General features: G+C 38.7%; 1 protein-coding gene across 3 annotated transcripts; it reads right to left on the bottom strand.

The window, feature by feature from the left end:
- Positions 1-22,597: 22,597 nt before the first annotated feature.
- LOC149225591 (uncharacterized) lies at positions 22,598-119,257 on the bottom strand. 3 transcript variants are annotated; one of them, XM_089377179.1, is made up of 4 exons: positions 119,079-119,257; positions 118,506-118,898; positions 66,809-67,022; positions 22,598-23,210 (listed from the first exon to the last, which is right to left on the bottom strand). In XM_089377179.1, exons 3-4 carry the CDS (start codon positions 66,929-66,931, stop codon positions 23,148-23,150), a joined length of 186 nt encoding a protein of 61 aa, XP_089233305.1. In that variant the 5' UTR covers positions 66,932-67,022; positions 118,506-118,898; positions 119,079-119,257; the 3' UTR covers positions 22,598-23,147. The 3 variants fall into 3 exon arrangements, with proteins under 3 accessions (XP_089233305.1, XP_089233304.1, XP_089233306.1); XM_089377178.1 differs by lacking the exon at positions 118,506-118,898 and having other exon boundaries at positions 119,079-119,255; XM_089377180.1 differs by lacking the exons at positions 118,506-118,898; positions 119,079-119,257 and adding an exon at positions 85,302-85,525.
- Between the last annotated feature and the right edge of the window lie 24,922 nt (positions 119,258-144,179).

Below are 144,179 nucleotides of genomic sequence, written 5' to 3' on the forward strand. Positions count from 1 at the left end.
GGAAGCACACTACATTCGAGCTGCTAGGCATTTCGAGGTCGAGAGAATGGTGGTAGTACTGCAGAAGTATTTCTATTGGCTGAATCTTCAACAAGATGTCGGGAAGTACATCAGATCATGCACTGCCTGTGCCATTTCCAAACCGACCATCAAGAAGCAAAGCCTCTATACCCCGCTGCCTACCCCTAGTCGACCTTGGGAATCCATCTCCATGGATTACATGTCAGGCCTTCCTTCCACTAAGCATGGAAACGACTGTGTTTTTGTGGTCATTGACAGGTTCTCGAAGATGGCCATTATGGTGGCCTGCAAGAAGAATATCACAGCCGAAGCCACTGCTAAACTCTTCTTTGAACGAGTGTGGGTACACTTTGGGGTCCCATAGTCTATCATCTCAGATCGGGACAGCAGGTTCCTCAGTACATTTTGGTCCAGTCTCTGGTCGATGCTGGACACCAAACTCACTAAGTCCACAGCCTTCCATCCTCAAACTGATGGCCAGACAGAGGTTGTCAACAGGATGATCGTACACATTCTGCGCATGTACAACTCAAAGCATCCACGCACATGGGACGAGAGCCTCCCCTATGTTCAGCACAGCTACAACTGGGCTCTCCATAGCTCGACTGGCCACATCCCTTTTCAAGTGGGCTTGGGATTCCAGCCACTATGTCCCATTAATGTGGCCATGCCATTTGCATCTACTCACGCAGATTCGGCTCATGTCCAGTCTGAAATAGATAAGGCAAACAGCTTCATTGAACACATCCAACATATTCGCCAGCAGGTCCATGACATTCTGGAGAAATCAAATGCCAAGTACAAGCAGCGACAGGATCAACATCGGGTGCCACACAAGTTTTAGGTGGGCGACAAAGTCTAGTTGCATTTGCAAAAGAAACGCCTTACCGGAGCCTATCGGAAACTCAGACCACTCTGATATGGTTCTTCACCATTACCAAAGCTATGGGAGACAATGCATTTGAGCTCAGCATTCCCCCATTCCTTGGACTGCACCTAGTGTTCAATGTGGACCACCTTCAGCCATACTTTCCACCATTACTAGACACATTCGACATTGCAAAACATCTCACACCCACAGAGTTAAATCCAGATTGCATGGAACAAGCTGCAACTGATCGGATAATCGACACACAGATCAAGCACACTTGCCAGCAGAATATCCAACTGTATCGAGTTGTCAAAGCAGGCCAACTCCTTCACCAGGGCAAGTGGCTCACCAAGGACCAAGTTCAGCAGAAGTTTCATCATGTCATGGAGGAACTCAACGCAATGGGGACCATTGCTTCCTAAGGGGGAGGAATGATCCAGGTGGATATTGGTGACCACCTGCCAATTCCACTTGGATCCCCACCATTTCTTCTTTCAATTTTTCAGTTTCCTTAATTGTAGCACAGTTTACTATTTTTAGCAGTTTTTCGGGTCCTAAACTTTCGGAGCCGTTTTGAGGCCCTAAACGATGTTTTTTTGGAAATCTACCGACAGTAATTTTTTGTCTAAAATCGTCTTTTCTGTCGTAGTCCTTGGAGAGATCTTTCCAACGAGTTATCATGCGCATCAAACAGAGATAATAGGACCAAGTCACGACCCCGAGAATTTGGCTGTCCAACTCACCCCAACGGGGCTCATAAACTCTTGGCGTTACATCTCCTCGAGTTAGGGTTTTGATTGTTTAGGGCTTGCTCTTATTGTTCAATAATAAAAAAGGCCCTTGAGCCTCATTGTAAGGCAGTTCAGAGGCATGTAGCCGCCACATCTCTTCTCAGAGATAAGCTACCATCGCCCTAGCTGGTTTATTTCCATTTCTGTTTGTAAGCATATTTCAGTGTTTTACATTAATGAAATGAAGTGTTATTTCCACTACATCTCTGTGTTTATGGTTATCTCTGTAATTTGTTGCGTTCCTGTTTAAATCTGGATCATGAAGTATTTTCTTCATGAAATTTCCTTGTATCACTCACTTAATGTTATTTTATTGATGTTTACGCATGGAGAGACGAGGAGCGTATATGGATTGAACATAATGATTTGGGCTAATGTATTTTCATCATGAAATTTCCTTGTATCACTCACTTAATGCTTGATTTTTGTATTATTATATGGGCCCTATTTAACATATTTAATCAAATTCGTAATACATTTACTGCATTTAGTGTGATATTTTATGTCTATTGATTCTTTACATGGATGTGTAGATGAGTTTCTTTTTTAGCACAGGTAATAGGGAAAATAGAAGGGGTTGAGGGTGAAGGCCAAAAATAGTTTAAAAAAAGGATAGAAATAAAAGAATAAGGTTTTGAATTTAGTTAGATGCCAATTCTAAAGAGTTTAATTATATTGTACAAAATCGGTCACATTGACCTTGGAAGCAAATTTATCTTATATCCTCCTTTTGCTCAACCTGATAACCAGTTGCAACCTCACCTGAGTATTATGGACATTCACATGTAGGAATATGAGTGGAATAACAATCTTATTTAGTCCTCCTCTGGTGTCATACATTGGCCAACAAGCCTTCTTGTTGCACCTATACATGATCACATTGACTACTTCCTTTGCCCACCGTCCTCTTAGACCCGAAAAACAACACATCCCTATCTTTTAAGAAAACAAAGGGAACATACTTATGGAAAATACAAGTTCAAACTCTTCTAAGTCTACCTCTGCTCAGACAAAGCTGCACTGAATCAAGGTTGATGAGTAAAACAAAACAAGTGTCTTTTAAAGATATGTATCCTAACATACTTTGATCTTTTATTTTATGACTTTTATTTTTTGGATACTTAACACATTACATCTTGATTTAATGATGTATATGATATTTCAAAGACTTAAATATCATATATAAGTATTTTCTATGCAGGAGGGACAAGTGTAATGAGGTTCATGATTTTGATGATGATGCATATGATGTTTATATTTTTTCCACGTGTTTACGCTATTGATTATATTTATGGGAGTCACAAGGATTTTATATATAGAGAGAGAGAGAGACAGAGAGAGTTTCTACTGGGACCCCACCTACTTATAGTTATTTTTTAAAAGTATGTTTATTATCCTTTTTCTTTAAACATATTTACATTCACTTTAAAACCAAATAACAAATATATGATTAAATGGTAGTTTAACTACCCAATTATTTTCCTCCTGGATAAAGGAAGAGGAGTCATGAATGGAGGGGGAGAGTTTTGTATGAAGGTGTGCCTAGGATTTGAAAGTAAGATATCATTCCCATTCATTTCCCTTTTGGAATTTTCATAGAACTTCTTGTATATACCAAGGAACATCTTGAAAGGTGGCAACAAAATACATTTTTTGCATTTTATGTGGTATTCTTCAAGAATTTGATGTTTTGGTGTTACTTGAAGTGATCCAACATAGGATTTGTGTTACATCCTTCTTTGGGAACCTAATTTCCATTGTATGAGCTTATTTTAGATAATTTTCTTCTTAGGATCTTCTCTGATCTTGATCCTCATAGGGATTTGAAAATACATATTTGGGTTGTAACTCAAATTGGCCTTCATATAAATCAGTGGCTGATTGCTTTCTAGAATTTTGGGCCTATTGAAGCAATGTATTGTTAATTACAAATCACTATCCATTTAAATTCTTGAGTATAGTTTTTAAGTTCTTTATTTTCTTTACTTGTTGATTTAATCATGAAAACATAACAAAATTGTAAAGATAAAAGAAGGTTTTAGATTTTAAAGAGCTAAGTCTTAAAATTTGGTTGTATACTTACAAAGGATATAAACCCAAGTTGATAATCTCGACTATCTTTCCCAACCTAATGAGATTCAAAAGTGTTGCGTGAGAAGCATTAAAACTTCTCATCGTGAACATTTGTCATCATACGTATTGTTGTTGTCTCTTGCTTCCCATATATGTCATTGAGTTTTTATGTGGTGAACTTATTGAATCTTGCCATTCAATTTCCACATGATCTAAAAACCGCCCAGATAAGGAACACCATGAGAAAGAGAGGAATGATCCAATTTGGAGGTTCCAAGGCTTAGTCCCATCTGGGTCAATCTAAAAAATTTTGGAGGTGGATAGACTTGAAAAGTGCATAAACCGATCTTATGAGACACAATTTTAAAATATTCTTATCTTATTCTACAAAGATCATTCCCAAATGAGAAGGGTCTTCTAACATCATTTTCCAAAAAAATACCCAACCACGAACCAAGTTTGAGGGTTTCAAGCTTTCTTCCTTATATATCTAGTAATCTTTCCATCATAATATTCAGTCCAACCATCTTTAAACAATCATGTTTCTACAAGTTCAATTGCTTTACGAATTATCTATGGTATTCATGTCTTGATGTATGTTGTTATTAATAACCATAAAAAAAATTGGCCAAGAGCCACCATCGTGGTAGCTCCATCTTATATTTTTAGGATCAACAACATATTGTTATGAGTTGCTTAATCTTACACATTAAAATGGGCCCATGTGCATCACGTTCAATCCCACAAGTCTGCCTCGACAACAACAATTCAAGTACATGAGCCAACAAGAATGAAATTGCAATTCAGTTATATGGAGAAAAAATAATAGTGTGAGTAAATTTTTTGTTGTTGTAAAAGCATCATTAATCTCATATGGACAACAACACTAAAACAATAATTGCTTAATATTTGAAATTGATCACCATATGTAAAAGTGAAAGTGGTATTGTTTATTAAGTTGTGCATACCTGTGGGATGTTATATTGATAACATGGTTTAAATTTTGCAAGTGTCAAAAGTGGGATTGTGATATAATATAATGCTTTTTCAAGACTTGGGAGACAAGTAAACATTTTTTTTAAGAGCTTGGAAAGTTGTTGTGAAGGAGATAACTATTTTGATTCAAAAATTAGTTGGATATTTGCATTAATATTATGAAGGAGAAATCATATTAAAGACTTTTGATTTCCTTTGGGCATAACATTTTGGCTACATGGAGGATTTCATAACAAAAATATTTTTTATTTGGTTCACATGTCCTATACCACCTTGAAATGGAATAAGGAGGTCTAAGAACATTTTTTTGTTGTGTATTATATGTTATATTTTTGGATGTGTGATACTTTGTTTCTTTGCTTTCACACATGCAATGAATAATAGCCATATGGACTTAATCATTCAATGAAACGTGACAATGGTTCTATCATATGCAAATCATTCTGCAATCACATGTAATAATTTGAGTTAATAGTTTGTTGTCATATTGAAATAAAAGCATAAGGTTAAATTTGAATCAATTCATTGATTTTTTCAAACAAAGAAATCACAAGAAAACCAAGTGTAAAAAGGGGACCTATCTGAAATTGAATGGTGGGAGGGGGGGTGTGTCAAAATTCAATCATTGTAATCACACTTTAGGGTGCATGATCGATAATACACGACACCCTAAGGTGTGAAGATGTCTATAATCTTGGTAATAAGTGCCAACATTGTCACATAGTTAGTCATATGGAGAATCAATGTTTTGATCTTCATCCTTGTCTTCATTGTGGGAAGGAAAATCACCTATCTGAAAGATGTCAGAAGTAGAAGAAGGTATAGAAAATAATCCATTCTAGATGGATAATTTTTTAGAGATGGAAGCAAGAGGTAAACTAGCTGTATAAGTTTTACTGTCTAGTCAATATAGAGGTAAATACACATAAAAATAAGAAATGATCAAATCAAAAAGCTTTCAACTAGTTATTCTAGATGATTTTGGGCATGACCTAGATCCAATTCTATATTTTCTCTGAAGACAAAGATGGTACTCTCCACACCTCAATGAGGGGAGTGAATTGGTAAAAAAATCTCTCCTACACCTTAAGGGGAGGAGTGAATATGATTAGCGGTAAAATAAAACCATCACATTATTCAAATTCAATTGGTCAGTGGTCATCCAAAACCACCACATTGTGCAAGGAAAATTAGTTAGTGGTCATCTGAAACCATAAAATTGTTCAAATGAAAGTGGTTAGTGGTAAACCATAAACCACCAGTATTAATGGAAGATGGTTAATGGGATCACATCAATGTCCTAAAATAATTGGATTACATACATATCATGAATTGACAATAGCCCTTACATGACTGAATTTTACAATGATTTACAATGTGGGTCTTTCAATGACCATTACCTTAAGAGGCATATATGGCACTTGTAACCAAAGACAGGAACTTCCACTATGAGGTAGCAAGACGATAATAGTCATTAGCAACCATCATTCCCCATACTTGAATCTGCAACATAAACATCCTCTAGCAGCAACATGAACATCCTCATCATCAACATGTAAGATAAGACAATGTAGTATCAATCTCTCCAATATCATCAACATGTGACCAAATGTGCAGTGCTTCCAAGCATCACCAAGCAAATATAATAAAAACATAAGATAGTGCAATAATCTTTGTCAACAACTCATCCTCTTGACCTCATATCATCAAGGTCAACATGCTCTTTCCATTTGTAGGAAGAGCCACAATCCTCAAGTACCAAAGACATATCAATCTCTTGTATCACAACACCATAAGAAGCATATACATATTCTTTCCATGCATCAACAACATATGTGAGAACCAAGAGTACCTATACCATCACAAGACATAGAACGGATTAGCAACATCATCAACCAACATCAACAATGACCATAGCATACATATCCTCTTCATCAAGTGTATCAACTAGGATTAACACACTATTGACAACTTCACTAAGTGCAACTCGCATAACATGTATGCATCATCCATGACTTCACCTCATGCAATCTATGCATCATTGATAACTCATGACATAATGACAACAACATATATATATTTAGTGGTAACAACAACAAATATATATCAACAATGATATATACTCATCATAAACCATCATGCAACAAGAAATTCTCAAGAAACCATAATGTTAACAATGGACCATTAGAAGCATAGCAGATGCTCCCTTGAACTTGTGCCAACTATTCATTGTCAAATATGATCCTATCCATCTCATCAATCAGCAAATCCATAAAAAAACCACAACAACAACATTTTGCAACAACTCATGAACCAACATCATTCCTAAGCATCATATGGGCATTATTAACAGTTTGCAGTAAACCAATGTCAGTGTCAGAATGCCAATAACCAACTGATAAAAACATATGAGATGCTCCCCTTAAATCTATGCCATTGTTTATTCATCACTGAGAAATATACACGATTGTATAGAACAAAAATAACATATACATGCGACTATATTTTATAAGATCCGTGTACAGAAAGTAAACTATTAATATTTCATAACCACAACTTCCTCAAAACATGACATGTTTTTCCCTGTTCACCGTTACTTCATCAGATACATTGTCAACAATATAAACATCATCAAAAGAATATTAAGACAACATAGAGAATCATCATCGTCTAGATACACATGCATAGCTCCCCCTGAGATCATACACCACTAATCTTGTGGACTTGATAATCATCACCTGTTTTCCATGAGGTTATGTACTTCATATTCACTTCTGCAACCACTATTAATAAAATAGATTGCAATGGAGACCATCTTCTTTTACTCTGAATTTGAAGAAGAGGAACTATACCTCTTATTTCTGCCTGAATTCTTCTTTGCTAGCACATATAATTTGTTTGGATTGTTGTATCCTCTTGCTATAACCTTTCCAGGTTCTTCTATAACTTTGCATTTGGTTGATGTAAACTCAATTACATTTCCTTTATTAGTCATTTGACCTACACTTAGAATATTTTGCTTTAGCCCTTGAACTAACAATGCATCAGTTGCTCTTTTATACTTGTCAAGTTTTGCTCTACCTTTTCCTATAAATTTTGTTGAAGAATTATTTCCAAGAATAACTTTACCATCTTATTTTTTCTTGAGAGATTCAAACTTGTTCTTATCTCTAGTGATGTGATGAAAGCATTCGTTGTCTATGTACCATTCATCTTCATCTTCAAATGAGAAAAGAGCAAGGCCACACCTTATTTGTTCTTCTTCCTTTTGCTTAATATGAGAAGCGATGGTGGATCCATCTTTTTTAGATCTTTTGGTAACAATATTCTTGTTTGATTGTTTGCCATGTTGTCTGTGGAGATCCATTGACTTATTCCTGCATTATTTTGCTACATGCCCAAACTTGTTACGAGTATAACATCTTACATGACCAGAAAACAGAGCAGAGGAATAATGATATTTATGTTTCATATTCCTCATATTGCAATTAATAGCTTTGTGACCAAATATGTTGCAAGGAAAGCAATATCCCTTAACAAAACCTGAGTACCTAGGGGCTAATGATCTTCTTGTGAAGTGCCTATTTGCTTGAGATCGAAACAATCTGCGTCTACAATTTGCTACAATGTGTCCATAGTTATGACATATAAAACATTCAACATTATTGTCCATAGGAGAGAATCAATTGATACTTCTATAGTTAGGAGTAAAATATTTCCTTTGAAAATTCTCTTTCCTTAGTTGATTTCTTATCTCTTTATCAAAAAATTCATATTTTGGACTGTTATCCTTCAAGTTCCTTGCACAAGCCTGTGAACTAGATTCTCTTTTTACAATTTCATCAAAACCAAGACCAGATTTAATGGAGGGAGACATTTGACTACTAAGAATGTTATCCAAAATCTTAGTACTAAAGCTTGAAATCTCAAATGTTTATCCTTTTCTTCTAATTTACCGTTTATAATCTTTACCTCAACCTCTAGTATTTTACATTGTTCTTCCTTTTTCAAATATTGCTTCCTCATTCTTTCCTCAACCTTTATTCTTTCTTCCAATTTCTTTCTTAAATTGGTAATTTCTTCCTTCATCCCATTCTCTTGTTCCTCAAATACTTGAAACAACTCTTCGTTTCGTTTGTTTGAATAATCAAGATTTGAATTTAGAGAGACGATCTCAGCTTCAAGTCCTTCATAATGTTTATTAGATTCTACTGCAGTGTTTACCGATTTATCATGATCCATGTTCTCATATGCTTGCAACTTGTTCTTGAGATTGTTAATTCTTTTCAGAGCAAAAACAAGTTTTCTTCTAAGATTAAGAACTCTTTCTAACCTGTCGTCTTTTGAATCAGTAACTCCATCTGACTTAACAACGGTTGTTTTATCATCATACTCATTTTTTGACATATCATTAGTTCCTTTAGAGACAAGATTACTTAATGAGCAATCTTCCTTTGTTTTTCCTTCATGGATTACCTGCAAATTATCCCTTTCACTTCTAACCATAAGAGCAATTTCAGTTGATTCATTGTCATCTTCACTATTATCAATATTACACAAACAGGGAAATGGACCACAATTAGAACAAAAACCAATGCCTGGTAATTCTTTGTCACAATCTTCTTCATTCTCTATCAACAACAAATGGGGTGTTCTTGTCGCTGAATATTTGTTGACATCTATAACCGTAACTACCTCTAATATATCGCTTTCACAATTTTCTTGAACTGATTTCTTCCTTTGAGAAATGTTTTCTTTCTTCTTTCCCATCATCCCTAATCCACTTCAAGCAGTTAAACTTCAACTGGAGTGACCTGCTCTGATACCAATTGTTAGGAAAAATACTGGGGGGGACGGGGCGGAGAGGGTTGAATCAGTGTTTTTAATTCACTTTAACTTTTCATTTTCTTATTCTAAATTATGTATGCTACTATTCTTTATGAAACCAGTGTATGTGCGCTACTTCAATGAAAGAAAACAACGTATATCCAGTTAACCAATTCTTCATAAGTTCCATCATATTTGTATCTTTAACTAGTGCAAAATTAATTTCATCGGACATATAGTATGCAGTAAAGAGCATAATAAACCATCACAAATAAGCAACACAACAACGCATGAGGACACCAGGATTTTTAGGTGATAACCCAATGTGGGAGAAAACCACCATTGTCGTCGTCTTTGTCTTCTTCTTTTATTATTAAGAAATTTTTCATTACATCTTGTACTGACACACACTCTTACCAGCGCGCAGGCACCCACCTGTAGGAGGCTACAACCTCTACTCATTCTCCAGCACCCACTAGATAGGAGCTACAACACCCTGATCTTGTTTACCGACTTCTACCTGCAGGGAGCACCTACCCCTGAACAAATTTACCAACTACTATTGGAAGGAAACTCTGACTCCCTCACCGAAGGCTCCAACCCTCAACACCTCTTCGTGGACCACGTTTCATAATATTTCATATTGGATCCACACCCTTCATTATGCTCAATACCAAACTGAATACTAAATTTGAATTTCAATCACATACCTAATTGAATCACAAATCATTGAACTAAATCTCAATTAACCATTGCAACTAGATCAAACCAATCCATAACAGATCCAAACTATTATAACCAGATCATACCAACCACTCATAAATAAGTCATACATTGTTTAACCATCACAAAAACAAAGTGTTGTCACTACAAACCCTGATCAGATTTACTTCAAAATGTATACGTTATTATTCTGAAACATACCCACGTATATACGCGCTTCCTCTGTGTCACACCTTTGTACAAATCTCAAATTACTGACTACTACATCATGAATCACTGCAACACTTAATTAACCACTAAACCATACATAGATCATTGAACCAATCACAAATTATTGAATTAATCACAGATCACCATACTACAATATCATTACCAATCAATATTTCATTCCACATTTAACCCAATCAACATTGTTAGACACAAATCATCAAGATAGAAGCACCATTGACAAACATCAACAAATAAAGTAGAGCTCATCAAATGTCATCATCAATTTACACAGCAAACCCTAGAACATATATGCAACATCCATGAAGCATATCATCGTATGTACGTGACTACCATGCATAACACTTGCATACAAATCTCAACACACTGAAGGTCATATCTCAGAATATATATGTGACCCTATAAAGACATATTATCGTATGTCCGCGACCATTCAAAGACAAAACTGCATACGAATCTGAAAACTTTCACTGCGAACATAACTTCACTCTCCACAACCTTTACTGTCAAAACTACATACCTCTGATTAATTCATTTAGATCACAACATCATTATAACCACAAATTTATCATTGTTAGTTACTTAGACATTTGCAATAAATAAATCAATCAAGCATATATGTCAACATGTTTCAGATCTTTCAGATGTGAGTCTTCTCCTTGCTCCCTGGTGCACACCTGTTCCAAATCAAATCACACGAATAACCCATTACATGCACACGTAACACCTTGATCTCCATCTCCTTATATAGTTGTAGCCTTTAGCCAATACCTTAGATAAATCCCTTGGTAATGCCATTAATATTCTTTGACGGGATCAAATAACTGTTGTCGCTTCAATTACTATGAGCCAATACCATGGTAATGAACCCTAGTATCTTGAATTCCATGGTTTGGATTATGTACACGATTTTTCCTCACAAGACCTGTGTATGTACGCAACCTTTCTTCATAGTAACTACGTATACTTTCTTGAACGTTTACTTTTTTCATCCAACGGTCACTAAACTATCATTCCTTTGTCCATGTCCTCTATAATATCTGTATCAAACTGCATGAGATCATATTATCACAATGTTGACATCAAGTACATCTTTATCAATCAAGTTGCCATCAAGGACAACACATTAGCCATAATGCCAACAAACCTTATCTTTTGGGTTATCATTTGTAAAAGATGAGTTCATATATATATATATATATATATATATATATATATATATATATATATATATATTTTTTAACAGAAACGATTGAATTTTATTAAAAGATATGGTTGGGCCTGAGCCAAACAACCTCTATTACAGTCAATTGTAAGATTTCTGGCGTTTTAGAATCCACAAAATCTGGCTTTTGTATTGGAATTTCGTTGTTGCATTTGATTCTTTTTGGGATATCTGAGAGTTCCTTGCTTTGCGCTTAGAGTCTAAAAAACCTGGCTTTTCCTTACCGCTTTTCTTTGGTGGATTAAGACAAACCTGACTTACCCAGAATCGCTTCCAGCAACTCGAAAATTGTAACCTCAAACATTGCTATTCGGTGCCAAGCCAGTTGCGTGGTTCGATTTGTGCTGTTGGAGCAGCGATGAGTCAAGACCTGTAAGGCTGCAATGATTGACTTTCTAGTAGTGTTTGTCTACCTGTGGCAAACGCATTAGCTGTGGCATGCCAGTTTCGATGTTCGATTTGAACTATTGGAGCAGCATTGAGTCTAAACTTGCAAGTCTGCGGTGATTGACTTTCCAACAGCGTTTGTCTACCAGTGTCAGAGTCGTGGGTCAGCGTCGGTCTTCTGCATTCAGATGCGGTTTGGGTGAGTGTTGTGTTCGCCAAGGTTTGCACTTTCATGGAGACAGATCTGTTGCGTAGGGAGTGCGAAACAGAGACATTGCCTTGGCTGCCCTGTCCATGCTCAGTTATCCTTCTCTGTTAAGGAATTGGGTGCCTTTCGGTTTCTTCATCGTTCTTTGACAGAAAACCTTGTGCTAATAGACATCCTTTATTTTCCATAATGTCAGCATCCTTGTTCAGAGTTCGGAGGATATGGTAGAATGAGCAGGAAGTGAAGTTTTGCAGCATCTTTCTTATTCTTTCAAGGGTCCTGTTAAGCGCAGAGCTATTGAGTTGGTCGCTAGTGTTAAGGATTTTAATCAGGATTTTAGAATCCTCGAAGACTTGAAGGTTTTCCCCTTTGTTCCTCTGAGCAAGCTGACATGCTTTGAACAGTCCAAGAATCTCGGCCTGGTTGTTAGTGCTCTATCCTAGGCCCCAACTGAAGTTGTCCTTTTTGTGCTCGTCTAAGGAGTAGATTGTTCCTCCTGCACCTCATATCCTCGGGTTTCCTTTAGTGGCTCCACTGACGAATATCGTGACTTTGCCCTGATTTTTCCACCACTTATGAAAGTCTGCCTCAGAGATCCGAAGTCACCACTCTGGATTGTGGCAAGGCAGGGAGAGGTTCTTTTTGTTGTTGGCCCGTCTCTGGGATTCACCTAGCCAACTGAGCTCTTCAGGGAGTAGAGAATTGTCTGGCTTGTGAGGTCTATTTTCGTAAGTTTCCAGCAACAGAGCTTTGGCCTTGGTTGTCACTGTATTGATGGATTGTAGTCTGTTGTTGAAGATGGCTTCATTCCTTGCCAACCAGATTCCCCAGCAGATGTATTTTGGAATTGCATTCCAGATTTTGGCCCATGTTGATTTTCTCTTCAAAGTGTGTGGATAGCACTCTTTCCATGAGGCGAAGAGACTAACTACTGAAAGCTGCTCTGGAATTTGGGCGTTGAGCCCCAACATTGCTTGCAACCAGACTTCTTGAGAGAAGGGGCAGTCAATGAACAGGTGTTCAATCGTTTCCTGAGCCATGCAACAGAGAGGGCATCTATGGGGACCAATAATTCCCCATTTCTCTAAATTATCTCCAGTGAGGACCCTTCTGTGCATGAGAATCCAGCAGAAGAAATTGATTTTTGGGAGGCCAAATGGGTCCCAAACAAGCTGCCAAAGCTTTGTAGAGTGGATCTGTTGCGGTTGATCTTGAAGAGCTGCAAAGCCCTGTTGTGTTGAGTAAGCTCCAGTCTTCCCCCAACCCCACTTGTCCCTCGAATGGAGATGCACAGGAGCCAGACCAGAGAGCTTAGCTAGAAAGAGATGGAGTTGGGGGAGCATCCAGTCAGGGGGGCGATGGAGAGCCCAATTACTCCAATTCCCAGCGGAATCCCAAGTGCATATGTCAGCAAGTTTGTGAATACCTTTTTGGATGAGCCAGTTACACAAATCTGCAATTTCCGGAGCAAGATTTAGGGGTTGGAGGCCCATGATCTTGTCTTCCCACAGTCCAATTCTTTTCCCGTTTCCTGGGATTCTATAGAGCTGGTCTTTAAAGAACTCCCAACCTTGGCTGCACAGCTTCCACAGCGTGGTTCCTTTGTAGGAAGCTCCTTCTTCCATATTCTTTATTGAGAGTCCATGCAGATATTTTTTAATTAGAACTTGACTTATAGGATGTCTTTGTTTTGAGAAGATTTTCTAGAGAATCTTACCTCCTAAATCTAGATTAGCCAACCCAGGGTCTCTTACCTGTAGTCCACCTTCAGATATTGGCCTTTCCACTATGTCCCAGCTTACAAGATGAACAAAAATTTGGTTCCCCTTTCCTCCTTCCCATAGGAAATTTTGAATCAGCTTAGCTAGTTGTTCGGTGATCATTTTTGGTGCTAAAAGGAACAAAGCCTGGTAGATGGGAAGGGATGAGAGAACTGACTTAACAAGAGTGAGCTTCCTAGCTGTGGTAAGCCATTGCCCACCCCATGCAGTCATTTTTGCCTTGATTTTGCTCATAATTTCCATCCAATGAGGGGCCTTGCTGATTCCCAATGTTAAAGGCAGGCCTAGATACTTAATTTTTTCCCAAGAGACATAGCCGGTGAAGCCCAAGGCTTGGGCAATCCTGAGAATAGTTTGCTGGTCTACCGCCCAGCCATACACTGCACTTTTCCTCTTATTGACCATAGCTCCAGAGACTCTGCAAAAGCTTTGGATTACTCCATTGAAGGCCCTTGCTATTTTAATGGAGGCTCCTCCCATAAGGATAGAGTCATCGGCGAACAAGGCATGATTGATTAGGTTTGTTCTGTTTATCGCCCTAATGCCAGGAAGAGTCTCATTGAGCTTCTCTGCTGAGAGCTTTCGGCTTAAGGAGTCTACCATCAGAATTTACAGGAAGGGGGACAGAGGGTAGCCCTGCCTAATGCTCTTCAAATCTTTGAAGTATTTTTTCGGCCTGCCATTTACTAGAGGGGCTATCCAAGGTTCTCCAATACATGCTTTAATCAATTTTATAAATTCAAAACTAAAACCAAATGCAAAAAGAACTTGGAGGAGGAAAGAGTGCCTTACTCGGTCAAAGGCATTTTCCATGTCCAAGCTTGATGAGCATACCTTGCTCTTGCATTGCTAGCTAGAATGGATGATTGCCTGCACCAGTGTCACATTGTCCAAGATATGCTTGCCTTTGACAAACCCTCCTTGGTTGGGCGAGATGAGTTTTTCCAACAGTGGCTTTATTCTATTTGCAAGTAACTTGGTGAGAATTTTGTAGGACGCATTACATAGCGAGATTGGCCTGAAGCGGTCGAACGCCACCAGGTTGGCTTCTTTAGGAATTAGTGCTAGGAAAGTGGAGTTTGTGCTTCCTCCCACTTTGGATTTTCGGAGGAAGCCTTTGATCATTCAGTACAAATCAGCCTTGATGATGTCCCAGCAGATTCTATAAAAGTGTATGGAGAACCCATCAGGTCCTGGAGCTTTGTCTGGTTCCATCTTCCATATGACATTGTTGATTTCGTCTTCAGTGAAGGGCTTTAGGAGTGTTGAGTTATCCTCCTCGTTAACCAGCCTTGGAACGTGCTTGAGGAAGTCTTGAGCTTCCTCATCATCCTCCGCACCTTCTTCTTTGTACAACTGTTGAAAATGAGAGGTTGCAGCCTCTTTTATCAGAGTTGTGCCTTTGAGAACAACCTCATCCGACAAGGTGATTTCGGCAATGTGATTTCTAGAAAGACAGGTTCCAATTTTCTTGTGGAAGAAGGCTGAATTTTTGTCTCCAGACGCAAGCCAGAGATTGCGTGATTTGAGCCTCAAGGATTCTTCCTCCTCTCTAAATGACCGAAGGGTGCTGATTTGGAGTTCTTGCTCGCTCTGTATTTCTGAGCAAGTAATGTCTTGCATCTCCAGGCCCATTTGCAGATCCAGCAGCTACTTTGTGTTCTGTTTTCTATGACTAGTGGGGGAGTCTGTGGGCTTTTTTATCCAATGTTTCAAGGCTGTTTTGGTGGCTTTTATCTTTTGCTCCCAGACATAGCTGGGCGATCCGTGAGCATGGATGGACCAGGCCTTCTTGACTGTGTCCATAAACCCTTCTCTATTTGCCCAGAGAGGGCTGAACCGGAAGGGGATTGGCCCCAAATTTTCTTCTTCTTCCAGTAGAAGGAGGATGGGTTTATGATCTGAAGTCCACTTTGGCAGAATTTTTGTGGAAATGATCTTCTTCTCGGAGAGGAAGGTGCTCTGAAGTAGGAATCTATCCAACCGGGCTGAGATATGCTCCACCCCTACTCTGTTATTTGTCCATGTGTAAAGCCCTTTTTTTGGCTTGAAATCCAATAAATCCCATTGTTGAATCAGGTCTTCCACTAAGGGGAGGAAGTGGTCCCTGCTGCTGGTTCCTCCTCTTTTTTCCTTTGGGTCAAGGATTAAATTGAAGTCTCCCGCAATAATTATATTCTTGAGGGAGTAGGCTTCAAGGAAATCGGTCAGGGTTTGCCAGCATTCTTTCTTTTCTGCATAGAGGACAAGTACATAAAGATTAAAGAGAGAAAAGTTAATCTTACTTGGAAGATGTCAAAGTTCAGTATAAATCCAGTGCTGCGTCTGAAAGGAGCTCTCAAGCTGAAACTTGTCCTCCTCCCAAAGAGTGGCTAGCCCACCACATGTACCTCTAGCACTTACAGCTTTTCCAGCTTTTGTTTTCCATTTTACTTTGCTGAGTTCCAGAAGGGCTTCGCCTTCTATTTTAGTCTCTTGGAGCATGAGGATCTCTGGGAATTCTGATTTCAATAGGTTCTTGATTGCTTCAGCTTTTGAGGGGTTCCCCAGTCCTCTGCAATTCCAAGAGACTAATCGCATTATTTACTGGCAGAGGGTGGGGCAATACCTCCCTTGGGAGGCCTGGTTCTAGTATTTCTGTCAATAGACATCTTAATCGGGGCTGGCTGCCTTGCATTTTTTGTCTCTGCCTCTTCTTCTTTGGCCTCTCTGTGAGATTTCCTCCCCACTCTTTTCGAGGGCCTCTCAGTTGTCTCATCTTCCGAGGATCCCGAAATCTCTGGGGTCTTCTTCCTTGTCATATCTGCATAGGTTGGGGAACTAGTGACACCTTTTGGAGTTCCGATTTGGAGAGGGCATGTTTCCTCTTGCCTTTTGTTTTCTTCCATGATGATGGCCTGCTGTTCAGCCTCTTTATCTGCTGGATCTTGGAGTTTTTCTGGTGTGCTGAGTATTTCAAAGGGATTTGTGGGTATGTCTGCTCTTGGTGGGACTAAGCTTCCCTCTGCTTGGGCTTCGGGAGGAGCACCCCTCCCCGTGAACAAGGCTTTCCCTTTGTTTCTATTGCTCTACTTAGTTGTTCCTGGTTTCTAAACCTAAGTCCATTGATCTCCTTTCGCATTATCGACCCCATCCTCTGATTTCTTTTTACAATGCCTGGCAAAGTGCCCATAGCCATGGCAATGCCAGCATTTAAATGGGAGTTGCTCGTAATCTAACACTTGTATGTGAGTCCAGTCAGCCACCATGAGTTTAATAGCTTCAGGGAGACCTTCCTCCAGGTCTACTTCTACACAAATTCTCGCACAGGAGTACTGGTCCCTTCTTTCTGCTCGATCGATGTATTTGCCAAGTTTATTGCCTATGGTTTCTAAGGATTTGAGGTTCCAACAATGCAGAGGTAAATGGGGCAAGCGCACCCAAATAGGGACCGCCGAGGGCACAACCTGTCGGATCGAAGTCTAGAGTCCATTGATTCAGATACAAACCTTGAGGCCCCATGAAATACGGGTCGCTTCTGAATATGAGGTTCCTATCTTCTATCACTTCAAATACGAATACAAAGAAGCCTTTGCCAACAAAGTGACTTTTGATACCTTCCTTGACCAGAGATCGTCAGTTCCTTTGCGCCCAGGCATCCATAGCTTTAGGCGAGGGCCATAGCCCAGTGAACTGTCCAATAAGCCCTCTTTCTGCTAGGTTCAATGCAGCTTTGCAGGGTTCTTCACTCAACAGAGCAACTGTGGGGATGGAATCCATTCTTTTGACAAACTTTTGCTGGTTTTCGGTTGCTGGTCGTTTATTGCATGCTGCAACCAGATCCCGGAACGCAGCTAGCTCAGGTGGAAGGGATGGATCCAATTCATGGCCCCCTCCTGAGGCCATGCCGTTGGAGCTGCGCGCAGTCTCACGGTGGTTGTGGCTCCTCACGCGCGCCCAGGGCTCTGGATCGCTCCTACCGTCCTCGGATGCACCAGTCTCCCGTTGTCTGTGGCTCCTTGCACGCAGAGCACAGCGCATCGAAAAAATCTAACTATAATTTTTAGCTATAAACAACCAGTGGGATTTAATCTCAAGTGCAATATTGAAGAATCACAATTTGCCTACAATCATGCATATTGAAATTTACTCAATGGGTTGATGAGTTCATATGTTTACCCAATATAAATCAAAAAATAATCCAAAAGAAATAAAAAAATATTAACATTAACCATATTTAAGTATAAATAAACCTATATTAGTTAATCTTATTACTATATTCTTTTTTTCCAATCAATTTCTTTTCATTTTTAAATCACAATTTGTTTTTTTATTATCTTAATAAAGATAAACTAAAATACAAATCAATATTTAATTATATTACAAAATATTTATATCGTAAAATCATTTAAGATTAATACTAAACCATAAATCAATATTTTTATTATATTACAAAATATGTACACAATAAGATTATATTAAAGTAAATTTCTTAATTTATGAATCGATTCATTTTCAATTTAAACATTGTTCTTCTAATTTGTCGATATCATCATCTTTGTCTAACATTAATAATGCTGCAAATAATTTATAAAAAAAATTGTGCAAAAAAAATTGATTATTCTCTTAATTCAAGAATTTTAAATGCAATCACATCATTATCTATTAAATTAGTTTGCAATTATTTCTCTAAAATGAAAACAATTCCAATTATTTATCACATTTTTGGAAAATAATAAAAATGAGAAACTTCACAGCAACATCTTTTTTTGGATGAAAAACAAAATTAAAGCATTTTCAATTAGATTTATCTCGTAGTTGGAAGGAATAATTATTATCCTACTCACACATATTCAATTACCACAAGTGATATGATGAACTTTTATTGAGTATATTATTGTAATGGCTTTAAGCCATATTGTCAAATAGCCTTAACCCTTGAAAATATCTTACCTTTACAAATTAAAAATTCAAATGCTATATATATATATAAACTAGGTTCGCTAGTCACCCTTTTAAGGGTACCACCTTATCATAAAAAGCGACATACAAATACACCAATATACTCCTTGTTTGTTATCATCTCTTTCAAGTGGTTTTCTTCATACTTTGCATAAAGGCACTTATAAACAATTTTCTCCACCTATTGCATTTTTCTCTATTTGTGCAGTTACTCATTTTTAGATGATGATATGTTTGTAATCTATCTTTCTTACAATCTATATTTAAATAGATGTCATAAATATCTTAATTGGATGGTTGGCTTTGTTGAAAAGATTACCATAGATTATTATTTTTATGATTTCAATAAGAACATTGGGAGATAGAAGATTGTCTACAAGCCAAGCTAGTGCCAAATTTGAATTATTTATAGATGTCAAGGAGATCAATTTAGACAAGGGTCATTTAACTAGTTTGTGAAAGAGATTTCATTATAGTGAATTCTACATTGACACACTACAATTTATTTCTTTTGTTAATATCCAAAGGGCCTTGTTACTATAAGAGCGCCATTAATAATTACCAAAGCTTTACATATAGATCTCTTATGTCATGTTTGTATGTGTAATTGCATTTTAATATTGTGAATCTAGAATTGTTAAAGAAAACACCATTATTGTTAATGCACAAGAAGTTATTATAGTTTTATCACAATTATTTTATTATTTACTTATGAAGATCTAGTGAATCAAATCATTAGACCATAGGCCTTCAGATAAGGATTATTGCTGATAGAACTTTGCCCCTAGAAGTTTTGGCCCATTTTAAGACAATATGGGTCACTAGAATTTGAAAAAAAGTAATGTTCCAAGGAATGCAATCCTCATTGTGGGATGTGTGTTCCCCACATTGTCCACGCACCCAAGGCGAGGGGATGCCTGGTGAAACATTTCACCACATCCCCCCTTTTAGGAAAACTCAAGGAGACACAAGGGGAACATTTCCCCAATGTGAGTGCTTGTGGGCATCCCACCTCTAAAAGGGTTTGGCATCCCCCTAGATTTTGCTTTAAAACGGTGGTTTATAAGTGAGACACAAGGGGAACATTTCCCCAATGTGAGTGCTTGTGGGCATCCCACCTCTAAAAGGGTTTGGCATCCCCCTAAATTTTGCTTTAAAACGGTGGTTTATAAGTGAGAAAGCCTAATATTCAACCCTAAGGCCCTACTAATGCTATATAATTAATAGTAATATTAAATTCTTAATTTAAAGTAACATCTCCATTATCTTTCATTCTTTTCCTTCTACTTAAACTTTTAACATTACCATTAATTGATTCAAGGATGTTTGAGAGTGGTTCTGAGCTCATTGGATTTCATATGAAGAAAGTAGAATTTTAGGTCTCACTCAAAATCCAATAGATTTAGCAGTTTTTAAAATTTCCAAATTTGAGGGATTGCAACATTTTTATTGGATTCTATCCTATATGAGGGTATGGAACTAGCATTTAATCAAAAGCACCAAATCCTCTATATACCTGGATGTTGGTGGTAGTGATTATTGAACTCCTCTATCTTGACCTTAGTAAAATTGTACATATCATTCAAGCAAAATCTTGACTTGACATGTTATGTTTTTCCTATGTTTTTTTAATGCTTAGAGGGTGATATTGATGAGGAGGGTCCCAATATATGCAATGATTTTGATGATATGTAAGAGTATTTGTTGTAGCATGAATTTTTTTGGACCATAAAGGCCATCTAGGGTCTCTTTGTTGATGTAATTTTGGTTCAAATATGGATTGCACTCATATCTATATATATATATATATATGCACCCTTGATATATATATGAGAAACTTTGCATGTGAATAATGGTTTGGATTCTAGATCTACACGAATATTTATGTTTTTAATCAAAATTTGAATATTCATGTAATTTTTGGTCAACCAATTTTTGGTCCAGATTTTTTTTTTCCGGTTCTCGATTGTGAGGATGACCAGTTTGATCACCAGTCTAATTCTAATAACATTGGTTCATTGTCCATTGTTCATTTTTAGTTTTAACTTTTGAGTCTTGACATCATACACTGATTACCTTAGACCAAGTCTTTGACTCATCACGTTTTACTATAATTGAGTTTGAGTAATTTCAATTTACTATTCCAGTCTTCAGAATTTAATATCTACTATTTTGCTTAGTACTTATCAGATTCTAAAATAATGAATAATGAATTAAAATCAATGTATACAATTTTTATTATTTCTATGTCATTGAATCATTTATAATATATAAATCATTATATTTCATTATTGAATTTGAATCATGTTTATATAACATATACCCAACATCCCCTTGCCACCCCTCCCCCAAATTTCCCTAAAATTTGGAAATGCTCCCACACGTACCCTATATGCATATCCCCTTTCCATGTCCCCATCACGGAAAGTTGGATCATTTATGATATATGAATCATTATTGAATTTGAATTATGTTTATATAATATACAAACCCCAACATCCCCTTGCCACCCCTCCCCCGAATTTCTCTAAAATTTGGAAGTGTGGGTTTGGAAATGCTCCCACACGTCCCCCTATATGCATATCCCCGTTTCCATGTCCCCCATCACGAAAAGTTGGAGAAACGTTCCAAAAAAAAATAACAAATAAAGATAAAACTTTACCTCACCAGAATAAATGGACTCCCCAGAAAAGTTGTCTATTCACGTGTTAACTCCAATCTTGAATTAGTGCTTTGTGATACAAGCACACTACAAATTAATCAAACTAATTTTCTAATTTGACAAATTAGAACAATAATAATACCAAATGAATCGTTAACCCAAGACAAAGAACCAAGGAATAGCTCATACGTATCCCTTCAACTCGAGTTCAACCTCTGCCAAATCATAGAAGTGGACAGGTCAAAGGAAGAGGTATTTACAAATAAGATGAAATTATAATGACGTGTCTTTATTCCACAGCCACAGCAGAAACTGCACGTATAAGAGACTAAGAAATAGGGCTAAGCACATATATCCTAACTAAACAGTGTACAAGGAAACGTAGGATCTTAAATAAGCAGTTAAATCTGTTCCAAATCTTTATAATAGACTAGACATGAAAAGATAATGGTGCTCACTCTCCGCCTCCAAAAAATATAGTACGTATAGGTATAGTCTTGATAGGAGATGTAGTCTGTGAGTAGAACTCCTGCCTTTGGAATCCTATACAAGTTGAAAGGAAACACTAAGACTAACGTTGTCAGCACACCTGGGAGCATAGGTGACCATCAAATTCTCCTATAGACAGAGATACAAATATAACAAAATTATGATAATAACTCTTCGTGATTTCTGGTATAATTACCAGTTTAATTTATTGAAAAAAGAATATTTACTAGATCAACTCTACAAAATAAGTATGTTGTGCAATTCTCAAAGTAATGAATTCCATTCCCACTCAGCTTTGGGAGAATATGCAATAGACGAAAATAATGTCTTGCTTATGTATCATTTGCAAAATTCATTTTTAAAGAGACCCAACGTCTTAATGTACTGAAAAAGTAGATATTATCTTGTATCTTTGAAAATAACAAAAATAACAAAATTCATGTACAGACATAAATGCCAGCACTAGTTTTACTGGCAGCAATGGTATGCTATAGAAAACCAAAGGGGAGAATCAGTTATAGATCAAGAGCAACATACATCCAAGTTACTATTCAACAGATAAGCAGCGAAAAACACAGCCTTTATTTTGTATAATTTATGTCAAGCATTGTTTGTAATCAGTTGACCTGCTTAAATCAGATTGGATGGAAACAACATAGGAAACCGAGACAGCTAGAAAAGTTTCTGGTGCAATTTGTAAAGTTTCATATTATAAAGGTATTACCACCTACCCTTCCTCGACGAGAATATATGTTGTGACTCTATACAAGAAACGTCAGAGACAGAAACTTGTTGACCCAATCATAACACGGCTTGCTCTTGCTACCTGAAATTCCGATGCTTGAAGTAAATAGATAAAAGCCATTAATCCCAAGCCATTCAAAAATCATGAATTTGGTATACCACACAATCAGTTCAGGGCTGCTACTCTCCTTGAATTGTGCCACGTCGCATTGCAGCTTCACGTTCTTGGTGCCTTCGCTCTCGCTGAAGAAAGAAATCAAACTTGTCAGGCTGGTTTCACTGCAATTTTGATATGGTATAATACAATATTCGAAGATTCAAAGAAACACCAACACTCTGTATGTTCAAACGCAACACCTCCAAAAGACAATATAAAAAGATCACGTACTATCTTATTCATCTACAATTTTAAAATGATATGAAAAGAATTGGCGAACTAATTTTTACTCTAATACATATCCGAAAAGAAGAAATCACATAAATTGAGAAAAAAGACTGCAAAATATCGCAAAATCATATGCAGATTTTAATATCTGTGTTACCAGATCCACCTATGGAGGATTGGGATATGTTTCATATTTTGAAGCACTGGAGGATCAAATGGAGATCTGTATTTAGCTTGTTGAAAATGTCAAGATGGAACATCCTCCAAATAAAAACATTTTTGCTAAAATACATTGAAAGAATAAAAAGAAAAAGACAGTGAACGGCCCTATAAGCCTAACATTTGCCTACAAAAAAAAGCCCTTTCACATGCTAAAAGGCACACATCTTAAGCTTCTAATAACACACTGCATTTCAGAAATTGTGGGAGCAATTTGGAACCAAATATATTTACACATGAATTTTCTACAGTTCGGATTCGAGTTTCTTTAATAATTAGATTTTTTATATATGTGATTTCATGTATCCGGATACTGACTTCTCAAAAAATCAAGTGAATCCATATCCACTTCCATACAACTTACTCTAATATTTCACAGAAGAAAGGGACAGAATCTTAAAGCATAAAATATTATGAACTACACTTCTGAGGTTCCCCATCAGCATTATTCAGATAAATTATAATTAACTGGGACAGCCTACAATTTCATAACTGAATCTGCCGCATGTAATGTAATGTTTGATAGAGATATTCAACTTTGATCCCAGTTCCAGCTCTAATTGGTAACCCATCTATTTAGCACTCATAACAACCAGCATTGTCATGTAGCAAGGCCTTGGCTAATAGCTCTATCTATTAACAAGATCAGAGCACAATGCTAGCGAGACCAATGATTTATAGACAACATCATCATTGTCTCTCAAGGTACATACCCTACCCAGGTGTTCACAAAGTATGACCTTCCTTGGACTATTCTTATCTTGGATAGCTAGTCCTCAAAGAATATTGGTCCACAACTACTCTTATCTTGGATGCCCTACTACATCCTCAAAGAGTATCGAATGCCAGATGCTTACCCAATCCTCCATTTTGTCTTCCCAAGTGAAGACAAGAATAATGTGCCTATCTCTCCCTCTCAACAAGGAGAATACATCAATCAAACCAAGCTTGTTTCTCAAATACACAAGGTTCTTATTAGGAAGAGATTTTGTCAATATGTCAGCTACCTGCTAATCGGTGGAGATATATTGTAGCTGCAATACACCATCTTGTGCTAGCTTCCGAATGTAGTGATACTTGTTGTTGATATCCTTCGTCTTTCCACGAATACAATTGGTGTTACCACAATGTATCATTGTAGGGTCCATAGATCCTTCAAATAGGTAAGATAGCAGCTTCCTCAACCAAAACGCTTCTTTGCTTACTTCACAAGCTACAATATACTCTGCCTCAGCACTACTCAAAGCAACTGTATCTTGCTTTTTGCTCATCCATGAGATCATGGAGGATCCCAAACTGAAACATCCTCCTGTAGTGCTCCTTCCATCTTGCTCACTACCTCCCCAGTCAAAATTTGTATATCCAATCAAGTGGACATCATTCCTCCTATCGTATTTCAGGCAATAGTGGATGGTTCCTTGCAGATATCTCAAAATATGTTTTGCTGCTATCCAATGATCATGCTTCGGCTCCACTTGGAATTGACTGAGAACATTTACTGCAAAGCATATGTCTAGTCAAGTATTCACCAAGTACATCAGGGAGCCAATCAATTGTCTATACTTGGAAGGATCCACAGGGCTTGATTTAGAACTCCTTAGTATTTTCAAATTTGTGATCATTGGGGTTGTCATTGGTTTACAATCCATCATGTCAAACTTCTTCAACATCTTGATCACATACTTTCCTTGACCTAGATAGATCTCATCAGGTCCTTGCCAGACTTCTAGTCCCAAATAGTAGTGCATTAGCCCTAGATCCTTCATGTCAAATTTTGCTGCTAGTTGCTTCTTACATTCTTCAATTTGACCTTCCACACCTGTCAAGAGAAGGTCATCCACATACAAAAGAATGATTATCGGCTCTCCCTTCACCACCTTAATATAAAGGTTTGGATCAGCAAAACTCTTTGTGAAGCCTAATCTCTGAAGGTATGCATCCATCCTAGCATACCATGCCCTTGGTGCTTGCTTGAGGCCATATAATGCCTTCTTCAATCTACACACATGCCTTTCTATCTTTAACTTCAAATCCCAAGGGTTGTTCTATATAGACTTCCTCATCAATTGTGCCATTCAGGAATGCAATCTTGACATCCATTTGGTGGATGCTCCATCCCATCGATGCTGCCAAAGAGACCAATGAACGTATAGTTGTATACCTTGTTGTCGGAGCAAATGTCTCTTCATAGTCGATGCCTTCTTGTTGAAATCTTGCCTTATATTTATCAATACTTCCATCTGCTGCATGTTTGATCTTGTAGATCCATTTGGAAGTTACCACAAATTTGTCTTCAGGCCTAGGTACGATCTCCCAAACTCCATTCTTCATTATATATTGATATTATTCATTCATGGCATCCTTCCATTCTTGGTGATTGGCAGCTTCTTCGAAAGTGGATGGCTCTGCTTCTATTAGTTTTGTCATGTAGGTTGCATACCCAGAGTATCGTTTGGGCTTCTTGCTCTCCCTGAATGTGCCTTGAGTTGCTCCATGACCTTCTGCATCAAGTAGTGTAGACTTCAACCAGTTAGGTCTCTTTCTAGTTTCAGGGATAACCACAAGTTGTATAGGTTCACTAGGACCTTCATCTTCATGATTTGATTCTTTTTCTTCCCTAAATTCTTCTTTAAATACTGGAAGAAGTTCATCATCAGAGTCCATAGGGAGATCCTTTGATTTCTTGAATGTAATACTTTCGTAATATATCACATCTCGACTAACTTCTATTCGATGTCCTTCCTTTTTGTAGATCCTATAGGCTTTAGAGTTACTATATCCAACAAATGTTTCCTTCATGTCTAATGGATCCAGCTTCTCTCTTTTGTCCTTAGGTATATGAATATAGACAGGACAACCGAAAATTCGGAGATGATCTATGGTAGGTTTCTTCCCAGTGAATACTTCTTCAGGGGTTTTGTTATTTAGTGACTTGTGGGGACTTTGATTTTGTATGTATACAACTGCTCAACTCCCCACCCGCCCAGGGGCCAAGCCCCACAGCCTCCTGGACGTCAGCCTACCTGCCCAGGGGATCACAGGGTTGTCTTTGTCAGGCCCCACAGCCTCCTGGACGTCAGCTTCCCTGCCCAGGTGGTCGCGGGGTTGTCTTTGTAGCTTCACTCCACCAAAATTTCGGTAATTCATGATCATGTAACATTGCTTTTACACTTTCTTCAATGGATTGGTTTTGTCGTTCTGCAGCTCCATTTTGTTCGGGATTATATGGGACTATCAACTCCCTCTTAATCCCAGACTCCTTACAGAAAGCTATGATTTCCTTGGATGTATATTCTCCTCCATTATCAGATCTTAATATCTTGATTCTTCTTTCTGTAAGGTTCTCTACTTCAGCTTTGAATTCTTGAAATTTTGTAAATACTTCATCCTTGGATTTCATTAAGTAAACCCAAGTCTTCCTTGAATGATCATCTATAAATGTGACATAATATAGATGACCTCCAAGTGATTGAGGAGTCATAGGACCACAAACATCGGAATGAATAAGATCCAAGATTTCTTTTGACCGTGAAGCACTACTTCCAAATGGTCTCTTGGTGTTCTTACCCAATGCACATCCTTTGCATACTCCTTTGTGATCTTTTAGTTCGGGAATTCCATCTATTATTGAACTTAGAGTTGGAAGGATTTTGAAATGGAGATGACCAAATCTTCTATGCCAAAGCTCACATGGGCTGATTTCAATGTGAACCAGGGCTTGAGCAAGAGGAGATATCAACCTGTAAAGTCTTCCTTCATGAATGCCAATCACTCTAGCATTTTCTATGCTTGAGTTTTTACTCCATACTACAACTTTTCCATCAATGAAAGCCACTCTATCACCTTTATCTTCTAGACTTGAAATGGAGAGTAAATTCTTATGAAAACCTGGAACAAATAGGATGTTGTTGAGATGAATATTGCCTCCATTCTCCAGTTCTATCGAGGTTGATCCAATTCCTCTTACGGGGTAGCTCTTATTATCTCCAAGTTCTACGAAGTAAGAATATTTTCCTTTTGACAATGTCTTTAGTTGCTTGTGATGACCAGTCATGTGTCTTGATGCACCACTATCGATCACCCAAATGTTCTCATCTTGAAATGTGTCAGTGAGTGTTGAGAAGAGTCCTTCATCCTTTGTCTTCGAGTAAATAGAAGATTACATGCTTCCTTGATACCTTTCTTGAGATGGCTTGCTACCTTTGAACACTTCTTGAGAAACTTCTTCAATGTAGTAGAGATCTTCATAATGCCCTTAGCCAACCTTAGCTCTGATACCATGTTGAGAAATCTAAAGGGCAATGATTAAAGTGATTTCTCTTTCTTTGATAACTACTTGTGATGTCTTTTTACTTATCTTACTTGTTAGCTTCACTTATTATTATTAGCTTTGTGTAACATCAAACAGCTACCAAAAATAAGAACAAGAACACAAAATATAGGTTGCAAGCAAAGACCAAAACTTCTCCACTTGAGAGGAAAACCCGCAAATCTCTTCTCTTCCTTGAGATTCTTCAATTGATGAATTCCAAGACCTTTAGACCAAGACCAATACCCTCCAAGACCAATTCCAACCTTTCTGGATGATGTGCTTTCCTTGTCCAAGTCAAACCCAATCAAATCTCTTCCAGTAGCAAAACTTTGACCTCCAGCTGCAAAATTTCAGCCTCCACTGCTGACCTGAAATTTTCAGCCCTTCTGTAGTTGTTGTCGCCACACGTGTGAGCATCCTTTAGCCTCCCTGAACTTCCTTAGACCTTCGCTTGGCTTTCTCCAACTTCTGGAGCTTGTGGATGGCTTCTTGTGACCTTCGCTTGACCTTCTTGCCTTCTCTTCTTCAAGATGGAACTTGTAGAGGAAAACCCTAGATTTGCTGCAAAAACCCTACCCTTCCTTCGCTTAAATGAGTGAGAGATGAATGTGCTACAAGGAGGTCGAGTTTCCTCCTTTATAAAAGCTCCTCAAAGGTGGATGTAGCTCCTCAAATTAGGCCAGCTTGCCATCTACCGAGCCGACTTGATCTTGGAGGGTATTTTGACACTTTTAAGCAGTGTTGATAATATCGGTATCGGCAAAATATCGACAAGGGTCCAGAAAACATCTTATTGGCAATATTGGCAAAAATATCGGCAAAATATCAGCAAATATCGGCAAGCATAAAAAATGCATAATATATTCATTTTTTTCAGATTTTTAAACATATAAAGCAATAATAACATGAAATAAACACATTGGCACCTAAATATGAAGAAAGCACTGATATATATGATGTCAAATAGAAATGATACATCAAAGGCGATACCAAATCCTGCTGAGCCCTGATAATTGTCCAATCAAGGACTCAAATGTAGAGAACTAATACAAAATAACATCAAATATATAAAAGTATCTCATCATCATGAGTTATATGTAGCAAAACAAATAAAACTAGCGGTTATCTATCTAAAATCACTGCCCTCTCCCCCTTTTATGGGAAAACATGATGAATTGTTTGCCAGGCCTGCCCCTAGTAGTAGAAGGCCCTGGCCCTGCCTCTACACCTAATGTCAAATAATGAGTGCTAGGTATAGAGCTGTGCTCTCCTATATCTATAGCAGATGGTGTTGATGTTGATGCTCCCACAGTGTCCTCCCCCTCCTTCTTGTGTTGCTCCTCCTCTGAGTCCTCCTCCTCTTGCTGCCCCTGTTCTAATGGATCATCTAGCTCTAACCATGAAGGTGACTCCTCCAAGAAGGGCTCCTCAAACTCCGCCCTCCACTGAGACAATACATCAATATTGTCTAAGGAAATAGCATCTGGATCCATTGGTGCTTCTATTTGCTTCACTTGAACTCAAATATTGTAATGCACATACACTAAATCATTGAGATGTGCAAACTCCAACCTGTAAGAGTGTCAAAAAAACCAACGAGTCTTGACTCTTGACTCTTGACACTTGAAGGTCATAAATTAAAAATTAAAAATTACAATAAGTGTAATTTCTCAACTGAAGGCTGGAGCTAAAGGTTATACCTGTTGTGCTTTTTTGCGTGTATTTTCTCAAATACAATCCAATTGTGCTCACACCCTAAAGAGCTACATGTTTGACTCAAGATTCTTATGGCCAATTTCTACAAATTTGGTGCCCTTGCACCATAGCTTCCCCACCAAATATCTACCAACAAAATAAAGAAATAAAAATTCAAAAACTTAAAACATAATTAAACTTTCAAATAAAAGTTACATAATTGGATTTTAAAAATCTAGAATTATATGTAAGGAAATTCTAAATTGAAAATTCTAATTTCTAATGAGTGATGACTTGTCACTTACGTGGCATGAAGAGAGTCATTTCCCTAATCGCTGCCCACTCCCCCTTTTACGGGAAAACATGATGGGTTGTTTGTCAACCCTGCCCCTAGTAGTAGAAGGCCCTGGCCCTGCCTCTACACCTAATGTCAAATAATGAGTGCTAGGTATGGAGTTGTGCTCTCCTATATCTATAGCAGATGGTGTTGATGTTGATGCTCCCACAGTGTCCTCCCCCTCCTCCTCCTCCTCCTCGTGTTGCTCCTCCTCCGAGTCCTCCTCTTGCTGCCCCTGTTCTAATGGATCATCTGGCTCTAACCATGAACATGACTCCTCCAAGATGGGCTCCTCAGACTCCACCCTCCACTGAGACAATACATCAATATTGTCTAAGGAAATGGCATCTGGATCCACTGGTGCTTCTATTTGCTTCACTCGAACTCAGATATTGTAATGCACATACACTAAATCATTGAGGTGTGCAAACTCCCTGTAAGAGTGTCAAAAAAACTAATGAGTCTTGACTCTTGACTCTTGACACCTGAAGGTCATAAATTAAAAATTTTAAATTACAATAAGTGTAATTGCGCAACTGAAGGCTGGAGCTCAAAGTTATACCTGTTGTGCTTTTTTGTGTGTATTTTTTCAAATACGATCCAATTGTGGTCACACCCTAAAGAGCTACATGTTTGACTCAAGATTCTTATGGCCAATTTCTGCAAATTTGGTGCCCTTGCACCATAGCTTCCCCACCAAATATCTACAACAAAATAAAGAAATAAAAAATTCAAAAACTTAAAACATAATTAAACTTTCAAATAAAAGTTACATAATTGGATTTTAAAAATCTAGAATTATAAGTAAGGAAATTTTAAATTGAAAGTTCTAATTTCTAATGAGTGATGACTTGTCACTTATGTGGCATGAAAAGGGTCCTTTCCCTAATAGCATCATCAAAGCCAAATAGGCGAACACAATCCCGCTAAAACTATATCTCGCGATTGATTTTGCTACGAAGCTCAAGATCAAGTACCATCCTATGAATACAGGAATGGGGCCCTTCCATCACCTCGCCATCAAAATCAAAGCCGCATTTGTATGAAAATGCGGGGTTAAGGAAGAGTGTTGTTGCATGAATGGGTTGATAAAGCATCCCTGTCCACGAACTATCAATCACATCCCATAACATCATATGCCTATCAAGGCCAGCAGAACCCTTGTCTGCATAATAAGAACGAATGGCCTCCTTGGCCCTATCCATGGCCTCATACAAATAAGTCATTGCAGGGTTCTCCCCATCTACCAATCTCAGAACCTTTACTATAGGTTCACTAACTGAGCATGCTTCTTCTACTCCCTGCCAAAACGTGTCAGAATACACCATTTTTGCAATGGCTCTCCCATCCTCTCTCTTGTTGTATCTCTAATTACGCCACTCATCAAAAACAAGCATTTGCTTCAACTCGAATTGACCGCGAAGCAAAGACTGAAAAGTAATAAAGTTTGTGACAAAATGTGTGATTGGAGGACGCCACAACTCCTTGTTTCTAGTGAACCTCCTCATGAAGCTAAGAACAAAAGCGTGGTTATAAATAAACTTGGGGATGCTCCTAGCCATATCAACCACCTCCTTGATGAAGGAGAGTCTCTCCATATCCTCAAGCAGCAAATCGATACAATGCTCTGCACACGGAGTCCACAACAATGTGTGATGCCTCTCCATAAGCATCTTGTCGACAGACACATAATTAGTTGCATTGTCTGTTATGACTTGCACCACATTCTGCACACCAATCCCCTGAATGAACCCATCTAACAATTCACATGTCGTCGCTACATCTTTGATATGTGCTGATGCATCCACTGATTTAATAAACATGGTACCTTTAGGACAATGTACCAAGAAATTTAGAAGGGTCCTACCCTTCCTATCTGTCCAACCATCAAACATCATTGTGCATCCAGAAGCTTCCCATGTTTGTTTCAACTCCGCCAATCTAGAGTTGATGTCTTGCTTTTCTACTTGAACAATTGGCCCCCGCAACTCCTCATATGTAGCACTTTTGTACCCTGGGCCCACAACAGCAATAACATCACACATTGGTTGTCAAAATGGATTGGTTTTGGTGATGCTGAGAGGTAAGTTGCTCCATAAAAGACACCTCCCCATGACTCTATCTGCTTCTTGCTTCTCCTTTTTTTAACAATTGATTTTATGCCAAGTTGTGCTCCATGTCCTGTTCGTGGAACAAACACTAATGACCTCGCACTAGCAGTAGCAGGTGATGTTGTGGAGCACCTCCCACTACCCTCAACGTCAAAATCAGAAGAAGATATCCCGAAAGATCTACCTGCACGTTCAACCTTGTTTCTTTCTGCCTCTTCCTTCTTGTTGGACACCTAATCCTAAAGGGTTAGTGTGGAATTCGAATGGACAAAAGCAGTCCAAGAGACCTTGGGATCTGAAACCCAAGAGTCACCTATTGTACTATAAATGTGTATCTTATGTTAATAAAAAAATGCAATCACATGATTTATCTTTCATATCTTTCGTTGCAGTCCATGTGAGTTTAACATGGTATCAGAGCCGCTTGTTTTTCTGTGGCCTGTTATGTGCATCCTCTGCCCATAATTCTGTGTCTGAGCTGCTCATACCTGAGCGTTTCTGCCTCTGTCCTTAGACTGCGCACTGTCCTGAGACTGCGCTCCTCTGCCCTGAGCACTGCCAACGCATCTGTTCATATTCCAAAATTAAACTGGTGCCTAAACGTTGGTCCTGCACTGCTCTGTCTGACATGCTCTGCGCATACCTGAATTCGCTGCAGGAGAATTGATGCCGACCTGCAGCACGTTACTCTCAGAAACACTCAGTACCGGCAGTTACTGATCTGCAAAAGTTGGCGTAACCGTTGCTGTGCCTCTGTATTTTGATTTTCCTCTTCAGCATCTCGACCAGATGATCCACGTCTACGCCGTCCACTGAATTTCTTCTTGCTTACAATTGTGGCACGCTGTTCTACACTCCCACAATTCAAGTCGGTTAGTCACTCGTATAAAGACTTGTCATCCCTGAATAAAGTCCTGGGCTGCGCATTTTTTTATGAACGTTCACTCCTTAATTGCTGTGTAAATCTCGCTTTAAGTATCAAAGGTGTTTGCGTTTCCAGTTTTGCATGCCGCAGAGAATAAAATGAAAGCGTAGTTTGGGTTGAAATTTGCGTTTTCAGATCTAGCAAAGTTCTATTCAAAGTTCTAGAAATTTCTCTGTTTTCCATGAGACCATCGAAGGTTTAACGATGGTTGGGTTCTGAACCATCGCCGAATAATTCTAATGGTGGTTTTCACCCACGCATTCTCCAGAAATATGTGACCTTGAATAGATTTGTCTATTGTTTCAATGGGAGCAGAAGACTCAGAGAAGCTAAACTCTAAAGCAGCTTCTATTTCAACGGAGGCACCGAAGCTTTCTATAGGCCTTTCATTTACTGTTTGAAAACGCCATTGTTTTCTTGAGTTCACCCAATTCCATCTCAAAAGTGGTGCTTCGCTGGAGGCAGCGCATGCTATACGGATTTATGTATGGTATGGTAGCTGGTAGCTGATTCTCTCTCTGGCTCCCCTTGCCGTGGCCCTACTGTTCAGCGCTGCTGGTTTCTGGGCGGTTCTGTAGATTGGCAAGTCCGTGGTTACCCCACTCTGCGTCGTTGGTAGTGAGAGAGCATCGTTTTTGCTGACGGGGCACTAACATATTTTTTTGGGATAATTTATTAATTTCATTATTATGGGCTTTCAGCGTAGGTTTTTGGGGCTGGTTTTTGTTTACGTTTAATATTGGACCGCGCACAGATATAGAAATGCATATATGATATGCTCTGTAAATACATTGTATGCTTTGGGTTTCAGCCTACAGTGTGGAATCAGACTTTTATTTTGTCTTTGTATTAAAAGCGAAGGGGCCACACTAAAGTCGATTGATTTAGTTATTGAGCTATCTTTCGAGGTTCAATTTTCTCTACGAAAGTTCACTTATTGACTCTGTAAGCATGCACATGTGCAGCTTCTTGGTTAACTATATTGTTAAATAGTTTGAATCAGTTTTGCCTCTCGTTAAATGTGGAGTTAAAACCGAGAGCAGATGAAGAAATCAAAGAGAGAAAGTCGTATTATTTGCAGACATTTATATATAAGGCTGCTTACGGGCCCTGTTCTCCGAAGCCTCTACGTATTTCACAGATGTGACAGGTAAAGATACACAGAAGACAATTGGATGCCCTCTCCGCTCAGCGCTTGAACGTTTTGAAGCATATTGAACGCTGCATATATATATCGACCAGCATATTGAACGCAGCATATATATATATATATCGACCAGCATATTGAATGCTGCATATATATATATCGACCAGCATATGTAACGTTTTGAAGGATTGAACGCTGCATATATATATATCGACCGGCATTATATTTGGTAGTTCTGTGCTTGAATTGATCGATATTGGTTGAAATTTTTGAGGAAGCAGATTTGGTGTTGTCCATGGAACAATTTGAAACAACCTCTGAGTGAAGTGATTCGTGGAGAAGTGATCAGCACTGTGAAGTGAATTTGAAGCATTTTTGAAGACATTTTTTGAAGTCATTTTTTTGCAGTTTCTTGTAGAGATTTTGGAGCAGTTTCTTGTAGAGATTTTGCATGATTTCCATAGCAGCTAGATGCTCTGAAGTTTGAAGTTGAGGACAGCGCTCATCTTCACATTTATATATTTTTTGCATTGGTTCATTCTTGAAACGAACTGTGGACTGTTGATTTACCATGTGCCCAATTGTACCAATGTTTATTGTAGCTTGACGAGAAATGTTTATTGTAGTTTAACTTGGTAACATCCAGCTTACTCAGGTCCTGCTCCATCAACCATTTTCGCGACATTGTTGCCACTTGATAAGCCCTTACAATATCTTGTAGTAAGAGTACAATATTATTTTTCTGTTGTTGTTGCCTCAGTTGTGTTTTTTAAGTGACATTGAAGAAAAATGGCCAGACTTGAAGATGCATTAAAGTTATTGAATATCCTAATTCATTCCACTGTTGATGAGATGGTCAAAGTTAACAAAGAAACTCTCTTTGACATCCAAACCTCTCTGCAAACTGCACATGAGAATATTGAGTTTTTGCAGCTTGAAACAAAGCTACAGCAGGAAGAATTACACCAGTGGAGTCATCATTCTGAACCTGTTTCTGTTCAGAACAATGAAGCAGACTCCCATAAACAGCAAGTCAATAATGTTACAGTTCATTCAGATAAAGCAGCAAAGTTACATGCAGATGCAGAGGTTCAGTCTGCACTTCCCAAGCCCATCATCAGACCTTGGGAACAGCTTGTCCACAACAAGCACAGAACTGGTCTTGGATATGACAAGGACTTGTCCTTTCATATTCCAGACTACTCAAAGCCCATTCAGTTTCAGAGTGCTGGATTCATTTATGACAGTTCACCTGCTCCTCATGAGAGTTCAGCTTCAGCTGTTCCAGATTCTGCCCCTCTTCCACAGCAACAACAACAACAACAACAACATATCGTGAAATGCCAACACTGTGACCGAGTTGGCCATCTGAAAGATCATTGTTTTGATCTTCATCCATGTGAGAACTGTCATAAAACTAGCCATTCTTCACACAGATGCTTCAGAAATAAACGTCCTGCAAGAACAAAGATTCATCTTGGATGGATCGCTTCTTGGCAATGGGCATCAACAGCCAAGAAGATATTCCAAACACATGTCAGAACTTGTTCCAGAGTATTGAACAGTCTTGCAGTTGAGTTTTCTCCATCTTCTCACCTTGTACCTGACAGGGGGGGAAATGATGGTCATCTACAAGCTTCAAAGCCACATCAAGCGAGCCTGAGCCACAACCTGCCACACCAGTTTCAGAGTTGCAGCCAGAGACAAAGATGCCCGTGAACACAGATTGAGAACACTTCCTCTAGCAGAAGACTCCAGCTTCTTGCCAGCTTTGGAAGAGTTCCAGGAATTGCATTAAGCATTCCAGAGTTTTTGGTTATCCTTAAACCATCACAGGTTGAGACTTCCCTTTTCAGGTTGAAGTTTTACCTTTTATGCGGGTTGAGACCTCCCTTTTATGGTTGAAGGTTTCCCTCTTTAAAACAATAGGATCACTTCCTCTAGCAGAAAACTTCAGTTTCTTGCCAGTTTTGGAAGAGTTCCGGGAACTGCACTAAGCGTTCCAGTGTTGGTGGTCATCCCTAAACCATCGCCCTTTTTTACCAACATTTCATAGAGCACATTCAGCCTAGTGCTGCCATGCATTTTTTGCACATGTTGTATTACAGCTCTCTTCTTGGACTCATACATAACCCTTCGGATTAAGGGGGGGAATGTTGGACACCTAATCCTAAAGGGTTAGTGTGGAATTCGAATGGACAAAAGCAGTCCAAGAGACCTTGGGATCTGAAACCCAAGAGTCACCTATTGTACTATAAATGTGTATCTTATGTTAATAAAAAAATGCAATCACATGATTTATCTTTCATATCTTTCGTTGCAGTCCATGTGAGTTTAACACTTCTTTCTATCTTTTTCATCAATTGCTTCAAGAGCTTTTTGTATAAAGCTCTGGGCTAGAAACTGTACAAATCCCAACATCATGTTCAGTGAATCTAGCCAAATGGTATTTCGATCGCGTAACACCTCTTGTCATCCTAGTCCCACACAATTTGCATGATAGATATGCCCGATTTGTCCCACGATCAAGCTCCCCATACTCCCAAAATGGGTCCAAGGATTTTGGCACATTTGAATTTTGTAGTGAGCTAACTCAAACCTAGGGCACAAAAAAAAAAATGGAATTAATAAGTAATAACCACCTCATTTTACAAAATAATTTTTTGCTACATTATTTTCAATGTGAATTCAATGAAAAATCATAAATGACAATAAGAGGGTGCATTTGAAAGTTAAAAAAAAAAATGGAGATTGCTATCCAAATATGGAGAAAACCCTCGCATTTGCTCATGGGCATGAAAATCATAGCAAATGGGAAAATAAAAAAAATAAAAAAAAGCAAAATGTTTGTGGGCAAATAGGCAAACAAGAATAACCCTAAATTTATCAAAAAAATCATTAACATAGGGGTTTATTAGAACATACATGTTAATGGAAGAAATGAAGATTGTCTCATTGTTCTTCAATCTTTGATCAACAAAATATTCGTTGTTGGTGGCGATAATGGCTATTCAACCCTCGAATCCTCCTTGATAGCGAGCACAATGCTCTCCCCTTCCTTCTCCAACAATCAGAAAACAAAATGAGGAAAAAAAAGATTTTGGCCTTTTCTAGCCGCGACAGCAAATTTTTTTCATGCCTGACAATATGTTGGGTAATACCGCAATATTTTCCCGAAATATCGTCGATATTTCGGAAATATCGCGATATCTTTGGGGAGACAAAATATCGCGATATTTCCTCGACGATATCTCGTCTCCCTTAAAATATCGTGATATTTCCGAACATCGGCGATATTGTCTTCACTGCTTTTAAGGACTAAAGTAATTTTTTTTACAAGTTACAATGTGCCTGAAGGGGTCTTTAACTTATGACAATGACTCTTTTGACTTCGTGACCTAGGACAAACCCTAGAAGCACTTAAGGGGTGCTTGACCTATAAACTAAAAGATCTTGAGCATAAAACCCATGCTCCAAAAATAATAATAATAATTTTCTTTCATTTTACAATTTACAAGAATCAAAAGTACATTTCATATTCATGAAGACAAAACCTAGTTACACATTTTTCACCACTCTGCCCCTAAACATGCAAGATATGACTCCTCCCTTAAAGCAATTGCAAATAAGCTGAGTTGGTACTTATCAAAATGCAGGTTTAGAATTTACTCCTAGGCTCACATATATGTAGAGGTCTCTTGTGTATTTAAAAAATAAAAAAATATATCTATTGGAAACCATAGGTCTCATTTGCAGAAGCTAGATCATGAACTGTTGATTTTTCAAAGAGAAATCTGATCTTCTAATCTAATAATTACTTTCCAATGATTTCTTAAACAAATTCACTTATGTCACATTCATCATTAGGCAATTACACATAGAAAATATGAACAATAATCCAATAATGACAGTAGGATCGTAAAGAGACAGCCAAGCACAAAAAGAAACACAAATTTTTCACCTGGGAAATCCAAACTCGAGAGAAAACCCATCAATATTTTCTAGGAGAAATTATTCAGTTCATTAAAGTTACAATTTGATATTCATAAGTCAAATTAGGTCAAACAGACCACAGAAATGCACCCAGGTCAAACAAGCCCAAAATTTGACCTTCTTGTTGCTACCCAGAATTCGGTCTGTTGAGAAATCTAGGGCAGAGCAATTAGGAGATTTCTCTAAGATAGATAATTGCTTGTGAATGCGTTTTGCTTCTTAGATTAGGATCTTTTACTTATGTTATTATAGTGTTCTTCTTCATCAAACAGTTATCAATGCATAAACCATAAAGAGACAAGAGACGCACAATGTAGGCTATCAGTCAGGGCCAAAACCTCTCCTGCTTGAGAGGAAAACCCAAATGAATTCTTCTTTTTATAGACACTTCAATTGAACAACACCAAGACCATGACCTAGACCCTTGACAAAATGACTTCTCCAAGACCAAGTCACAAGATCCTTCTTTGTCGCTTCTCCTTCTTACACATGTCAACGCAAGTCATCCTTCTTCCTTCACTACACTTCTCGGCTACCCTCAAACTTCGGCCTCTTTCCACAGATCTGCAGTTTGTACTACTGCAATTCCACACGTGTGAGTAGGAACAAGTTTGGAGGTGTTTCCTTTCTTCACTATATTTGGAGACTTCTCTAGATGAACTCGGCTAGCAATAGAACTGATTTGGAGACCTTTAGATAACCTTCTCTTGAATTGTTATGACACCACTGCAGAAACCCTAGCTTTTCAGCCACACGTGTGAGGTTACTAGCCCAAAAACAGTGCCAAATGCTTCAATCTTTCCTTCCTTCTTAATGCTAGTTATATGGTTGTCTTCCTTCACCTTACTCGCATTTTTTCTTGCTTTTTGATTGACCAAAATTGTGTCTCCAAATGAAGGCTAAGCTGCCTATTTATAGTAGTCAGTGCATCCAAAATAAGCCGACTTGAACATGTGCCTAGGCCAACATGCCTTTCTGGAAACATCTTTAGGCTGACTTCAAGGTGACTTTGTGACAAGGTCTTGGAGGGTTTATGACACAAATAAATTTCCTTTTACAATGTGTAACATGCCCAAATGGGTCGTCAAACTTTGACATTGACTCAATAGACTTTACGACTTGATGATAAAAACCTAAAGCCTCGCAATGGGAGCCATGACTAAAAATAAAATTCCTTGCTCATGAAACCCATGAGACAAGCATTACAATATTAATTTTATTTTTCTTCTTTACATCAATTAGATAAAATCACAATTACACGTCATTATGAAGATCGAACCTAGTTACACTTTTCAACACTCCCTCTTAACTAGGGAGGTATTCATAATGGTGCTTGGTCATTCTCAATCTGAAGAATTCTCATAAGAAGAGTTGGATTTGTAACCCATCTGTTTAGCATCATATCAACCAACATTGTCACATATCAAGGCCTTGACTAACAACTTTATCTCTCCACAAGATTTGAGCTCAATGCTCGCAAGACCAATGATGTATAGATACCCTCATCATTGTCTCTCTCAGAACATACCCCACCCGGGTTCTCAGGGTGTGTTCCACCAAGACTATTCTTATCTTGGATTCCCAGTCCTCAAAGAATATCGGTCCTCTACGACTACTCTTATCTTGGATGCCCTAACTCATCCTCAAAGAGTATCGGATGCCAGATGTTTACCCAATCCTCCATTCTGTCTTCCCAAGTGAAGACAAGAATGATGTGTCTATCTCTCCCTCTCAATTAGGGAGGACATACCTATTCCAATGAAGGAATGTACCTAAGCTCCCTCTTGGCTTAGGAATTTTTCTTCCAAGTTTCTACCAAGTAAGAAACTTGTTTCCAAGCTCCCTCTTAATTAGGGACCTACAGCAGCTCCTCAGGTGGAGATGATGGGACAACCAGCTGCTTGAAGAACTCCTCCTCACGATGTTATGAACTTCTTTTTCTTTATTTAGGAGTCTTCATCTTTTTGCGACTTCCTCATAGGGCATCGACCATCCATCACTTTCATTCATGAATTATGTCAGTCATGCCATCCTTTCTTTCATTGGAAAGTGATCCATTAGTCCATATTTGGCCTTCCTTCATGTCATGTTGCCTTCTTCATGCCATGTTTCCTAAAGGAACTTCCTTCCTGCTACATGGTCAACAGTGGTGGAAGACATCCATAACTCTTCCCTCGACAACCCTACATAAGCCCATCCAGATATTGTTCACAAATAAGAAATGAACACTAAATCAAAATTACCTTTGTGATGGTCATTCATCATGACATCTCCTAGTTTGCAACACCATCCTGCATACACATTGACACATCTCCCAAGATATTTGTTGAAAAGGGTCCCTTTCTTTTTCAGACTTCATCAGAGTCTATATATCCTTCATGGAGATATCCTAGTCGGATCTCTCAGTCCTCGGATGTTGATTGCCTTTTCCATGGTTGCATATTCCACGATCTCTTCCTTCCTTTCTTTCTTCACACATTTTTCTTCCCGAAAACTTTTAATCAGAGTTCCTCCAATCATTGCCAACCACCTCATATTTCATATGAGGACATATTATGTTGGTTTCGTCTAAGATAATGTGTGACCCATACCTTCATGCATCCTTTTAATGGAGGAGATCCTTTCTTGTGATCATTTTCTCGAGATAGAACATTTATCTATGATTACCTGCAACCATATGACATGACACTTCAATATCGAATACAAGCATACATACCTCATTTTTCTTTTAAGTCATCTTAGAAAGAACTTCAATCCCTTGATCTGCTTTTACTTCTTCTGTCATCATACCATCACCCCATGAATTCCACAAGTTGGAGTTCTTGATGAAACCCTTGCTTCCTTTTGATTAGTGCACCTTGTGACAAAGATTCCAATAGAGGATCTTGAGTATCCTCATCCAACAGATGTTTCCTTTTGACAAATGTATGATGAGCCTTGTACTAGATGACCCTTTCTTTCTTTTCCCATAAGTACCACCTATGTTACTAATGAGGTTTCCAAGAGCTATATCCTTCCATAGGTGACAGTCATGGACTTCAATTTCAACCATCTTTCATGATGTCACGAGCTCTTGCTTCTAATGCTTCTTATAATGCCATTTCCTAACATGATACATCCTATCATGCTTCTAGTGGTTTATACTTTACAACAGGAAGACTTGAAAACAGAATTTGAAAAAAGCAAGGAGAGGAAGACTATCTCAATCATAATAGAGATCTTTTACTTCCTCTTTCTTGGATTTCTTCTTTTCAGCTTCCTCTACTTCCTCGGTGATATGGGCTTCTTCTCTTCCTCTTTTATTGTCCTTCTTGATCTTAGGACAATCTCTTTTGTAATGCCCATATTCTTGACATCCATAGCATTGAATCTTAGCCATGTTCTTCTTCTTTTTCTGAGAACCAGACTTTCCAAATTTTCCCTTTCTTCTTGTCATTGTAGCATAAGCTTGATTTTGCTCACCTGATCCTACATCAGATTCGGCCTTTAACCTTTAGCCCCCGGTAGTGCATTTAGTACAACTATAGTCATTTCTCTATCAAACATGACTTCTCCTAGATCTTAAAGTTGATCCCTGATTTCAGATATCCTCATAAAGTATGAGGCTATTTCTTCTTCTCTTGACATTTTTAGCTTGTAGAGTTCTTGCCTTAATGAGATGACTTCTCCAACAGTGCTTATGGAATACAACTCTACCAGTTTGTCATAGATTTCTTTCGAAGTTTCGAGTTTTGATATATATGGAATGAGGGGATGCTTGATGTATTCTATGAGAATCCTTTGAGCCCTAACTTCCCCTTTCATATACTTTGCAAGTGTTTGAGCATCTTCCTTTGTTGGTTTGGTGATAGATCCTTTGACATGTTCCATAACCTAATTTTCAATGAGATTCAGATCTGTCCTCTTCTTCTATGCAAGATAGTTTGAAGCCCCAACCAATTTGTTGCTTTCCTTGCAAAAAGACATTTTGACAGATTCAAATGTGGACATATATATACTTACTTGATAGGATGCTCCTTCTTCTTGTTGTTTCTTTGATGTTGATGATGATATAGAGGATAGAAAACTTCTCCTTGATGAAGATAGTTTTCTTCAAGAATGATTCTTGATCCCAACGAGAGGGAGATCTCTTTGGATCTTTTGATGGTGATGTCTTTGTTGATGAAGATCAATGATGACTTCTTGATGATGTCTTCAATGGTAAGGAACTTGCTTCAACGAGAGAGAGATTGCCTTAGAATCTTGACGACAACGTTCTTGGTCTTGCTTTTCTAGAAAGGAACTTGATGTATAAGTTCTTCAACTTGAAAAAGGGTCTTTGAGGTCTTTTGAGATGGCTTGATGATTCCAAGACTTCTTTCTAGTGTAGACTTCTTCTTTGATCTAGATTTTTTGATACTTCTTTTGTAGATCTCAACTTCACGACGGTCTTCTAGATTTGCTTTGATGCCTTCCTCGAGATTTGATCCTTGAGTTTCCCTTGATAAGATGCCCTTCCTCAACTTTGTCACCTTAGCTCTGAAACCATGTTGAGAAATCTAGGGCATAGCACTTAGGAAATTTCTCTATGATAGATAACTGCTTGTGAATGTTTTTTCCTTCTTAGATTAGGATCTTCTTTTACTTCTGTTATTATAGTGTTCTTCTTCATCAAACAGTTATGAATGCATAAACCATAAAGAGACAAAAGACACACAATGTAGGCTATCATCCACGGCCAAAACCTCTCCCACTTGAGAGGAAAACCCAAACAAATTCTTCTTCTTATAGAAACTTCAATTGACGAACACCAAGACCATGACCTAGACCCTTGACAAAATGACCTCTCCAAGACCAAGTCACAAGATCCTTCTTCGCTGCTTCTCCTTCTTGCACAAGTCAACGCAAGTCAAACCTCTTTCTTCACTACACTTCTCGGCTACCCTGAAACTTTGGCCTCTTTCCACAAATCTCCAATTCATACTACTGCAAATGCGCGTGTTAGTAGGAACAAATTTTGGAGGTGTTTCCTTTCTTCGCTATATTTGGAGACTTGTCTAGATGAACTCGACTAGCAATAGAACTGATTTGGAGACTTCTAGATAACCTTCTCTTGAACTGTTATGACACCACTGCAGAAACCCTATCTTTTCAATCACATGTGTGAGGTTACTAGCCCAAAAACAGTGCCAAATGCTTCGATCTTTCCTTCCTTCTTAATGTTGGTTATATGGTTGTCTTCCTTCACCTTACTCGTACTTTTTCTTGCTTCTTGATTGACCGAAATTGTGTGTCTCCAAATGAAGGTCGAGCTGCCTATTTATAGTAGTCAGTGCATCCAAAATAAGTTGACTTGAACATGTGCCTAGGCTGACATGCCTTTCTGGAAACATCTTTAGGCCACCTTCAAGGTGACTTTGTAACAAGGTCTTAGAGGGTTTATGATACAAATAAATTTCCTTTTACAATATGTAACATGCCCAAATGTGTCTTCAAACTTTAACATTAACACAATAGACTTTATGACTTGATGACAAAAGCCTAAAGGCTCACAATGGGAGCCATCACTAAAAATAAAATTCCTTGCTCATGAAACCCATGAGACAAGCATTACAATAATAATTTTAATTTTCTTCTTTACGTCAATTACATAAAATCCCAATTACACATGTCATTATGAAAACCAAACCTCGTTACACTTTTTAACACAGTCAAAGACAAAGACCTCTTCCAATCACCAAGTCAACCCTTCCTCCTTGTAGATGACCGCTACCAAAGTCTCCAAGTGTCAGCTTCCTAGTTGTAGCTTCAATCAAAAATTTCGGCCCCCAACAACAGAATTTCGGACCTACAGTAGATTCAAAATTTCGGCCCCAGCCATAGCCCATAAACTTCGCACATGTGAGAGAAAGATTGCCCAAGAACTCGATTTAGATCTTCCCAACTTCTTCCTTCCTTCTATAGCTACTTTGCTCTTCTTTTCTACTTCTTTCTCTTGTAGATCGAACTTGATGAGTGAGACATCCAAATAGGTCGAGTTGCCTCTCTATATATAGCCTTTATGTTGGGTCGAATAGCCCTAATCCAATCTGACTTCATAACGATAGTGTCGACTTGGTGTGGAGGTGACAAATGAACTTTTTTACTCAAATAATTCCTTTTATATGATACAAATGCCCAATAAGGGTCTAATAAATTTGTTGACACCTAATCATAGGGATTGGGTGAACAATTGTAAATAGTGTAAATAATAAATAAGAGAAAATGAAGAGTCATCGAGAGATGAAACTCAAGAGTCACTCCCTCATGTATATAACTATGAACAACCCAAATGAATAAACAGATTCTCATTTGAGGAGTTACCTCCTAGCCTGACAAAATTGACAATGACTCTATTGGCTCAAGACAAAACCTAGAAGCCTTCAATGGAGGCCCTGACCTAGAAATCATTGACCCAACAATGAAACCCATGCTTTAATAAGTCATTTTCTTTAATAAAAAAATTATTTTGACAAATAAAATTATGAAGACCGGCACTCATTACATTCTTCAACACCTTGGAGTTATCTTGTAAAAAACATGAAGATTTTAGGAGTTGGATATCCATAAAGAGCCTCGAATGGTGTCATTATAGTACATGTATGATAGGTAGAATTATACCACCATTCTGCCAACAAAAGTCACTTCATCCATTGAGATTGCTTGTCTAAAGAATAAAACCATAGATAACCCTTTAAACATATGTGTTATTTCTATCTGAACATTTGTTTATGGATGATAAGTTGAACTCATCGCAGTGTTGTTCCACTCTTCCATAGTTCTTTGCAAAAATTCCCTGTGAATTTTGGATCTTTGTCACTTACGATTACCGTAAAAAGACCGTGAAGTCTATGAATTAAACTTCTGCCACTTGACTTGCTATGTATGTACTTTGAATTCTGCAAAAAAGTGCATATTTTGTGAGTCTCTTAACAACCACAAAAATGGAATCTTTATCGTCATATTTTGGTAATCATATAATAAAGCCCATTGATGTCTCTTGCCATCTTTGATTAGGTATGTATAATGGCTAAAGTAATCTTGGATATTTTACTGTCTCTCCTTTATTTCTTTGGCAAACCTAGCATTCACTTACAAATTTCTAAATATCTTTCTTCATCCCCCCAAAAATAAATATTTTTTTATCCTTTGATATGTTATAAGGAACACTACATGTCATGCCATAGAAGAGTCATGGGACTCCCTTAATATTTGTTGTTGCAACTTTCATTAAAGGCATAAAAATATCCTACCCATGTACCAAAATATATCTCGTGTCCACTCTCAATGCTCCATAGTGTTCATTCCTTCCTTTATACGTTGGATATTTTGTTTAGTACTATTGTCATTTTCCCATTCATGGCAAGCTTCTCCTAGTCATATTGGAATAGAAGATGTAATCGAATATAAACTTGAGGCTTCTTCTTTTCTAGAGAGAGCATTTGCTGCCACAATGTCCTTAGACTTCTTGTAGATTATTTCAAAATCAAGCCTTGCATTTTTGCTATCCATTTTTGTTGCTTTTATGATGACAATATTTGCTCCAAAAAGTACTTTAGGCTATCATCTTGACTTTAAAGTGTCTCCCAATGAGATATTGTTGCCATTTTTTTATTGCATGTAAAATTGCTTCCATTTCTTTTTCATATGTTAATTTCACCAAATTTTGCCACTGAAATTGTTTTCTTTCAAAAGCCAATGGTCTGGTTGCATCAACCCTACTCCAATTCCTTGCCCTGCTGCATCACACTCTACTATGAATGTTTTCCCAAAATCAAATGTTGTCAATACTGGTATAGAAGACATGGCATCCTTTAAGAGAGAGAATGCCAAAGTAGCCTCATCATTCCATACAAATGAATTTATTCAAAAGAGATGTGAGTGGACTTGGAATGTGTGCATAACTCTTAACAAATTTTTGATAATATGTTGTAAATCCCAAATATCCTCTAAGACTCTTAATGTTCTTAGGAATAGGCAATTTTGGAATAGCTTGGATCTTTTGTGGGTCCACCTTAACTCCTTCCTTTGAAACAATATGACCCAAATACTCTACTTCTTGTTTCCCAAAAGCACATTTGGATCTTTTTACATATAATTGATTGTTCTCAAGAATTTGTAGAAATTTATCCACATGTTTAATGTGCTCTTTCCATGATTTCTTAACTCATTCCTTTGAAATAATACGACCCAAATAGACTACTTGTTTCCCAAAAGCACATATGGATCTTTTTACATATAATTGATTGTTCTCAAGAATTTGTAGAAATTTATCCACATGGTTAATGTGCTCTTTCCATGATTTGCTATAGATAAGAATATCATCAAACAAAATGAACATAAGTTTTCTAAGATAGGGTCCAAAAATCTTCTTCATAAGGCTTTGAAAAGTAAAAGGACCATTAATCAACCCAAAAGGCATGACCTTCATGTGTTTTAAAAGTCGTTTTGGGAATGTTTTATTTCCTTAATTTGATCTAGTGGTATATTGATTTAATATCATGCTTTGTAAAAGAAGTCAATCCATGAAGCTCATCTAATAGATCATCAATATTTAAGATAGGTAATTTATGCTTAATGGTCATTTTATTTAGATCTCTATAATTTGGACACATCCTCCAAGAATTGTCTTTTCTCCCCACCATCACTATTGGAGCTGAAAATGAACTCCACTATGTTGAATAATACCTTAATCTAGCATGTCTTGTACCATTTTCTCAATCTCCCCTTTTTGTTGATGATGGTATTTATAAGGTATTTTATTAGGAGGATTACTTCCAAGTATCAATTCAATTTGATGTTCATGATCTCTAAATGGGGGTAGACCTTTAGGAATTTCTTGGAAAACCCTGTAGTGCTTTTCCCAGGTGCATTTTAATTCCATCAGAACATTTTCATCTTCGTGCTTAACTTCCATAGAATACATTTTAACAACTCCAATGCTACCCTTTTTTAGAGCTTTTCCATTCTATGAGGGTTGACGACTTGAGAAGGTCCAAGTTTTAACCCTTCAAGCTCAAGATTGAATTCCTTCCAATTCAAATCTCATGAATAAGTCATTATAGTGGGTAGAAATTGTACCGGATGTTCTCAACCATTGAATCCCAAAGACAACATCTACACTTACAATTGAAATGGCATACAGTGGGCTTTCTAATTTATATCTCCCATACCAAGTTTAATGTTGTGGCATTTTACCCCGGAATCAATACTTCCTCCATTGGCAACTAAAACTTGAAAATTTGTCAATAGATATACAGAATGAATGGGGCGTTCTTCCAATCTTTTATCAATTAAGTTATGTGTACTACTTGATTCAATAAGCACTATGACCCTTTACTTTTTAATGTAACCAATGATATACAGGGTTTGGAGAGTTGACAAACTTGCCAATGCATAAACAAATATCTCACATGTCTAAATCAATGTTGTGCATAATTTTCCTATGTATTTCCTACTCTTTTACGTTGACAAGTTATTCCTCACTTCTTTGTGAAGATGCACTTAGTCCTCTTCATCATTATTTTCCAAGGTGAACAATTTTGTTTCTTGACATTTATGCCCTTTTGACCATTTATTATTACAACCAAAGCATGGTATTTTTCTCTTCTCCCCTACTTTTTCTTTTGTGATATTCAAGTAGATTGAGGTAAGGTTGTCTAATGAACCCCAAATTGATCTTTGCTTCATGTGTATGCTCCCATAGCATACTTGTGTGTAACCTTATTCTTGGCTTGAATATGATGAGAAAATTGCATCGCTTCCATAACAGTTTTTGAATGTTTTAAGAAAATTTCATGCTTAATGTCTTCTTTTAATCCCTCTATGTAAGATTCCAACAAATGTTCATCATTTACGCTATCCACCCTTGTGGCCAAAACCTGAAATTCTGAATTACAATTTTCAATATCACCAAACTACTTGATTCTTATCAATTCACTAAAGTAGTCTTGTTCCCAAGCTTTACCATATTGTGCTTCTAAGTATCTTGTAAATAAACCCCAAGTATAATGATAAAAATGGGGCTTCCTTTTAATTACCCATTGATACCATTGATAGGGTTTAATCTCAAAGTTCAAAGTTGCTATGTGAATCCTTTGCTTATCATCCATATTATGCAATTCAAAATATTGATCTATTTGGTGCACCTAGGTAAAGACCTTTGTTCCATCAAACTTCTTTAATTTAACCTTGGGAAGGTTCACTCCTTTAGGAAACCATACATGACTAGCTCAATAACTGGAGTTAAATCTACTTGAAAATTTCTTATCACTGGCAAGTTGTTCAACTTGATTACTACCTTTATTTTCATGAATTCCTTCAAATGCATTATCAACTTTAAGGAGCCTCCTATTTATGGCTTCTATAATCTTTTGTTCCATCCCATCCATCTTTTGTTCCAATTGTTTCATCTTCTTATCCATTTCTTCCTTATTTTCATCTATCTTTTGTCCAATATCCCTTTTAATTGATTCTTGACTGTATGACAACTGAATTTCCAACTTGTTTCCCGATACTGAAAAACTTATGTTTCTTGATGAGTCATGAATGAGCCTTCAGAAGGGTTAATAGGTGCAGTAGTTTTTGCATCTTTCCTTGGAGACATGTGAGAAATAATAATAATATTCCAATATATCACAATTTTTATTCCGTAAAAGAATGGATCTTCCCATCAAAAATTATGTCACTTGCAAGATATGTACATTTCAAACCTTAATTTTGAGACTATCTAAATATCTGACATGTACCTTGATATATCTTTGATATTTGAGCCCTCTTGAATACAAAAAATTTCTTGTAGTACTCTGATATGTCTACTCTGCAATTCCACAAGTTTGACAAAAATTTAATATGCCAAGTGAAGGTTATAGTAACTTTCCCAAGAGTGAACTTAAAAAGTGTTCCACACATCCTATTTTTCATATCAGAGTATGAAATCTCTACATGAGGTACTTTGGTACATCTATTCAGATCTTTGAAAAAATCACAATTTGAAGTTTACCAGAAAAAAATTGTAGTGAAAATGCCAAGATGACTTGTTTGAAATTGATTTCAAGACCATTTGCAAACCCTAACTTCCACCAAGTCTGAAATTATAGCGAACTAGAATGTGATTTTTTAATCAAATATTCCTTAAGCTCTTTTATAAACATGCTCAAAATTTCACCTTCCAAAACTTCCCAAAAAAGGGTTAAGGTGAAAATCCCAAGATCACTCATTTGAAACTGATTTCAGGACCATTCACAAACCCTAATTTCCATAAGGTGTATCTCCAAAAAGGTAATGAGATCGAATTTAATTTTTTTACTAGATGTACTCTGCAATCTCTCCTTAATTGTCTCAAAATTTCACAATCTGAATCATCCCCAAGAAAACGTTATAATGAAATTGCCACGATTACTCATTTGAAGAAGCAAAACCCTAGGATGTGTAAGCATTGATGCTAAATGTTTCGAACCTTGTGCATTAAAAATGAAAAGAAACCAATAATTACCGTCCACTTCTAAGGGGGAAACCTCCTCTTACAATGAATATAATCTATAAGACAAGATTTGATGGTTCTAAGACGAGTTATCCAAGGTGTATATATAGGAGACAAAGGATACAATTAAAATTAATGAGTACAATGAAAGGTTCTAGCTGACCTCATAATATAACAATAAATTAATAATGAATGCTTATTAGTGCCTTACCAATGAATGTAGCTTTCAACAAATTATTCTACATAACCATTAGCAACACACACACGTAAAAACATATTCCAAACCAAAAAATCCTAGATTGTCTTGGATCAAAACAAAATTAGCATCCTCGTTTAGGTGGACCAAGAAGAATAAGATATACTATATATACATGAGAAAGAAGAAGGTGAAATCCCGCTGAAACCACCAAGTTGCAATCTTAAATCTAAAAAATATAAAAGAACTCCAACCCTAAAGTTATTCCCATTCAAGAAAAATGGAGCCCTACAAGGATCCGCACCCCAATCATAGTCATTTGACAAATCTCCTTTGAGTCCCCCAGAATAGCATCCAAAACTAGCCAAGCATCCGAAGCTTTTGACTCAAAAATCGTAGACATATAAAATGCAAATAAAAATAAGTATAAGAAAAGGAAACCTCCAAAGAAGGGGCTACAAAGGATAAGGTGCTCAAGTCACAACTCAATGGAGTGGAAATGATTGGAAGAGTACCAAATCCAAAAGCTCATTAAAATGAATGATATTTCATGGAATTACATGGGTTTAGGGATAAGTCATAGGGTTCACTAAATTTTAGCTTCAAGTTTTAAATTCAATAAACTTCAACCAAAGTCAAATTCATTCAAGTTCAACTAATGAAATTCATCAAGTCTAACACCATTGAACTATAAAGTATGGTTTTGAACAACAAAAGCCTTTTTACTTCAAACTTTTTCTCATCATTAAAAATTTCACTTGCCATCTCACTCAATATTGAATTGTTATAGTGAGAAATATATAAGCATCAAATGTTTCATAGGAATTGGCAAAACACCATGCTCTGCTTGCAAATCACAGATTCTCTATTTCTTGGCAAAGAGTTTTGAATATTCACAAGCATGCTTCACTTCCTCAATCGTATGTTGTGTTGTTTTTCCACGATACTTGTGTCAAGGATAGAATCTTAAATCACTGACGTTACCAAACCAAGTATCACAACAAGTCTACTTTGCACAGCGGAATATAAACAGCAGTAAATCTACTAGTGCACAAAATATACACAACTTTTTACACCAATTATGTACAATAACCAACCTTTGTTATATTAATCCAACTGAATAATACAATAGTCTAGGGCTCTCGTACCAAGGATAATGGCCCTCACACATCCACTTATACAAGGCAACAACAACTAGGGCTTAGTGTCTGTCGTGATGACCACCAATCTACCCAAAACAAGATACTCTGACCATCTAGCTGAGGTAGAGCTCCTCACAGCTGCCTTGGTCGTACCCTATACCATCTGCCTTGTCCTTCGACTCTCGAACTACAGCATCTGACTCTATCAATGATCCAAGTCCATCTGGCCACTAAACCTTGGCTATCCAATCTACTCTCTCATTGATCGTTTATCCGTCAACACATCAAGACACATGTCAAGTTGTTCACAACTCCGTTTGTGAACAACTCTCATCTGCCCAATGTTGCTTCTGAGCTACTCAGGGACTTCTGCCTACTATAGTCTTCTTGTGTTGCTCTAACAAGACTAACATAGGGCAGGCGGGTTGCCACCTCTCACCATCAAATGTCACTTCTCCAATGATGAACACGAGTTGCAACAAATTGCTCCTCTAGCTGATCAGACCTATGAGCTCCTCTTCTGCCACTCCTAGCAGGCACCTTTGTCTATCAAAGTGTTGCACTTAGGGCTCCACACTTTGGCAATTTCACGCTGCCCACCAATAGACCTCAAATGCCCAATACAACACCAAACATTTGTTGAGAAATCTAGGGCCTTCAATGTTAACAATTTCTCTGCTTGTTAATTGCTTGTGATATGCTTGTTGTTCTTTGACTTATGATCTTTCATTTTGTTAGCTTATCAGAGTGTTCTTTTTCATCAAGACAATTATCAAAATAAAGACAAGTGACACAAAATATAGGCTTCTCCAGCCAAGACCAAAAACCTCTCACCTCTAGAGAGGAAAACCCGATAAAATTCTTCTTCTAGATCTTCAATTGATAAGAACCAAAACCATGACACTGACCCTTGACTCTAGTATCCTTTTCAAGAACCTTGTCACCAACCTAGTCTTTCTTTTCCATCCTTCTCTTGCTCCTTCTAGAGAAACTCGGTCTCTACTTCATATGTTGCACCCTCACAATTGTCTGAGAGAATCTCAGTCTCTAGGTCTTCTAGAGAAACTCGATCTCAGAGGATTCCTTCCTTCACTATCCCAGAAGAAATCTATTCACTGCCTCCCAGAAGATTCCTTCTTTGTTGCCCCAGAAGATACTGATGTCCCAAAAGATTCTTTTGCCCCAGAGGAATCTACTTCGCTGCTCCAGAACATTCTACTTTGTTTGCCCCAAAATATCCTTCCTACAATACCCTAGAAGAGTGTCCTTTTACCTTAGAGAAAACCTTTTCTTTCTGATCCTTTTTCGCACTTCCTTTTTGAAATTGAGTTCGAACTTGATGCTTAGAATGGAGGTCAAGTTCCCCTACTTATACCCCTCTTCTCTGGGTCTTTAGGCCGACTTGTTCTGGCATCTTCTTTAATGTTTGTAGGGCAACTTGAAGAGGTTTGGTGACAAGTTCTTTGGAGGATACTTTACATAGACAAGATGACCTTTTACATAGTGTAACATGACTTCATTTACATGACAATGACTTATATTTTATGACTAGATGACAAATAAATCCTAAAGATTCTCAATGGGAATTTTGACTCAAAAATAAACTCCTTGCTCATGAAACGCATCAAGCAAGTCAATATAATAATTTCCATTTTTCTTATTTACATCTCTTTACATAAAATCATAATTACATGTCATTATGAAGACCGAACCTAGTTACAACTTTCAACACTCCCTCTTAACTAGGGAGGTATTCATAATGGTACCTTGGACTTTCTCAATCTGAAGAATTTCTCTTAAGAAGAATTCGGATTTGTAACTCATTTGTATAGCATCATACCAACCAGCATTTATAGCAAGGCCTTGACTAACAGCTCTATCCATAGAGCAAAATGTTGGCGAGACAAATGATTTATAGACATCCTCATCATTGTCTCTCTCAGAACATACCCCACCTGAGTTCTCTCAGGATATGCTCCATGAGGACTATTCCTTTCTTGGACTCCCCAGTCCCCAAAAGAATATCGGTCCTCCACGACTACTCTTCCATGGGATTCCCTAACTCATCCCACCAGAGCATCGGATGCCAAATGATTACACAATCCTCCATTTTGTCTTCTCAGGTGAAGCACAAAATAACATGTCTATCGCTCCTTCTTATACCAAGAGGTTTTATTCCTTTGATGTACCCATTCCTATCATAGAGGAATGTCCCTAAGCTTATGACTTAGAAATTTTTGAGTTTCTTCCAAGTAAGAAACTTCTACTCAGGCTCCCTCTTAACCAAGGACCTATAGAACACTTAGCTGCATGAAGAGATCCATCCTTCCATGTCATGAATTTCTTTTAAAGGAGTCTTCAACTTTTGGGAACTTCTGTATATAGGGCACAGATCATCCATCACTTTTGTCCATGAGTTAGTCATGTCCCCAACTCATCAGAATTTCCATCTGGCTTTGCTTCATGTTATTATGTTTTCATGCCATATTTCTGGAAGAACATTACATCCTTCCATATGGTCTGCTTGGAAGTCAATCACAGATCTTCCCTTTAACAGTTCTGCATAAGCCCAACCAGATATTAGTTCAAAAATAATCAATGTATACTTCAAATGTCTACTTCTTTCACCATGACATCTTCTTGTAAGTATCGGCATCCTGCATGCAGATTGACACATCTCCCACAGATGTTTAGTGTCAAGGGTCTCTATCTTTTTCTGACTTCTTCCGGGAGATATTCTAGTCAAATCTTCTTGGACTTTGAATGCCTTCTATCAACGTTGTATACTATCACGATCTCGATCTTTCTTTTCACGCACTTCATTCCTAGAAGTTTCCACTCTTGATTGTAGTTAGCTTCCTTAAGTTGCATATATTATGCTGATTTCATCTAGTGTGACTTATGCTCTTTTGCAATACCTAGGAGGAGCAGATCCTTTCTTCTCTAGATCATATAGTAACCATATGATTTTCATAGTAATCCATGTGAACATACCTCATTTTTCTTTCAGTCATCTAGACTTCCTGTTGTAACTTCATCCGAGAGGACTTTATCATTCAGACCTGCTTTCCTTGTTGTGTCATCATATTATTCCTTGAATCCCGCAAGTTGGAATTCCTTAATCCTTTCTCGATTGGTGAGTCCTTTAGAGAAACTTGAGGATATTTTAAGTCCTCATCCGACAATGTTTTCTTCTATGATGATCCCAATCGATGATGGTCTTTTGGCTTCTTGAGAAGAAGATCATCTCAGTCATAATAGAGATCTTTTACTTCTTCATTTATAGGCTTCTTGGACTCGAGATCTTGCACTTCATCAGTAATGTGTGCTCCTTCTTTATTCCTCTTATCCTTACCATGATTAGGACAATCTCTTTTATATTTGTCCAAGTTCCTAACATCTGAAGCACCTTATCTTATCCATGTTCTTTTTCCTTGAGGGACCAAACTTTCCAAATTTTTCCTTTCTTCTTGTCATTGTAGCATATGCTTGATTCTATTCGCTTGGTCTGACATCAACTTTTGCTTTTAGTCTGGTTTCTTCGATCTTACATAGTGACCATAAATCTTGAAATGGAGTAGTTTATTTCTTCCCATATAAGCTTGAAGTGAAGTTGCCCCATTCTTCCGGTAGTGCATTTAGTACCACTGTGGTCATTTCTTTGTCAAACATAACTTCTCCTAGTTCTTGTAGTTGATCTCAAATTTATGATATCCTCATGAAGTATGAGGCTATTCCATCTTCCTTGGATATCTTTAGCTTGTAGAGTTCTTGCCTTAAGGAGATTACTTCTCCTGCAGTACTTACAGAAAACAACTCTACTAGTTTGTCATATATAGCTTTTGCAGTTTCTAATTTTGATACATATGGAATTAGAGAGTCTTTTATAGATTCTATAAGAATCCTTTGAGCTCTCACTTCTCCCTTCATGTATTTAGCAAGAGCTTGAGTATCCTCTTTTGGAGGTTGCGTTAATGATCTTTAATGTGAACCATGACCTCATTCTCGATAAGATTGAGGTCAATCATTTTCTTCCATGCAAGGAAGTTTACAGCCCCAACTAGTTTATTGCTTTCCTTGCAAAAAGATATTTTGATATTATCGGATATAGTCATGGACTTACTTGTCAAATTGTTGCTTGCTTCCTCCTCCTTCTTGATGTTGATGGATGGCCTTTTTTATGAGAGAGAGCTTGATTTATGATCCTTTGATGATCTGAAGTGCTTCTAGGGTTTTACTTTTTCTTCCTACTTCCTTCTTATGATGTAGGTCTTGGACTTGTTGATAACCTTTGACTTGCTTTGATTCCCCTTTTGAAGTTTGATTTGTATGTCAGCTTGTTGTGTCTGCCCTTTCGTGTCTTCGACATTTTAGCTCTGATTCCATGTTGAGAAATCTAGGGCATTAAATGTTAACAATTTCTCTGCTTGATAATTGCTTGTTATATGCTTGTTCTTCTTTTACTTAAGATCTTTCACTTTGTTAGCTAATTAGAGTGCTCTTTTTCATCAAGACAATTATCAAAATAAAGACAAGTGACACAAAATATAGGCCTCTCCATCCAGGGCCAAAAACCTCTCACATATAGAGAGGAAAACCTAATAATATTCTTCTTCTAAATCTTCAATTGATAAGTACCAAGACCATGACACTAACCCTTGACTCTAGTATCCTTTTCAAGAACCTTGTCACCAACCTAGTCTTCCTTGTCCTTCCTTCTCTTGCTCCTTCTAGAGAAACTCGGTCTCTACTTCTTATGTTGCACCTTCACAATTGTTCTAGAGAATCTCGGTCTCTAGGTCTTCTAGAGAAACTTGGTCTTACAGGATTCCTTCCTTCGCTATCCCAGAAGAAACCTATTCACTGCCTCCCAGAAGATTCCTTCTTCGCTGCCCCAGAAGATACTGTTGCCCCAAAGATTCTACTGCCCCAAAAAAATCTACTAAGTTGTCCCAGAAGAATCTACTTCGCTGCTCCAGACGATTCTACTTCATTTGCCCCAAAAGATTCTTCCTTTGATACCCTAGAAGAGTGTCCTTTTACCTTAGAGAAAACCCTTTCTTTTTTATCCTTTTTCGCACTTCCTTCTGCACTTCTTCGCTGGAATTGAGTTCGAACTTGATGCTTAGAATGGAGGCTGAGTTCCCCTACTTATACCCCTCTTCTCTGGGTCTTTAGGCCGACTTGACAGCTAGATGTAGGCCGACTTGTTCTGGCAGCTTCTTTAATGTTTGTAGGCCAACTTGAAGAGGTTTGGTGACAAGTTCTTTGGAGGATACTTTACATAGACAAGATGACCTTTTACATAGTGTAACATGACTTCATTTACATGACAATGACTCTTATATTTTATGACTAGATGACAAATAAATCCTAAAGACTCTCAATGGGAGTCTTGACTCAAAAACAAAATCCTTGCTCATGAAACCCATGAAGCAAGTCAATATAATAATTTTCATTTTTCTTATTTACATCTCTTTACATAAAATCGTAATTACATGTCATTATGAAGACCGAACCTAGTTACAATTTTCAACAACATTATGTCCTTCAGATCTGCTCAATCATCATCAACTGAGAGCTCTGAAGATCTGCCCTTTGTTCTATAATACAAGAGCCATCGCACAAATCTAGGCTCCAATAGACTGTTGTGGCATCTACCCATTGATTAGGGCATCCAATCACCTGGGAAACCCTTCCTTCTGGCTGCCAACAGACTTCACACATCTATCCTTTCCAAGGACATCATCCACTTGCATCAAAACAACTATAACTTCACCAATACATACCTTGTTTTGGGGCTTGTTCAACTGTTGTAGGTGTTGGTCCTGGTTAGGGTTGATAACATACTGCTCCAGCACCTAATTCCTCCATCAAAACCTCTCCTACAACTGCAGTCACCCTCCTTGCTTCTGTTGTCAAGTATTGCTTGTCTAGGGGAAAACCAGACCTAGATAGGCCTTCCAACCCTCTCCAAAGTGCCCAACTCTCCTCCCAATCTTTGTTTAGGCCTGCGACACCCTATAGCAGCCCCAAACAGCCTTTAAACAAGCCTTTCAGCCTCCTACAATATGACAAGCCTCTGCGGTTGCCTAAACATAGGCTTTCCCCACAAGATTTGACCACAAAACAGCCCTAAGAACACCCTCAAACAGTGTGGCCTCCTCCTGCAACCATTCGGACCTGCAATAGACAAATACAACCCAAAACAATCGACTTTTGCTCCACGCCTTGTCCTCAAGTGACTACAGCTGCCTCAAAGATGAATTGGCGATGCTTTGATGCTCTTGGATGTCCACAAATGAGGTCTAACTCACCTACTTTCATACAAGTCTCATGTGGCAACGTCTAGCCCTAAGGGGCACCTCTATAAGCCAAGGCCAACTTGTCCTTTGTGCCAAAAGCCCACATCATAACTTTAAAAATTCATATCTTCACTTCTACAACTCGAATTCGAGTGATTTTCCTTGTGTCTCGTTACTCTTGGGGTCCTCTATCAACTCAAATCATCACATGTAGAAATATCCTCACAGTTACACACCCACATGCTCAGGTACAAAGCCCACAGGCTTGGGTTCTTAGCCCACAAGTCACTCTTGTGTGCCAATTCCTCCACAACCTTGTGCTATTCCTTTTTCTGGTATTCCTTATGGCATGGTTAGGATGGGCTTTCAGAGTTGGGGGTAGACAGGTCACAGGTGCAGGTTGGCGTCATCGGCGGGCTTAGAGGCTTTTGGAGGGGTTTTGAGGAGTTTTTATGAGGTCTGATTGCATCAGCTTGGCATATCCCATCATCTGCACAATTTTCCTTTCGTTTTGTTGCATTCCGACAACTTTAAAAAATAGAGCTATTAATGGGCCTGACTCAATTGATTACGCTTAGGGTGGCATTTCGAGAGGAATACTTGGCAGAACACCTTATTGTAATAGTTCACTGGAACCGAAACGAGAAGATCAAAAAGATGGGATAGTTAGAAGAGATTCTCAGCGAACTGAGGAGGCGTGGTGGCCAATTTACCATTTTCCCACATTAAAAAGAATATTTTAATTAAGGAAAATGTGCTCAATGATTAAAATAATAATAAAATAGGAGCCTCTAGAGGGGTCCATCAGATCTATAAAAATAAGAGGAGGAGGCCATTAGAGTACATCTTGGATTTGATATTTCTTCTTGTATGAGAGGTTGGGAAACCGGTTCTCTACTTCCTTGGTAGCCCCAAGACGGAAACCCTCAGATGATTTAGTGAGATTGGACAAGTACCCATCTCCCCTTGGTGAATTCATCCAGAATTCACAGGAGAGTTTAGCAGTGGCAATTCAGTTCAGTTTTGGTGGAGGGCTCGTGCAGGATTGGAGGAGATCCTTGAGGCCAGTTCTATCTCAACTATATCAGTTATTTTGTTATTTCGGCAAGTTAAACCCTAGTTTATATATTATAATAAACGCTGAGATTATTTCTGCTCATTGTATGATTGAATTGCATGCATTCTCTTGTTCTATTTTACATGGCAATCTTTTGTAAATTGAATGGTAATTTTATGGAGAAATTTTGGTTGAATTAGTTTTCTGCAAAATCTGCAAGATATCCCGAAAGTGATATCACAGTGGTATCAGAGTTGTGTATCTGCCAGTCTAAGGGTCTTAATTGCAGATTGTTGAGCTAATTTTTTGATTGTAGAAAATTTTGCCAGAGAAGCCAAATCATCGCTGAAGAACACTTTGAGTTGATCCATTTTCCAAATAGTCACATCCTTCATGATCAACAAATAGCTTGCATAATATTGCTTGCATAATAATTGTGCAAAAGAAAAATTTAAAGAATCAAAATATCATTCCGAAATTAAAATTGAGGCCAATTACTTCACATATATCGGTGAAGGTCGCATATTATTAGAAGGCCATGTGCAATTTTATCAAAGTCGAGAGGGTGGATTCTTTTAGGGATGACGGAGAACTTCCAGGGCCGAATTACATTGTTGGCAAATTCATAAAGCCCAGCTCAAATTTATAATTGTGGAGGGCCGAGGGGTTTAATACAAAGTTCATGCTAGTCTACCCAGGGTTGTGGAACCGCACGTCTCTCTCAATTCGTAAGCCGCCAGAAATTTCTCAAGCCTCACAACTGTCATTGGGCGATTGAGATGAATTGAAGCTGAAATTGCAATGCTATGCAGTCCAAAGAGCCAAATTAATTTCACAGAGTTTTAAATCCCCTGTGTGGACTAAATTTGTAATTGCTACGTCTGTGGGTCTAATTGGTTGTTGTAATCACGGACTAGCGGTAAGGTCGAATCCACAAAAGGCTAAGCCAAATAAATACCAGTGCACCTTTGAGTGGTGGCCTGCGATTTACTGGAGGAGCTCTCAAGTTTGATGCTGAAACAGTTAAATCATCAATAGCAGGGATCTTCATTGCAGTGTCAACCATTCGTGCATGTGATAGACGCTACAGCAGTCACGTGAATCCTCTAGGCGGATTTGTTGCCTATGCCAAGATTGTATTTGGGGCCAACTCCACTTAATAAAGCAGCTAAGTTGAAGGAGAACGGTTTCAAGATTCTTAAGGGGCCAACTATCCTGTTATTACCGAAGGAGAAAATTTAACATTCCTTGGTCACCGTCTTCTATTTCTCAATTGCCACAGCTTTATGATTCTCCAGGAGGCTGAATATCTAATTATCTGGGTCGTGGCATATTGTCTTCGCTCTCAAGGGGACGCATCACCAGAAAGCCAGCATTTATATTATCAGTTGATTTCTCACCGGAAATGTATACAGTGCAATGGTGCGTGATCCTAAAGCTGTGATGAACGATTGAGCATCGGATCTTTCGTTGGGCGAGTGTTAGTGCAGAAGCAAAACTTGGGAGGAATGTAAGGCTATATGCAAATGTAGGTAAATCAAGTCGAGCTCCTGGACAAATAGATCGAGCAGCCTGTGCATACGTGTAGCTGTATTTATCCTTTGGGTGGAACAAAGACTTTTCAAAGTCTTTCTGCCACGAAGTCTTCAGCCAGAGAACGAGTCAATGCTGGATATTTCCTGTGCATTGGCAATGGACTTTTATAATGTATTGTCAATGCTTCGATATCCATAGTTTGTGAAGCAGTAATCTAATTGTTGGATGAGGTTGGAGATTTCTTGCTAATAGCTAAGCGTATACACTCTTGGGGAAGCATGCACTGTAGTTTTATGTGCCTGGAACAGTGGGAATTTGATCTGCTAACATCCACCTGGGCAGCGTATATTTTGAATCAACTTGTTGGATGTCATCCCCAGAAGACCATTTTTCTATTGGAAGCTACCTTTAAACCAGGTTCTCTCATTTTTTTGTATTGAATCATTATTCTATTGGGATCTTATGTTAGTTGATTGAGTGAGGGTTTGGCATAACATTGTTATTGATGTGCCCAGTATAGTCATGTTGTTGATGTGGAGTAGCTATTTGTGATATGCCCTTGATGATGATTAGTTGTTGGTCAGGTTATTGTGTCATAACTGAGCGCATTGTTGAGTCATATTTGAGTATCCTTGGGTCCGTCTGATGTCATGCAACGAGTATGTATAGCTAAGTCTATCTTGACGCCATTGATGCCAATTGTAGAACTATTGTTAGTAGCTAGTGAAGTGCCTTATTAGCCTTGTAAAAGGTTGTGTTGTGAGTTGAGGAGAGTCTGTGAGTCAAGTCATGTATAAAACAGCATGATGAACTTACTATCATTGAACAGAAAATGGATAATACCTTCATCAATTCCCTTAATAAATTAGCAACAACAATCAACAAAACTTTTTCCAAGGGGATAGTTTCTATGCTACAAGAGCAGCCACAAAAAGAACATGATTTGGGACACAAAATCTATGCACTTGGGGCAGATTTCAGATGCATGGGGGTGACCACAAAAGCCCTTCTCAAACTAGAAGAACTTGCTTCACTCCCCTCCGAGGTGCATCAGTTAGATGGGAAGAGCTTGGTTTGGTCTCTAAAACCAGCCATGCTTGCTCTCATACAAAAAAAATTGGCGCATCCTTGTGTAGGGGTCAAACTTCCAATTCATTCTTGTCTTAGTAGTATCATGATGTTGACCACACCTATAACTCCTTACAATGATGGCCTTATGAGGAGAATCTTCAAACTTATAGTGGAGACCTTTTAGGATTTGGATAACAATGAGGGTCCTACATTTGGGAAGACACTTGAGATTCTAGAAGTCATGGCCTTGGTTAGATCTTATGACCTCATGTTTGAGCTGGAGTGTGACGATTTGATCCTACAGATGTTCCAATGCTTCTTCAGCATTAGGAAACATCATCCTGACACAATCATAACACACATGCAGTCCATTTTGTCCTCATGTATGGGAGGCCATGATGCCATTTGCAGGAGGTTGCAGTCTAGGTTGTTGGCCATTTGGAGGGAGGAACAGTTGGTTTCACCTGCTGCTTATGAACTAGTTGAAAGGTTAGTTGAGCATAACACTGGCATGTTCAGGAGATGGTTGACCCAGGAGGAGTTGCAGTGGTTTTATGGTGACCAACCCTGCAACAAGAATGATCTAAGGGTCTTTGCTTCATCTGCAAGGAACCTTGGGGACCTGACCACTCATGCTTTAGAGATGCAAAGGAGATGGTAGAGGTAGAGCAAGAAGATATTCCTTCTATCTTTCAAGATGAGGACACTTCCTTGGATGAGTCCATGGGGTCATACGATGATGCCTCTAGGGAGCATGTGCAGTCATGTGGAGTTCTTGATAGCAGACCATATCTATATTCCAGTGTATGGTCAGCAGTCAATGGACCCTATGGCAGACATTCGGGATGATGAGTAACCAGTGATGATTCAGCGGGAGCAGCATATGGTGGAGCATGAGTCAACTGAGGAGGATGATATGCACAGTATGCATGATGAGCCTTTTGGGGAGAGCCAGTTGGAGGTCCATTTTGAGCCCAGGATGGAGGAGGATGAGCAGCCATTGATGAGGAGCAGGCAGATGTACAAACAACTAGCAGGGTGGTAGTATTTACAGAACACTAATCCTCAGGAGGTGTTGGAGTCTAACAGGCCAGTTTTGCAAGAGATTGGTGGACTGGAGCAGCATGGAGTTTCCTGCCAAATGAGAGAGATGGCAGTGCATCCATCTTCGGGTCTACCCATTGACGAGGTACAAACAGATGTAGTGGTAGCCAGCAAAGCTGCGGCATTTTCAGGCAGCAACCCCTCCACAAGTACATAGACAGGGCTTTTACTTCCTCATGTGTGGAGTGGTGTTTACTTCTTGAATGTCCCCTAGTGTTTCTTATCCAATATAGTAGCATATAAATGTTGGATAATGTTCATCTCTATCTGGTATCAAGTTCAATACAAAAAGTAAGTCCTCCAAGATTCATAAGGAAGTCCTTGTCGTATGTAGGCAAGGAACAATGATTCGTCACCCAAAGCTCCATTTCTTATGCCTTGCTTTGACATCAATGACAAACCTCTCAACAATAAGGTACATTAACCATTTTTGTAATCAAATGTTTTCATTTAATGTTTAAGGTCATTCTAGTACGAATAATAAGTTGAATTGGATGATAGACCATTTTTTGTTATATTATTGTTCCCACGCTTCACCTTGGTGATTATTCCTTTCCCCTAGCCCAATGTGACCTTCCTTGAGGCCTTTCTTTCCACTATCCAAAAGGGCCACAAATAAGAGGCATTGATTGGCATTGCATGTCCATGGTAGTCCATATTTAACACTTTCGTTCTTTCTCCTGTATCCACATCCCATCTTCAAGTAGATTGTTATTGGTCACTAGTATTGTTCCCTATTTTCCTCATGCTTGAGTAAGGGCCTGAAAACTATGCCCTAACCAATTGATGCAACAAAAGGAAAAATCTAAGTCTAAATAATAGCCATTTTGTTCCTTTTCTAGACTTTTTTTGGTCTATTTTGCCATAAATCCTACAAAAAAATTTTAGAATCGTAAAGTTGAGTTGTGTAATTTGTAGATTTTAAGTGCCCTAGAGGCTTTCCAAGGCATAGAATCCATTTACGCATTTAAAAACACATTTTAAACAACAAAAAATCACAAACTCACCTAAAATTGTATCACCAAATTCAACAAGAAAGGCTAAAACATCTATTAGTTAGACTACGCCGAAAGGAAAGGAAAAGCACAAGCCATGATGATAAAATGAAAAGAAATTGGCTAGGATAAAATCAAGTGCATGGAAAAAAGCCTATCTTGAGCTCTACCCCCTTCATTAGTCCTCACCCAATTCCTGGCTAATGCATGAGCAATCAAAATGAAAGGAACTATGAATCTCCCAACCCCAATAAGCAATAAACACCCTCATCTCTCTAAGGGGTCAATGATGCATAAATGAAGACTTGTAATCCAAGCTATGCAAGAAAAAGAAAATCAATGAAGAAAAAGGTGCACAAGAGGGGTGGTAAAAATAGGTCGAGGAAACGGTAACTAAAGTCCGTGTCCACATTACAACGCTCAAGGACGAAAAAATTTCATAGGTGGCACAAAGACTATGGCATCCTCCATGAAGTAAACACCTAACATATCACTAACCACTTGCACCTACTAATTGATGGGTCAACCTAGGAATTGCTCCTCCCCTTACAGTTGAAAGCACCCAATAGGGCCTTTGGATAAGCCTCCCATATCTAAGCATGGTAACTTAATTACAAATCATAAGCTAGGAAGACATTTGAAGATGATGCTTGTGTGAAATACTTTGGTGTCTTTTGCATTAGATATGCATAGTCTAATACTTTATGGTTATTTTACCTATGATGATGACCTCACTTGATTTTGAGGGTATGTTTCAGATGCTTACTAAGAGGTACAACTACCATCCCTTGAGAGATTGATTGAGACTTCTCTAGTACTTCAAAGTGTACATCCAACAACATTTGATGACCATTTTGGGCACCAAATCCAGGACGTTGGCCACCTTTAAAGGAGCATTGACTTTGGAATGTATCCAGCACTGATGACGACCTTCTCCTCTCCCTTAGGAACCTAAAATGTCGTGCACTTGGACTAGGATGTTTTCTAGAAAGATAATGTACCCTAGAGGCAACAAAAGGCCCCCAAGCTAACATTGTACCTTCTTGAAGGACATTTCCCTTTTGATAAGTTGATTTAAGGATGATGACTTGAGACTCCTCTATAGGGAATGGTTCCCTATATGATAACATCATGCCCAAGCCTTGTGATGTCCCCTTCATATGGCTTAAGAGTGATGACATGAGCTTGGTTAATGATGACGAGATGATGAGAAGATTATTCTTTGATGATTGGACACCTTGTTGATGACCAGATAGCCTTCTTGAGCGAGGAGCACTCTTTGACCCATCCATGGCACATTTTGATGGAAATACTCACTTTTGGAGGATGACATCACCCTTGGAGGCTTTTTACTCACATGTGTGGGTCAAAATAAGGCTTACTATTATGTTTTATCATTGAGTAGCTATCTTTTACGTCAACTTGTGAACTACTTAACTTGTAATCGCATACTTTATTACTTTTAGAAATTTTAGTCAATTATTGGACTAAATCAACTTGGTTGCCCTCATATAAATATAGGGAAGTTGATTTAGGATGAATCATTGTAACACACTCACTCATGAATTAGAGAGTGCACACCAGTAACCCATTTTTCTCTTGGATGCAATAGAGGATTGATGTAGAAACTTGACTTTGGGAGGATATTTTTATTGGAGGAGAATTTTCTATTGGGTGATAAATTGATACTATGGTGATCTTCTATATTTTTGTTGCGAGTATATTCTTCCATTTTGCAAATTGTTGTAGAATTGGGATTTCACTAAACTTTCCATCTTAATGTATTAAATCCTCTTGGGCTTTGACGCCTCCTCTTGCAAAATTCCCATCAAGGAACCTTAATATAGCTTCCTTGCTCTTAAATCTCTAATTGATTGAAAGTGGCTAGGGTTTGGTGAAGAAAAATTTCTTTGTAGCATTTTCTCTCCATACCTCATTCCAATTGGTCTTCTTCCACAGACCTCGCCTTTGATTCCATTAGCTCGGGATTGAGAAGAGGCACTAGTGTGTCAATCATTTAAAATTTAAAACCCTGAATTTTTATTTTTTTATGTTTTCTAGGGTAAATAAGGGTTAGGTTATGGCAAAATCTACATTTAATAACATAAATTACCTTGGACATCACTGTCCTAGGGTTAGGATTTGCATCTACTAATTTAAAAAAACAAAATATCATTTTTAATGCATTTCTCAACTACCTTTTTACAGCTGACATCTTGGGTTTTATAGCTATTTTATGCATTTTCAGCCATTGAAAAATTGTTGCAACCTATTTCCTTGTTTACTCATTTAACAGGCTTTGTTTATTTATTGTTCATCATCATTTATAAGTTGTTTTTTTATTGTTGTCATAAATTTTGCATGTCATAAATGGTACTTCTTAAAAACCCTAACTTATAACGACAATTGACAAATTAATGGTACCATGTGTTTGGGATCTATTTGAGCCTCTCTAGGACTATTCAAGCCCTGTAGATTTAGCCGAAGTTCCTTTGAATTCGCTGCCTTGAATTATCTTTCATTTCACCTTGAGCTATACTTTATTAAATATGATCTTTGGGTGTTTTATTTAGCAACAACCTTAGTGGGTGTTTAACTTGGGAATCCTTGGGTTATTTAATCTCCAAGATGTGCAAGGTAAGCCTCCCTTGTTGGGATAAAAATCCATCCATAAAACAACAGTGAAACAGTTACTAAGGCGACAACGGTGGTTGATCCCATTGTTCCCCTTAACCTACAGTGCGTAATGAGGATTTGCACTAAGGTGCTATATTTTGCAGTAGCATGCCCCATTGCACAACATTGTCCTCAAGATATGTTTATTGTCTTTGCTTGCCCAAAAATCTTGTCTTAAGTAGTCTAGCTCATATCAAGCACATTTCCATTGTAAAATCCATTATGAAATGAACCCAATGATATATTATATGAACTAGTTTGGATAAATAGCAGCCTAGATCCATTTTAGTCTTGGATCTATCAAACATTGAAGGGGAGAGAGGCCTATTTATAACCTAACTAATTTGCCTTTAGTTCAAAAGACATGATGTATCTTTGCCCAAATCCCGTGGAATAACATAAACTACACCCCAACTTCAACAAACATTAAATTTCTTGATTGCACTGAGAGGATTTGCACCTCATAGGATTTCATCTCTCTAGGAGATTGATATACAAGGTTAAAATTGATCTAGGATTTAGTAAATATAGCTTTTAGACATTACAATCAGACCCATAGTGGGTTGCACAGGGTTTGCACCTCATCGGATTTTATCCCTCTAGGAAATTGATATCCAAGGTTAAAATTGATCTAGGATTTAGTATGTATAGATTTTAGACATTACAATCTGCCCCGTACTGGGTTGTAGAATTTGCCTCCCAGTGCAATCAAGAAATTTAATGTTTGTAGAAGTTGGGGAGTAGTTTAAGACTTAAGTTATCCCATGAGGTCTGGGAAGGATACATTGTTTCTTTTGAACTAAGACACATTACTCAGGTCATAAATAGGCCTCTCTCCCCTTCTTCAACGGATGGTTGAATTATTATCCTATTCTCTCCTTGGAGAACTATTATTCTCAATATTTTGGCTCCCAGGTGCAGCCTAGGTACTGATGGGGTAAGCAAGTGCTACCCGAGGTTACTTGTAAATTGTAATCATATTTTGCTGATCATATTATAAATATTTCACACATATATTTCTGATATGAACATCATTGTGTATTTACTGGAATATATTTATGTTAAATTAGCAGCAGAACCATAACCTAAATACATAACCACTTCTTGGGAAAGACTCCAAAGATAGAAAAAGTACCCTTCTTTCCCAGTATGGTAGGAAGCAAACAAAATCATAGACGGGACCAAGCGTAGGTAACAATGCAGCATTCAAAACCAAGAAGGTGAGAATTGAAGTCAAAGGCCTTGTTCTGTATGGCATTCTCCTGGTCTCCAAATTTCCAATCTTTAGCTTGTGCTCGCTAGATAGTGAATAAATGATATTTTCAGAGCCCCAAAAGCTATCGAATACACTGTAAGCAGGCATCAAAACAATTATTAGATTTTTATTGCAAGGACAAAGCAAGCAACAAAACATACTGCAATATGTATCAAACAATTTCAGCTAAACAGTACTATAGCAAGGTGTTCTTTGACGTAAATATACCTATATCTTGATCTTTTGGCTTCGAACAAAAACAAATAACATCTATAAATCCAAAATACAAAGCAAACAATTAACAGCAAAAATTTGATATCAGATATTTGTGAATGTATAATCATAATTTAAGAAAGTATATTTCAATCATCTTCCGCAAATGTTACAGGCTATATGTGCTTGACAACAAGGGGAAATCACATAATCAGTATGAGCCCAAGGAAACTGAACCTCAATACTGTTGCAGACTAACCTTGCAATCAAACTGATCTGAAAAATAAGAGAAATATACAGTTAAAATCACCATAGGCTCCTTAAAGAATGTGACAAACAGCAAGCGGCCAGTTCCCTTCAGGCAGAGATTACATGGGACCATTTTAGTGAAGTTCCTCTTGCAAAATGCAATTCCCACATAATTTGTAAGGGTGAGAATTGCCCAAAAGCTCATACATAGAATTCCATGGTTTTTACTTCAATTTGTGTGCACCGGTACCCATGCTAGTTCGGCCAAGGTATTTCTTAGGCAATCTTGTGCACAAAACTACAGTGAGTCCAAGACATGCTTGAAGCCCACTAATGGCTGTCCATACATGAATTCAGCATTATTCTGGCTGGAAAAGATACAGGAGCAAACAAATTTCTGTAATTAACCACTTGCCTCATTTTAAGACTCCAAAGACAAGTTGAACCGAATTTTATTGAGCCATCACATTGATCTAGTGTACAATATAAGTGTGTAACTAAAAACTGTCCTAAAAGTTCAAAGCAGTGACCTTTTGTAATTTTGTTCATATTTAATATCTGTTCATGCTGTGCACCTTAAGCTGTCTGCAAACCAATGACAATGACATTTTCCAGATTTGTTATCTGGCTGTAAACATGAATATACAAATGCTTAGTATAGGGTTCTAGGCCAAGATTTCCCAACAGGGTGCATGTACAACCAATGTTTTTCCTTTTCCATGCATCAGTTGGGTATGTTTCATAGGTAAGGATGTAATTAGATATAACTGCACAATGTATAGGAATCTATCATGTCAATATGAATTCTAATTTTATTCCTCTGTCCAAACCCTAGTATGGACCATAGAATTGAGTGATACCTGGCATTCTTTCCATTAATGATCAAAGCATGTTTGTTTATAGTCACTCTATAAGAAAGCCAGGTACAAGAATTACTTGGTTTAATCCTAATGAGTAATGATGATGGACATGTTATGGTGCAAGAATCCCTCTTGTAGCCAATGTTGGCTTTATAAGAGCTACCAAAAAAATTCCCTTGCTCATTCATGGAACAAATCACAGAATGGTTGAACGACGGATCTCTAACTCTGAGTTTACCAAATACTCCTACTGCAAAGCAGATGGATAGGAACATGTAAAAACAAGATGAAATTTGCAAAAAATGGTCAACCCAAGATCAACTTTACCATCCAAATGGCTACAAATTTAACTTCAATTCAATATCCCATAGATTGACATGGAGATGCCGTTCTCGGTCAAAATGGTTATGTGATATGTACACACTCTTTTTTGTGATCACTCTCTATTTTAAGAAGAAGAGCCTATCTACAAGAAAAATTACAAAATATAGTAAAACATCGGTAAATATATTACAAAATATTTTACAAGAGATGTTAGACACCTAATCCTTAGGGATTATGGTAAATTATAAAACATTTTGTAAATATTTGAAAATCGGAGAAATATGAAGAGTTAGGAGAGGAAGAGTCCCCAGACCTACGCAGATGAAACCAAAGATTACAAAACTAGGGTGACTGTAAAACCAATGTTTTTCCTTTTCCATGCATCAGTTTGGTATGTTTCATAGGTAAGGATGTAATTAGATATAATTGCAGAGTGTATAGGAATCTATCATGTCAAAATGAATTCTAATTCTATTGCTCTGCCCAAAACCTGGTATGGACCATAGGATTGACTGATACTTGGAGTTCTTTCCATTAATAAACAAAACATGCTTGTTTATAGTCACTCTATAAGAAAGCCAGATATAAGAATTACTTGGTTTAATCCTAATGAGCAATGATGATGGACATGTTATGGTGCAGGAATCCCTCTTGTAGCCAAAGGTAGCCTTATAAGAGCTACCAAAAAACTTCCCTTGCCCATTCATGGAACAAATCACAAAACAGTTGCACGAAGGATCCTAACTCTGAGTTTACTAAATACTTGTACTGCAAAGCAGATGGATCAGAATATGTACAAGAAGACAAAATTTCCAAACAATGGTCAACCCAAGATCAACTTTACTATCCAAATGGCTACAAAGTTAACTTCAATTCAATGTTCCATAGAGACGTGGAGATGTCGTTCTTGGACAAAATAGTTATGTGATATATACACACTCTTTTTTGTGAACATACTCTATTTTAAGAAGCAAAGCCTATCTACAAGGAAAATTACAAAATGTACTAAAACATCGGTAAAATATATTACAAAATATTTTACAAGAGATGTTAGACACCTAATTCATAAGGATTATGGTAAATTGTAAATATTTGAAAATAGGGGAAATATGAAGAGTTAGGAGAGGAAGAGTCCCTAGACCTATGAAGATGAAACCAAAGATCACAAAACTATTTATTTATGAATGCTATGAGTCAATGGAAAATCAATCATGTGTCAAGTTACTCCACGATCACAAAACTATTTATTAATGAATGCTATGAGTCAATGGAAAATCAATCATGTGTCAAGTTACTCCACTTTCCAATAGTGGTATCAAAGAAGTTCTAACTCCATGATTCCTGCTCATAAACACATCTTTGTCTGTCTGCCCCATAAAATCTGCCTCTTTGCCATTATGAGCCTGTTAATTCTATTCTTCTCTGTTTTGGGATTTCCTCAACTAAATCTGTACCCGTTCCTATGCTCGGTGCTCTCCTCATAGCCTCTACTTGTCCACTCGTCCCAACCTGTTTGCACAAGTTTCATCTACTCACATACTCACTCATCTTGACACTCTCACCATTCTCTTGCCGTGATTTTGCTCCACTCATCCCAACTTGTTCCACGCCCATTCTATATGCTTGCACTATTACTTAGTCCAACCTCAAATGCAACCATTCCAACATTAGTTTCTAGTTAGGTTGCGTTGGAAACTTCTTTGAACCCTCTTTCGTGCTAAATCTCATCACCCCCGAGCCCATTCTCTTTGTATGCAAGCAATACGTAACCACTAATGCTACCAAGCCGAACCTTGTAGATCCACTACTCCAAAGGAGGAGCCAATGATCTTCTTGACAATAGAGACTCATTCAAGCACTCTTCAACTGTCAATTTGTGGCCATATTCCAAAAAGAGTTGTTGAGTTTTTTCCTTTGTTGTGCCAAGGTAAAGAGTCACAAAGGTTTTTCAATTGTAGTGCTCAAGTATAGAATTGACGACATGCCACAATCATAGGCATGCTCAAATAATGGTTGAGCACAAGGCTTGGGTAGCTTTTCTTTGACAACAAAACTAATAGCTTTTGAGACAAAATGATCCTTGTTTGTTTCATGTAAATGTTTTTTTTGGAAGCTCTACACCATCTATAATTACTTTATTACACATTAGAGTTCAAACCTTGTAATGCAAATTGCTTCTGTTGGAAGTGTTGTGCAAACAAGTCATGTTTATCTTTTATGAGGCAGTCAATGTTAAATTTCCATAAAACTCTGCAACTACTTAGATGAATAACCAAAAACTGTTGAAGAAAGTGTAACTAGGTTCGGTCTTCATAAATGTAATTTTGATTTTTGTACTTGTGAAAGAAAAGAAATATTATTTTTGTAAATTATAAAAATGAGTTTCTTGCTCATTGCATAGGTCTAGTGTTAATCTAGGTTGTCATTGATGTCAATATAGCAGTGTTTGTGATAGCAAATTCTCTGATACATGATTTCCCATTGATGCCCATTGATCATAATGCTCATAGTGATGAAAGTTTGATATATGATGATATGATGAGATGGAAGACCCAAGTCAATTGATCAACAAATGACGCAGTAGATCCAGTAAGCAACAACAGCAAGAAGCCAAAGAGTAAGATGAAGAGTTTATCGGAAGCCATCATGAAGCCAAAGAGTAAGAGGAAGAGGTCATTGGAAACCACGAGAAGCAAAGAGGAACACATCGGCGGAGGTGCATAAACAGTGTTAATGGAGGAGTTAATAGTAATATCACATGAAATACCGTAGAGATATCAGAGGAGTTAACATATCGGAGGAGTATTGCAGAGTATCAAAGCAGTTAACATATCGGAAGAGCGAGGGTAGGAAAGTACGGACTTCCTTGATCATGGCTGAAGTCTCACACTAAATCCTAGCCGTCGATCTCATTTTCAACGCTTACATCACAATCAACGGCGGGGGTTAAGCTTGTTGTTAACCCGTGTGCTAGTTGAAGACCCGCAGGCCATAGATTTGATGACCTCGTATATCCAATGGATATCAGGTCACAAAATGATCGAACGTTAATCTCAAGAACGGACCCGAACTTTTATAGATCAAGGATTTATAATCCTTATCAGCTCCGTAAAGGCAGTTAAGCATCGCGCAAGTTCCCTAGCCGATATCGTTATGAACCATTGGATCCAGCGTGCCTTGATCAAACGATGGAGGATCGGTGATTGGGTTTGTTGATCGGGTGGATCAACAACCGTCGGATTAAAGATGAGATCAACAGTGGAGAATTAATCCGATAAGACTTGGGACTAAGTGGACCCGATTGAGTTATCAAAAGAAGCTTATTGGAATATCGCATCCGTCGCATATCGCTAGTCTTGAAGAAATGTAACGATGGTAAACCACGATTGTGATTAAGGTGATGATGTGGCAGGTGGGACCACCCATTATATGGTTTTAACTATGTTGATATGTGAAGATCGATGATGTTGATATCGAAGGACAGAGTATGTTATGGGCATGACTTATAAAAGACCTCCGGAAGTTGCGATTGCGATTAAAGGAATGACGTGGCACGTGGGATCTCCATATGGGTAACGTATCTCGGGCATCTATCACAGAGAAGAGGTAACAGTTCGTGAACTTGAAGGAACAGAGGAAGCCGGAAGGTCAAGCAAATGAAAGAAGAAGTCGAAAGGTCGAGAAGCCAAAGGTCTAGCAGACGATGAAGGTACAAAAGAAGTCGAAGATCAAGTGAGAGAAGGAAGCAGAAGGGCAGAAGTAAGATGTAGGTCCAACAGGACAGAAGGAAGCCGAAGGTCCAGCAGGACAGAAGGAAGCTATAGGTCCAGCAGGACAGAAGGAAGCCAAAGGTCCAGCAGGACAGAAGGAAGCCGAAGGTCCAACAGGACAGAAGGAAGTCGAAGGTCACAGCAGGAAGAAGGAAGCCGAAAGGGCCAGCGGAAGATGAAGATCTGTTTGACCTCGAACCAGCCAAGTAAGATTTCATCAGTCATCAGTTGAAGGGAGCAGTAGACAACACCAGCGTTGAAGTATTTGTGAGTTTGTTCCTTGGAAAGCTTAGTGCAGTTCATTGTAGACACATTGAAGTTGTGTAAAGACTATTGTAGATCATGATGGATATTTGAAATCATCATGAGGTAACTTTGCAGACTCTGTGTGGGCAATATGAAGAGTTGTGAAGACTCCTTCATATGAAGACAAGTTGTCATTGATGATGTAGCATGGAGACTAGTGAAGCTATAGATTGACATAATTCAGTGAAGAAAATGTTGGGAGCAGAGCATAACTACCAAACATATCTAGACAAAATATAGCAGTGGGTTGGAGCCCAGAGACTTGGTGCCCTAAAGGTTGGAGCCTCAAACAAACAAGGTTGGTGCCTTGACAAGATAGGGTTGGAACCCTTGGGGTTGGTGCCTCAGAATTGGAAGGATTGGTGTCCTTGGAGTTGGTGCTCATAAACACAAGGTTGGTGCCTTGAGAAGATAGGGTTGGAGCCCTAGAGGTTGTGTTCTAAATATAAATGATTTAACTGGTAAAAATAACAATTGAAAAGGCATATTGATTCACCCCCCCCCCCTCAGTATTTCCAACATCTAGCACATGTTAAAGTGTTATAGGAAAGTCAAAGAGTCAAAGAAAAATATTGAGGAGCTCTTCTTGAGCATATATAAAATGTATATGAGTCAACCTAATGTCTAGATCAGCCCTCCAAGACAAGCACAACCCTCCAAGACAAGCACAATTCCCCAAGACAATCACAAGAAGTGAGCCAGCAAAACAATGTAGAACGCAGTCATAACAGCCTCAAAATATATATAAATATCAAGTTGGCTCACATATGGAAACACATCCTTTCAATGGACATGTCGTCTCAAATACAGGGACAAACAACTATATAAAGGAGCCTATACCCTCGCAGTTTTACGGTGACATCCTCGCATATCACTCTGAAATCTGGGGTAAGTAAAGTGGTACAGGAAGGATGAAGACAATAGTTCAGTGTTTTGTATGGAAGAGGATCCCTATGATTTTCGAATGAGTATCTCAAATAAAGTCTCAGCCTCCCTGAAGTCTTGAAGATCTTTGTCTCAGCATACCTAACACAGTCATAGTCTTGGCTCATGTGTGATGTGAAGGATCTAGGTGATCTCACAGTAACACCCTCTCATAGTCTCGGTATAATGAGAAGGATCTCGGTGCAGCATACATCCTAGACACAATCATGTCCTCGGCATAATTGCAATCATGATATCAATGATGATCCTAATGAAGACAAGGTCAAGATAATGATGAAGACCTCGGTACAGTGATCATATATATACACCTCTGAATGGATATAATTGCAATCATGATATCAATGATGATCCTAATGATGACAAGGTCAAGATAATGATGAAGACCTCGGTACAGTGATCATATATATATATACCTCTGAATGGATATCTCATTGGTGTGATAAAGTTCTCGCTGAAGGTGTAGCATTGGTGGTAGGTGCAGCAGTAATGAAGATCTCGGTGAAGGAGTAGTCATGGTGCAGCAGTGATGAAGATCTCGGTGAAGGAGCAGTCATGGTGCAGCAGTGATGAAGATCTCGGTGAAGGAGCAGTCATGGTGCAACAATGATGATGATCTCAACAGTGACAAAGAAGAGGATTGGTGTCTTGGTCTTGGAGTGGCATAATAGGTCAAGGGTCATGGTCTTCGTATTCATCAATTGGAATCTCTATAAGAAAAATTTTGTGTGGGTTTTCCTCTCTAAGAGAGAGAGGTTTTGGCCCTGGCAGAAAGCCAACATCTTGTGTTTTTGTCTCTTTGTTTTGGTAGCTATTTGATGAACTAAGAACACACACTCTAATAATAACAAGTGAAGATTGTGCTAAGAAGAAAAAGTTAAAATACCTCACAAATAGTTATCATGCCAAGAAGAAACTCATTAACTCTAAGTGCCCTAGATTCTTCAACAAAAACAAAGCAACCAAATACTGAAACCAAATTTACTTTCACCAAGATACGAAGTTTCTGAACAACTTATAAGCAGCGGAAAATAATTGAGAGATAAAAAGACATTCACATAAATTGAGATGCTTGTTTACCCAAAAAACCCAAATGGGAAAACCTTGTTTCTTTGTTGTTGTATTCTATTGATTGATCTTGAGCAATTGGATCTATTACAAAGCAATTTGTGTCTCCGAGAACACACATATTCTCCTATTAAAATAGCTTTGACTTGCCCTGCAAACTCTTGATCCTTGCTCCTCCTTCCTTGCACACTATCTGGCCCTATTTCCTAGCGCACTGGGCCTCCTATTTCCTAGCGCACAAGAAGCTATATTTCCTAGTACAAATTTGCCTCCTATTTCCTAGCACAAATCTGCCCTATTCTCTGCACAACTTCTACGCACACACACAACAAAGATGTTCTCACAAACTTGTGAACAAACTTATGATGAATTGTGCCTTTGTCCTTCTCTTTATAGGTAAAGTTCGATCCATGCAAGGAGGCCCAGCTTAATGTAGAACTCGAGCTCTGATAACGAGTTGACTGAGAGTGTTACTCGCGCTCCTTCCAATCATCACTGGAGTTGTTAACTCATTCTCTCTCCAAACAACATTTGAGACTAAATCGTTCTAACTCAACCTATAACTGCCACCTCGTCCTGTAGTCAAACTGAAAAAGACTCCACGTAGATGAAGCTCCAACTCTACACATGTAATCTTGATGATTATTCCAGTAAACTGGAAATAACTCATCATAACTGAAGCTTAACTCATGAGCTCGTACTCATGCTAAGAGAAAGACAAACCCGTGGTCTTTATGGCTAAGGCACAAGCCAAAATACTTTCCACACTACATTTTCAACAGTCAACAATTCAAGGAAGAATACCACCCTCTATGTGTGTTGTAGATTGTAATAACAAGCACATTTTAGAACAGAAGGAATTTACTTACAATTCTTATTAGTTGCTTAAGTAAACTAAGTTTGAGACTATTTTGTAGTGATTTAATTTTTTATTATAAAGATACATTCTCTCATTTCCATTATTGGCGTGTTGTTGACTGGCAAGGAGAACTATCTAGAGTTGTCCAAAATAATCAAACACACTCTAATCCTTAATGATCTGTGGGATGGTGTCTATGAAGGAAAGCTTGAGAATGGTAAAGGATAGGAAGACAATGGACCTAACAAGCCGACTTCAGACAAGGAGCTAAACATATAGAGAAACAAAGACAAGAAAACATATGCCCTAACTGCCACAACAGTATGCAAAGATGAGAGATGCCATATTGTTTCCATTAAACATTCTTAAGGTGTTGTAAAGAAATTGAAGTACTTATATGACACACACTCAAAATTGGAACTCGCACAACTACTAGTGAAGTTCTTCAACCCAGAGTTGAAGGATGATGATCCCATTACTATAGCCTCTAAGCTTAAAGCCATCATGCACGACATAGATGCCAATGGACTGAAGATAGACAGTCCTCTATAGCCTTCATCAAGGCCCTCTATCCCACATACTCCCACTACCTTGAATCCCTAAAAGCTAGTGGCCAAATTTGTTGAAGAATGTAACTAGTGTCAGTCTTCATAGTTGTATTTGAGTCACGATGTAATGTATTTGTCAAAAGAAACAAAAAGAAATTTTATTGTAAAATAAAACTTATTTTTGAAGCATGGGTTTCATGCTCTTTATTTATTTTTTAGGTCATAACCTCCATTGAAGGCTCCTAGGTCTTGTCTTGAGTCATAAGAGTCATTGTCACATTTATTCGACCCTTCTTGGGCTTTTGTATCATGTAAAGAAAATTGTTTTTGAGTCAAAATAGTCATTTGACACCTCCTCACCAAGATGGCTCTACCTTGAAGAAGTCAGCCCAAATTGGGGCTATTCAACCCTGTGGAAGCAGTATAAATAGAAGAGGAACTCGACCTATTTCGTATCCATCATCCACAAGTTTGATTTGCAGTAAAATATTAAGAAAAAGGAGAGCATAGTCAAGGAGAAGGAACAAAAATCAAAAGAAGACAAAATCAAAGTTTTTTTGGGCATCTCTCTCTCACATGTGATAATTTTTCTAGAGTTTATGGGCAAGTTGCAAGGGCCAAAATTTCTGCAGTAACTGCAAGTCCAAAGCTTTGAGTTGCAGGGGCCGAAATTCTAGATTGAAGCAATTTTGAAGGAAGTTACTCTTGTTGACTTTGACAGAATCTATCTACTTGAAAGGAGGGTTGACTTAGTGATTCGAGGATGTCTTTATCTAGGTATAAAGGTCTTGGATTGTCTCACTTTGACTTGGTTCAATAATTGAAAAAGAGTTTCACTGGTTTTGCCCTAGCTGAGTGCTACATCTTGTGTCTTTTGTTCTTGTGATCTTCATACATTTTGATTTGGTAATTGCTTGATGAAAGACAACATAATAAAGAAGTAAAGAATCCAACACATATCACAAGTAATTATCAAGTAAACACGAATCAAAACCCTAATAACTACATGGATTGATTTCTCAACAAAATTAAGTCCATCTCATTTCACTATGGTGGAGAAATTCCAGAACGTGAAAAGGCTTTTGGAAAGAAGACAACTCAACCTACTGGAGAAACTGTGTGCCTTGCTCAAAAAAAGAAGAATCAATCACAAGATTCTTCTAGAGGAGATGGGAATAAAAGGAGGCATGAAAGAAAGAATTTCAGAGGCAAAGGGTAGTCATGATCAAGGTGAGAGATCTGATATTCATTGTGACCATTGCGACAAAAATGGACATGAAGAAAACACAACCAGAATCCCCCAGGAGAAGATCAGAGACGAGCAATATCAGAAAAAAGACAAACGTACATCAAATATGGCAAAAGGAAAAGCACCTAAATCATCTCATTACAATGTTGCACATTGCAATATTGGGGTAGCTAAAGATTTATTTCACACTTCACTTGCTTATTGGAGAGATACATGGCAACTTGACACAAGTGCAACATGCCACATGACATTCCAGAGAGGCTTCTTTGAAGATCTTAGTGACAATGTAAATACTATAGTTTATTTTGCAGAGAAATTAGGTATGAAACCTTCGAGAATTGGCACCATCAAGCTTAAATTGATTGGAGTCCTAGATTTTCTTTTGCATGATATGCTCTATCTTCCAAAGTTGCAAAGGATCTTGATGTCCCTTGTGTACATTAAACAGTAAGGCCACTCCATTCAAATCTCCAGTGGAAGAGTTGAAATAAGGAAGAGCTCAAACAACAAGGTTGTAATTGCAGCGACTTGCTAAAGTTGAAAGGGGCATCTGCTCATGTACAAAATTTTGCATACTTCTCTCACCACGATGAAGATACATTGCCATCTAGTCTTCTATGGAAATCTATATTTTGACACATTAATTATGACAAACATTATTTCTTGGAAAATAATAGTGTTTCTAGTTTGACTACCATTCCTAAGAGATTGAAACAATGTGATACTTTTATTCTTGAAAAACATAGTAAACAACCCTACAATCATTCCACTTCTAGAGCATGTAGAAAAATTGGACTAATAAATCTAAATTGTGTGGCCCTATGCTTGTTCCATCTTCTACTGGAAATAAATACGTCTTTTATTGATGGTTATACCATGATGTGTTGGGTGTACTTACTAAAACATAAATCACAAGCTTTTGAAACTTTTAAAATCTTTCATGTATGGATCTAAAATGAGGTACAATCATATATGGGATCTCTTTGCACTGATAATGGAAAAGAATATATATCTAATGAATTTGAAAAGTATCTACGGCAACATGAGATCCAACATCAAACCACAATTCCATACAATCGTCAACAGAATGGTGTAGCTAAAAGAAAGAACAAGACCCTCTTAAATATAGTTCATTCAATCATGTTTTTTAAAATGTAAAATTGATGTTTTATGGTTGCATTCCCTCAATGAGACATCTCAAGGTCTTTCATTCCACTTGTTATGCCTTGATTCCTAAGGAGCAAAGACAACCTTGAGGCAACGAGTTGAAACTACACATGCCTACGATACCCATATACCACCAAGGCATATCATCTTTACGACAAGGTAAACAAGAAGTTCACTCTTTCCAGAGATGTAATTTTTCTTGAATATTCAAAAATGGACAAATATGTTGAGTGGAAGCTTGATCATCTGGATAGATTCTCTCATGTAAAGACATCACAAATTTCATGATGAGATCTTAAAGGACAAATCCCTATCTTGGATCAATCTTTGGAATTTTCATTTGAAGCACAATCTACCCGCATGAAGGTCGGGCTACTTCATCAGATCAAGAAGATCCATTGGATGATGTGATTTAGGGGATTCAAAGGTTGAACCTTGATGCAACACCATCTCAATCAGTGGAGCAACTTGGACCACCTCAAAAAACTCAACCAAAGTGGCTCATTAAGACACTTCAAAGTTCAAATTGTTCATCCTGATGAGAAAGGAAAGACATGAACTAGAGGTTCCATTCGACATGATGAAGGTGATGTAATTAATTCAAATTCATGTTATGTATATGATATCGATGTTTCATATTATTGTGAACTGAATTTATCTACTGCCTTTGAACCAACTTCCTTTCAAAAAGCATTTCCAACATTTCTTAATGTTACATGGAAACAAAGGCAATAAAAGGCACCTACCAAAACATAGAAATGTAGGAGCATTGAACGAAATACTTCATGGAAACAGAGGCAATCAAAGGTGTTGAGAAATCTAGGGGAAGCTAAAATAGAGGATTTCTCTTAACTTGATAACTACTTGTGATATATTTTTACTTTACTTGATTAGCTTCTTCTTTCACTTGATTATTATTAGTGTTCTTTATCATCAAACAACTACCAAACAATAAAATCAAAGAGACAATAGGACACAAGATGTAGGTGATCAGCCAGGGCCAAAACCTCTCCAACTGAGAGGAAAACCCATAAGAATTCTTCTCTTCTTACAGAACTTCAATTGACGAATTTCAAGACCTATGACCCTTGACCAAGACCCTCCAAGACCAAGTCAAACCTTGCTTCCAACAACTTCTGCAATTAAGACTTACCCAGCAGATTCTTTTGGCACTTCGACCTGCCCAACAAATTCTTTTGCAACTTCGACCTGCCCCGCAATTTTTTTTGAAACTTCGACCTGTCCACCAAATTCTTCTGCAACTTCAACCTACCCAACAAGTTCTTCTGCAACTCCAACCTTCCCAGCAAATTCTTCTGCTCAATAAATTCTTCAAATTCTTTTGCCCGCCAAATTATTTTGCCCAACAAATGTAGAAACCCTAACACGAGAAAGAGAGAGAGAGAGGCCCAAAAACTTCAATCTAGTGCTTGAGAAGATCCTTTTCCAACTTCTATCTTGAGAAAATCGAACTTGCTTGAGTGAATCTCCAAATGAGGTCGAGTTCCTTCTTATTTATAGGCTTGTGAGGGGTACAAATTGTAATCTTTAGGCCAACTTATCTCTTCATGTAGGCCGACTTGATCTTTGCACCATGACAAGGTCTTGAAAGGTCTTTTGACTTTATTTTGACTCAAATAAATTTTCTTTACAATATGTAACATGCCCAAATGGGTCTTTAATACATGACAATGACTCAATTGACTTTATGACAAACCTAGAAGCACTCAATGGGTGCTTGAACTAAAAATAAATTTCCCTTGAGCATGAAACCCATGCCTCAAGAATAACAATAATAAATTTATTTTTTTCTTTTCATTAAATACATAAAATCATGATTACATGTCATTATGAAGACCGAACCTAGTTACATATTTCAACACTCCCTCTTAACTAGGGAGGTATTCATAATCCATACAAGGTACTTGGACATTCTCAATCTGAAGAATTCTCATAAGAAGAGTCGGATTGGTAACTCATCTGTTTAGCATCATATCATCCAACATTGTCACATAGCAAGGCCTTGATTAACAACTCTATCTCTCCACAAGATGAAAGCACAATGTTAGCGAAAAAATGATTTATAGACGCCTTCATCATTGTCTTTCAAGGAACATACCCCACCCTGGTGTTCACAGGGTATGTCCTTCCAAGACTATTCATATCTTCGATTCGCATTCCTCAAAGAATATCGGTCCTCTACGACTACTATTATCTTGGATGCCCTACCACATCCTCGAAGAGTATCAGATGCCAAATGCTTACCCAATCTTCCATTCTTTCTTCCAAAGTGAAGACAAGAATGATGTGTCTATTTCTCCCTATCAACTAGGGAGGATATACCCATTCCCATAAAAGGAATGTACCCAAGCTCCCTCTCAACCAGGGACTTGTCCAAACACCCTCTCAACGAGGGACTTGTCCAAGCTCCCTCTTAGCTAGGGACTTGCTTCCAAGTTTCTTCTTAATTGGAAACTTGCTTCCAGGCTCTCTCTTACCTAGGGACCGATTTCCAACAACAGTTATCTCTTCTTAGGTGAAGATCATGAGACCTTCAGCTGCTTGTATAGCTTCTCCATTCGATGTCATTAATTTCATCTTCATCTTTATGGAGCCTTCATCTTATGGGACTTCGTCATAGGGCATCGACCATCCATCACTTTCCTTCACACGTCATGTCAGTTAGGACATTCTTCTCTTCATTGGAAAGTGATCCTCTGATCCACATCTGGCTCTTCTTCATACAACTACCTCTTCTACGTCATGTTTTCTTTGGGATCTTCAATCCAACCACATGAGTGCTTAGTTGTAGGTGACAACCACAACTCCCTTTTCGTAGCCCTATATTAACCCATCCAAATATTATTCAAAATAAAAAAAATGAACATCGCATCAGAAATTACCTTTTGTGATGGCCCTTCATCATGACATCTGTTGTTGCAACATCAGCATCCTACATATATATTGACACATCTCCAAGATATTCAATTGTCAAGGATCTTCTTTCTTTCTGGACTTTCCCAAGGTCTTCATATCTTTCCCATGGAGATATCATGGCCAATTCTTCTAGTCATCGGATGTTTATTGCCTCTTCTAGGTGACCATAATTGCATCTTTCACGATCTCTTCTTTTCTCTATTCACATATTGCTTCCCAGGAACTTCCAATCATAGTTCCTTCACCTTTGTCAACCATCTCATATTTCATATGAGGACATATTATATTGATTTCATCTAGTCAATATGTGAACCATGCCTTCAATGCATCTTTCCAACAAAAGAGAACCCTTTCTTTTGATCATACTCATGAGGTAGAGTATCGATCCCAAATTCCAATTATCTGCAACTATATGATGATATGACCTAACTTATAAAACATATGCATACATACCTCTTTTCTTCTTTTGGTCATCTAGACTTCCTTCAACAGCTTCCTTTCCTTGATTGAGAGTATTTCAACCATCTCAATATGTTGCATTCCTTCGTCATCATACATCATTCTTCCAAATAATGAATCCCATCCAAGGTGGTATTATTAGTGAGACGCTTCTTCCAAGAGATAAACCTTCTAATGAAGATTCCAATGGAGGATCTTGATTATCCTCATCCTACAAATGCTCCTTTCCAATGATGTATGATGAGTTCTACACTAGATGACTTCCTTCTACCTATAAGTACTATTTATGCTTCTAATGAGGTTACCAAGAGCTAATTCCTTCTAATGATGATTACCATAGACTTCTACTTCAGCTATCTTTCAAGCTTTTGATGATGATGTCATGAGCTCTTGCTTCATTCGTATGCTTTTATGATTCCATCTCCTAAAATGATGCATCCTATCATGCTTCTAATGCTTCCTACCATGATAGTTATACAAACATTGAAAAGAACTTGGTGAAGAAGACTGTCTCATTAATAGTATAGATCTTTCACTTATTCCTTCTTTGACTTCTTCTTCTCAGCATCTTCCACTTCTTTGGTTATATGGACTTCCTCCCTTCCTCTTTTGTTGTTGTCCTTCTTGAGCTTGGAACAATCTCTCTTGTAGTGCCCATATTCTTGATAGTCGTAGCATTGAACCTTCGCCATATTCTTCTTCCTTTTCTGAGGACCAAATTTTCCAATCTTTCATTTTCTCTTCGCCATGGCAGCAAATGCTTTTGTTTGCTCATTTGATCCTACATCACTTTTTGCCTTTAGCCTAGTTTCTTCAATTTTGCACAATGACCATAGTTCATTGAACAGGGTAGCCTCTTTCTTTCCATAGATGCTTGATGTAAAGTTGCCCCATTCCTCTGGTAGAACTATAGTTGACATTTCCTTATCAGACATTATTTCTCCCAACTCTTGTAGTTGGTCTCTAATTTCTGACACCCTCATAAAGTATGAGGCTATTCCTTCTTCCTTTGATATCTTCATCTTGTAGAGTTCTTGTCTTAATGATATTACTTCTCCTACAGTACTTACAGAGAACAATTCTACTAGCTTGTCATATATTTCTTTTGATGTCTCCAACTTTGATACATAAGGTATGAGAGGATCCTTGATGGATTCTATGAGAATCCTTTGAGCACTTACTGCCCCTTTCATATACTTTGCTACAGCTTGAGCTTCTTCCTTCAAAGGTTTAGTGATCGTACCCTTAACATGTTCAACGACTTCATTCTCTATGAGGGTCAAATCTGTCCTTTTCTTCCATGCAAGAAAGTTTGATGACCCAACCAATTTGTTGTTTTCCTTGCAAAATGAAGTCATTTTAAAAGATACAGACATATATAAAGATGCTTACTTGTCAAGTGAAGATGCGTTAATATCTTCAACTTGATGCCTTCTTGATTTTGACGATGATAGAAGATGTCTTCTTCATGAAGATGTCTTCCTTCAAAAGTGATCCTTCAACGAGAGCATGATCACCTTGATTCTTTGATGATGATGATTACGCTTCTTCCTGGTTCTCTAGAATGTAGAGACTTTTAGATGCTTCAATGTGTAGTTCTTCTATGAATGAGCTTGGGGTTTGAGGTCTCCTTAGTTACTTCCAGTCACGCTTGTCAAACTTACAACTTCAAATTTCGGCCCTTCTTCCGAATTTCGGATTGTTGTTGCACGACTGCAATTTAGACTTCTTTTGCAGAAACCCTAGTTCATACGTGCGACTAGAAGATAAATGGATTTGTGTCTTTTCTCCTTCACTTGAGATGGAATCTTCTTCTTATTAATTCGGTTTACAAGGGAGACTTCTTTTGCCCCAAAACTTCGGCTCTCTTGGAGTAGCTTATACTTCAAAAAAAATTGTTTCAAGATGATGCCCAAATCTTCGCACGTGTGGAGGAATATAGCCCAAAAACATATCTAAGATGCTTTGTGGCTTTTTCTCTCTTGATTGAACTTCTGAACGCTTCTTAGATGCTTTTCTAGTGCTTCGGCCCTTGAGTGGCCTTCTTTAAGTTGCCTTTCCTTGTCTTGTCACCTTAACTCCAATACCATGTTGAGAAATCTAGGGGCAGCTAGAGTAGAGGATTTCTCTTAACTTGATAACTGCTTGTGATATATTTTTACTTTACTTGATTAGCTTCTTATTTCACTTGATTATTATTAGTGTTCTTTATCATCAAACAACTACCAAACAATAAAATCAATGAGACAATAGGACACAAGATGTAGGCGATCAGCCAGGGCCAAAACCTCTCCAACTGAGAGGAAAACCCACAAGAATTCTTCTCTTCTTATAGAACTTCAATTGACGAATTCCAAGACCTATGACCCTTGACCAAGACCCTCCAAGACCAAGTCAAACCTTGCTTCCAGCAACTTCTGCAATTTCGACTTACCCAGCAGATTCTTCCAACACTTCGACCTTCCCAGCAAATTCTTCTACAACTTCGACTTGCCCAACAAATTCTTCTGCAACTTCCACCTTCCCGGCAAATTCTTCAAGTTCTTTTGCCCAGCGAATTCTTTAGCCCAACAAATTCTTCTGCCCAGCAAATGTAGAAACCCTAACACGCGAGAGAGAGAGAGAGATAGGCCCAAAATATTCAATCTAGTTCTTCTCCTTCTTTTTCAACCTTTTTCAGCTTCTATCTTAAGAAGATCAAACTTGCTTGAGTGAGTCTCCAAATGAGGTGAGTTCCTTCTTATTTATAGGCGGCTTGTGAAGGGTACGAATTGTTATCTTTAGGCCGACCTATCTCTTCATGTAGGTCGACTTGATCTTTGCACCATGACGAGGTCTTGAAGGGTCTTTCGTCTCTATTTTGACTCAAATAAATTTTCTTTACAATATTTAACATGCCCAAATGGGTCTTCAATACATGACAATGACTCAAATGACTTTATGACAAACCTAGAAGCACTCAATGGGTGCTTGACCTAAAAATAAATTTCCCTTATAACAATAATAAATTTATTTTTTTCTTTTCATTAAGTACATAAACATAAAATCATGATTACATGTCATTATTAAGACCGAACCTAGTTACATATTTCAACAAAAGGTACCTACCAAAACATAGAACTATGGTAGTCTTGATTTTTCATGATTTCCTAGACTAATAATTACTTTTAATAATTTCTTCATTAGTTTAACTTGTGTCACATTCATCATTCATCAATTATACATAGAACATCTTCAACAGTAAAACAATAATGACAATAGGATCATGAAGAGACAGCCAAACACGAGACACAAGATTTATCCGGAAAAACCTAAGCAAGGAAAAACCCAGCAACCCTTTCTAATGGAAATTGCCCATTTGAACAAGAGATACAATCTACTCTTCCAATCAAAAAACAAATTCAAACTGACCACAAACATACCCAAGTCAAACCTAATCAACCAAAGATAACTTTGGCCTCCTGAACAACTGAGAAATTTCAGCCTCTTGAAATTTCGGCCTCCTTCACCTTTCTCAGAATTCAGATTGCTGCCCAAAAACATACTCGGTTTGTTGCCTCAGAAGAATCTTGGTCTGTTACCTCATAATTCCTCTTTCTAAAACTCCCACGTGTGAACAGATGATGAATATATGTGATCTAAATTGCTTGCTTGAGGAGAAGGACGAATGCCCTTTGATGTGATCTTCATCAACCACATCCACAAGTTAGTAACATACAACATATTAAGTCTCATGATTCATCAATCTTAAAGTTTCAAGCTTTCAAAATTCAATATATAACATTTATCATAATTGATCACCAAAGTTGTACTTGTAAGCTAAGTGTAACCATTACAACAAAGAATATCTAACATGAAATGAAATGAAATAACTTTCAACTTTCACGAAGCATCATATTCATAATTCATTACCAATGAGTTATAATTGCCAACTTCAAACTTCAAACTTAAATTGTCATATATTGTTTACAAAAAATATCATAATAAATATGAAAGAGTCAACAGTTATTAAAACTACTAGAAACTAGAAAAGACAAGTAAATCTATTATCTACAGCTTCCTCTTGCCACGAGAAATGTCTAATTTTTTAGCAGCTCGTGGTGGTCTTCTAGGAGTCTCCTCCCGCACAGTCGCACGACTAGAACTAGAAGGCACATGCCCTCCACATGAGAATGTAGATGGAGGCGACGGCAGCAAAGGAAAAAGATGTTGGAACTCAAGCACTGGCAATGCTACTGGATAGTGGGGGTGGCATGGTTGTTGTTGCTTCATCATTATCTCTCATAATTTTTGCTTCCAATTCTTCAAGATGTATAGTGTCATCCTCCAAATTATCGTCCTTTGGGTGGTTGTCCCAAATTTTATATGTTGGATACTCATAAGCCCGATCACAATAATGACTAAACAACCTCAAGTTGTAGTGCACATAAACCAAGCTTTCTGCCCCATTTTCATTGAGTCTATTTCTTCTCACATTATGTATGAAGTTGTAGGTGCCCCAACACCTCACTGCAGAAGAAGTATTTACAACCTATGGGAGAACTTTTTTTGCCAATTTTGGCAAAAGTCCCATGCCGCCATATGCTTCCTACCATGTGAGAGAGCATCAAATCTGCCTCTATCTTCCATTGCATGCAAAGAACCAAACAAACCAGTGCAACTAAAGTATCTGCCTAATTCAAGATGCAGATTAGCACACTCCTTGTTAGATACCAACTTGTCTAATGCTTCTATATATCCTTTAGATACCTCTGGATTTGTATGAGGTTTGATCCTAACTGCACTCCCACGTGCAGGTTGGCCCAACCAAGATGGAGAGTAGTATTTTGACATAAGGATATATGCCAAAGGCATGTAGTGGAACATAAAGTTTACCCCACTGTGTACACACACAATTGTGAATCAGTGTATACAAGTTGGGATCATCTTCCTGAACAATATCTTTATTTGCCCCAACATGGTATCCATCTACTCATACACCTGCCCAATCACTGGTTTATCTGTATCTGCAAAACAAATCATGCTATAAATGGGCTTGGTGAATTGCAATACTTGCCTCACACGTGCCCAAAAGCATCCATCAAGAGCAGTCTCCTCCACCTATTCAAAACCTTGCCTGTCAACTACATTTGTAGCCTTTTCCTTTAATACCTGTCAGTGTGGACTTGATACCATGCTAGCTAATGACTCTCTTACCTTCAAAAGGCCCCTGAAGGTGAGGTAATAGCTAGCAAATCTAGTCTTCCCAATCTTAAACAGCTCCAATCTTGAGTGACTGCGGAAAAGCCCATGGGTATTGCTATGATTTGTAATAACTTTTATCATTTGTTTGCCTCTCTTGTACAAATCACCAATCCATTTGTATTGTTGGTTTTTGTTCTTAATAATATCATGCATCAAAAAGTTCATTGTGTGAACCAAACACCCAGACCAAAATATGTTGGGGTATTTATCCTCAATAATTGCTCTTGTTGCCTTACAATTAGCAGCATTATCAAGCCTAGAAACATATTTCCACAATGGGGTTTGGTCTTGTTTAGTTTTTGGGGCCTCATCATGTCCACTCTCTTCCTCCTCACCAAGGTACTCCTCTCTAGGGTTTTCATCAAATCCATTATAACCCACTTCTTCATCCTCTTCTTCATCATGATCAACCCTCCTTCTACTCTCCAACACCATAATAACCAAAAAAGGAACCAACAAGAAGAAAATGCCAAGCCAAATAGCCATGATGTTTGAACTTTGAGGTTTTGAGTCTACAAAAAAAAATAGAGGAATGGCAATTGGAAATAGAGAATTTTTTTTTTTATTTAGCAATGAACATAAAAAAACAAAAATGCTAGATTAGAGTGCAGAGCCTACCTCTTTGGCCTTCAATCCCAAGCTCCAATCTCCCTTGCAAGCTCCTCAAGCTCCTCTCTCTTGCTCTCTCCAAGCTCCTCTCTCTTGCTCTCTCCAAGCTCCAAACTCTCTCTTGCTCTCTCCAATGGGTGAATAATGGGAGGGGAGAGGGTCTTTTTATCCTTTTCCCCCTCCCCTTCCCTCCCTTTCCTCTTCGTTGCCTCCCTCTCTCTTGGTCGCATGGCATTTTTCGACGCCGACGGGAGCGTTTTTTAAGAGGGGGAGCAGTCGGGAGTGATCGCTCCCCGACCGCTCCCCCTCTTAAAAAATCACTCCCGGAGTGAAGGGGAGCGATCAAGGAGCGATTGCTCTGGACCGCTCCCCTAATCGCTCCCTCAAAACCAAGGAGCGAAATTTTTTTTAAAGGGAACGCGCTCCCGAGCAGAGCGCGAATTGGGAGCAAATTCATGGGGGGGGCAACTCCCCCGCAACTCTGGTTGGGAACTTGCCTTATATTTATCAATACTTCCATCTACTGCATGTTTAATCTTGTAGAGCCACTTGGAAGTTACCACAAATTTGTCTTCAAGCCTAGGAACAATCTCCCAAACTCCATTCTTCGTTATTGATTGATATTCTTCATTCATGGCAACTTTCCATTCTTGATGTTTGACAGGCTCTTCAAAGGTGGATGGTTCTACTTCTATTAACTTTGTCATAAAGGTTGCATACCCTGAATATCTTTTCGACTTCTTCCTTTCCTTGAACGTACCTTTGGTTGCTCCATGTCCTGCTGCATCTAAAAGAGTAAACTAAGATGGTCTAAAGCTTTCAGCCTCTCTAGGTACCATTAGGCTTACTCGCTAACCATCAACCCAGGGAACTAGGTGCGTAATGCAAGGTCAGAGCTCTATGACCAACGCCACCCTCCCCACTACTTCGGGAACTAGACATCAACACATATGTCGGCCAAATGTCCTCCCAGGCATTTTACACGCTCAATGCCTCAACATATCAAATCTCTCTAACCTCAAGCATGCTTTTCAAAAACTTCAAGAGATTTACCAGAACAGTCACAATCCCAATCAGTGATAACTTTTCAAATACTCATGACTAAACACAAAACTTCGGGGTCTTCAGACATCTTGATGCTGCTTCACAGTTTTTCATGGTAGGACTTCGTGGCTCCCGAAACAAATCTTGACAAAGGTTTCCTCCATCATTCAACTTCCTTTCCTACTTCACATGCAGCAATCAAATCTTGCTTTCCTTCTTTCAGCAGCACCTTGATATTCTCCAATTTCTTCAAGGTATCCATCATGACTATAATATGCCCTCCCTCTCAACTTGGGGGATATCCTTCCTTTTATCTCGACTCCTTAACCTAGGGAGATCAACTTCTTTCTATGACATGGGAGAATCTTTCATGGCTTCCATCCTTCTCATCTTGATCATCATCATTCACATATCTTCCTTTATCATGCTTATCAATGAATATCTTCAGCATCTTGACGATTATGTACCTGCACAACTTAGATAACAAGTACAACCAAGTACATATATAGAAGCATGAACTTAACTATATCGAGAATCATACAATAATGGAAGCATTTGACTTTAGACAACAAATACCTAAACTTAGTTAGGTTCACAAACAATAAGTGACACATACTTTTATACTTCGACATCTTTTGCTTAAGTTAGGTTATAACCCCTGGATCACATCAGTAACTTAATCAGTCTCATTATATCTAGGGCCTCAATATATCTTCCAGAGATATGACATACTCTACTATAATATATTGCAAACCCTAGAAGTAATTCAAACAAGTGCACTTACAATGCATCTAACAACATTAGAATCCATATGTTAGACTTCTACTAGGGATTAATGCAAACCCGAGATTCCATTTTTGAGATACTAAGCCTTAGATGTCAACAAATAAAACCAAGCACAACACAATCTAAGGTTTCAAAGATATGACCAACTTTTACTAGGATTTCTTGTAAACCCTAGATTTTATCATAATAATGGAAATACTATCACCATATCCTAGAATATTCAAACTTCTACTAGGGCTTATAGTTACAAACCCTAGAACTTTATGAACATCAACAATTTTGGTTAGCACATATACATATCTAGGATAATCATGCACAAGCATATCACAACAATAACCATTAGGTAAACCCAAGACACATATATTGATACATTTAAAGTTAGGCATATAAGGGTTTCAATCCTAGGAGCTTATACTTGATATATAAGGGTTTTATTCATAAACCCTAATTTATCAAAACCTCAAGGTCTAGGAATTCATTACCATCCGACCCTAAAGGACTAGGGTTTCCATAATACTAAAACTTCAAACATGACAGCACCATCAAAACCCCAAACATCAAAAGAATAGTATTTTCAAGACTTCATCAGTAACCCTAAGTAGACTAGTGTTTTTCACATTAGCATACCCTTAGTTTAGGGTTTTATATAAGCATGATGCTTTAATGAGGGTAGATTCAATCTAACGATTAATCACCCAAACAAGAATCGCTACGATTCAAAGGTCCTAGAAATAACACTTGCTAGTAATGTAAAGCTAATTTCTTAGAATGAAAGAAACAAAACTTCTAGTCTAAGACATACTTTTGGGTTAGATAAACCTTATAGGACATCAATTCCAATAGAACTTCTATGCTTTGTCTTGTGAGGTCTTCTTCATAGCCCTTGAGCATGTCAGCAAGCTTTTCCTAAACAAGGAAAATATAAAAGGAAATGTTATCAACATCTAGTATAAACACATCTAGATAAGAAAAAAGAAAAACCAACTATGAAAGATAATACATGGAGTAAGATACTTATCTTTGGAAAATGGTGAGGGCTTCCTCTTAATCCAATCTTGAGGGATACCTATAACTTTAACAAAACAATTCAACAATGTTTTTCCAAAGCATGTTAAACCTATAAGTACTAAACATCAAAAATACAAAACAATTCAAAAACTTAGGATAGAAAAATAGCCTAAGATTCCCTAGAAAATAAGTCCTTGACTTCGCATTATTCCTTCTTGTTCTTCTTTGGCGGTCCTTCATGAGCAACATTTGCATATTGAATATTCCCTTTCTATCTTCTTATTTCTCGGGTTCTGAGAACAATCACTTCTATAATGACCCATATTGTGACAGTTGTAGCATTCGATTTTGGATAGGTCTATCTTCCTTCTAGGCCCTTAGACTTCTTCAATGATCCTTTGTTTTTGTGATGAGCGGAATAGGAATTTGAAACTTTCCCCTCTTCATTCTCTTTGTTGCTAACTATAGAAATTATGACTTCTTCCTGACTGCATGCATTCCATTGTTGTTCGAATGTAGGAGTTTCCTTCCAACTGTTGAGACCTAATGAGAAGGCACTCCAAGATGTTGGTAATCCTAGAAGTGCAGTGATTACAAGCTCCTTTTCCGATACTATCTCATCAATTGCCTAGAGTTCATCTCTTAATCTAGCTATTCTTACAAAGAAGGATGCCACAGTGTCTTCCTTTGTCATTTTCATAGATCTTAGTTCATTCTTAAGACTTGCAATTTGACCGACATTCTTGATTGTAAATAATTTGGATAATGCCTCATCCATCTCTTGAGCAGAATCTATGTTTGATATATAAGGGATGAGGTTATCCTTTATTCCATCCACCATTAGTGTCATGGCCAATGTTTCTGTTTCCCTGAATTTTTCCTTCTCTGCATCGCATGACTCATTAATAGGCTTCTTTACCTTTCCTTTGACTAGATCCAAAACTTTATTCTTCTCGAGGATGAGGTTTATCCTCTTCTTCCATGCCCTCTAGTTAGATGCTCCTAATTTGTTTTCTCCTTTCATTGAGTTAGGCATTGTCCTTGAAGATGGTAGACTTGACTTCTTATATGATCCCTTTGATCACCCTTATTAAAACTTCTTAAAACTCCTTATTCTCCTTCTAATAGATCTTTGAGTTGCCTTTTTCCTTCTTTTTCCCCTTAGCTCTGATACCATGTTAGAAAATTAGAAAGGCAAAAAGATTTTCTTTATATTGATAATTACTTGTGATATTCTTTATGTTTTACTTATGTTGCTCTTTTATCTTTAAGTTCATCAAGCAATTACCAAAAGCCCTATCAAAGGGAAAACCCAGTCAACAACTCTTCCTTAATAATTTCACGAGATGATCCAAGACTCTTGACCTACACACAAACTTCCTCCGCACAAAGTTAGTGTTTTCTTCCTTCTGTAGATGATAACCCTTTCAACAACAACTTCGACTTAGCAGCAAAAACTTTGACCTAGTAGCAACAACTTCAACCCAACAGAATTTCAACCCAGTAGTAGCCCAGCGAATACTTCGACCCAGCGGAAAGACTTTGATCCAGCAGCAACACTTCGATCCTCCAATAGTAGACCAGAAAACCACACATATGAGAGAGAGATGACCCAAAAACTTCGATCTTGTCCTTTCTAGCAATTCTCCTTCTCTTAGAATTTCACAGTTTTTCTGCCTCCTTCACTTGGATATCGAACAGTCAATATCCTCCAAATGAATTGAACTGCTCTAATATATAGGCTTCTGGTGAGGTCAAATTACCCTGTTTGAGGCCAACTTAATCTCCTTGAGTCAAACTTGTTGTGGAGGTGACAAATAACTTATTTGACTCAATAATAAATCTTTTTACATGATTCAAAAGCCCAAGAAGGGTCTCTTTTAATGCACAATGATGTTAATCTAGGTTGTCATTGATGTCAATCATTGATGTTAGTGGTCGGGATGGCAAATATTCTTGAATATGCCAGAGGATTATTACAACTCTTGTTTAAGATGTCAAAACAAAAATGAAGTGCCAATCATGTATCTTGATGATCATAATGGAAGACTACCATATCACTGATCTTGATGATAACACTACATGATGACATGTCCTACCTCCGATAATTTGATGATGACATGACAAATCTCCAATGATGTGAAGCTTGATGTCCTTATGATGAAGACTACATAATGATGTTGCATTTGATAGATGAAGTATCTCTACACTAGTGACCCTATGTTGAAGAAGGCAAGGACATGATGATGGTGATCCTATGTTGAAGAAGGCTAGGACATGATTATGAAGACAATCAACGAAGAAACCAAATCATGAAGAAGCCCTACACTCAAAGGCATTCTGCCCTGCCTCCATTTCTGCACTCAATAAATGACCAGTCACATTAAAAAATATTTTTTGCTACCTTAGAAGCAGAATTTCTCTATGAAACCTTCACCATCCTTTAGAGCATATAGCTTTCCAATGAGCTCGCTCTTGGCCCAAAACTCCAAATAGTTTGGGAGATATTAATTTTTTAAGTTAGGAATATTAATTTGGTCCCTGAGTCGATCTGTGCTAGGCCTCTCAAGTCAGCTTGCTCCTAGAAGATGTGTCCCTTCATTTGGAAGATGAAATCACGATAAATAGAAGCCCGTACTCCTCATTTTAACCATCAGATTTCGGTGATCAATTCAGAGAAGAACCACAGAAGGAGATAAAAAGCCGAGGAGGAAAGAAAAGGTATAGAAGCTGTAAAGAGGACAAAGGAGAATAAAAGGGAGAGATCAAGGGTAAAAGGAGGAGTATTTTTCTAATGTTTGTAAGAAGAACGAGATCTCTGATTAAGGAAGTCTTTTGGGCATATTTTTTGTGATATCTAGAGTCAAATTTGTGGAGAAACAAGGGCCTGTTTTGAGGCCCTATCCAAATCTGACAGAGGCCTAATTCGGCCTTCTTGTGGCCTCCATCTAAAGACAATTCGCACTCTATCTGAAGCCCATCTAAGTGAATTTCATGAGCAGTCAAGTGTGAAAATCTGACTATATTGACTACAGACCTGAAACATTTAATCGCTAGAACAGACCTGGTCCTGAGGCTTCTATTTGGCCTCTTTGAAGCAGACCTTATCACTCTTAAAGATCAGACTTTATTTAGAGGACCTTCTGGAAGCTACAACCAATTTTTTGTATATAGTTCTTGTTAAAATTTGGGTACCAGAGGACAAGTGGTTCCCTAAGGCTTTGAACTTTGGCCTAAGGAAAAGTGTCCAAATTTATTTGTACTTTTCTCCTAACTGACTTTATAAGCAGTAAAGTCAATTTAATTTAAAAGTGATTTTATAAGTGGTAAAGTTACATTTTAATTTAAAGGTGACTTTATTAAAGTCAATGAAGAATTAGAAAGTGAAAAAGTGACTATGGAAATAAAAGGCTAAGTGGGTCTTTATTTAAGTGGGTGAGTTAAAAAAATAGAAAGTGAGAATTAAATGCACATTTATTCTCATCCCTAGATCTAAATGAATCTCAGCCATTAGATCTAAGGGTAACCCTAAAGGTCATTTAGAAAGTAAAAGGATAAGGGAAGAGAAAAAGATCAATTTCATTCTTTCATGAGCATTTGAGAGAAAGGGAAGAGAGAGAAAGCAGAAAACTTCTGAGCAGTGAGGAAGTGAAGGAGAGCAGCAAGAAGACATTTCAGCAAATCTGGGCAGTAGCATTTATTGGCACGCATCCCAAGGCAAAAACATACAGCAACAAAGCACAAAAATCGAGGAAGATGGACAACAACAATGGCACGAATTTCGAGGCAGATTTGGGCACGAATTTAGAGGCAAACGTACTGCTGAAATCCATATAGTCCGTACAACAAGTTCTAGGCACATTTTTCGAGGCAAGTCGTACAGCATTTAATGTTGTTTTATTACTAGAAAATTTCTGTTCTGGCTGTTTGCTGATTGGCACAATTTTCGAGGTGGAGTTCAAGCACGGGAATCGAGATAAGTTATAATTTGTGGTTGCTGGAATTTTTACTCTGTATTTCAGTTTCTTTATAAAAGCATTTTCAGAAATAAAGAAGAGCTCTCAAACTAGTTTTCCCCAAGAGTTGTAGGGGGTTTTTCCAGGGTCACATTGACCAAAAATTGTTGAGATTGCAACAAGATGATGGAGCTTAGTGAAAAGAGTCGCCTTCACTAAGTGGGCCCGCAGGCTATTTTTGGCGCAAGTCTATTTTTAGACTATGTCTATTTTTAGACATATGGATCATGTCTATGGATTGCAGGTCGCTGTTTATGGATGATTGGTCAAGTTGGGAAAAATAGATGGACTTCTATTTTTGATGAAAGTGTGAGTGATCACAGTGTGAGTGATCAAAGTCTATTTTTAGACTGGCTGTCAAAAATAGAAAAGTCAAATATTATTATCTCACAATAATATTTGGACTATAAACTTAATCTTATTATCTTGGAGCACTTCAGTTTGAGCTACAGAGGTGGCACATGCAGCTGTCAGAAGGAAATACGCTTTTCTTATGAGTCAGTTGAGTTGTTGCATGCATGACTTCAGTTAGAACTCAATCAGTTGAGTTTGGTGGAGTTGATTGTGGAGTTGATGGAGTTGTGTTCAGTTTAGCTTTGTTAAACTGGTTGTATTCAGTCTAACTGGCAAATAGACTAGAGATGAGTTGGGTGAATTAGTTATTAATTAATTCACAAGTTATTAACTCATAATACAACTAATGAATACATCAGTTAACTCAGTTGCATGTCAGTGCATGTTCAGTTCAACAGGGACAGGTGGTAGAGAATCAGATTGCTATCAGTTGTGACTATAGTTGTGCACCAGATCTTGCACAATCAAGGGATTGAGTATGCCAATGAGTTTGCTCACGTATTTTCCCACATTATAGCTTGTGCTCACGTCCAACAAAGAGTGAGTGACTATTTTGCAGGTGAAAAACGAGTTTGGTGAGCCATTCTCATCAGTTCTTGAGCAGGTATTGAGCAGTGGAGGCAGGCAAGCAGTGGAAGAGATTTGGAGATCAGATCTGAGCTGTATTGTGTGTAACAGAGGTGGAGATACTTGTGAGAAGTATTATGCTGTGTAATGTTACATGACTCAATCATTAGTATACAGATAGTTGGGGTTTTTAGCGAGATGCTTTCCCCGGGATACGTACTGTGTTAATGTGTGAATGCTCTTGATGTTTTATTGTTATTGATGCTGCTATATTAATGATCAACATAGAGGAGCTTATGTATTGTGTATGTTTTCCGCAATAGTACATGATCAGGATAATCTCCATTGAATATGTGTTAAATTATTCAAAATTTCTACATGGTATCAGAGCTGTTGATCATCAGATCTACTATTCAGGAAGTGTTTACATTCTATTTCTCTAGGCAGAGCCTGTAATCGGGCCAGGTAACCTCTGGATTCATCCTTCCTTTGGAAGGTGAGATATCCGGTGAATGCCCATACAGTCAATCTCTGTACGAGAAATATTGTGTTCTCACAAATTTTAGATCGGGCGCGGTTGAGTTTGGAGCTGGTGGAAAATCGAATTTGCAGCAGTGTTGTTGAAATGTCTTTCAACGGATTGCGAATGTTATTCCAAAGCAAGAGCGACCTGGCGCTCAAGGATAAACTCAGTAACAATAAAGGTGAGAATGGATCTTCATCAAAGGTATCTGATGAAGAGAATTGCGCTTTGGCTGCCAAAGCAAAGAAGGGGAAGAACAAGAAAGCTTCTCAGTCTGGTGCGAAAGGCAAGAAGCAGGATATGTCCAAGGTGAAGTGTTTTCACTGTCACCAGCACGAACACTATGCCACAAATTGTCCGCAGAAGAAGAAGAACAAGCAAGCTGCTGGATCTGCAGGGGGAGAGGCCTTAGCTTCTCAGTTTGAGCTTGATTTTTCATTGATCGCATGCTTGGTTTCAAGTGTGATGGGATCAGTGTGGTTCTTGGACAGTGGTGCGTCTTTTCACATGACGAGAGATAGAGATTTGTTCTCTGATCTGGAGGACAAAGATCTTGGAGTGCACATCGAGATGGGCGATGATGGTAGATACAGTGCGACCGGTATCGGTACCATTTCCTTTGAGAGGGAGTCTGGTAAACCCTTTGTATTGAAGGAAGTCATGCATGTTCCAGGATTGAAGAAGAATCTCATCTCAGTGGCGATGTTAGAAGACAAGGGGTATGATGTTGTTTTCTGCGAGGGAAAGACCTTCCTGCGCAGCAAGACAACTGGTGAGACCCGGAAGATAGGGGTTCGAGTGAGGAACCTTTATCAGTTGCATGTAGATGGATGCGCAGCAATGGCAGGCAAGGCAGAAGGATTGGTGAGCCGGGATGATGGCGAGTTGTGGCACAGGAGATTGGGTCACCTTCACCATGGAGCCTTGAAGATACTGCAGCAGATCACTACAAGGCTTCCTAAAGGCACACTTGCGCAGTCAGATCAGTGCAAGGGGTGTACTTTGGGGAAGTTTGTGAAAGCCACCTTTCACGAGAAGGATAGTCGCGCCACGACGATCCTTGAGAGAATTCACACAGACGTGTGTGGACCTTTCTCAGTTGCTTCGACAGCAAAACACAGGTATTATGTGATTTTTGTTGATGATTTCTCTCGTAAGTGTTGGATCTTCTTCATGCAGAAGAAGAGCGAGACATATTCAAAGTTCTGTGAATTCAAAGCACTGGTCGAGAAGGAGTCGGGGAAGAAGGTGAAGGCTCTTAGGAGCAATAATGGTGGTGAATACATCTCGGACTAGTTCAAGGATTTCTGCAAGACAGAAGGGATTCGTAGAGAGCTCATAGCTTCCCATAACCCACAGCAGAACGGGGTAGCTGAGCGGAAGAACAGAACGATTGTGGGTGCTGCACGGGCAATGTTGCATGATCAGGGCCTACCCTTTCACTTGTGGGCGGAAGCATGCAATACAGCAGTTTATGTGCAGAACCGTTGTCCTCATAGGATACTTGGCATGAGTACACCTGAAGAGACTTATTCTGGTAAGAAGCCTGATCTTTCTCATTTGAGGATTTTTGGTGCTAACGTTTACATGCATGTGACGAAGGATGCCAGGAAGAAGTTGGAGCCGACCGCAGAGGTTGGGATATTTGTGGGGTACACTGATACGCCCCACAACTATCGTGTGTATTTGCCAGACAGTGGTAAAACTGTTGTGCGACGGGATATAAAATTTCAGGAGGAGAAAGCCATGAAGTGTTCGCTTGAGAGGGAGCTACACTTGCATGAAGATGAGGAGCTATTAGTTCCTAAGGATGAGCTTCAGGACGTGGATCAGCCACAGGACGAGGTTCATGGAATGGAAGAGACCACTCATGCAGCGCCAACCATCAGAGGGCGAAAGCGCTTGACAGAAGCTGAGCGACTGGCTCAAGATGCAGAGAAAGTTGTAGGACCACCTATAGCCCAACGCAGGCAGAGACAGTCACCTGATCGATACACTGGATACATGGCTCTTATGAGCAAGTGTGTTGTGACTGAGCCATCCTCTTTCGAGGAAGCTGTGCAGGATCCCGCATGAGTAGACGCCATGGTGGAAGAGTATGATTCTATTGTCAGAAACAATGCATGGGAGATTGTTCCTAGACCGGAAGGGAAATCAGTGGTGGGTTCGAGATGGATCTACAAAGTTAAGCAGGCAGCTGACGGGAGTGTGGAGAAGTACAAGGCAAGATTTGTTGCCCGAGGCTTTTCACAGATTGAGGGGATCGATTATGAGGAGACCTTTGCACCTGTCGCAAGGTATTCTTCCATACAGACGATTCTTGCTCTCTCAGCGCAGATGGGATGGCACATTCATCAGATGGATGTGAAGACTGCGTTCCTCAACGGAGTCATTGAGGAGGAGGTGTACATTGAGCAACCCGAAGGCTTTGAAGTCTTCAGCAGCGAGTCACATGTGTGCAGGCTCAAGAGAGCGATGTATGGGTTGAAGCAAGCACCACGTGCTTGGTACACACGGATAGATAGCTATTTCACAGGACTTGGATTCTCCAAGAGCGAGGCGGATCTGAACCTATACCAGATTGTGGTGGAGGGTAAGTTGCTTATCATTGTACTGTATGTTGATGATTTGATTCTAACGGGTGATGAGCTGTTGATATTGTCATGCAAGAAGGATCTTGCTACAGAGTTTGAGATGAAGGATTTGGGCCTCCTTCACTATTTCCTGGGATTGGAAATATGGCAGCGCAGTGGTGGACTGTTTGTTTCTCAGGGCAAGTATGCTCGGGAGATACTGGAGAAGTTCAACATGCATGGCTGCAAGCCTCTTGATACTCCTCTTCCTGGAGGTTGGAGGAAGGAGGATGCCACTTCGGGAGAAGAAGTGGATGCCACTGTTTATCGACATTTGGTGGGGTCGCTGATGTATTTGGTTAATACACGACCTGATATATGTTATGCAGTTAACCAGCTTTCACAAGCTATGGTTAAGCCTACCAAGCTCTTCTGGAAGGCGGGCAAGCATGTATTGAGCTACTTGAGAGGCACATCGGGATATGGTTTGTGGTACAGACAGGAGGATGAAGTGAAGCTATGTGGCTTCACGGATGCAGATTGGGCAGGGAGCCCAACAGACAGAAAGAGCACATCAGGAGGGGTCTTCAGTATTGGATCGACAGCAGTTTCTTGGTACAGCAGGAAACAGAGATCCGTGGCACTCAGTTCAGCGGAGACCGAGTATATGGCAGCAAGTTTGGCTGCATGCGAGGCGATATGGATGAGGAAGATCCTAGTTGGTTTGTTCGGTTCTCATTTGGATCCTACTGTGATTTACTGTGATAACCAGAGTTGCATTAAACTCCCGGCTAATCCTGTATTTCATGATAGATCTAAACATATTGACATCAGGTACCATCATATCAGAGATTGTGTGCAGCGGAGGATCATGTTACTTTCGTACATTCCAACGGAGGATCAGGATGCTGATATTCTGACGAAGGCTCTCACCAGGAGCAAATTCGAGTACCACCGAGGCAGGATAGGGGTTGCTGATAATCCATATCTTGTCGAGAGGGAATGTTGAGATTGCAACAAGATGATGGAGCTTAGTGAAAAGAGTCGCCTTCACTAAGTGGGCCCGCAGGCTATTTTTGGCGCAAGTCTATTTTTAGACTATGTCTATTTTTAGACATATGGATCATGTCTATGGATTGCAGGTTGTTGTTTATGGATGATTGGTCAAGTTGGGAAAAATAGATGGACTTCTATTTTTGATGAAAGTGTGAGTGATCACAGTGTGAGTGATCAAAGTCTATTTTTAGACTGGCTGTCAAAAATAGAAAAGTCAAATATTATTATCTCACAATAATATTTGGACTATAAACTTAATCTTATTCTCTTGGAGCACTTCAGTTTGAGCTACAGAGGTGGCACATGCAGCTGTCAGAAGGAAATACGCTTTTCTTATGAGTCAGTTGAGTTGTTGCATGCATGACTTCAGTTAGAACTCAATCAGTTGAGTTTGGTGGAGTTGATTGTGGAGTTGATGGAGTTGTGTTCAGTTTAGCTTTGTTAAACTGGTTGTATTCAGTCTAACTGGCAAATAGACTAGAGATGAGTTGGGTGAATTAGTTATTAATTAATTCACAAGTTATTAACTCATAATACAACTAATGAATACATCAGTTAACTCAGTTGCATGTCAGTGCATGTTCAGTTCAACAGGGACAGGTGGTAGAGAATCAGATTGCTATCAGTTGTGACTATAGTTGTGCACCAGATCTTGCACAATCAAGGGATTGAGTATGCCAATGAGTTTGCTCACGTATTTTCCCACATTATAGCTTGTGCTCACGTCCAACAAAGAGTGAGTGACTATTTTGCAGGTGAAAAACGAGTTTGGTGAGCCATTCTCATCAGTTCTTGAGCAGGTATTGAGCAGTGGAGGCAGGCAAGCAGTGGAAGAGATTTGGAGATCAGATCTGAGCTGTATTGTGTGTAACAGAGGTGGAGATACTTGTGAGAAGTATTATGCTGTGTAATGTTACATGACTCAATCATTAGTATACAGATAGTTGGGGTTTTTAGCGAGATGCTTTCCCCGGGATACGTACTGTGTTAATGTGTGAATGCTCTTGATGTTTTATTGTTATTGATGCTGCTATATTAATGATCAACATAGAGGAGCTTATGTATTGTGTATGTTTTCCGCAATAGTACATGATCAGGATAATCTCCATTGAATATGTGTTAAATTATTCAAAATTTCTACAAAAATCACTGTGTTATTTTCTGTGTGTGGCTGTCATAATTTTGCTGTGTTTTATTTCAGCAATTTCAGCAATTGTGAAATCTCTAAATTCGTGTTTTCAGAAAATATTGTCATTTCCAGATTTTAGAATTTTTATCATACTTGGATTTAAAACTAAATGCATGGAGTGATAAAGAAAACTAATAACCGGAGTGGGGTTTGAAATTTCTTTAGTTCTTTGAAGCATTACTGAGCATTCTTTTAGAACAAACTTATGCAAACTTTAGAGTAGTTGTTGACCCTTGTGCATAAATGTTTTGAAGCGGACTTTCTTGACCAGAACTTTGATCTAATCCTTCTTGTTGAGCTAATATAGAGCGGGCATCCTTGTCTCCACTCGGAGTACTATTGGAGACAGCCTTATTAGAGTAAATTTTGAAAGCAGTTTGGAAGCCTAGGTTATAGGAGCAGTTTTGGGACAAACTAAAGGAAACCTTGAAGAATACTTGAAGTGGACAAATCTTGTTGTTAGATAAGAACCTTGAAGAAATTTGGAACCTTGATTAAAGGAGCAGGCATTTGGAGCACCTTTTGAAGTACTCTTGGAGAAGTCTATTAAAGACACCTTGATCAATTCTTGAAGACATTTGAAGGACTTATAAGACACTCGTAGAGCTGCCTATTAAAGATACCTTGGAGGATACTTGAAGATATTTGGAAGACTTGTAGAAGCTGGTCTTGGAGATATTATTGGAGACCATGATGATGCCCTCATGAGGTAACCTTGAAGAAGTTTTGTTTGGGTAACATGAAGAGCAGTGGTGACACCTTCTAAGAAAACAAGGTTGTCATTGATGACATAACGTGGAGACTACGGTGAAGACAAAGATAGGCAGGGCTCATTGAAGAAGACATTGGGAGTCGTGAAGTACAACCAAACATACCTTGACAAAGTGAAGCTATAGGGTTGGAGCCCTTGGGGTTGGTGCCTCAGAATTGACAAGGTTGGTGCCTTGGAAAGTCCAAGTTGGTGCTTGGAAAATATAAGATTGGTGTCCTTGGAGTTGGTGCTCCTAAACTCAAGGTTGGTGCCTTGGATAAGATAGGGTTGGAGCCCTAGAGGATCGGAGTCCTCAAGAAACCAGATTGGAGTTTCTACCAGAGAAGGGTTGGTGCCCTAAGGGTTGGAGCCTCTAAACACAAGGTCAGTGCCTTGAGAAGATAGGGTCAGTGCCCTAGAGTTCGGAGCCTCACAAAAGTCCAAGTTGGTGCTTGGCAACAGGTTAGAGCCTGGGAGATTGAAGATCAGTGTCTTCATCTAGGTTTGGAGCCCTATATATACATTGCACTTGATTTATTGTGAAAAAAGAAATTAATAAAAGCATTTATTCTTATTGTTCATTTTGTGTTCTAAATATAAATGATCTAACTGGTAAAATTAACAATTGAAAAGAAATGTTGATTCCCCCCTTTCTCAGTATTTCCAACAAATGACTCTAACGACTTAAGACAAGACCTAGAAGTCCTCAATGGGGACTTTGACCTAAAACATGATGACCCAAGCATGAAACCCATGCTTTAATAAGTCATATTAATAATAATAAAAATTTATTTTTCTTTCTTTTGGTAAATACATTTCATTATGACTCAAATACAATTTATGAAGACCAAACCTAGTTACATTTTTCAACACAAGCCAGGACCAAAACCTCTCCACTTGAGAGGAAAACCCACAAATCTCTTCTCTTCTTATAGATTCTTCAAATGACAAATTCCAAGACCTCTAGACCAAGACCAATACCCTTCCAAGACCAAGTCTAACCTCCTTGATGATGTGCTTCCTCTGTCCAAGTCAAACCCAGTCAAATCTCTTCCAGTTGCACAACTTCAACCCCCAGCTACAGAATTTCAACCTCCACTGTAGGTTTGAAATTTTCAACCCCTGCAACAATCACTGCTTCCACACGTGAGCAATTTCAGGGCTTCCAAGGCTTCCTTTGACCTTTGCTTGGGTTCCTCCTCCTTCTAGGGCTTGTAGGTGACCTAATAAACTTTCCTTCGACCTTTTTTCTACAATTTCCTCAACTTTGACCTTGCAACATCAAAACCATAGCCTTCTTCTTCGCACATGTGAGAGAGAGAGAGATAACCTAAACCTTCGTCCTTCTTCCTTCTTCACTAGCCTTTTTCTGCTTCTCCTTCACTTATATGATAAGAAGATGAGTGGTTGTCCATAGGAGGTCGAGTTCCTTCCTATATATAGGCTTCCAAGGAGGACAACATGCCCTAATGAGGCCGACCGGGCCCTGGAGGGTATTTTTACACTTTTAAATACAAAAATAATTCTTTTAACATGTTACAATGTGTCTGATGGGGTCTTCTTCATATGAAAATGACTCTTTTAACTTCTTGACCCTAGGACAAACCCTAGAAGCACTCACTAAGTGCTTGACCTCTAAATAAAATACCTTGAGCATGAAACCCATGCTACAAAAATAACAATAATAATAAAATTTCTTTCCTTTTACAATATACAACAATCAAAAGTACATTTCATATTTATAAAGACCAAACCTAGTTACACATTTCAACACCTCAGAATTCGAACTACTGCCCAAAAAGATACTCGATTTGTTGCCTCAGAATTCATCCTTCTAAAACTCCCATGTGTGAAGAGATGATGAGTATATATGATCCAAATTGCTTGCTTGAGGAGAAGGACGAATGTGCTTATATAGTGATCTTAATGAGTTTGAATGGGTGTCACTCCAGGCTGGGCCGACTTAAGCAGTTAGAGCCGGCCTTACATTTTGGAGGGAAAAATTCAAATTTTCCTTGTGAAGCCGACTTGAAGTATACATTTGTATTTATAATTTCTTTCATATGAAGACCGGCCATAGCTACAAAAATTCAACAGGTCGCATTGCATTAATCATTTCTCAAATAGATGACCCATGAAAAGAACAAAAAATGAATAAACCCCAACTAAAAACAAGAGACATAGAGTAAAACTTATTCAAGATGCATGACATTTTTAGTGAGGGCCCTTTCACTCTCTTAAAGGCAATGCATTGGCTGCAAAACTCTCTAAAGCCTCAATTCGTCCTGCAAAACCTCATTTACAGTCATTGTATTCTCTTTTTATCGGATTTATTGTGCATAGTGTACCAATTTGGATGCTTAGGGGCAAGTTGAAATGAGCTTGCTTGAATTTGCATTTTCAGCTCTTTGATGAGCTTGCTTTAATTTGCATTTTCAGCTCTTTGATGAGCTTGCTTGTAAATCTGTTTCAATCAATTGATATCAGAAAGCAATAATATATATTGCAAAATTTTTAGTGACTTTTGCAGACTGCAACCATCATAATCCTACTTGTGTATCTTGAAGAGGTGATGTTATATATTTAAGAGTGTTGAAGAAACATCCAAGCATACTGTAATGTCCCTTGCGAAATGAAACCCAAAAGGACTTAGAGACCTATCTAATTCCCATAGCTCATGGTCTAATTTATAAGGGAATTGTGTTTTAATGTTTTTTTTTGTTAACTTTGGCAGAGCTACTATCTATATTTCCAATTCAAAATTTACATCCATCCATCTCATGTCCCAGGTGGTTAACCTGCCCGAAGAAAACCATGCAACCACCTATCTGCATTAAATCCAAACCAAAATTTGAAAATGTTCATCTCCATATTTCTCACATGTCTGCTCTTCCGAGCTCTACTCATTACCCTAACTCTTATACTATGATGAAACATTAGAATTCAGTTTTTAATAACAAAAACACTAACGATACTAACTAACTTAACATGCTGTATCAGTCCTCATCTGAGGATACAATCGGGGCAGGCGCCTTGGCACTTGATCCAGGGATCTCATTTCATCTCCCTCAACATCTGTTCCATTCTTCCTAGGATAAGATTGTTGCGGGAGGCCTGAAGCTGTACCTCCGCTATTTCCTTAATAAGCACTGACTTCATTGTTTCCAATTCTCCTTGAATCTGGCTTCTCAGCTGCTCGTCCTTCTGTCTTCTTTCCTCCTCTTCTTCCTCGTGGACTGCCTGATTCATTTCCATTGCTCTAGCTACCACATGCTTCATTATCCAATAATGTTGAAGCGACTTATTAAAGAGTGAGGTACAGCTGTGCGCCTGGGTCTGGCACTATGGCCTCCCACTCTCCCCTAGGGACCTCCTGGTTCAAGCTGATTGATCTCAGCTCTCTTTCCCATCCATTTATCTGCTCCTGAATTTCTGGAGAATTCCCTGCCATGTAGGCATTTATCATGTACATCCTGTGCTCGACCTCCGATTTCCTTCCTCTTCTTTTCGGATTTTGACTGGTTCCTGCCCCCTGTTTTGGAGCTTTTTTAACTTTCCCCAGAGCCATCTTCCTGCTTGACTGCAGAATGTGCTTTACTGGATCTCTCTCGCCTAGCAAGACATAGTACCAGAAATCAGGGACACTGTTTAAAATTTCAATTTTAATCCATTCACTTACCCCCCCTTTCCTTGCCAGAATTCGGGTTTCCCCAGGTTTGAAGATGGTAAGACGGTACATAACACACTGAAGATCTGCCTGTAAGGCCCCTTTCATTTCCTCCTCTCGAGTTATCCCTAGGAATCCCTTGTTGCCCTTGCTGATGGCACTCTGATAGTCTGGACAAATTATCTCTTCCCCTCAGCTCCCAGAGGGGACGGCTTGCACGCCTATTTACCATAGATATCCTACTCTTTACCCTTCTGGACTTTTCGGACGAAAAGATAAGGTCAAGAGACCTTCTACTTACAGGATTACCTCGTCTCACCAAGGTTCCTCCCTTCCCCACCCTGCTTACGTTCCTGGTTTCGGGTTTTCCTTGCCTCAGGGGGCCTAAATTCGAAAACCCTGGGAGACCCACAGATCTCCTTGGAGCTAGGACTTTCTGGCTTGCGCCTCTAGTCCAGTAAGGATGCTTCTTCCCAGGTCTGAGGTTTCCTACTGACTTCCTATGCCTACTTCCTAAAAGCGGCTTCATGGGTGCCTCAGGAAAATAACAGAGACTCCTACTACTTGCTACCACGAAAAGGACAGAACAGGAGAATGAGGCAACATACCACCTTTCCCCGCCTATGCCGGAAGCTTTTTCTGGACGCTGCGCCTGTCTACCACCTTTCTTCGTTCCCTCCTACATCGTGCTCTGTTGCATGCATAATTCGAATGCCACCTCAAGCCCTCTTTGGATTACTTTAATCCTTCTATCCCTCCTGACCTCCACCTGTCCGTTTTCCTTCCCGGCTCTTTTCCCCGAGTCCTTTTCTCAGGATATGCCTCGACCGTTCTGTCCGCCTTTACTCGTCATAACTCCTATTTCCTCCCGGCTGCTCCTGTCGTACCCTTTCTGTCCTACTGCTGCCACTTGTCGTCCCTTCCCTGACCCTTTCCCGAACTTCCCACCTGCCCTCCCCCATCTCAATTCTTGATTGCACCTCAGCAGACTTCTCGGGATGCGGTCCTTCCCTGCCCTGCTCCGTCAGCTGCCCTGCTCTGTCACCTGCCCGCCTCCGTTCCTTTCTCACGTGTGTCCTGTCTGTCATCCCCAGCTGCGTCCTCTCCTCGCGTCTGCCACCTACTGCCTTTTCCTGAACATTCCTCTCTGGGTCGCTATTGCCACCGTTATTGACGTCGAGGAGTTTCTACAACTGCTCCTCCTCTGGGTGCGGGAGCTCTGTTCCTCCGATGTCCATCGACCTTCCCCTGCTTCGGCTTCCCCAATTCACTAACCAGTCTGTTGGTCTGTTTCCTGTTCACCTTACATGTGTGGGGATCGCGTAGTCAATTCTATTGATTAATTTCCCTATTTCACTGGTTAACCAGGCTGTTCTCCAGCTCCTGCTAATCTTTTCCGCCGGTGTCTTGTTTTGCAGTTGTTTTACCATGTCCACGACCAGTTTCGAATCACCTTCTATTTGGAGGTTCTGGTATTTTTCCCGAATGGCTATTTCGAGCCCTCGTTTCAGCGCATGTAACTCCGCTTCATTATTCGTTGCTTCCCCACAATCCATCGCAAAAATTCTCAAAGTTTTTCCTCCGTCGTCCCTGAATAGCCCCCTATTCCTACATCTCCCGGGTTGCCTTTTGCTGCTCCATCAAAGTTTAGCTTGGTAAAGCCTTGTTGTGGATGCTTGTAAGTGGTTATCTCTTCAACCTCTCTGTGTTGATTTTTACTTTGGGTTCTGTCTATCATGCTTTGGGTTAATTGTAACCTCTGCAGGATTCTCTCCTCTGTTTGGTTGGTCTTCCAATCTTCATCCTTCCACCTTTCTGTTAAGATTGTTTCTCTCGTATTCTGGATTGTTTGTTTCCATATTTCAGCCGGGGTTCTCTTTTCTTCTTTAAAGATCACGTTGTTTCTTTCCTTCCAGATATTCCACAGCATAAACCCTACTAACAGCAGCCACGCGTAGTTTAAGACCTGGTTCTGATAAGGTTTTTTTGGCCAGAATTCCAAAGTATTTTTTATATTATGGTAGTTTTTATGACAATGTTCAAACAATTGTTGGTGGCTACTCCACATGCTGCTGCTGATGATGCAATTGTTTGTTAGGTGCTCCATCGTCTCCTCCTATTCATTGCAAAGCTCGCAGCGTGAGGGTCCTTGCCTACCTTTTTTCCGAATTTGATCCGAGATTAGTGCCCATCCATGGTATAAAATCCATAAGAAAAATGTTACTTTAGGCCAGGTCTTAATTTTCCATAAGCTTTTCCATTTGTTTGATTCTGTCTGTCGATTATGTCCTGCCTTTAAGTAATAGCCCTCTGCTATAGAAAACGTGCCTTTGATTCGGGTTCCCCGTCTGAGTATATCTTGCCCTCTTTTCATTGCGATTTTCCTATATGCCATTTCTTTGTTATAATCTCCCCAACTTTCCGTCTCTGGGGCTGCTTCTCAGTGCTCCTTTTGCTTCCAATTTCGCCAGTATTCCCCTATACTGGGTTTCTAGAAGTCGTCGACCACTTCCCCCTCTGTGCGGGAGGTGAATTCCTGGATTTCTTGGAGGGCTTCTTTATGGAGAAGCTTTTCTCACTGCTGCCATGATTCCTCCCAGAATTTGGCTGTTTCTCCCTCTCTTACCTCCCAAAAGTTGTAGTCCCTTATTAACTCTTTCTTGTTTCTTGCCAAATTCCATATTGTTGATCATTTTTCCTCTGTTTGGCTTCTCATCCTGTCTTCTGGTTTCTCTGCTACCTCGTATTTTTTTCCCAAATTTTCTTCCATAGATCCAGTCCACCCTGTGTCCACCTCCACCACAGTTTCGCGCCCATCACTTGGTTGAGTATATAAGGGTCCCTCAAACCTAGTCCTCCCTCTTTTGTTGGTTTGCTAAGCCATTCCCAAGAGAGTAATGCCCATTTTCTTGTTGTACTAGTTCCTTGCAATAAAAATTTCTTAAACATGGCTACTAATTTTTGACAAATAGATTTAGGAACAGCTTGGCTAGACATCTAGTATATTGGGATGGATTGCAGTACTACTTTGAGAAGGATTATCCGGCTAGGGGTATTCAAAACCCGAAATGTCCAGTTTTCTATCTTTTTCCTTATCTTGCCTATGAGAGGTTCCCAATTCACTACTCTGTACTGATACTCATTGAGCATCATGCCAAGATACTTTGTTGGGAAGTTACCTACCCTGAATCCCATTGTTCTAGCCAGAAATCTCTGGGATGCTACCTGGGTGTTAAAGAAAAATATCTCTGATTTCTCATTGTTAATCTCTATCCCTGAGGCTTTTGTGAACTCGGATAGAATTTTTAAGATCTGTTGGGCTTCCTTAAAAGTGGCTTGATCGTAGATCATTATATCGTCTACAAATTGCTAGTGTGTGACAGGAGTTTCATTACCCCAAATTCTCAATCCCCTTATCTGCTCAGTCGCCAGGCGCGCTTTCACCAGCCTGCCTAGTCCTTCCGCTGCTAGAATGAATAGAAACGGGGAGAGGGGATCCCCCTGTCTAAGCCCTCGCGTGGGATTAAAAGCTTCCGAAGGGGTTCCATTCAGCATAACTGACATCACCAAGGTGCTCACCATTGATAGAATCCATTTCACCCATCTCGCGTCAAGGCGATCGTACGCCTTCCAGGTCCAATTTTATTAACATGCCTTTTCTTCTAGAGTTTTTCAATGAATGTATAACCTCTTGAGCCACGACAATACCATCTGTTATCTGTCTTCCCTTTACAAAACTAGTTTGCTCCTGAGCTATGAGGTCAAGCAAAATTGGTTTAAGTCTGTTTACCATTATAGTAACCAGAATTTTGTATACTACATTATAAAGAGATATTGGTCTGAATCCCTGGGGTTCTTCCGATTTCTCTGTTTTCGGAATCAGAGCCAGGAATGTGGCGTTTAGCGCTGGGTGCATGCGCTTTGTACATCTTGATTCTTCCACCAGTTCCATAAGGTCCTGGCTCATGAAATTCCAGGAGGCTTGGTAAAATTCTATGGTAAATCCATCAGGCCCCGGGACCTTGTTCTTCACCATTTTTTTACTACTTCCTCCACTTCTTCTTTCGTGATCACTTTGAGTAAAGCCAAATTTTGTTCTCTGGTTACTTTTTGCGGAATATGTTGACACACATTAGTAATTTCCTCCTCCCAGTTTATGTTAGGTTCTGTTAGGATCCCTTTGAAGTGATCTACTAGTAGTTTCTCCATTTCTTCCTGTGGAAGTACCATGTTCCCTTGACTGTCCTTGAGTGAAAAGATTCTGTTATGATGTCTATGGTTCAACATTGCTTTGTGAAAGAATTTTGAGTTTTTCTCCCCTTCTTTCAACCATTCGACTCGAGATTTTTGTTTCCACAGTATTTCTTTTTGCTTTCTTCTTTCCTCTATTTGGTTAATGACCCTCCCTTCCTCCTCTACCAGCTCCTCACTTCTTCCTCGCTCTATAATTTGTTATTGGATTCCCTCCATCCTTTTTTGTAGTTTTTCTTTCTCTATTTGAATATTCCCAAATTCCTCTCTGTTCCATTTCTTTATTTTTCCTTTTAGGTCTTTGAGTCTAATTTGGAACGTATGCATTTTGTTTCTTCCTGCCATTCCAATTTGACTCTCCTGCCACCATGTTTTCACTTTGTCTATGAATTCTGGATCTCTTAGCCAAAAAGCCTCAAACCGGAATGGCCTTTTTTTATTCTGAGTGTTCATAGCTATCTCCAATTTAATAGGCCAGTGGTCTAACCCTATTGACGGGAGGATGGACGCTTCATAGAAGATGTCCTTTCCGATTAATTGTTCAGAGACTAGAAAACGATCTAGTCTTGACGCTATTTGTTTGTTCCCGCCTCTTCTATTATTCCAGGTGAATTTACCATTTATGGTTGGAATGTCCACCAGTCTTAATTCCATTTGTACATCTCTGAATCTTTCCATCTCCGGGTCTTCCCTCTGTACTCCTCCTTTTCTCTCTTCTTTGGCTGTTGTCATATTGAAGTCTCCTGCAATGATCCACATCTGTTCCTAGTGCAAATTCCCAAGCTTTTGCATGTGATTGAGGAATAAGCCTCGATCCACTGAGGTGTGGGGCCCATAAACTGCTGAAACTAAAAACCATTCACTTTGCCCTATGAGTCTAAACTTCCCTGTAAGTATTTTGGGCATTCCTATCCACCAGTCTGTTATGACTTCGGCTGGGTTCCAGATGACTGCTATCCCTCCCGCGCTTCCTTTAGCATCTATGGTTACTTGTTCGTATCTAGGTTTTATTTTATTTAGAATTTCCTCCATTTTCTGTCCTGAGATTTTAGTTTCCTGAAGTAGCATAATCTGTGGTTTGTCTTTTCTCAACCATTCCGCTAGATGTCTCTGCTTCCCTTTACTATTGAGACCTCTTATATTCCAGGATGTCAATATCATTGGGGGGTTTGGTTGAGGTTTTGGAACACTGCCGAAAGCGGAACCACTCTCCCTGTGTTCACTAACATTTCCCCCATTAATTGTATGGAGTCTTTAATATTTTTCCTTCCTCGTTTTTTTCCCTCCTTTTACTTGTCCTTGGTGGTCTAGTCGACTATCCTTCTAATTCTCTTGATGTTCTTCAGGCACTGTTTTGCCTTTTTCCTGTTTGGCTTGATATTGCTGGAATGTTTCCGCGTAGAGTCTTTTTTGGTCCTCAAGGATAAATCTCTCGTCCAAGTTTTCCATTCATTTAATAGCTTTTTCAGGACTTCTTCTTCCATACTTAGATCTTCCCCCTGTTTGTCTCCATGTTTTCTGTCTATTCTTCCTGTTCTTTGCCTTTATCTGGAAGCTCACTCAAGGCTTTCCTCTTAGTGTGGGTCCTTTCACTACTGGAGCTTGTGTCTTTCTCTTTGTCTTCTTGGTATTCCATTGTTTGATCCTCATCTTCCCCTTCTTCCTGTAGGATTTCAAAGCTATTTGATTTTCCTGGGTTTGTTTGTTGTTCCTTCTTTCCTTCATTTGAGTTTTCTTTTGTTGATCTTCTTCTACTCTTCACCTCCTGGAATCCTTCCTGATTTGTTTGTTTTTTCTTCTGCTGCTTACTTTTCCTCTCATCTTCTTCCATTGTTATGGGACACTCTTTGACCAAGAGTCCATATTCATGGCATCTGCGACATCTAAATGGTATATTTTCATAGTCCAGGGTTTCCTGCCATACTTCTTCATGATACTCTAGCTCCACTTTATCTGGGATCGGGTTAGCCATGTTCATGTAAACACAAATCCTAGCATACGAAGTATACCTTCCTTTTTTTGTGGTTTCCGCTATTTTCACAAAACTCCCTATCGAGTTTCCTATCCCTTCCAAAATTTCCGGGGCCCAGAAGTCCATTGGTAAACCAAATAATCTAACCCATACCGGTGCTGCTAAAAATTTCCCCTCATCGGGGTTATAGCTTTCTTCTCAATATCTCATAAATAGTTCAGCATTATAATAAAAATAAGGGCCATTCTCAAACACTCTTTCTTTGTCATGCAGGTTAGAAAATATTATCGTAAAGAAGCCTTTCGCTCCCAGCTTCAACTCGATATGTCCTAGGGGCTGCCATTTTTGCTGAATCCATCTAATGAGTTCTTTTTCGGACGGCCAGACTCCGACAAACTTGCAGATTAGGGCATGATCCTTCATGTAGCTTTTGTACCTTTCCAGCTTGTTTGGCGGTATTATGTACCTTGGTTTCTCCTCCGCACATGGCAGACATTTTCCCCTTCTGCTCGCCTGCCAGGTCGCACCTAGGACTGGACCTGCGTTCTGCTTCTCTGTTGCCGGCTGACTATTTTGTCCTTCTCCTGCCGCCACGTCTCGGTAGGAGGGGATCTCTCCCCTCCTGACCTCTTCCGTCATGCCCGTTGCTCTTGGTTTCCCTTTTTTCTCTTACTGTTGCTCTCTGTTTTTTTTGCGCCGTTACCTTTCTTGGTTTCTCGCCATTAGGTTTTAGTTGCAGAGCTCAAATCAAAGTTTTGCATTTTGGCAGAATTGAACGTTGGTCTATCCGGTGGCAACACACAGGCCTAACCGCCCGGGCTGCGCATTGAATCTTGTTTTAATGTTATTTAGGAGGTAAAAGCCCATTCTTATAAAGTAACATTAATTAATTAATTTTAAAGAGGGGTTTTGGAGGGAAACTTAAAGATTATTTTAAATTTTAAATTAGGAGGGAAAACCGCCAAGGGAAAATTATATAAGGGAGAGGAGTCATTGTGAGGGCAGGCATCATGGATTATTGACATTATTCTTCTTGATTTGAGAAATTGAGGCTCTGAGGGTTTTAAGACCCTTTCTCTTTGACTAGCCTTCGGTGGTGAAAGATTCCACCCTAGTCAATCCCTATCTTCATCTATGTTTGGAATCCTAGCATCGAGGCATCTTGGAGAAGGTCTATCGATTGTTTCTTTGGGTTTTTCTGAACTAATTTGAGAGACAGACCTGGACGAGCCATCCTGTGAAGCAGATTGCTTGTTTCTGGGCATTCTTCATCAATTCTATGGCATAATCTATTTGGGCAGTAAAGGAACAATTCTAAGGCAGCGGTCTATTTTTCTGGTTTTTCTGTGGCAGCATGGACTCATTGATAGCAGCAGCCTACTTTATTTATCTTTCTGTGGCAGTGTGGACTCATTTCTATGGTAGCAGCAACCTACCTTGTTGGCCTTTCTGTGGCAGCGTGGAATCATTGGCAGCAGCAGCCTCCCTTATTGATCTTCTTGCGGCAGCAGGATGCATTTCTATGATAGCCGGACTTCTGGGCATGGTTTTAGCAAGGTTTTTCTAAGGAATTTCCTGGCCCAAGCTAGCTAGGGCTTGAATAAACACTCCTACAGCTGTGGACCATCCCTGGAGAGCTATGAGGGCAGTGATTCACCCTTGAGGGCATAATTATGGTAGCAAAGACACCCCTGAATTCATCCTGTGGATGCAGGCCCCAGTCTGAGCACTGTTTAGGACAGTGGTTCATCTACAGGTCATTATCAGCCATAGTTTGTGGCAACAAAGTGAAGTCAGGGTGAAAAAGACAGTCTGAGTAAGCAGCTAGAACAGCAACAAGCCCATTAGGGCCCTCCATGGGCAACAGGATAGCAAGACAGCAAAATTGTGGGGGAAGAGTCAACAATAGTGGAGAAACTGTAAGTTATATAGTTGTTAGAGTAGTTAGTGTTGTTACTGTAACTAAATTGTTAAGTGTTGTACACCCTGCTGGTGTAACAGCCCTAGAAGTAACTCTGTGGACAGAGTATCTGAATGTATTGTTGGTATTGTTGAGAATAATCTACTAGTTTACATTGTTATGCAATCACTTTCCTTTCGTTGACTAAAGAAAGGAATATTATTGTCTTACCCTCCAATAAACCTAAGGGAAAAAATTTCCCTAAGGACATTACAATGGTATCATAGCTATACATCCTGCCAACCTGAAGGGTTGACAATGACATCTCGATTGTTTGAGTGAGTGATATTTCAAATCAGAGCGGCGATTCTCCCACCCTGTGAAAGCAGTCATAAAGAATTGGAAAGAGTTTTGGACTAGTCTTATCCCTGACCTTCGTAAGAGCCATTGTTGAAGAACCAAAGGAAGAGGGCAAACCCTTCAAATATCTGGAACAGTAAAAATTATTATAAATCTGTGGTTTATTTGCCATCAAGTAATGGGCAAATGCTTGGATTTCACAAAGATGCAGAATGTGGGGATCTGGATGCTGTTATTGGTCAAAGATGGAGCATGTTTACCCATATAATAAAACAAATGATGCAGCAGAAGCAAATATTCCAAATTACTAATAAAACGATGCTTTGCAAAATAATACAAATGTTTTTTATCAGGACAACTGGCATGTTAAGGATCTTTTGAGGGAGAATGAGGACATTGAATTCCCAGTCACTAAATCGTTCAAGAGGAATACAGGTTTTTGAGAGAAACTAATATTTCTTGTGAACCTAATGCATTCACCCTTTTGGAGAAAAATGAAATTCTTTCTAGCAGTGATTTCTCACATGCAATAACTTCTTCAGTTGCTCTTGTACCTGACAGACCTACTGATGTAGCAACTTCAAAAAGTTTTACTTTTGTATCGGTCTCTTCACCTCACAGAAGCAATGTTGTAACCTCTACAACTGTTGTTGATGAGGACTTCTGGAGAACGGTGTGTTACGATCATTATATGCCCAATGCTTCGGGTGAACCCTTCACCCATCGTCAGGGACTAGAAGCTAACTGATGATGTGAAGAGTGCTGGACCTCTATAAATCGGGGATTGTGATGGAATATAGCCGTTAGAAGAATAATAGCCATTATAGGACGAGAATAATAACAGATAGGCAATTAGTTGATTAAAATAAAAGAATTAGGTAAATAAAGATTAAAATAGTTGATAAGATAGAAAATATTAATATTTACTCTTAATTAATATAATTTTACTATTAATAAAAATAATTTTAAATTGCTAAAATGAATAGAAAAAATTTGGTCAAAAAGAAAAATTGGCAAAAAATTATTAGGAGAACAAGATTCATAATTTTTTATTAAAAAGGAATTAAATGAATGATTTTAGGTAAAGGAATTAAAGAATTGATTTAAGGTCAAAAGAATTGTTATAACTAATCATATTTAAAGGAAAACAAATTATTAATTGAAGATTAAAGAAAAAATTGGTCAAAGGGAATTAATGAAGCTTTGAAATTTATTTAGGAATAATGGATTATAATAATCATTGAAAATGTAATAATCAATAAATTAAAATTGGTAAAATTAGATTAATAAAGGAATTTAAAAGATTTGATTAAAAGAATTTCATTATATTGTAAGCTGTTGATGAGGACTTCTGGAGAACTGTGTGTTACAATCATTATTATGCCCAACGTTTCGAGTGAACCCTTCACCCATCTTCAAGGACTAGAAGCTAACTGATGATGTGATGAGTGTTGGACCTCTATAAATAGAGGATTGTGATGGAATATAGCCGTTATAGGAGGAGAATAATAACAAATAGGAAATTATTTGATTAAAACAAAAGAATTAGCTAAATAATGATTAAAATAGTTGATAAGATAGAAAATATTAATATTTTATTCTTAATTAAAATAATTTTATTATTAATAAAAATAATTTTAAATTACCAAAAAGAATAGGAAAAACTTGGTCGAAAACTAATAAGGGAAGGAAATTACAAAGATAATTGAATTAAATAATATTAATTATTAATAACTAAAATTGAAAGGAAAACTGAGTTAAATTAAAATTAAAATTTTAAACGATGCGTTGGGATCATTTACTTGGTGTAATATCATCACTTACGAGAATTGGTTAATGTGGTTGGGATCATTTACTTGGTGTAATATCATCACTTACGAGAATTGGTTAATGTGGTTGGGATCATTTACTTGGTGTTAATGTGGTTTTTTATTTAAAACATATGCCTCTTACAATTTGACATAATTTTTTGTTTGAAAATATATAATGAAATTTGCATTATATATGAAAGGTTATCAACCTGAAACCAAATTATTTTTAAACAAGTTTTTCCTGGTCCTATTTTTAAACAAGTTTTTTCTGGTCCTCCCTTCATGTGGATCATATTGCAATGTTCTCCTACAATGCTTTGATCTCATTTTGGTTATAAGTTCATTGATAGACACATAGTTATATATTGGTGTTTAATAATATATGCTGTGTTAAAGTAACACACTTGTCTTAATTTATAATGGTTATGAGCCTCATATACAACAGTAACAAAGAAGTGTATTCTTGTTGACCTGGGATGTATATATGCTGCCAGTTGAGAGAATGTTAATTCATAATGGTTATGAGCCTCATATACAGCAGTAACAAAGAAGTATATTCTTGCTGACCTGGGATGTATATATGCTGCAAGTTGAGAGTACAATAACACCCAACAATAAAATACAAATAGAGTTTACAAATAGAGAATGAATACCACACTATTAGAAATGCAACTATCTCCATCCATGCTGAGGAAGCCATCACTCCGTTTGAATAACTTCATAGAATGAGTGGCTATAAGCCTATAATTTTTGCCTTAACGTCCAATTTAGGTTCAAATTACTAATCAAATGTTGTCAACAGGGTTTCCAGTCCATTCCACATTATATGATCTGTTTGTAGATGTAAAACTATGTCCATTGCAAGATAATTGTTAATCAACTAAGAACCACTTTGTAGGAGCTGTATTCGTTTAGGAATACAGCAATTATTATTACCATATACCCTATGGCATATTTATTAACAGAAAGATGAAATAAAGAGACATCGTTACAAATGTGTTCCTTCAGGAACATCAACATGAAAACATACAACTCCATTCTGTCTAAGCCTTTGAAAAGTACATCACTAACTTTAATATATTCTGATCTGTTCTTGAAGCTCAGTCCAGAATTTCCTACAAAGTAACTATATTCTCTCACAAGTATCTTCCCCTCATAAAGCCAGTTTGTTATTTACTTACAGTAGCATCTTGCATTTTAGGCTTGGCGAATAATTCATACAGACACTGAGTTGCATCATAGGCCTCTAGTCAGAAACAACTCCCATGTCTTGACTCTTCTGCTTTAATAATTAACTTGAAATCCCTTTAAAATAAACTTTCTTGATTTAATTTGTTATTTAAAATAATCTATGAACTTCTACTAACATATTGTTCTCTTGTTTTACAGAAAACACTATGATGTGGGGGCTGCACAGATGATGTTTGGGAACAAACACCTTGACAAAGATGGAAATGGAAGAAGGCTAGGAAGAATAATATTTGATAGTGGTAGCTCCTACACATACTTCACAAATCAAGTTTATGTTGCTTTCCTCTCAAGCTGTAAGTATCACAAATTACCTTTCCCTTGTACTATAAGGACTTTGTCTCGTTCTAATAATGCAATGTTAACGGGTTAAAGAAAACCTACCTAGGAAACAGGTGGAGCAAGATTCATCAGACTCATTCCTACCACTCTGTTGGAAAGGGAAAAATAGGTCAAGGTAAATGGCTTTGGTTGAGTTTTGAAATTCAAGTGCAAGTTCAATTTCAACAATTCAATCTCAGGCCTATTTAGAGGAAACATTATAAAAAACCATGGCCAGAGAGTCAAGTGCAAGTTCAGTTTCAAAATTTTAACCTCAGCCTTATTTAGAGTACAAATTATAAAAACTATAGTCATTGGAAATATATTAGAATCCTGAAAGCTTCCTGAGTTTTGTGAAATGTATCAACTCTGTTGCAGAGGTGACACCATACTTCAAGTTGTTAACACTCGAATTTGGGAGTGCAGAGCAAAACATATGGAAATTTCTCCAGAAGATTATTTGGTCATCAGTGTAAGCATGCATAAGCTTTGACATACTCTATTAGATTCTCTACCATGCATTAGAATGATATCGCATACCTTCAAAATCTCATTGTTGATTAAAACTCTCGTCCTTGAATTTAAGTAATTTATCTTTATGTTTCAGAACATTTTTGTTTATGAATTTGATTTCAATTTACAACATTCAAAAGAAGCTTATTTTCCTGAAATAAAGGGTAAGCTTGCAGGATTAAATCTCTATAATCACTCTGCACACTCGGCGAGGGCAGTCTATAGAAAATAATTTTGAGTAGATGGTTACAGCTTATAAACCCCACGAGTTCGATCAGTTAAACATCTTTGAAGGTTTTAGGGGTTATATTTGATCAGCTTTAAATTAATTTGGAATAACGCTATCGTAGCTTATACAATATCGGGTTTTCCTATATGCTGCCCATCATATGCATTCAACAATCTGGTTCAATGCGAGCTTTATGTACATTCTTCTTGTAGAATAGATCAATGATCTTGTAGAGTATGAGGACCTTGCATATTAGATTCTCGGGCTTTCAGATGGACAAGACAACCGATGGCAAAAATCTTTGAATTCTAAACTAAGGGAAGCAGAATTGGAACCATAGCAAAAAAAAATTCACAATAATTTCACAACGGCCAAATGGACAGACATCCAATGGAGTCACGGGTTACATTTAAATGGCAAATTCTCAGAATTCTCGGCCTTAAACCCTTTATTTCTCCGAAGAAGAGATTTTTCATCCCCAATTTCCCACAAACGCTGAGAATTTGTGGCAAAGGATGGGTAAAATGCGTAAATTAACGCTAAAACCCTCCACAAAACCCCAAATTCAAACTATGAAACGCAATTCCCAGCTCGAAATTCGAAATCTAATGTTGACAATTCGGAAGAATTTTACCTTGGGAATGAAAGGCGTGCTGTTCCCAGCCATTTGCACCAGATAATTAAGATTTAGCGGGCACTACAATGCAATTCCGAGGCGAATGAGTCTTCTTCTAAACCTCTCAAATTTCTCACTAAAAACCTCCAGGATTTAGAGCTTCGAGCTTTTCCTCCTTGTCCTCGGCCTACAATCTCCCGGCATATACTATTAAAAGTGGCTGGTCATAATGGGGGTGAGGATGGGATAAAACTGAACATGTTTTTCCCTTATACTAATCGCCAAAAGCAAAAGCCCTAATTCTGAGCATTGTTCGCAGCCCAAAGTGGAGAGTGGCTTTCTGGAGCCTGTTCACTACCAAGAACCCCGAAAGACAAAGTGCTTCGGATCAGGTCGTGAACAGTGCGGCGGCTGGGAAAATTGTAGGAGGGCGCAGAAATTAGTATTACCGTCACTGGTATGCAAAACTTCAGACAAACTACCATTTTCATTGCTATTCATGGGCTATATAGAGAGTGCATTCAACAAAACCTAAAAACTATGAGATTCATTGAAAGAACTGTATGCAACATATATTCGCATTACATTTACCTAAAGGGCTCTAGCGCTCCGCCGTATTTGCTATATTTATACTGAACACATCTCCGGCTCCGTCCGTGAGATTGTCAAACAAAGGCTCCTCTGTCAGTTTGAACACTGCTATACTTCGTCAAACAGGGCTCGTCTGTCAGACTGAACATTGTTATATACAGCTTATTACATAACCGTTGATAAAGTTTGAAGCACGGATTAATCACAGATTAGTTGGTCGTGCACCGCAGAACAGGGTTTTGAAAGCACAAATTAGTATTAAAGTAAAAATTCAAATTAGTATTAAACTTTAGATTTTACTTAATTTAGATTTTATTGACGGTAAATTAAAGTATTTGGTAATTTGTAATTAAGATGGAGAATCTAAAATTAAATTTAGATATGTAAATTAATTAATTACAAAACAACTAATAAAAGTTTTTTAAATATTACTAAATTTTTAAAATAGATTGTGCAATGTGCGAGGAAAAATAAATTTTCACACTTATTCAATAGAAATTAAAATTTCCGTTTTTTAGAACATGGACAAATTGGGCTATAAGCCCAATATTTTCTGATCTCACTGTATAAATTATGTTTTTCTTATATCTACTTTAATGGTTTGTATATATGACAGTTTTGGTTTTGGTACATAGTATATCTCTCTCTGCGCACAGACGTACAATTTTGGATTTTTTTCTCTCTTCCTGCTGAGAGAAGCTTAGACACAATATTGGACTTTTTTCTCTCTTCTTGCTGAGAGAAGCTTAGACACAATATGGTTGATAGCAGACTCCTTGGGTGGAGTAATAGCGATTAGCGGTTAAGCTTTTATATCTTTATCTGGATAGCTTCATGTATCTGGACAGGCAATCTTGCCTCCATATGCATATGCCTCGGCATCTACAAAATGTAATTTCTTATATATAAATAGAAATTACGACTTTTTTTATGGGGAAAAAAAAAAATAGAAATTAAGATTTCCGCTAACAAGGTATTGTTTGGACAGAAAATGGAATTGTATAGGCATTAATTACATGATTGTGTTAAGAGAATCGAAGCTATTGTGCTCATCCCAATTAAGGTGTAAATGAGAAATGCCAAGTCACAAATTATGGAAATGAGAGGCTTACGTCTATCATTATGTTTATAAATGTAGTTATTAAAAGTCATGTTCATAAACATGATGAAAGTTGGGCAATGATGTTGACAAAAAAAAATAATTCAAATAGGGGGTAAAGGTATTATTTTATCAAATGATTATTAAGCTTAATTAAGATAAGTGTTATGCATAGTTAAAAGATATTATTTAATGGTAAAACCAAACTATTTTTAAGTTTAATTTAGAAAAGTGAAATTTTAAACTTTTTCTTATTTTTATGTTTTTAGATAGGAAATGCATGCTCCCAAGTGGAAAATCAATACGTAGCGTCGAACCACTTCTCCAAGGATAAAAATTAAGCCAAAATGAGAAAAAACTAAATAAATTATTTTAACATCCACAATGCTAAAGATAGCCTATGGGACAGATTACTTCTTCATCTCCTTGTTGTATTCAGCCATTTTTCTGTGAAGCTTCACAATAAATGCTCCCACTTCTTGACAAACCCCTCGCTACATAGATTATCCCAAGAGCTATCTATCAGCATATCTGCATAACTTTCCATGTTGTCTTTGAAGGCCTCACATTCTAAAATGAAATGCTTTTCTATTTCCACTTTTTCGGAAAAACAAAAAATGCATACTCTTTCCTCCCACACTTCCTTTGGCATTTTCCAACACCCTGTTTCACAATGGAGTTGAGGAGAATTAGTCCTTAATTGAGCAATAAGAATTTTGGTTCTCCAAGAGATATTGGCCTCTATGTATGCTTTTGGTTGATGACAATGAGTGGGATTAAACACTTCAATGTAGTACTTTTTCTTTCTTCCTAACTCCTTATCCCAAGTACGCTTGTGGAACTTATCCATAACTAAAGTTTTTATCTCTTTGTTGTTTATGGGACACGTGTTCAAGCAAATACCCCATTTACTAAACTATTTGTTATTTGTTATTTTGTTGCATCCAAGGTTTTTTTTTTTTTTTCGCACAATCTGTCATTAAAGACAGCCTTAGGCCATCTATCCTCTTCCATTTGTTCAATGTTTTTTAAATACCTTATGACTCGCACCATAACAATTGCTTCAATAGAGCAGTCCCTGTTTCACTTAAAAACATAGCATAAGGAACTGCACGTAAGAAAAATATCGAAATTCAAGAGAAGACAATTGTTATCAACTTTGCACATTTGTGTTTCAAATATCAGAAAGAGAAGAAGATATGATTATTTAGGATTGTCCATTTATATTTATGCAGTCTCACTATCGTAGACCAATGTGCAATGCCAGTAGCAAGCAATAATATTCAAATCAAACCATCGTACTACCAGTTACCATCATGCCTAGTAACTAGAGGCATGGTTCAATAAAATGTTAAAAATTTCAGCCACTAATATTACAAATAAATGTTAATAAAAAAATTTGCAATAAATAAAAAAATAATTCATAAAGTTCCACTTTACAAAATTGAAAATTATTTAATAGATTTGACCAAAATAATATATAGTCAACCCAAAACCAAATGTGTAATACGTGCTCGAGGAAGACATAATAATAACGCAACAACAAGATAATCTGATTTAAGCCATAATAATAATAATATAAGCATTTAATCTTTATTCTTTTATTTCTAATTTGATATTAGTAAAAAAAAAATTATTCTTTTTATTATTTTATTCTTATTTTGTATTATTAAATGAAATATTTTAATAAAGATTTAGTCAAGCATCATCTTATTATTATATGTAGTTAGAATTTTTTTTGATATAGATGCATTGTGGACTTGCCTTATTTATTTATGAGGTTAACACTTTTCATATTCCCTCAGGTTCCACATATCTAATGAAACAGAGATTTCCGAGTGCAAATTGTTATTCATTTAACAACAACACTTAAAAGCTTACTTTATCTAAACTAATTTAAACTAATTATGTTTGAACACTTCTTCTACATACTATGACCAACTTGACTTAGAGGAGTCCTCGCATGTGGCTAAAGAAGTAGCAATACATGCAAGAGCAGGCAGTAACATTATATTAATCTATCACTACTATAAAGGTAATGCAATCTAAATATATATATTTTAATATATTAAAATTATGCATTACGTTATAGAATATATTTTCCATTCTAAATTATAAATTAATATCTTATATTAAGTTATCACTACTCTAAATGCAATGCAATTTAAATATATATTTTAATGTATTAAAATTATACATTACATTATAAAATATATTTTTCATTCTAAATTATAAATGAATATTAAACACAAATATAAACAATTTTAATTATTATAAATTTATGATATAATGGCATCATCGTATTTTATTTTAATTTTTAAGTCATTTAAGCAAAGTTGAAAGTAAATTTGTTATTGTTTTATACATGAGTTTGTTATTAACTTGCACATGTGATGTATCTCATTTTATTCGTAACCACTGTTCTAATTGGGCTAAACAGTCTACAAGTGAAAACCAATGGTGTTTGACAATTAAAGATTCTTATAGACGAGAGGAGTCAAAATTAGGATTGTAGTCGACTAGAGTCTATTTATTGTGGTTGCAAATGATGGTTGGTTTTTAGTAATTACAAATATTATAGATTTATATTATTATATATTATGTAAATATATAAATATAATTAAGATTTTTTTTGGATTTAAAAAGAGTGAAGTCCATAGATTCGGGTGAAATTGTTTTTTATTTAAATCTTTCAAATTGTATATGGTTTGGAAGAAATAATATATGTCATCGTTGAAGAGGTATCTTATTTAAGTAAAAGCAAGAAACAGTAGGATGAAACTGTTAGAGGCTTCATAATCTGTGGGTCAGTTCAGTGGGACATTTGACTAGACGAGACATGGTGTTGATTCCTTGGTAGCGTTCGAAAAATATTCACTCACGAATTTTACGGCGGAAGGGGCGCGCTTTCGACTTAGGTGGCGCGTTAAAAGATCATTCACACTGCAACAATTTCTAAAATGCCACGTGTAATAATGGGCGTATCATGTGACGATTGTGTTCTCAATGGGAAGTATGGAAACAATTATGAGTTCCCATGCTATAGAGATATGAAGTCCACGTTGATTTTCTAGTGCAATCAAGACTAATGCAATTTTTTTATCTGATAACTACTCCTTATAATACATTTTAACTTCTTTACATCATATTGAAATCATCAAGCAGTTACACTTAGAAAAAATTCAGCCATTGCTAGAGCAATAGATCACGATGAAAAACAATAGGGAAGAGACCAAAATTTAGGCCAGCGGCTAGGGCAAACCCCATAAGGGGAAAACCCAACAAATCTTTCCTTGTGAGAGAGAGAGTTCAATAGATCAAATTGTACATCAACATATTATAGTCAAGACATAAACATAAAGTAACCATCAAGACAACCTCCCACAAATGCCAAATCAATTCCATCATCATGTCAAGACAAACTTCCTCAAATTTGGTCTCTAAGAGTGTCTCTTCCTCAGCTTTAGAATTTCGGATCATCACAGAATTAGAACTTCGCATACTTAGCATGAGTGTAGACCACAAACTTCACATAGTATAGACCTCGCATAACATAGAGCACAGACTTCCTATAGTTGCCGTAAAACTTGCATAAATCATAGAGAGATGGTGCCATGAAACTCAACCTAAGTCACAAAGAAATGGTGCCACAAAACTCACATAAGCCTCAGAGAAATGGTGCCACAAAACCCGCATAAGCCTCAAAGAAATAGTACAACAAAACTCGTATTGTTCCACAGAAACATAGTGCCTCAGGTCCGGATGATTCCACAGAGATATAATGCCTCAAACTTGCACACATACCATAGAAGATATAAGCCATAGATCTGCAAGGTTCCACAAAGATATTAGCACACCAAAACAAATATACACAAGATGATCCCAATCTACCTTTGAAGGAGAGCGAATAGGCTCAATATATAAGTGTTCATCTAAGTGAATAGGTGTGTCACTTAGGGCACACTCACATGATCTTGGAGGGGCTAACTTGAGCATTTGAGGGGCTGACTTGAGCATCTACAAGTCTCATCACAAGGAAATACACATAGCGTCAAACTCATCCCATAAGTCAAAACCCAATGACATCAAGCCCAGTTCCCAACTGACCAATGTAATCAACCAATATCATTCATGAGACCAAACTCTCCAACCATATGCAATGGTTTCTTAGTCAACCTCAATGACCCAAGAAAGTATACAAAAATTCCATCTCTTGGACCTTAAACAAAGGTCTCTTGGTCCACAACCCAAGCGAGGAATCCTTATTTCAGCATAAATCTCCCTGACTAGATAGTCTCTCGATCCACAACCCAAAGGAGAGAACTCATCATTCTCGACTAAACTCAATGGCCTCTGAGTCAATGACCCAAGGAAGGGAACTCAATATCAATCTCCCTGACTAATCCATTTGTCTCTTAGTAACTACCTAAGGGAGGGATCACAAAACTAGTGTCCCTAATTACCAAACTCATTTGTCTCTCAGTCATCATAACCCAAGGGATCACTTCATGCCTAAAAATTACCAAGCTCCCCGACCATACTCACTAGCCTCTCGGTCAACTGACCTAAGGGAGTGACAATATTCCCGACAATAATTGATGGCCTCTCAGTTACAGTCTAAGGAAAATTCATGATACCATATAATCAATGCTCCCTCTCCAAAATGGATTCTAAGTCATTCCAGGCTTCTCACAAAACATTAGCAACCTGCTCATCAATAAAATTAGATTCAAGCCTCGTAGCTCCAAACAAGAAAACATCAAGGATATAGTGATACTTGATTTCAATGTGCTTCAACCTCACATGAAAAAATGGGTTTTCATAAAGCTTTACACAACTTTGATTATCACCCCATACAATGGTTGATCCCAACACTTGATTAAACAAATCAGGCACGCAGCTTCACAATAGGTTAAACATGCAATAATATACTCAACCTTAGTTGTACTAAGAGGAACAGAAATTTTCGTCTTACTTGATCATCACAACAGAGCCCAAACCAAAAACAGAAACCCTAAGCACTATTTTTATCATTAGAGCATCCACCCCAATCATTAGCGATAAAACCATGCAGTTTTCATTCTCCATTCAAACCATAATTAATGGTGTCGTGCAAATGTCTCAATATATGTTTCGTTGCAACCTAATGCACATGTCAGGGCTCAACCAAGAATTATGTTCACAACATATGTAACACCCTCCTCCCACATTTACCCAAGTTAACCAGTCCACTGGGGTAAACATGTGACGAGAGGCTACTATGATGTGATTCAAATCCCCATGTATATTTAAGGAAGTGGAACCGACAAAACAAAACTATTATGACCTTCCACACATGCTACAGAACCTTCAAGAGCCAACCAACCTTTCCAGGTGACCAACCCCTGAGACAACTTGATATTTCACTGATTTGGACCCTGAGCTGCTCCCATGACAAGCCATGGATGCGACTGAGGCCTCCTAGTCACTCCCACAGCAAGGTATACCAACGACTGCGGACTTTTTTAGCTAGTTCTAAGCTAGCGACCCCAGATTTTGTGCCACTTTTTCAGGGCCATGACTCAAACCACTACCCAGAACTTCATGAAACTTCCAAAAATGATAAATAACAATGGAATAAAGCTATTAATGCAATCATTGGTATAAGTACTTGATCTTACCACTACTAGCCATGACGGGAATTTTGTCAAACATGTCAAAATTATGTAATCTACAGGTCATAACAACATATTTGAGCATGGGGTCTCATACTGATCTGAGATTCGTAGAGAAACATGGTTGCCATATCACAATAGTTGCATTATCATCTATTAGGTCATGTATTCATTGTACTTTCAATTTCTAATCAAAACACGATGAAATCCATAAATCAAGTCTATCATAAAGCATACTCATAACCAACATATAATCAACAGAAATAAAAAGGATATAACAACCATCAAATCCATAGATAAGCCAATACATTTACACATAAAATACCAAGAAGAAGGAGCTCTTATTAATGAATGCAAAAGCCAACCAAGTTTGGGACTTCCACGAACCACCCGAACATAGATTGCCTAAACCAAATCTTTATTTTAGCCAATCACCCTCATGCCATATTCCAAGCATGAATGTGGGACTCGAAACCAAACCAAACCAGGTTTCCTTAGGCTTTACCGCAATCCCCACCAAATCACTAGGCCCTAACAAGCATGGATCCCGCCAGATTTCTCCACCACCACCATGAGGAATTTGTCTGTCTCCTAGTCTCTAGGTTTTACTGTATATCCTGACATACAATAGTCAAGGATTCTTAGGCCTAATCAAGACTCCACCCTCCAGGATTTACCGTATATCCCTCCATTCACTGATTGAGGATTCCTATGCCTGATCGAGGGCACACGCCTTTAGGATTTACCGTATATCCCGCCATTCAACAGTCGAGGATTCCTAAGCCCATCGAGGCACACAAAATCTGACTTTACCTCAATCCCACCTTCTCCAATCTAAGGATTCCTAGGCATTGTGTTCTTTCTTTCAGAGACCACCTCACCTAGTTTTGAAACCACCTGGCAATCCAGATCAACCAAATACAAGAGAACCCATCACACCATGCCTATCTGAAAATGGAAAAGAAAGGTTGAAGAACATTGTCACGCCTGGAAAAACCCATTCCATTGGCAATAAGAGAACCAAATAGACACATGCATGTACCGTGCATGCCAAATCTAGCAAGGAAATCACACTTTCAAATCGATACCTGCAAATAATCTTGTTGTAGTTGCTAGATGACGCTCTTCCTTGCTTGATATTTGCTTTCCTTTGCCTTCTTGGTCCCTCCTTTGCTTTCCTTAATCCAATGCTAGAGTGCTCCAAGAATGCTTTGTGTCCAAGAGTGAGAAAGAATGAGAAGAGAGAGAGCTCCCAAAACTAAACTGACAAAAAGCTACCAACTGATCCTTTTAAGCCTTTTTATTAATGAGGCCTCTATTTTCTTCGATTTTTCGTTATTTTCCTTCATTTTCCTCCTCACATGCAACCTATGACCTTTCACCTTCCTTTTCTCCTAATTTCCATTATTTTCATAAATAAAATGCTAATTAATGCTACTTTTCCTTTCAAAAGCCCTTGCCAATTTCCTTTAGCCATAATAAACCAAATGAACACCCACACTAGGATGTTTTTCCCAACATTTAGCTTGGAATACATGTCCCACGACATTGGTTATTATTTTGCCTTTATTAAGTTTATTACATGGAATTTTGACCAGGGCTATTGAAGAACCCTCCCCATTGGGGGAACACCATCCTCAGTGTTTAATGACACCTACAACTAGCAAGACTGCTCAGAAGCAAAACATACTGCCCATGGAGCTTTGTAACTTAGCTCGATGCAGTATTTACAATGATCAACTTGTTGAGAAGCAAACCAACATGACACATAACAATATAACAACATGACACCCATGCAGCTTATTGGAGCTTTATAGCACAATTCATGGCGTATTTACATCCTTATACATATATACATACACCAAACATCACACCAAAACATATGCCAAAAACAATCACTCAAGTAGCGAATAGAGAAGGATACATAGCCTACATTTGATCCGACATCTCCCATGTAGCTTCATGGGGCCCAAAGTTCTTCCACTGCACTCTAACCTAGTCGATTACTCGGTTCCGAAGCATGAGCATCTTTTTCTGCAATATACACTGAGGTTCCGGTTGGAATTATCCATATGGCTCCACCTATAATACAAACCAGTCAATCACATGATCAACATCTTTAACATACTTCTTAAGCAATGACACATGGAAAACATCATGGACTTTCACTGTCATAGGCAGTGCAAGTCGATAGGCTACTGATCCAATCCTTTCAAGACTCTTGAAAGGTCCACAAAACTGATGTGCCATCTTGGAACATGATCCAATCGTCAAGGGGTTCTTCTTGGGCTTGATGCACAAGTACACATGTTCCCCAACCCAAAACTCCTTAAACAACCTGTTATGATCTGCATAACTTTTTTGTCTGTCATTTGTTGCCTTTAGATTCTTCTTGATTACCTGCATTTCCTGTTCCATCTTTGCCAACATGTCTGGTCCTATCAATACCTTGTTCATTGGATCACTCCAACTTATGGGAGTATTACAACTTTTCCCATATAATGCCTTAAACAGACTCATCCTTAATGACTCATGATACCCATTATTATAAGAAAACTCAACCAACGGAAGGTACTCCTCCCATCTCCTATGTTGATGCATCACACACATCCTCAACATGTCCTTCAATATCATGTTGAGCCTCTCTGTTTGTCCATTTGTATGCGGATGATAAGTCATGCTAAAGGCCAACTCTGTCCCCAAACCTATAAACAACTCCTTCGAAAACTTGGATGTGAACTTACCATCCCTATATAACACAATCTTCCTTGGAACACCATGCAACCTCACTACATCTCTGATGAATACCTGTGCCACGTCACTAGCTAAATAAATAGACTTCACTGGAATGAAGGGCGCTACCTTAGCCAACCTGTTCACCACAACCATGATGGAATCATGTTGTCTATATGTCCTCAGCAAACTTGTGATGAAGTCCATGGAAATGACCTCCCACTCCCACTCTGGAATGGGATCGGTTGTAGTAGTCCACCTAGATTCTTACATTCTGCTTTCACCTGCTGACAGTCCAAACATCTAGCCACAAACTCTGCCACTTCCTTCTTCTGATTTGGCCAATGATAAAACATCTTCACTACTGTTAATGTCTTCTGGCATCCTGGATGACCTGAATACGATTTTGCATGAAACTCTCGCAAGATAGTTTTCTTGAGCTCATTGTTGTCTGGCACATATATCATGTCCCTAAATCTTATCAAACCATCTATTGTAAGATGATAGTCCACATCCTGACCACCTATACCGTGTTGTAGCTTATGCATAAGCTCCATGTACCTGCCATCTTGCTATCCTGCCCTTAAGATATGATCATGTAACTCTGTCCCATAAGAACTCATAGTTGTTATATGATTCACCTGTATCCTCCTGCTAAGAGCATCTACAACCCTGTTTTCCTCACCCTTGATGTACCTTATCTCGAAGTTGAAGTCACTGATTGTGGCCAACCATCTAGCTTGTTCGACATTCAGATTCAGTTGGTCAAATAAGTATCTCAATCCATTGTGATCACTCATCAGTACAAACCTCCTACCAAGAAGATAGTGTCTCCACATCTTCAATGCATGAATGATCGTTGCCAACTCATGGTCATGTGTTGGATAATTCTGCTCATGCTCATTCAGTTTCCATGACTTGTAGCATACTACATGTCCTTCCTGCATAAGGACTCCACCAAGTCCTCTCTTGCAAGCATTTATACACACCACAAATTCTTTGTTTGGATCTGCAATCTTTAACACTGGAGCATTTGTCAACAACTGCTTCAATTGTTCAAAACTGGCTACACATTCCTCTGTCCATTCAAATTTCTTACCTTGCCTCTGTAGTGATATAATAGGATATGAAATGCGAGAGAAGTTCTTGATGAACCTCCTATAATAACCTGCTAGCCCCATAAATGATCTTACCTCATCCACATTTCTAGGAGCTTCCCACTCCATGATAGCCCTTATCTTTTCTGGATCCACTGCTATGCCTTCCTTGGAAACAACATGTCCCAAGTAATGTACCTTTGTCTGAAAGAAACTGCATTTACTAAGCTTGGCATACAATTGATGCTCTCTCAGTAATCTCAACACTGCTGCTAAGTGCTCGACATGCTCTTCCTCATTTTTAGAATATATCAAGATGTCATCAATGAATACAATAACAAACTTATCTAGATAAGGATGCAATACACTATTCATCAAGTGCATAAACGTAGCTGGAGCATTATTCAAACCAAATGGAACTACAACAAACTCATATTTTCCATACCTGGTCCTGAAAGTTGTCTTGTAAATGTCGTCTTCGTTGATGTGTACCTGATGATATCCTGATCTCATATCAATTTTTGAGAACACTGCTACTCACTTCAACGGATCAAACAAGTCATCAATCCTCGGTAATGGATACCTGTTCTAAATGGTTACCTTGTTCAACTTCCCGTAATCGATGCACAATTTGAGAGTACCATCCTTCTTCTTCACAAACAATAGCAGTGCACCCCACAGTGATACACTTGGCCTACTGTATACCTTGTCAAGCGTTTCCTTCAACTGCAACTTCAGCTCTACTAACTCTGGTGTGCTCATCCTGTATGGTGCCTTTGATGTTGGTGCTGTCCCTGGTACCAACTCAATGGAAAAATCCACTTCTTTGTGAGACAGAAACTCTGAAATCTCTACGGGAAATGCATCTTGAAACTACTGCAAGATCGGGTACCTTCTCAATACCTCCACATCCTCAACATCCTTACCTTTATCACTAGAAATATGCATTGCAAATAACACACACCCTTTTCTACGACTGCACTTTGCCTGCATAGTTTATCACCATTCTAACTGATGTTGCCTTCTTCTTACGCTGCAAGATCCCCTGTTCTCCATTGTCATCCAAGCACTCAATGGCGTTGTCATAACAATCCACTTTAGTCCTATGAAGATAAAATCAATCCATACCCAAAAGCATATTATATATTCCCAACGACAATACATTAAATTCTGTTGAGGTAGGCATACCATTCAACTCGAATTCACAAGCTCTTACCCAATGATACACTCTCTTCTTTGTACCTGTAGCCAACTCCACTAACTAAGATTTTGCATGCACTTCTTTATTCAAACCACACTTATCCACCAGGTCAGGACTAACATAACTATAATTAGATCCAGGGTCAGTAAAAAAAGAAACAACTTAATCTCAAAGCTTACCATCCATCTCGATAATAGATGCCTGGGGATTTGCTTGCATGTTATACAACACTGCATAAATCCGTGAAATGCTCTGCCCAACATCCCCAACTATTTGTGCTTCATGTGCACTGTAAACCTGAGGCCTACCACCGTGATTTTGCAGACTATCCCTCTTAAGATGACCCCTACCACGTGTACAACATTGCAACCATCATGTACCATAACCTTTATTTTGTTTCCATTCATGTTATGACCCATCAAAGTTCTTGTAAGGTGCAACATTTTCTTTCTCACCTGCATCCTGAGGCATTGTTCTTTTTGGCTACCATTTACCTTTAGCTTTGTCTTTCCTTTTCCAACCTTGTTGAGATTTTGTCTTACGTTTTGATTGCTCATAACAGTTCGTTAATTTCCCAATGACTTCTTCAAGTGATCGAGTCTCATCATACTCAATTCGATGTCTAAATACTAATGGCAATCCACTGACAAATCTCTGAACTTTGGCCTTCTCATCCTTAAGATACGATACATACCTCAATAACTCCAGGAAATTAGTTATGTACTCCTCATCTGTAATCGATCTCATCTTTAGTTCATAGATTTCCTTGGATTTGTTGTCATAGTACCTCTCTAACAAGTACTTCTTCCTGAAAAGTCTCCTGAATTCATGCCAAATCAACTCTTTTGTCTTGATGTATCTAACCCGCTTCACATCTTCCCACCAGATGTCTACTTTCCCATTGAGGTTGAAGATAATTATTCTAGCCTTCATATGCTCTATGTACTCATGCAGCTCAAAGAATCTCTTCATCCCAAGTAGCCATGCCTCTGGATCCTCCATCCTCTTCAAATATCCGTCAAAGGCAGGTGGCTTCGCCCTCTTGAACTCATCTGGCAAATTTCCCCTATCACTCCTGTAAGGATGATAATGATGACGATCATAGTGCCTGTTAGAACCAAAACTAGAATATAACCTGTGTCCATCACCTCTCTTATCTGGATCATCCAAGAGCCTACCATCTTTGATCGTCTCATCTCTATTTGACCTGTGCCCACCCTGAGATCTACTACCATATGCCCCATTAGTCATGTCCTCTTGCCTATGGCTTATCTGTTACATAACATTTTGTCACTCTCCCTGTACTCCCCGTTCCACGATCCTAGAGGACCTCTACAGTGAATCCTACATGCTTTCGCTTCATGAATAAACTCCCATTATGTCCCTCTTCATGAGCAAAACAATTCCCTTTTGCATCATTTCCCAAAAATCTTTTGTTTTTCCTAGTTTACAGGACTGATGCTAATGACCTGTGTCCTCCTCGTGCCAATATGCAGGGATTATAACTATCCCTAGTGCCGAGCGAAGCGATTAAACCTTGTTCCAATCGCGTTGATCCTCTTTTGGAAAGTTTTTAAATAAGGAGCCGAAGCTTCTAGCTCTAGAAGCTTCGTAATGGAAGTCTGGTAAATGGTTAGGCCGGATGGAGTCGAGGAGGTCAATTTGGGCTCCTTTCCCCTATTAGGATGGAACTACCTCAAGAGATAATACCTTCTCCCATGATAAGAGGAGCCATCTCCCTTCCATCCATGCTATATAAACCTCCACTTTTCCCAAAGCACAAGCTAGTGTTAGCTTTTAGTTATAATTAGGCTCTGGTTGAAGTTTTGATTGTGGAGTAATCAGCAAGTTATTCATAATTGTAGCTCTCTAGGTGTGTGTGAGGGAGAAGTGTGAATTTGGTTTAGTGTGAAGACTAAAGGGAAGAGCCTTAAAACTACCATTGTTGAGGCCATCGTGGAATGCTAACGGAAGTGTGTGGGAACCCGGATTTGTCGGAGGAGAACAACAACGTCAAGACAACGGTTGTAATCTCTTCTTGATATAATATATATGCAACTATCGATTGATTTCCTACATAATATGTCATCTCACATGTTTATGGCTTAATGTTTCTTGACTTGTTAAGTAGGTTGAATACAATTTGTCTATTATCATGGTTGTTGTTTGTTGTTGTTTACTTGTTTTAGGTGCTCGAAGAAGGAAATGGGAGATAGTTGGAGCAAGGAAACAAGGTCATCACTAAACGGGATAAGCGTACTAAGAGGTAGGCCCTCTTAATTGGTTCTAACCTAAGGAAATCTTCCATAGAATGTCTTGTTTGTGGCTAGACCCACTCTCGGGCTATAGGAATTGTTTGTGTCCGCACTTAGAATTTTACTTCACCACAAATTGGCGTCTCCACTGGGAAACCAATCCTTTTGTTTTCTTGCTTGGAATTTCATGGTTTTGTGTGAACTTTTCTAGTTTCACCATTTCCCTTTAGTTCTGTTTGCTTTGCTTTGTTTACTGCTCCGGGTTTGAAATTCACAATAGCAAGTTTGGTCTCAACTTTTGAATTTTTTTTTTTTTTTCATTGCATCCTCACTCAACGCGCTTATTTCGCTGACAATCGCGTCGATCAGCGCAATATGCTCAGAAATAGTCGTGTTGACCCCCTTCTGGCACTTGCTGTCAGTTAGGCAGTCACATCGATGCCTGTAAGTGAAGATTAGTGTTCACCCCAGATATTGGCTAGTGTGTCTTGCTTTCTTGATTTCTGCCTTGTGGCTCGTTTAAACTCTGTTCTCCCTGTCTGGAAAGCTGCATTTCACTTGGTTTATTTGCTTGTTGACTTGCCTTCTTTTTACTTGACTTATTGAGTCTGTGGATGGTTTGTAACCTTAGAGCATCTAGGTTGTCATCCATTCAATTGATTGTGAACTCAGTGAGTCAAGTTGTTGGTGAATTTACTCCTTGCATTTCAATTATAGTCCTCTTATCGCTTTGGGTCTCCATTGCACAACTTTGAAAATTTTCATTTGCTTTTCTAAACGTATCTTTTTCGGCATAGATCACATTGCTTGTCTTGTTTTTGGTAGAGTCATTGCGTCATTAGTTTGAAAGAGATTCTCTTTTTGTGTTTTTCATTTGCTTGAGAATTGATTGTCTTGAAATTTTTTCATTGAAGTGTTTTATGAGAAATTCATTTTTCCATTTCATGAAAAGTACATAATTATAGTTTGTTGCATCGATATGTTACGTTAGTTAGCATCATTGAAGACTAGGATTGCATTTGCATTTGAAAAGAAAAAGAATTCTCTTTACTTCTGAAAGGATTGTTTGGAGTGTACTTGCTAGGAAACTAGGAATTGGAATGAATTTTTCATTAGTTTATTTTTTCAAAAAGTGAAGTAGTGAAAAATCATTTTGCTTTTGGTTGCTTGGTTGTTTGCATTTGATGGTGTTTTCTACCCTCTCTAGTGTAGACAATTCATCGAATTGAAAGGGTCTTGTCTCATTTAGTTGCATTTAGGACTTTTCGAGTGACATTACTAAGGCCTGAAAATTGAGACATAATTCAAGATAAACTTTAAAATGAACTCAATTAACCTAAGGCGCATTTGAAACCTAACGATCACATCTAGAAGGTCTAGGCTAGATATGTATTCGTTAGCTTCGGCACTAAACAATGCTAGTATGGTCTTGTGCTCCCCGTATCATCGAGTATATAAAGGGAGACCCCTCTAGACTGCAATCCATTATCCATAGGAAGCCGAGTATGTCGCCTTGCAAACGTGATACATCGAGCACAACATTAGGGGAGATTGCCTGCCCGTACTTCTCGGTTCGCCGGGAGGTATTCTGCAGTTCACGGTTGCCTGGTAATCCTTTTTACCTAGATCATCTGGAGTAATCATTTGATCTTTTTGATTCATTAAACTTGAAATAGCATTAAAGCGCTTGTCCTTTTGAGCTCATTTCCAATCGACAGTGATAGAGTCATCTTTGCTTCTTTCTCGACTCTTAAAACATGAAAGAGCACTAGTTCATTTATGCATATTAAAAAATTGTTGCCCACAAGCTTATAACATCCTGTTAGTCTTTTCTAGACCAAATCATATGTTTTCCTTAAAGTACATTTTAAAGCCTTGAGATTTATCTCTCTTTTCCTATTAACTAAGACGAGCTCATCATGGCTGAACCATCTGGTTCACCTAGTTACTCTTCCTCTCCTCCGTCTGTAAGATTGTCTAAGGAGCCTTTTCTTGAATTACAAGAGTCACTCGAGGACCAAGGTGTTGAACTCGGAATCGTTCTGAGCATTCAACCTTTGTCTTCTCATCCTCCACCTACTTCAGATATTGGGTCACCTTCTAATATTGGCCCGAAATCTCTGGACAATCCCGTCCAGACTCCTGAGAGTTCGCCGACTACTGAAGGTCAACTTGGATTAGTTATATATCCTTTGAATCCTTTGTTCGACCCTATTGTGATATCACCGCAACGTTCGTACAATCCGTACGATCAGTTGGGTGTTCCTTTGGAATTATCCCCTCATACATCTTTGGTCGTTCGTCGTCGCTTGTTCCCAGCTATGGAACCCGAAGGCGAAGCTCCAATTACCTCTCCAGATCAATCAAAAGTTTCTACTCCACACACTGTCGAAGAGGAAGAGCATCAATTTCCTCCTGAAGGTTTCCCCTACATGGGGAGCATTCCCATCAGTGTGTATCAGGATTTGCCACCTAATTATGTGACTTTAGCACAGTTGGTCTCAGGTACACCTAGTGCCTCATCACTTTATCACAAATCCTGTTTGGGCGTCTGGTGCCATGCCTACTACAGGTCCATTCATTCAGAACCCGACCTCCCAACAGGTGATGCTTTCTGTAGTTACCTCAGTCCCGGTGCAACCCACCATTCTGAACCCTCTTGTCTCGTCCGTCCAAGTCACCCGTCCGGTTCAACCGACGGTCTCAAGGCATGTTGTTGTCAGTTCTTCGACCCCTCCAGTAGGTGGACAAGGTGTACCACCACCTGGGGAGCAGAATATGAATGTTTCTATGGTGTCAGGCACAACCAATGTGTGTAGCTCACAAGCTCACATGATTAGGATGAACCAACCTTCTTCTGGTGCTATCCAAAACCCTACTGGTCTTGTTGGATCAAGCAATGTCCAGTACCAACAGGTCCAAAATCCCATTGGTTCATCTGGGTTAAGCAATTTCCAGTATCAGCAACCCTATGAGGCTCAGGTTTAGCACCAAGATCCTTATGTTCCATACGGTTCCCAAGGAATGGTCAATCTGCCTTACGTCCTTCAGTCTGGACAGTATGTTCAGCCTAGTCCATCCACTTCTTCTGGTGGCTATGGCCAGATACAGTTCGGAAATTTTCAAGGTCTTAATCTGGGAATTGTTCAAGTATCCTTGCAGCAGCAAGGACAACCTCTGCAGCAACAAGGGCAACCTTTATTGCAGCAAGGGTCGTCTGCGCAACAACAGGGGCAAATGATGTCATAGTTAGGACAACTGCAACAACCGCAGGGGCAACCCTTGCAACAGTTGCAGCAAACCATGCAGCTACAGATGCAGTATGCTCAACAAACCTATGTCTTCACAAGGCCAACCTATGCAGCCGCATGGATAGTCGTTGCAGCCACAAGGCCAACCCTTGCAGCAACAGAGCCAACCCAGGCAACATCAACCCTTATATACATATCAACATGGTCAACCCTTGCAAGGACAGGGTCAGGGTCAAGCCCTGTAGCAGCAGGCCCAAAATCCTAATGTCCAAGGGCAACAGGTTTTGAATCCTTTTTTCCAAGGGCAGTAGGCCCAAAATCCCTATGTCCAAGGACAGAAAGTGTAGAATCCTTATGTCCAAGGACAGTAGGTCCAAAATCCTCTTGTTCAAGGGCAATAGGTTCAAAACCCATATGTTCAGGGACAATAGGTGCAATATCCATATGTCTAAGGCCAATAGGCTCAACAACCTTTTAACCCATATGTTGCTTATCAGCAACCTATGGTGGGACAGTTTCAAGGCTTTCAAGGTCAAAATCCTCCCTATGGCCAAGGTAATCTATAGTGGGGGCAAAATCAAATGCCATATGGCCAAAACCCTCCATTATGGGAACAAAATCCTTACTAGTAGGGATGGGCTCCTCCGGTTGGAACCGCTTATCGACCTCCAATGCCTTAAAATACTCAATTGTCGTTCTTGGTTACACTAGATTTTCCAAATGTGTCTCGACTCACGAATGATCCAATTCTTCATTTGCCATACTGGTCTCTAGTCCCGTCCAAAATCCTGAGCAATTATCCAAAGTTTGATGGGAAAGAAAAAGAAGATCCTCAAGCCCATGTGATGACAAATCACCTTTGGTGCTCTTCGAATTCCTACGTTGATGATTCTATTCATCTTTGTCTTTTCCAACAAACACTTACAGGTGTTGCAACCAAGTAGTACATCAAGCTCCCTTGAAGTACTTACCATGACTTCAACTCTTTAGCCATGGCTTTCCTCATGCATTTCCAGTTGTCGGTTTGCTATGAAATTGGCACCTATTTGCTTACATCGCTCAAGCAAGATACTGCGATGCACATCTCCGATCACATCCATGAATGGAGACGTAGACATCGCCTGATCAAATTCGAGATTGTTGATCAGTTGCTAACCGAATGGTTTACCAAGTCATTCGTCGCTCCAATTGCTCGCGATATAGCTATGGGTGGATGTGTTACCAAAGAACAATCCATTGCTCGTGCCTAGTACTTAGATCTCGTTTATTCTCAGTTTGGCACTTTGTATGAGTTGTTACCCGATGCTCTGAGGCCATCATCCGATCCAACGACATCGAAGTCACAGGCTACACCTCCTGTTGATGGAGTAATTGGTTCAGTGTCCCAGACCCCTGCGAAATCTTCTTCCAAACAAAAGTCGGTCTCGAGCACTACTTCCAATAGTCCCTCCCAGAATCCACCTAGCCCTAGTAAAACCTCAGAGGTCCATGCTGTTCAGTCTACCACAGCGGACAAATCCTCGAAAGGTAAGAAGAAAGGCAAAGGCAAGGGTAAAGCCGATGCCCCAAAACAGGGTCCTCTTAAGTCGTTTGCTAGTGATTCTTCACAACCGAAGCCTAAGTATCCGTGCCTTATTTATGAGGAGGATCACTATACTAAGGATTGTCCCCGACGGTCTAAAGTTAGTCATTTGCTGAAAGGGACCCCAACTGTCCTCAAAGAGCCATTCCCATCTCAGCAGACTCAAATGGTAGACCAACCTCAATCGTCTACTTCCTCAGGATCACAAGTGTTTATGATAAGTACGCATATTAATGTGGTTACTAGATCAAAAGATTATCAAACTCCTGCTCCGACAGCCAGGAAAGAGAAAGAGGCCACCCCTTCTTCTTCTGCCCCCCCCTCGAGTTCTGACCCTCTTCACATCAAGCGCCCTAACCCTGATTCCGGCATTTGACCACCTTCTCGAGGTGTGCTAAGGAAGTCCTCGTACAATCCCAATGCTCGAGTCGCTAAGTACTATAATATTGTTGAGGATTTAGCTCACGTGCTGTTAGCTGTGTCTTCTCTCTAGGTACTCCAAGTTCGTCTCAGCGGAAATCATTACTGTCGGCTATTAGAGGTATTGATCCTACTGATTATAATTTGATATGCTTTGATGTAAACAACCATGTTTTGCGACTGCCTCATCAGATTGCCTTTCTCATTCAGGTAATCATCAATGAGAAAACCATTCATAGGACCGTCATCGATGAAGGTGCTTCTACCTGCATCATGTCAGTCGCTTGCTGGAAGGAAATTGGTTCTCCTACTTTGAACCAATCCCCTAACACTTTGGAAGCTTTTGATGGGCGCGATTCATCACCATTCGGTGTCTTACCTAACCTTTCCATTACTTTGGAAGGCAAGATAGTACATGTTAAGGTGGATATTGTTGACGCTAGTCTCAATTATAATTTTCTACTTGGAAGGAGTTGGACCCATGCGATGCATGTTGTAGCCTCCTCCCTATTCCGCGTGATTCATTTTTCCCATCAAGGGAAGAGTGTCACAGTCGACCAATTGTCTTTCTTTGCCTCTTCCTCCTCAGATGGCAATGTTCCGTATGTCAAGCACGCCGGTGCTCCTTAGAGAGTGTGGGGCAGGACATTTTAAAGATTTTGCCTTGATGGGAATTTTTCCGCTCCCACCTCCTCATGTTGCCTCTGTCAACATGATCTCGGTCAAAACTGATCCTTGGGTCATACCTTCACCAAATCTTGTTGATACATGGGGCGAGGTTATGCTACTTAGTCCCGCCGACATTAATTATGTGGAAATTGTTTTGGCCTCAAGTTCTGTATCCTTTGATTTTCTTGCCTCGAGGACATCTCTCGATACATATTCTCAATTCCCGTGGCTTGGTGCTTTGGAATCTTCTGATCCCTTAGCCGAGACTTTTCTTACTGATGAGAGTATCATGGAAGTAATGCCTCTGGCGGAACCACCATGGAATGATCCTCCTCATCGCTTCTCGTTCTTGCCTAGCCCGGCAATCATGTCTATGTGTCTTGAGAAGTTCTCTTCTCCGCTACCTATTGACGTGTCAGTTTCACTTGCCATTGTCAAGATCTTTGAACTAAGGGCACCTTTATCCCCTCATGGATTCAGGTTTTTTTTTCCCTCCCCGAGTTTTTACCGATTGCTCCTTCTTGCAATGGGGTTGTCATCTGACTCGTAACCCTCCCTTGCCCACGGGGCATGGGGGAAACACCTTATATGAGTTCTACTCTATTATTTGGCCGAGTCGATGCTTACTTGTCATGTCAACGGTAAAAATCCGGTGTTCATTTGTGTTGATTGATTACCCGAGTCCGCGCATGGACTCGCTCAAAAAGTACTATGCTTAGGTCATCTGGCATGGTTACTTGTGTACATTAGTGTGTCATTCATTTTTGTGCAGTGTGGTTTGGTATGTTAGTTTTCAACCAGCTTTCCTGTTTACTATGTTTTTCCCTGCTTTGTAGATGTCTATTCGCTGATGGTGCTTGTCGTAGTACTCGGAATCTATCCTCCGCAACATGGGCCATTTATGACCCTCATGGTGAGTTGATTGATCTTCAAGGTATTTGTTTAGGTAGTACAACCAATAACATTGCTGAATACAACACAATTATCGAATTATTGTCAGAGGCCATTGCTCTTTACATTCGAGAATTAATTGTCAACCTAGATTCACAACTTGTTGTCTTTCAACTCAACGGGCAATATTTCATCAGAAACCCTCAAATATTGAGAATGTATCTACGTATTCGTCTACTAGAAAGAAATTTTGATTACATTACATATCATCATATTCCTAGAGACATGAATACAGTGACAAATGCATTAACTAATTATGTGTTGGATAGACATTTACAAAACATGTGAAAAACCAAAACAAATCATTTGTACCATAGTAAGCAAGAAAATACAACATATATATATATATATATATATATATATATATATATATATATATATGGCGATAATGTTTGATACATCAAAAGCCCAAAAAATAATATGTGTGTTCAAATAACATCTGCGGCTCGCAGGCCTCATATATCCATGGCACGCAGGCCTAAAAAATGTAAATGCTGGACCTAGGAACTAATCAACATGGTGATCATGGTAACATGAAATTTCTCATGCTACACGAGTCAGCAATCGACGGATCCGATCAGATACCCCCACTGTATGCCTCTGATATTGGCGTGGGATGTCTCCCACCCGGGCATACTCTGGGATACCATGAGTCAACCCCTCAAGGTTCCTTGTGATCTCCTCCTCATTGTCGCTTCCTTCTTGATAAGGAGCAACATCAACTGGCGAGCGACGCGCCTGTCTATCGAGGACATCCCGTTAGGACGCTCTGGTCCAACATCTGCATTGATAAAATGAAATGTTATAAACACATATATATATAAAACAATGGAAATTAAAAAATAAAAAATAAAGATTGATTTTTTACCATCATCATCGAAATCCTCCCCATCTGGAAGCGACATATCGGATCTCCGTAGAATTCGGTACCATTGTACAACCAATTCTCCACTACGATCAGCTATCATCGTAGCCATGAGAAGAAGGCCGGCTTGTAGGACATATGCTAGTCCCTGATGATTCTAGGCATCAAATGACTCCAACAGACCATCCGTGGGTCTCGTGGCATCGACAGATCTACCTCAGTCAGCTGGTACTAGAATAGCGGAACCCGCTCCAGGAAGAAGGTCACTAGCACAGATCCGAAGCAAAATTGCTTCAGATTCCTCGCCTTAGCTTTTGACAGCTGGCGTTTCATGTTGATATTCATGGCTTCCACCTAATTGAAGATCATCGGTGTTGTACAGTCGATAGCATATATAAATTTCGACTTGTTGGTTTCATGCTCTACTTGGGACCCAACCACTCTGTTGATGGTCAACAGTAGCACTCTTAGTGTAAGATCTCGCACAGTGGCAATCTCGATCTTGCCACTCTTGGATTTGAGGGCTTCTGGGAAATGTTCGGCAAGTAGCATGGATATGCTTGCCCCAATCAGTCGTGACCCATATAGGTTGACTAGTTCCCCTCTCCAGGACAATCCTATGATGAAATAGATGTCTGAAGTTTCCAACTCCAGCTCCTGGTCACCAATGATAAAAATTTCCCGATTTATGTCCCAGAGACTAATCAGGTATCGAAGCAGCTTAGGTTGAGCCCGCATCCCTGGTGTGAGAAAGAACTTGAGGAGCCCACAATTCCTCAAGGCATCCAAGTAGTTTGGATCAGCCATTGCCTGGGAGTCCACATCTTCATGCTTGCATTCTTTCTAGTCTAACATTTTCGACGATTCTTTCCTGCAAAAACCATGTATTCAAGTCAATAATCATTTTTGGCAACTAAAATTTGGATTCAAACGATGGATTTAAGAGGAAAAATGGTTTTTTCTTTATTCACGACATTGGCACGCCTATTTTAAAAACAGTTGCGCTGACGGCGCGGTTGGTCGATTTAGCAACCCTCGGTCGACACGATTCCGTGCCCGAAAATTGCGCCAACCAAGGGCGATTTTTTTTTGCCAAAACCTGCCTCATAAATCCAAAAATGGATAAAAACGGGAATAAACAGTCTGGAAATGGAGCTTAGGGACTTGGCTCTTACGTGCAACTGATGGATTGACGAATGACCTCTTGGATCTCCCGCAATTTGCTCCGGAAAAATTAGGGCAAAAGTGGGTAAAAAGTTTTTTCACAAAAAGGTAAAATGGTAAATGGTAAAAAATATTTATTTTTCCCTCCTTTTATTCAGTTTTTCATGAAATATTAGGGTTTTTAAGTATTTTTGACCTATTTTGCCTCAAGAATTGGATAATGCATTTTACCTTTTGCACAACGACAGGTGATGGATGTTCGACGATGGTACCGAGTCATGTTTCAACTCTTTTCTTGACTCGTAAAACTCAAATGAAAATATTGCCGAGTATTTTTCCCTTTTGACTCGTAAAAGAGAATAAAATGGGGGGTCCGCTTTCAAGCTCTTTTCCGACCCTTTAAACACGAAAATATTGCCAAGATCTTGTCGTTTTGAACTCGTTAACGAATGTGAAACGTCGTGTGCCTAGTATACGTTTACCCCTTTTTTGGGCTGGGATGCACTATTTACGAAAAAGGTACTCCTTGACTGAAATGGTCAAGCGGTTCTCTCAAGTATCGTTTTCTACCTTTTCAGGTTCGAGAGACACAAATGTACGAAAAGGGACCACGTGGAGTTTTCTTTTCCATGTCTTTTTCAAACTCTCTAAACGTGAAAAAAGATACCAAGTTGCACCTTTGTCAGACTCGTTAAAATATACAATGACATTGGATTCGTCACCATGACGAACATTAGCTTCTCCTTCCTAGGGCTCGTTAAACTTACTAGGTTGGATTCATCCGAAGGATGAACTTACAGTGCAAGCATATGTTATCCCCTTCAAACTTGCGATTAAAAAGTAATTAGGGTACATGCCAGAAATAGTGGGGGGAAGCTTGGGAATTCGATTAGTCGTGTTGACAGCTCACTCTTGAACATGACACTTTCTGCTTCGTGTCGTGTTGGGATATCCTCACTTCATCTTAGACCTTCCTGGGTTGGGCCGTTTATTTTTGGCTTCCATTTTATCTTTGCCACGTCATCATGACTACTGATCCTATGGATCCAAAAGCTGCCAAACTCCGAGTCGTGTCGCCAATATGTTCAAGAGTTGTCCTTTTGCAGTTACACTTACCCTTGATTCTATGTATCATCCAAAATCATTTTGCATCCCTTTATATCGCGTCGATGATGTGGGATACATCATGGCCCTCCTTCGACACGGTCGCTTCCTCTCGACTTCAACTCATTATCTAGGAAGTTGACCAAGAGACTCCCTTCCAATACCTTAGAGCTTGCATGCCCTAATGGCAAGTTCTTCGCACTCGACGACAAGTTCACATCATTGGCTTTCCATTGTGTGATTTCACAGGTGTTTGACTTCAGTTCCTTTATTCACATTCCGTGAAATGTGCTAATAGTACCTTGAACACCCACACTAGGATGTTTTGCCCAACATTTAGCTTGGAATACGTGTCCCATGACCTTGGTTATTATTTTGTTGTTACATGGAATTTTGACCAAGGTTGTTATAGCATAGCAAATATCAAGTATGATGTTCACCAGATAGTTTAATGAGACAATCAATTTGTGATACACAGAAACACAACATACAAACCTTCCAAATCAGTAGCAGGACTCCCAAGTACCATCCAAACCTCTCAGGTAACCAACCCCTAGGTCCCACTGAGTTTTTAGACCAATTAACCCCCGAACGCTCCCATGATATGGGCATGCATGCGTCCGGAAGGCTCTCGACGCTCCCACAGCATGGTATGCCAGCATCCAGGGACTATTTTTCTTAACGTTGTGCCAGTGTCCTCAGGATTTGACCCACTTTATTAGGCCCAAAGCCCAGGTCACTGCCCATAATTCAATGATACCTTCAAAACAGAAAGATAACAATGGAATGATGATACAATTGCAATTACTTAAACAAACCCTTGATTGGACCTCTACTAGCCATGGCAGGAATTTCATCAAACATATCACATATATGTAATCTACACATGTAAACATTATATTTAAGCATAGGGGTCTCATACTTATCTGAGAATAACTAAGAAGCATTAGCTGCATTATCATCTATTAGGTCATAGATACATTGTTCATTCATTTAAAAATCAAAACATGAGGAAATCCATACATCATCACTGTCATAATACATGCTTATAACCAT

Source organism: Pinus tabuliformis, chromosome J (genome assembly GCF_031772625.1).
Source record: "Pinus tabuliformis cultivar Carrire ecotype Pingquan chromosome J, CPIR1, whole genome shotgun sequence".
NCBI lineage: Eukaryota > Viridiplantae > Streptophyta > Pinopsida > Pinales > Pinaceae > Pinus > Pinus tabuliformis.

Bases quoted from the DNA above. Each gene is read 5' to 3' on its own strand.
- LOC149225591 (XM_089377179.1), bottom strand. From the start codon at position 66,931: ATGCCATACAGAACAAGGCCTTTGACTTCAATTCTCACCTTCTTGGTT. The intron at 23,211-66,808 runs GTACTTTTTCTA...TTCTTTCTTCAG, and splicing joins TACCATACTGGGAAAGAAGG to CGAGAGCGAAGGCACCAAGA.